The sequence below is a fragment of the Haliaeetus leucocephalus genome, unplaced genomic scaffold (genome assembly GCF_000737465.1).
Source record: "Haliaeetus leucocephalus isolate CR32 unplaced genomic scaffold, Haliaeetus_leucocephalus-4.0 Scaffold228, whole genome shotgun sequence".
NCBI classification, from domain to species: domain Eukaryota; kingdom Metazoa; phylum Chordata; class Aves; order Accipitriformes; family Accipitridae; genus Haliaeetus; species Haliaeetus leucocephalus.
Window position 1 is genome coordinate 20713345 of NW_010972664.1, and position 120885 is coordinate 20834229.

The 120885-nt window shown below is 48.3% G+C and overlaps 2 protein-coding genes across 2 annotated transcripts; one reads left to right on the forward strand and one right to left on the reverse strand.

Annotated features, from left to right (window-relative positions):
* Positions 1 to 8012: 8012 nt before the first annotated feature.
* Positions 8013 to 39356, forward strand: VANGL1 (VANGL planar cell polarity protein 1). The gene is made up of 7 exons (XM_010567446.1): positions 8013 to 8306; positions 10086 to 10212; positions 13026 to 13633; positions 31995 to 32128; positions 35435 to 35567; positions 37595 to 37829; positions 39096 to 39356. Exons 1-7 carry the CDS (start codon positions 8224 to 8226, stop codon positions 39354 to 39356), a joined length of 1581 nt encoding a protein of 526 aa, XP_010565748.1. The 5' UTR covers positions 8013 to 8223.
* Positions 39357 to 54889: 15533 nt separating this feature from the next.
* CASQ2 (calsequestrin 2 (cardiac muscle)) lies at positions 54890 to 88032 on the reverse strand. The gene is made up of 11 exons (XM_010567447.1): positions 87605 to 88032; positions 73573 to 73657; positions 72000 to 72100; positions 69738 to 69849; positions 68292 to 68365; positions 67696 to 67826; positions 63295 to 63340; positions 60764 to 60818; positions 59980 to 60080; positions 59540 to 59614; positions 54890 to 55811 (listed from the first exon to the last, which is right to left on the reverse strand). Exons 1-11 carry the CDS (start codon positions 87836 to 87838, stop codon positions 55620 to 55622), a joined length of 1206 nt encoding a protein of 401 aa, XP_010565749.1. The 5' UTR covers positions 87839 to 88032; the 3' UTR covers positions 54890 to 55619.
* Between the last annotated feature and the right edge of the window lie 32853 nt (positions 88033 to 120885).

The following is a 120885-nucleotide window of genomic DNA, read 5'->3' on the forward strand; positions in this document are numbered from 1 at the left end:
GGCCGCCGCCGGGCCTCCCTCCTGCCGGCCGGGGCTCTGTCTCGGCGCTGCCCTCGCCCGCGGGGAGGCTGCTGGGGCGGCGGGTCCCGGCTCCGATACCGCGGGCGGGAGAGGTTTCGATTTCCCGGGGTAAGAGCCTTAAATGCCGGCGAGGGTCGTAGGGGTAGCCCCTCACGGTGGGCAGCGCTTTCCTCTGCCGAGCCTTGCCGTTGAAGGAACCCGTGCGCTGTTACTGCGCCAGGGTGAGTGGTTTCACGCTGGTGCAAAGGTTCTGCTGATGCCTCGCATGCCCAGGCCGTGTAGGACCAGCTGTTTTGTGTCTGGACTCATCCCGCTGGACAGTAAGGCGGTACAGAAGTGACCGGGGGGGAGGGAAGACACAATCGCACTTCTTTGCTTAGAAGCTGGTTCGGTCGTTGAAGTGATGCCCGAAGTCATGGGCTCTCAGGACCGAACGGTTGTTTCCGTTCAGCAAGTTAAGGTCCCGTGGCCGGAGATATATCTGCTCCAACGACAGCGTCTCCTTCTGCGCCTTGGCAGTGCTGGCCTGGGGTGCATACCTGCACGCTTCTGGGTGCGCCCAATAGAGGGCAAAGCTATTGCATTAGCTGTTCAGTAATGGCACGCTTTGGAGAGCCGCTGTGAACCGACGTTGTGTTCTTATTTAGAAGATTGTCAGGCTTGTAAACTAACTCTGTTATGCCAAGGGCTGAACTCTTTGACTTGCAGGGTCTATGAAAGTATATATGACTTGATGGTAGGGATTTTTGTCTGAGGAGGCAGACTCAGCGATTCAATGACTGTTTGAAGCAGTGGGGTTTTTTGGTCCTGAGTTTGTCAATAATGACTTGCCCACGAGATCTTTGCAGCTCTAAAGAGTTAAGAAATCAAGTCACCCTAGCTGGAAGAGCAAATTAGAATGTCGTGGCATATGTTCTGTGGTATCATTGCCTGTGAGCCCATCACTGGGGCATCCTGACTTTGAGAAGAGTTGTGGAAAAGAGAGATTTAGCAGTGCTTTGCCATCTTTGAAGAGCTTCATTTTGGCCATGCTTGGCACTTTTCCTCCTCTGGGGTTTGGCTATATAGCTGGCCGCAACTACGGGACCAGTGTTGGCTCTATGATCATTTCACTTGTTAATTTTGAAAAATAAATGGTGAATAGAGTCATACAGAAAGCCTCCCTTAAGAACGTTCCCTACGAGCTGAAATTTTGGAAGGATCCCAGCTTGTGTCAGAACCACCCAGGCAAGCATCTAACTGCCCACGGTCGTTGGCCAGCAGCTCCCTGTGGCTGCTGCTGGCCTTTTGGTTTTGATTAGTAGTGGCAGTGTCCTTGGTGGCCCTTATCTTATGGATATGTGCAACTAGGGAGGGCTTACCGTTGCTGGGAGAGCAGCATGGTGTACTAGGAAAACGCTACTAAGATGACTGCGGTTGTCCTAGCAAAACTGCATGTCGTATTGTTGTGGTAGCCTGCCTTCCTTCCACCCCTATCGCTAGCAAATAAAGCAAAGAATGGTATCATAAATGTGGCTTTGCTGCTATAGGGTGTGTTGTGCTGCGTAGGGATACCTGAGAGGCAGACCTGAGTGGAGAACTGTGATGTCCAGTTCTGGTGGTGGGAAACGGTAAGTGTCACGCTTCTGCATATCTGCTAGCATCACTGGGGAATTTGGCGGAAGGAGAAAATGAACCCTTGTGAAAACTATCTTATGACTTTTTTTAATTTCTCATTAGCCTTTACTTCAGAACTATCTGATTTGAAATTAAAAAACAGTGGTTATTTCCTCAGGGGTCAACACCCTTGCCCTTTCTCCTTGCAAGGTCAGAGTGGCATTGGCTTTGTACAGGGTTGAGCAGGAGGAGGGAGATAGAGGGAGACTCCGTACTGTGGAGTCCCACAGTGTTGCATACTGGGGATTTGATCAGGGTCTGTAGGCTTCTTTTTCATTTTAAATTCAAATATAAAATGCAGGGTAGACATGCAGTATCCTAAAGGAGGGGGTAGGCTTTCAGTGGAGAAACCTTTTGCAGTTTATAGCCTTTAATGCTATCTCAGTATCTAAGTGCTATGGCTAAAAGTAAACTTTGAAAATAAGGTACAGGTACTGCCTGCTTGGACAGGCAGAGTCTGAAGAGTCTTGCAAGAGTCTTTCCCCTGTTTGTTTCAGTAAGGCTGTCAGGCTTTAAACATCAGTATGGAAAACTGTGTTCCTGTGCACAGTCCCAGGTGCTCCAGTACCATGAGGGTGAGGGCACAATATTTTCTACCATGTTGCGTGGCTCTGGGGTTAAGAGGTGCACTTGAAGGTCTAGCAACACAGGAGAGAAGTATGAGCGAGGAAGCGCAAGCTTTCGCCAGTCTGACGGGATAGCAGCTGGGGTACAATTTGCATGATAGACTTGAATGCTGCTTGTGCTTCAAAAACTTGGGCAGCGCAGATGCGGTTCTTGGAGTGGGCAAAGGACATCCTCCAGGGACGTGCTTCACCGATGGGTCCCATGTGGAGAACTTCCCGACTTCCAGCTGTGTAACAGGGAGGCAGGAGGCTGTGGCTTACTGCTTAGAAATACGGCTTGCTTGGGTGGCGGTTTTGGCCGGGCATTTCTGTTGTCAATTGAAACAGTCTCAGTATGTTTTCAGACCCGTGTTGTCGCATGTTCTGATTAAATGTGCGGGTGGATTGCTTCAATAAACCAAGTGACTTTTCTTTTTGAAATATCCATGTCATGTAATAATGGTTTTCAGCCTAGGGGCTGGAAATTCCTGGGGGTCTATGAAGTCTTTCTAAGAAGCCTCTGAGAAGCAAAAGAAAAGAGAACCTATTGCTAGAGGGCTTGAATTTGCTGACCACTAAACTTTTTTTTTTTTAGGATGAGGGGCTTGCAAATCAAGAGTCACTGCCATAGAGTAAAAGCCCTGGTTTATATATACATATTGAAGGCCAAAATTAACCTTGTTTAATGACATGCAAAAATAAATAGAAAGTTTTTTGAAAAACCCTGTTTCCCAAAGCTCGTTGGCCGTTAAAACTGAAAGCCTTGGCTCTGCAAGTAGATTAGCATGAGTGAACTTCTGTGCTTACAGATCAAGTTGCTGGATTGGGGCCTGCTCAGGAAATTCAAAAGCGAAAGGTTCCTGTGGCATTGCTCATAGGTCTTACTATATATGCAGTTGAACATGGCAAGTTGCGTAACTTCTCGTTTTTCTGAAGTGAATAATAGGAATATGCTGTAGCCGTACCGTGTGCCCAAGTTAATGCTGGAGCTGGAAGGCTTCCTCTGCTTAGCCATCTTTTAACTATTTTTACTCTTGAACCCTAATGCTATCCTGGAGCTTAGCTCTTGGGGTTCTACATGTTTAATTTGTAAAGCTCTTCATTTCACTAAATGAAGAAAAAAGATTTCTTGGCACGATAGCTTGTGGGCATCCGTTACCCTATAGACAGCTGGTGCCATTTAACAAGTGAGGCTGACAGTGTATGGAGCTGAGTGTGCGCACATCCTCATGGACACTTGTGGCTGCTTGTGCTCCAGATGGCACTTCCAAATATATGTAACTTCATGAACCAACTGGTAAATCAACTCTAATTGATTGCAAGTTTTAAACAGAGTAAGACTGAAACTGTACAGACAAGGATTTCAAAGCTGAGCTGCTTTGGAGTTATTTGCCTCCACTTCACAGAGGAAAATCCATTGGGAAAGCATGGGATGTAAAAGAGCGCTCTTGTTTGCGTTTGCCCTCTTTGATTTAAAGATGTAACTTGCTCTTTTAAATTTCCCTTGGGCTGGGAGCCAAACTGTGCTCCCTTGAAGACGATCACAAAGCGAACTTCATTGGAAATGGGATTGGGCTCCCAGCATGGAAAATAGCAATTCAAAAGAACTCTTTCTGGAGATTTATGAGCATATGAAAAGAGGGAGTTACAATGAGTTGTGTAGCTGCGTAGAAACTGTAATTACAGTGATCTCTGTGATACTCAGGGGTCACTACATTTCTCCACTGTCATGCAGGACGCGGCCATCCTTCTTACCAGAACGGGGTCCCAAAATTTCCTTTTGGGAAAATTGTTTTCCATCTAGTACTTGGCATCCTTCTGTCATGGGTGAGTAAGCAAAAGGCAAAGTGAGAGTGCCAGCCCCACTGCGAGCAAAGCGCTGGCTATGCAGTTAGACAATTGTCGTGGCTGGAGTGGAGGAGGCATTCCCATCTCCCCTCTAGCTGTTCGGTTGCGCTGCTATTCACCCAGGTGTTGGTTTTGCTATTTGGGGCTGTGCTGTGAACTAGGTCACGGAAAGGATCCAAGGCAAAAGCGTGGCGAGGGGGAGAAAAGGGATTTTTTTGTTTTGTTTTCCAGTGGTGCTGTTTGCTTGCTGAGAATTGTGTTGACACAACAGAGAGTGGTGAACCGTGGTGTGGAGGTGGAAGCTACTTAACACCAGCTTTCTCGTTAGGGCCGAAATACAGTGCAACTGTACCCTCCGGCCGAAGGAGCTTTCTTTCACACAGGGCCAGAAGCTCTGCAAACAGACCCTGCCTTCAGTGGAGTCCTGCAAGTTGTAATGAACTTTTGTGAAGCCGTTTTAATTGGCTCAATTGGGCTTTCAGTTCACATTTGTTTGTGGAGGGATGGGGCTGCTGCCTTACACAGCATTGTTGTCCTTGCCCAGAGGGGTAGGGTAAGAATCATCATTCGTAGTGACTTAGTAGCGTTCAAAGACTGTGCTTAGTTTGGGTATGGTTGTGCTATGAAGGATACACTTACAGCTTGTCTTCTCTAGCTTTGCTCAGGCTCTAGTGGTGGGCACTATTGGGCTGGTGGCTAATCCAGGGTTGACTTCTGTCTATGCCATTGAAAGAGCTCCAACCCAGAGGTGTAGTTTAGTATGTTACTTGTCTTTTGGTCCCCTCCCTATCTTTTCCCCAGTAGTTCCAGAAGCTTTTCTGGGGTAAGGCTGGTCCCCTTCCTGCTGTAAATTAGACCAGGAGGTAGGTAACCGGCTTGGCTTGGCTTGGCTATGAGCAGTGTGTGTTTGGACTGTGCTCCTCCCTCCTTGGTTTCTTCATCTCATCCCACTCAGACTGGGAGTGGTGTCTAGCTAGCAGCCCAGGCTATCCTTTGCTGGCCAAATCTAGGAAGCCTTGTTGATAATCAGCCTCAGTTGGGCACCAGACAAAGCCAGTGGTCTTCTGCTTTTTCCAGCTGAAGTTGGGCAGATACATTTTATTCCCAGGAGCTCTGTAAATGCTTTGACAGGAGGATCTATTTAGCTACTGGTGTGTCCTGCAGCTGGGCCAAGGAGGTGGTGCAGAGTCCCCAGGTTCATCATACTGCTTTTGACAACAATCCAGGAGACTTAATGTTTTTTGGGGGCCGCCTTGTTGACTTTTCACAGAGCTGTGTCAAAACCGTTGCTCTTGTTTACACAGAAAACGAAAGTTGGCGTGATCCAGCCTGCCCTAATGTTCCTGTGTTGGTCTTCCCATGAGTCTGCTTTCTCTGTCTGGTGCCCAGCGCTGCCTTGCTTCATCCACCATCACATGGACACTGCTCATTCATGGTTCCTGTCTAGGCAGCCTGTGCATTTCCACAGCAGCCTCTACTTCCCAAAATGTTCTCCGACATCTCCAGAGAAGTGTGACTGTGTGCTGCTGGGGGTGAGAGGGGTCAGAAGAGGAGCTCTGTTCCCAGTCGCTGTCTCAGCTCTGATTCTTCTGTCTGGGAGTTGGGGGAAAGTTCTTTTATGTGGTTAGAAGAAAAGGCCGGGAGTTGATACTTTCCTAGAAGCCTAGGAAAAATGCATAACCCTTCTTGATGTATGCTGGCAGCTCTCCTTGCTTTTCCTATTCCTGTAATGTGGCGGTATGTGTTTTTGGAGATAGTGGTTGTTCTCAAAAGGACTCCAGTAACATCACAGTTGGTGGTTTAAACCTATAATACTTGTTATCACCTTTTGTACAACTGAGGGTGTTTCGGGTTTGTAATGCCTGATGATTACAAGGTCCTGTGTAGACATCTCCTGTGTTGGTATCTTGGCCCTTTTTGAGGGGGGGGGGGGGGGGTGGCCTCACCCCCGTTGATTGGAGAGGGACAAACAAAGAGGGAGGATTTTTCCATGGTTGCCTAGGACAGTAGCAGGACAGAGGTAAAAATCAGCTTTAATGAGTCCCAGCCTATTGCTGGAGCCATAAGCTACAGGCTGTGTGCAAGTCTAGGAAGTTAACGAGTGTTAAAATCATGTGTCCCAGGCTGGCGGATTTTTATTCCTGTTACAGTAATGATGCCATTTTCCAAACTGTGCCGTGCCTTGGCTTTATGTTTCACTGTGTTTAAATCCATCCTCATTCCTCCCCTCCCCAAACCGGGCCTTACGTTCCCATCCTTATTTGTCCTTCCTAGCTTCTCTGCTGCCTTTAAGCAGCTTTCTCGAGGCATGATATGCACTTAGAGCTTGGGAATTCCTGTACACAAAAGGTCCCTCCCGCCTTCTCCTTTCCAAGAGCCCTGGCAAGCCCAAGTGTTGTGCAAATACCTGCAGCTCTCCATGCAGCAGGAACGCTTCTTTACTTCGTTGCAGATTGCACCGCCAGCCAAGGAACCCTGTGGGGAAGAGGCTTCATTCTTTGGCACGGCTTGCATGTGGTAGAGCTCTCTGCTCAGTTACGAGCTTTTCTGGAGGTGTTAGTGGAGGAATCTTATGGTTGGAAAGAATAGTTGGCCAAGTATAAAGCCCGATTTCTGTTGTTGTCCCTCTGTGTTTGGAGAGGGAGAGGGCTGAAAGCAGTGGTCGACTGTTTTATTGCTAACAGCTTTGAAAACGGCTGTGAACAGAAAATGATGGAGGGATCTAATTTAATTTTTAAAGCGGTCTTTTGCACGCTCTGGAAGTATAGCATGGCTGTAGTCCTGTGCTGGCTGGAGGTAGCAGGCGACTGGGCAGGAGGCACGTGAGAGTCCTCCTGCGTGCCAAATGCTGGGCTGTGCCAAGGTACCTCTGTCCGTAGCTGCAACCCCTCTGTCTGCACCTCTTCACCGTTTGCATGCGTTTCCCCAAACCGGTGACTAACTCCCCTTCATTCCATTTCTCTTCTCACTTAACACAGGATGTGGATTTGGAAAGCAGGATGGTGTCTACCCCTCTTCCTCACAGGGTTCAGGGGTTTTGACATGTCACCGTTGGGAATTGTACTGATGTCACCCTGTTCCTGTTCCAAAAAACATGACCCTCTTCTGCCCTTTACAGATGGGACTTAAGCTTCTGTTCCAAATGGAAGTACGTTGTAAGAAGTGTTGGCCCATATAAGCTAGAAATGATCTCTAATCAACTCTCCCCAGTGTTATTAGTGTGTATATATAGAGACAATTTTTAATAAAATTCAATTCTTCAAGGCCCAAATTAGCTTCTGGAGGCAAAGGTTACAAAGAAAGGGAGGTGCTTATAGTACCATTGATTGTATAGTAACTAATGCTTGTAAAATGTGGGCACACCTTCCAGTTGTGAAAACAAAGCAGGTTCAGACATGGTGGTCTGATCCTCTCCTGCATTTCTACTAGGAAAGTCACCCTCACCCCCCACCCCTTCCCCCTGTATATAGGCTATAATGCTGCCGTTCAAAATCTGGTGGGTATTTGGGCTGTGTATTACACAGGTGAAGAAATGGGGGTGTGGAAGTTGAGCCTGGTACTTTTTCTGGGGGTGAATTTTTGTATCTAGGCTGCTGAGCCTTCTTCAAGTTACTGTCTTTTCCAGGTGACTTATGCTGTTTCTTCTGGATTTTTAGATGAATGGGCTAGACTTTGCAAAACAGAGATACCTTATCAGTTTGCTTAAAGCTCTACAAATGCATGTATTTCACTAGACCGGAAAGAGAGATACCAGCCAGGACAAGCTTGTGAATTGGGCACAGTGAGATGAGTGGTGACATGTGGCTAGGGTGAGGGAATTGCTGCAGTAGGAATGATGTCTTGCTTTGCTTAGAGTGCACTGCCATGCCTGTTTCTTTCCTCAGGTCGATCGTGAGGAGCCGAGCACCCTCCCTCCCCTCCCCTCTTACCGGATTCCTCGTAAGTGAAGCTCGCTCACTCTTTGAGGACCAGACCTCACTGATGACTGGGAAGCAAAGAGTACCCAGGAAAGCACTTTTACCACGGACTCCACCTCAGGAGCACCAGGAACTTGTCTTCTAAGTAAAATCTGTGCCCCTTCTGTGCAGACCTGATGTCTGCTGCAATGGATACAGAATCAACATATTCGGGATACTCCCACTACTCAGGTCACTCCAAAAAAGCCCACAGACAAGGGTAAGGAAATGTTTATTTTTAATTACTTACTGCTGTAAGCTAGGACATGTCCCATGGTAAAAAATTGTAAGCCAGGATGAAATCAGTGGGGCCACAGCTATGGAGGAGATGCATGTGGAGAGTCCTTATAAGGAACATAGTGAAGAGACTGAAAGCAATAATGCTGGTAATTTAATGATATTCAACCTGTTGGATGCAGGCTGGGGTAACGTATGGCCAGCAAGATTGGGATAGTGCCAACAGAAGGATAAGATCACTTAACTCTGCTCTTGAAGTGCGAGGGATGAGTAGAGTCTCTGGGGAGAAGATGTCAGTCGTCCTAAACCAGTAATTGCCGGTTTTCTCTTCTGATGCCATTTCTTTATTGTGTAATAAGGTTTTCTATCTCTCCCCACCATCCTCCTGGCTATTCTGTTGCTGATGTGTTGGGTTTTTTTAATAGAATTTGAGTGGTACTTGAGTCCACAACAAGTCCTTTATCGGCATTGATTGGATTAGAAGTCTGGCTTTTCTGAGCAAGTCCTCTCTGTTGTGGTAGTTCAGCAGCCTCAAAAACCATCTTGCTCTGAAACTTCTGATTACTTGGAAACATTATCCTTTTTTTTTTCCCTGCATCATCATTAGTTTTACATGCAAAATGTGTGCCACTTACAGTCTTTGCAACTTAGAACTGAGCTGGTCCAAAATAACTTTGCATTTCAGAAGCAATTATCCTGTGTGGTTGGAAAAGTAATTCTTCCATGAAATGAAGTCTCTTTGCTCGCAGTCCAGTTATTGAGTAAAACATATCTTGTTTGCCTTTTCTCCCTTCCTTAACACCCCCACCCCCAATATGGATGGCCCTTTGAAGCTTAGAATGCCATGTGGAAAGATGCCTTCAAAGTTCCCAAAACAACATAAAAATCCTAGAGCCTCTTCCTGTGAACAGGAAAAAGTCTCATCCCAGGAAACCTTTGGGCTTTGGGAATTCCAAGAGAGATGCAGTGGAGAGAGCAGAGCTGGGACACTGGATGCTCCTGAGCTTTAAGCCAGTCCCTGAGCACAGTGAGGGTCTCTGGTTTAAAGGCTGCTTTCCTGTCCAGGCAGGAAGGGGGAGGAAAATATTGGTGAGCAGGTTGGTGGAGCTTAACTCATCTTGACACATCCTCAGACAAGAAGCTGTGAGGTCTACAAGGGTATTCTGGAAGTAAGGACTAGCCTGGTACCCTTGATGTTCTTGCTGTCTTTGTAAGAGGTTAACTGGGGGTTATTAACCGGTGGAAATAAACTTTACCAATTGTCCTACAGTTTTAAGGTCCTAGTTGGCAAGACTCTACGTTGCAGGATCTAAAGCTGTCTTGATTAATTCCTTCTGTTAACTGCACATGTCCCTGTGAGACACTGTTGCAGATGGAGAGCTGTGTAGACTAGTTAATCCCCAGTGGAATTGCCAGTTGTTTGGAGAATGCGACCTTCCCTTCCAAGCACAGCACTGGCAGAAGCTGTTTTAAGAGAAGATGAGGTGGTGGGGGTGTACCTCTGTCCCCTTTGCTCCCCTCGCTGATCACTGAGAGGGTAGACTGTCCCAGCCACCAGGCTGTAGGCTGCTCTGGGCAAGGTCCCTCTCTACCTCTTCCAAAGCTTTGTCACAGATTGGGTCAATATTGATCAAGAGATGGGCAAGCATGACTATGACCTAAAGCTTAGGGCACCTGCTGCAGGTAAAGGTGTAGCAGATTCCAGGCCCTGCTCCAGAAATTATCTGGTAACGTTGTTCTCCTCTTGCTCTGTTTGGAAAAGGAGTCGGGACAGGCACAAATCACCGCGAAGCAAAGACGGCAGTCGGTCTGAGAAGTCCGTCACTATCCAGACACCTCCTGCAGAGCCGCTGCTTGGGAACGATGCCTCTCGGGCAGAGGAGGGCCAGGTAAGGAGGGAGTGAAAGCAAACGTGGAGCGTGATTTCTGGAACAGAGCTTGTGACTTACCGGCACATGGGTAGGAAAAAAGTGTTGCTCACGTGCTGTTAGTAAAGAATCATGACTTATGGGTACCCTTTATTCATGCATAAAGCCAAGGTCTCAATCAGTTTTATCTTTTCTGAGAAGCATTATTTTTGACAGCACCAGTGCTGATATGACTACTCCTGGGGCACTAATTTGCCTCTGTCTCCAGAGCATCATCTGCCAAGCTCTGTAGAAACATATGTTTCCATCATCTCACTGTGCATTATTCAGGTCAACCCTTTCACCTGTATGTGCAGTTTTGTTTTTAAGCAGGATTTGCTCTAGGTAATTGTGTAAAGCGCATAAGGACCAGGATCCCGATAGAGAAAGGAGGCAAGAAATGTAAAGTAATGTGAAATAGCTGGGAAGGAGGATGAACTCAGTGGAATTTAGTACATTAACACTGAGTTAAATAAAGAATGGAATAATGCTGAGTTTAGATTGCACCTAGGATGGATCCAGTACTCTTTCTGCTCTAGCAGTTGATGTGAAGGTGCATATTCATTTTCAAAGAGTGGCTGATGCTGCAAGATATAGAATGCAGGATGTTTCAGTGCCTCCTGGGCTGGATTTGGGGTGTGTTAATCCTTAGCTGTGGGGCTCCACCTCTGCCCTTTCAAAAAAAAAAAAAAAAAAAAAAAAAAAGTGATGCCTAGTTTCCACCCAATCTGTGTATGGTAGCACGTGTAACAGTACTCGTGTAGCCACGGGTGGGCTCACTTCATGTACTGCCATTTGGTATTTTGTCATCAGATGCTTGTTTTCATGAGTCCCAGCTATTACTTCAAATAGATCTAAAAGTGCTGGTCAATTCTTAAGCTCTTGTTTTCACGCTGACCTCCTCAATTTGAATTAAAGCCAAAGCGAAATAAGTTGATGCATGAGCAAGACTTCTCTGCTAGGGAGCAGGGTGCCCTGGGTTGGGTACAACAACTTTGTACCACTAAAGATTTAGACTTATATTTCCAAATAACTGCACATTTTTTTTTTGCTTATGCTACTTTAAAATGGGAAGAGCTGTTATAAGAGGTAGACTGAGACTAGAGTTGCCTGTTGTCTTCAGGGCTGTAGCCTTAAGCTGCTGTGGTGTTTCTGTCCTTTCTGTCTTCCACGCAGTTTCTCAGTTCATCAAATGGAGGAAACTATGCAGAGCTATTTCATGCATAAACATAAAATAGTTGAAATGCTTAGATTGCTTTACTGAAGACACTGGCAAAGAGGGAAATGTGATAGGATTATGCTGCTTTTCAGGACATACTACAATGCAGGTATCTCTTCTGGGGCCTCTGTTTTGGTGAGAAGCAACTCAGAAAACCCCTCGTATTAATTCAAGATGCTGACTGTTTGTGGTTGGTCTGTCTCAAAACCCTACTGCTCTAGGCATGGGAGGTATTCATGTCTTGGAGTGCATTAGAAGTTAAATCCCTGGAGTTGTTCAGAGTAGTCCTGCTGCCTCTGTCTAGTCCTTTCCCAGAGATTCTTGAAGAGTCTTTCTTCTGACTTTTTTAAAGAAGTGAATAAAGGTTTAAAATTATGCCTGTTTCTTTAAAATGAAATGCTTTGATCAGCATGTGTAGCTGCAGAAGTCTGGGAGAAGGTGTAAATCCTGTTAATGACACCAGCTGCAGGAGGGTAGGAGGAAGAGCAAAACGTGTGCTTCTGAGTGTTGCAGCTACAAAGGTGTCAGGTACCAAGCAGCATTGCGCATGTATTGCCACTGTTTGGTGTGTGTTTGTGGGAAGCATCAGAAGTCTTCATGTGCATGAGTCACTCCAGCAGCAGCTGTGAGTCAAATCCATACATGTCAGTGTAACTCTTTGGCTGTGCCAGCACCAGGAAGGAGCAATTGGAGGCATCGTGGGATGGGAGAACTAGCTTGCAGAAGTCCCCAGTATTAGCTAGGGAAGAAGTGAGACTTTCAGAAAACGTAATGTGATCTCAAGCTTGACTATATGGCGACTGTATTTCAGGGAAGCTTCTTTGTGCCTGAGTGGCTTCTGACAATATCCTGGACTCGAATACCAGAGGTACTTGGTAGTCTAGGATCCTCTAAACTTAAAGCCCCATGCCTGAAAATATCCTCTGTGACCACCTGTGATTTGTTGGTTTAACTAAACTTTTATTAGAATGTCAGCTATTGAGGGCAGCGCTACTGTGGAGGAGAATAAAAGAAAACAAAGTGGAGGAACTTGCTGGCAGTGCGGTTGCTTCTGTTACAGATGGAAAAATAATGTGTGAACATGTTTTTGATTGTGTAACAACAACAACTGGCTTGAAACACTGAAATGAAAATTTCCCTTCCAGGTGCTTCTGTGGTGCACTTGCACCACAGAATTTGTGGGCTGGAAGAGTGCTAGTCCTTGCCCTGCACATGGGAACTGGTGATTATTGCAGTTTCCAAGAGTTATGTGATATTACTTAAGTGTGCTGGAAGAGGAACCGCTGGGGTACAGCGAGTGGTATAGCAAGCTGAGCTACCTGCTCTACAGTAACAAGTTTTTAACACTAATGTTTATAGTCACTGGTTTGGACAAGTTGCTGTTGTTTCCAAACCTTTCCTAATTTTCAGGGTTGATTATTCAATATGTTGACAGTGTTGCTTTTGCTATTTTTTTTTTTTTCCCTGGGACTTAAGTCTGTTGTAGCAATCCCTTTCCAGGCAAGAAGAATAGAAGACCTGGAAGGAATAACCTGATTATTTCAATATTATTTTTGTTTATCTCTTCCTCTCTCAGGATGACAACTGGGGTGAGACCACAACAGCAATCACAGGCACCTCTGAGCACAGTATTTCCCAGGAGGACATTGCCCGGATCAGTAAGGATCTGGAGGACAGTGTTGGGTTGGACTGCAAACGTTACCTGGGCTTAACAGTGGCAGCTGTTCTCGGACTTCTTGTCTTCCTTACCCCCATCGCCTTCATTCTGTTACCCCAGATCCTGTGGCGGGATGATCTGGAGCCGTGTGGTACTGTTTGTGAGGGACTATTCATCTCTGTGGCATTTAAACTCCTCATTCTTCTGATTGGGACCTGGGCTCTGTTCTTCCGCCAGCCCAAGGCAGATATACCAAGGGTGTTTGTGTTTCGGGCCCTTCTGTTGGTCCTCATATTCCTGTTTGTGTTTTCCTACTGGCTCTTTTACGGCGTTCGCATCTTGGACTCGAAGGACACCAACTACCAAGGAATAGTACAGTACGCGGTGTCTCTGGTGGATGCTCTGCTCTTCATTCACTACCTGGCCATTGTGCTGCTGGAGCTACGGCAGCTGCAGCCCATGTTCACTGTCAAGGTAGTTCGGTCAACAGACGGAGAGTCACGATACTACAGCTTGGGGCACTTGAGGTAGGTACGACGCCTTGAAGTCCAGCGGTGTAGATAAGCGTGGCTATGCTGTAGCATGAAGCATCAACTGCTTTTGTACATGCGATATTGCTGGTTTCTGAATCTTCCCCCAGAGGAGTCCTAGAGTCTCTCCACAGTTACCGAACTGAACCTCTCTTCCCCTCTGTGAGTGTGGGAGAGGTTGTCCCTGCTTCAGAGGAGTCTGTGCATTTCTGTAAATGGAAAGAGCTGATGGTACAACTTCAGGCTGATCATTGGGCTAAGCCTGATGAGATCTTTAAGATCCTTCTCTGGGCTTCTTGCCCTGTCTCCGTACTGGAGGAAAGGGGAAAGGCCTCCTTGTTTAGCCAGGGCTGGCTTGTGCTCTTCGGCTCTGTATGGATCAGTTTAGGTATAGATATAGATCAGTTTGCTGGGTCAGATGTATCTGGGAGTGTTTGGGAGCTGTGCAATATCCATAGGTGTGACACCTGCATGCCTGCTTCCACCTTCCTGCTGGGGTTAATGCTTCCCTCAGCAAAGGTATAAGAAAGGACAGGCGTCTCAATCTCCTTAGTTCCCATGTCCTGTGAAGCTCTCTAGAAATGTCTTAGTTCCTGTGCCCTGTGAAGCAGGCAGCTGAGCTCTGAAGGTGATTCCCCAGACTGTATGTGCACTTAAACATCTGTTCTGCTTATCCTGTCCAGACCCCTATGGCATGCGTATCTATTGCAGATGGAGAGATTAGTGTCTGCTGGTTTAAGTGGATGTAGGAACAGTCTCCTGCAGCCATTAGCTGAGCGATGGAATTGCTTTGAAGCAGATTTAGTGGTTGAAGCTCAAGTCTGGGAGTTGACTCCTGGATGTTGTTTCTGGCTTAATGGAAGAACTCAGGGCCTTTTGGGTGGACTAGGTCTGGATTCTGCTGTGTTTTCCTTCTCTGTAAAATGTGAAGGAGAGCCCCTCTTGTGTAATGGAAGTGTTCCCATTGACTTAATGAAAGGTCACCTTCAGGGATTAAAAAAAATGAAGTAATCTCAGCTGGTTTTCTTGTGAAACTTTTTTTTTTTTTAAACTTAAAATTTACTCTGTGGTACATGGCAGATCCAGCGTAGCCTTTAAGACTAGGGAGATGGAGAGATGACTACCAAAGAGTTCCCCTGTGCCACAGCTTTGTGGCTTGAGGTGTGCTGCAGCAGTTCTCTCTTAAGTGAATTCCGCACAGAAAGTTCAGTACATGTATATATACACCTATATACACACACAGTGTGCAGGTTTGGTTTGAGAGAGTTTGCTTGTTGCTCGGTGGTAGATTGTGGGTTTGTGTTCAGAGGAATTAAGATCCTACGCCTGCCAAAGTCTGTATGCCTGGCTTTAACCATGTAAGTAACCTTGCCATTGGAGGCAAAGAACTTGCTTGAGAATCAAGGCCTAAATATTTAGTAGCACATGTGTTAGAAACGGTGTTCTCTCCAATTCTCTCTTTGTAGCAAGGTTTTGAAATGCCTTGGGTGATGCGAGGGCAGCAAAGAGTTGTAAAACCTAGGGTGAAATCTGAGATGTATGAAAAATTAATAACTTTTCATTTGTTGGCAAGCTGATTGCAATTTTGTTTGGCATATTGAATCGAAACCATGCAGCATGTAGATGCTTCAGTGTCTTGTGTTACAGGAGTGTCTTGCTAAGCGTGTCCAATAATGGTAAACTAGTGTTGCTTTTTCCTTAGTTTCTGAAAGATGAGTATAATATGTATTGACACATGTTTTGAAGCCTGTGTGTTTTTCCATCTTTGCTAATGTAAAGGTAGAACTGTGTAGGTTTGATCAGTGGCCAAGTGTCTCCCAGCTAAGGGAGAGTTCATTCTCTCTCCCTCTTGCTACAATCAACAGGAAGAGTTACTTGTGTGTTAACGGTGAGAGCTGCTGGTCTTCATACAGAGTGTGGCCCCAATGTGACAAACGCTGTAAGAAGTGTATGTAGTTGGTATCTCCTTCAACTTCTAGAGGCTTAGGATTGTGAGATATTTATGTAAAACATGAGAAATTTGGGAACTTTTGAACATCTTTGCAGCATAATTTTGCAAAGTTTCCGTAAAGGTCTTGACAGGCTTGTCGGTGAATTGTCAGGGTCACGAGGGGCTGCCTTCTGCCTCTGGCTGAGGCATGGGGCTGGAATGGGAGGTCTGTTGATGGGAAAATGTGGTGACATGCAAGGACAGTTTGGTTTATTCCGGAAGACTGGAGAAGCAGCCTCATGGATGTGCTGGAGAGGTGGTTGTAGCTATGATGGAGTATGCATATACTACTTGTTGCTGCCTCTGGGCTCTCCATTTGCCACCATGCGTGCTTGCTTCACCCCAGCACTTTTAAAGGGGTCTTAGGTTGTGGGCTGCCACCTGGAAGGAGCAAGCATGCTTTAACAGGTATAGCAATCTGACTGCCTCCTGAAATCAAAACCTTGCTGCCTCAGTCCAGCCTTTTGCCCTCTTCACGCTCTCAGATATCTTCAAAGTTTTGCTCCCTGGCTGTTCATGGAGTCTGTCTTGCTCAACTGTCCAGGGTGCTCTGGAGAAGCTGGTGGCAAGAAGGCTCTTGAGACATCTTACCTTGTTCAATGTTGCTTCTTGGAGTAGCTCTGGATTTTCCGCAGGAAAATTGTTGCTATCAACCTTTTTAATCCAAGGTGGAAGCTTTCAAATTCTAGGTCTTTTCTGATGAGGCAGAGGGACCTGCTATGTAAGTATGAGGAAGACAGACTTTCTGGGGGAGAAGGGAAGAAAACAATAGCTCAGCCACCCTTTTCTGGAAAACCATGTTTTTGCCAGGCAGGGTACAGACAGGATTTTCCACCCTCCCTGGCTCCAAATGCAGCAAAGAAGCTGAAAGTGCTGAGTTAGGTATTCCACTCCACCCCTGAGGCCTCTAGGTCCAGGAGGGTAAGCATATTTGGGAGTAGTTCCCCAAATTCATATTATAATCAACCTATTAATAGGCTGGCTTGGTCCCACCCCCAGCACTTTGGCTGTAGCTTTTCTTCTGGGAGACTTGACTGCCAAAACGAGCATTCCCTTTGGCATTGATTCAGGAGCTTGGGGGGGAGGTAAAAATTAAATTGGAGTCCCAGTGAACATGGTGCCAAGTCTCAGCTCACTGATTGCTGTGCTGCTTCTGGTAGGAAGGGCTGCCACGCAGGGGGAACGCTTTAAGGTGGTATGTATGGGTAAAGAGCGGGGAAGAGAGTAGATGCAAGAAAGGTCAAGCCTGGGAAAATGCGAGAGGTTGGGTGGGGATGCTGGCGAGACTCTTGGAAGCAACAACAAAGGTGGGGGAGAGCGACAGTAGATAACTTTTTCAGTTGAAAGGCTGATACTTTTGTGAGCTGAGGCTTGGATTTGCAGCTGAGGCTTTGGTTTGTCCCTACAGATAGGGACACTGATGGAGCCTGTCATCCACAGTTGAGTACCTTCTGGATAGCTCAGAAACTACATAGGAAGGATGTTGCTGGATAAAACCCTCCTTTTCTGTAGTTAGGGTGCTAAACATATTCCCTTCCTCTCCAGTGAATACTCTTTCCCCACCCTAGAGCTTTGCTAGTCTAGACAGCTCAAGAAAATGAATGGCTTCAAACACATGGTAATTACTGATCTTACACATAGACTGAATGTTGGGCTCCAGTATAGCCTTGGTTTTCTGAGGTTAGAAATGTCTGAGACTGGGTCTTTCCTCCCTTTTGCTCATCCTTGCAGTAGGGATATGAGGAGCAAGGCCATGATAGTTCATCATGTGTTGGGCTGTATGAAGTACTGAGAGCTTCAGCCTGCTTTTCTCTTTCCTGGCATGGGCTTGCCTTTATGAACCAACTGGCTGAGAAGCTAGTGGGAGGCCTCCGTATGCCTTTGGAATAGGGGTACAGTTTTTGCAGATGGCTGTGAGCTGGTTGATGTTCTCTGTCCATCTAATCAAGAGCAGTTTAGTGCTCGGAAATAGCAGCTCTGTATAGAAAAGGTCTGTTAGAGCATTGCCTGTACCCGTGTTACCCATCTGCATTTGGACAGATGTTTGCTGAACTGTGGTTTAAAAATCCAGGAAGGGAGCAGCTGCTTCCTCAAAACAGGTACCTGTCACTGAACAGCCTGTACCTTCCCTGCAGGCATTATCAATATCTCATTGGGAAATCTCGTGCACATGCTCATAAAAAGTAGACGCATACGTGTTTTGCAGAAGGGGAAAACATCCAGCCTGTCTCCCAGCTGAACTGGAGTAGCTGTTTCTTAGGCGGTGCATGAGCCTTTAGCTTTAATACAAACCAGAGCTGAAGCAGAATTGCATGGTGGAAGCTGGTGTCACTTTTGACCCAGCTGTTTTGGCTTGGCAGTCTTGTATCTATTGAACCTGTTGCTTATAAAACTGATCTCTAGGCTGTCAGTATTTACTGATCTAATCTGAGGAGTGCTCTCTTGTCTGTGTCCCTTGGTGCCACTGGGGCCGTGTTCCCTAGTCAGGGAGTGCGTAGAGGGCTAAGGAGTGGAAATAAGCTTCTTCATACTCCAGCCCGCATTTGTAAGCCTTGCACATCTGATCTTGCAACAATGGGGTGTTGCTCAAGTATGTCTCGCCTTATCAAGGGTGACATTTTTCTAATGAAGAACACCTGGTCAACATTTGAACTGTACGCAGTGCTCTTGCCTGGAGTTGTGTCGACACTCCTCTCAAGGCTGTGTTGTCCTAAAATCTCCCTACGCCTCAAAAGGAAAGCTTCCATGGCATATAGACACTTTTGTTTCTGTTTCTAGTATGGTGACATGTATCAGCTTAGCCATGGGTTTAGGAAGCTGGATCTCTTGCCTGAGGCAACAGCTGCTGAAATCCTGCTGTTTTCTGGTGAAGGAACTTCATAATGTGTGTCTAATTGCATGGGTTGATCATAGTGTGACTGATCCCGTATGCTTGTGGGCCATTTCTGTTTCCAGTCGGGCAGTCAGAAGTGGGACTGCAGAACAAGCATAGGTGCACACTAGTGCAATGCTGTACCTGCCCAGCTAAATCCTGCTGGAGGCACTCTGGGCTTGCACGCTCTTCCTTCTACCCTGTGTGCAATTTGCTTGGTCTGCGTTCCCAGGGAGTAGAGGAGTTACACTGACCTTCCTTTCTCCTTGGGGTTTCTTCAACCCTCACCATCTTCCGTCGTGATAAACACTGTGATGAAAGAGATTGAGCTGATGAGTTTTTACCTTGTTCTGTAGCAACACACCTTATTAACTGTCCTGATGCCTTGATTACAGGAGCTTCCTAGAACAGCATTTTCCACAGACTAGCGACTTTGCAGAGCAGCTCTGTCGCCAGAGCCTCCAGCCTGTGTGAAGTTAGCCTGGTTCCTGAATGCATTTTCTCTGTCCTGAAATCAGTGCAAGGCACCCTGATGAGCATTTGTGTGTGTCCCCTGCCCATCACCAAACCTGATGAGCACCAGCATTGAATAGTCTCTCCTCCCAAGAAGTTCTGGGATAGCCGGCTAAATGGGTGTTAATTGCATCTGCAAGTGTGAAGCTCCTTGAAGAAACTGAGCTGTCTGCTCCAGAGCAGCTTCTTTAGCACTGAGAGGTGTCAGACTTGTGACCTCCAAGCCAATGTCTTTCCAGCAGCACTTCACATAGCTGGGTGTTTACAACCACCTTTTTGCAACTCATCATCTCTGCAGCTGGGCTGCTTCTCCATGCTCCCATTCCTGAGCTTGCAGAACTCTCTGTCCACAGTTGTGTGGCATGGGCAGTTGAGCATTAGCACCCTTCAAACACTCCATGCCATGGAGTAGCCGTGGAGTAGGGAAGGAAGATCTGACTTGGGGCTGAACTAATAATGACTTAATGGGAAAAGACGTGCAACTGCGTTCTTAGTCATTCTTAGTCACAGGCCATACCTTTCCCCCCTGTGTCTGCTGCCTCGCCTCCAGGAGGATGGTGCCACAGAGAGCAGTTCACCTGATTGCTCTTGCCATGAGGGTACCTGTGGAATTGCAGAAGGGAATTTTCCAGTGGCCTCTGAAAAAAATGTGTGCTGTTCCCTGCTGCGTAGGGAGCAGTCTCCTTTGATGCTCCAGATGAGTTATGGGAATGGTGCCTTGTTCTGTTTTACGAGGGTCGGTTTGGTAGTGCATGGGGTGTGCAGTCAGCAGAGTTCAGCTAGGACTTCTTACTTGGGTCAGAGCAACAGCTCATTAAGAGGATGTTTCTTTGTGACAGTAGTGAGCAGCAGACTCCAGGAGTGCCAGGTGCTTCTCATTAGAGGGGAGGGGAAAGTCTAGGATGGACTGTCAGTATCTGACTGCGTGCACAACTCATCTGGGAGTTTCTGATGTGGTAAAGCCTGTCTCCAAGGCCTGGGAGGGCTCTGCTTTTCTGAAAGGAGCATGTTTTCCTAGCCCCATGCCTTTCTGCATATGCTTTTCCGAAGATTTTATATATGGCTTTACACATAGAGCTGCTCTTCGTTTTGATAAAGATGAGAGAGCTCAGGAACTGAAGTGCCCACAGTCATCTTCCTACCCCTCTCCTCCTTTGTTTGATCTTGATCTTTGATCAGCCCCAGCACCCCTTGTGCATGCACCACCTCCCCTCTCCTTTTCCCTGGGAGGAGTGTGGAATTGAGTGTACTAGACCACAGCCCAGGTACCAGTCGTATTGTGCTCCTGCAGACGTACCAGGCAGCAATGGCGAGTGGTGCAAGGTGATTGTTATACCCTGGAGCAGTCTCACATTTTTTGAATACTTAATACTTTAAAAGTTTACAAGCCTACTTGTAAGTGAAGGGCCTGCTGTCAATTATTAATACCCCTGGCTAGTATGCTATTACTTGCTGCCTGACAGGGAACTGCTAGGCTTTGTCCTTCTGAAAGAGGTGGTGTGGAGGAAATGCCGTTGGTTTCATCTGCAGAGATTTTGCTTCTTGTTGGTTTGTCTTTCAGAATCAACGTTGCCCAGAAGTACAAGAACAGCATGTGCTCCAGCTTACCCTGTACTTAAAGGGTTTGTCATGTAATTTCTTTTCCCCTGCTGTCGGTGCCCTCCAAAGCGCCTGTGTGTACCACCCACAGAGACAGATGGTCTCCCTAAGCTGCTGAACAAATTTTGTGGCCGTGAAGATACTTTTATCTTCAAAAGCTGAAAAAAAAAAAAAAAAAAAATCCACCCCCTCAACCTTTGACATCTGTTTCTTGTGGTGAATGATGAAATACAAATATTCTGCAAAGGAGTGAGCTGTGTGCCCTTTGGGGAAAAGGAGGAGGCTTGCTTTTTGTTAAAAGTGTAAGAAATTGTGAATTTACAGTTCTCGTACAGCCCAACCAAGTAATGTCCAAGAAAACTGGAAGCTAATTCCTGACCCTACCCTTGAAGGAATAAGGAAGAGTTAATAGGGAGCTGGGTAGTAGTAAAAGAATTTCCCCACACACACACATACACAAAACCGAGGGCAATATTTTCGCTTATATCTTCATCCCCCCTCCAGCATTCACTCCCCTTAAATGAACCTCTGTGCTTAAATTCCCCTTGTGCAGTTTAGGTCAAGTGGGGACCTCAGCTGACAGGGGAGAGCTATTCCCCAGCTGACAGCAAAACAGGCTCCTGGCACAGCAGTAAGGTCCTTAGCTGCGGTTTGGGGGCTTCCAACTCCGGCTTGCGCTCCCGAAGTCCTGGCAGAGGGTCATCTGCATCCTTGTTGGGACTGGATTTTTGATGCTCAGCTTGGAACTGCAGCCCATGTCCCTGCAGCCCTGGCATTGTTCGTAGGGTTGCTCTACGCTGGCTATAAAATGTGGTGGCTCTTGCTTGTGCAAAGCTTGCTGGGATGGAGCAGGGTGGTGGAGGGATGCTGTGCAGGGAGAGTGGGCTGTAGTTTAAGAAAGCTGATATTCATTTGTGTGCAAGGGTCTGCTAGCGGGTAGCATCGATGCTGCCTATTCAGGCCTGTCGGGGTAGGCTTGCAGGGAAATAACACTCGGAGGTGTTGTGAGAGAAATACTAGAAGAAGTTAAAGCTGCTGTATTGACTCAAATGGCAAACTTCATTCAAAGTCTGGCCACGTTAATCCTGTCCCCTGCTGGGGTCAAGTAAGAGGTGGTCCTCTTTCCTGAGAGAGCATCCTACCAGGCTGCTGTTGGAACAGGAGCTGAATACTGATGTTTCATGGCAGCATCATCTAAATTTAAAGTCCTATTATAGCACTGAAGTTTTTCTGCCAGTAGAAACTTTGAACACTTTCTGTTGTTTCATTGGAATTAAAGTTGTGTTTCTTAGCTTTCACTTAAAAAAAAACCAAACCACCAACCAAACTGCGCCCCCCTCCCCCCAAAAAAACCAAACCCAAACAACAAAAGAACAACGAAACCCACCTCGCCCGTAGTTGCTTCACAACTATTAATGTAACTCAAAGAATTCCTTGTCTGAAGACTCTGGCCTTATTTGATGCATGGTCAGGCTTTAAATTATCTTTTGAAAATGCAGACTCTTATAAACTTCTTGCCATACCTGCCAGTCCCTGCGTTTTTTTTTTTTTTTTTTTTCTTTTGGGGCTCAGACTAATCAGAGGCAGAGCATACATGTGTGTCAGGAAGAGGAAATGCATTGCTGTCATGGATTATGCTACTCCCAGGGACTGGAAGTGGTAATGCAGGGTACCATGTATTGCCTGCTGCTGCAAGGTTCCTAGGCACTTGAGCAGCTCACAAGCTCGAGCTGGAGGCTAATGGGTGCCCTGTAGCTCAGGGCTTGGGAGTCTGGTATTTCATCCCTTATGTGTCTGCCCTAAGTGCCTGTTTTCACTCTTGCATGCAGAGTAAGCTCTTGGTCTTGCTCCCGACTCCTGTGTTGAGAAGGTAAAGCACTCCTTGGTGTCACCCCTGACTTGTTTGAAACTCCTTAAATCCTAAATATAACCAAGTGTATAGAAACTTTTGAAAGAGGTTAAGCCTCCCTCATAAATACTTGGTACACCCCTCAATTACATAAATGTTTGATCATAGTTTCACATCACTTAAACTAATGCTGCTGCAAAAAATACCCTGTCAACGGTCTGATCCTTCCTCACCCCTCCCAAAGAAATCTTGTCTGGTTGCACAGGGATCTGAATCGTGGAACTAGTAACTTACAACTCTATATTATCTATGTAGCTTTGTAGTTTGTTTGTGTATCTTTCTTCCTAGGTTATTTAGCCCAGCTCAATTTCTGCAGTCTTTTTAACTGTCCTTCTGGTGCTTAAGGGTTAGAAGGGCTTATGGTGGCATAAGAAAGGTGCGATGGAGCAGTGGGAAAGAGGCAGGACAGCATCCTCTCATGGCAGTGATGGTTTAATTGAAAGCAATCCCGCTGCTGCCTGCGTGAGGAGACAGATTGTGCATATGTGTTGCTGCAGTCTGCCTGCAGAGCAGGAGCAGTCCTTGGTGGTGCATGGCTCTGTCTGCAAAAGTGTGCTCCTCTGCTGAGCTTGGGGAAAGGAGACCCTCGAGTCCTTCCTTGCTTCTCCTCTGCTACCCAGCAGGCCTACAGGGGACCAGCTGTGGCCCAAGCGTGAGGGACAGGTCTCTTGCCCCAGGCAATGTCTCTTAAGCTGCAGAGCCAGACACTGTGTACCACAAGGATGGCAGCTCATTGCTGTGGTCTTGGTGTAGAGTCGTATCTCCAGCTGTGAGGCTGGACTCTAAATTATCGTCTTGAGCCATGCAGGTCTCCTTCCACAGGGCTCGTTGGCCTCAATAGTCTGCTCAGCTGTGGAAATTGTTATCTGTAAGATAGACTTCAGCATTGTCCCTGACACTCTCAAATCGGTCACGGGTCTGTGTCGCGTTGGGTGCGGACAAGCGGAGCCTGCTTGGGCTGGTGGCAGCTGGGTGCAACACCCCCAGGTGCCCGGGGCAGCCGGCTTGCCCCTGCTTTGTCAGCACCTGCATCTCTCTGGTGTGCCTGTATCTGCCGTGCTGTGCAGGTTTGTGGGGACGGCTTGACAGCAGCTTCCTCCCATCATATGTTCACTGAAGTCGTCCCCTTTGTGCTCTTTCTCTCACTGCCCTCCTTCCCAACCTGCCAATTTGCTCAACAGATAAAGGAAGCTTTTCACAGCTTTGGTTTTGCTTCACTGTGAGCAGATGGTAGTTGATTTTTTTTTTCTCTCCTAAATAAGCAAGTTAGTATTCTCGCTGGCTCCCTTGAGGATGCCCCACCACTTTGCAAAATTGCGGCGTGGAGGCAGACTGCTTGTTGTGCTGGCAGTGCACTTGGAGAACCATTTCTGAGCTCTAGCACGTGGATCCAGTAGCTTCTGCTCTTCAGATCCGATTCAACTATTACCGGCTCCTGAGGGTGCTGGGCTGGGCTTGAGGGGTGGATGTCTGGCCAGGCGTTGGTTTGGTTTGCTGTGGGTGTCTAGGACATGGCAGATACGTGGCTGGGCACAGGCAGCTCCTTTGCTCTCATCTTTCTTCTCTGCATCGCAGCAGACCTTGGGGCAATGAGGTGCTGGTAGCAGGGGTTTGCTCTCTGCCTGATGAGAAGGTAGTGCCTTTGCCTGTCTGAATGTGTTGTATATGATCAAAGGGAAGTGGATGCCTCTAGTTTGAGAGCTGTTGGGGCATCTGCTTGTGGTTATTGGTGTGCGAGGAACTGGTTGAAATCCAGCCCAAGCTGTTAGTGCCTGAAAGCTGCTCTTGTCCACCGGCTAATCCATGTGCTATACCGTTTAGATTTAGTGGTTCTGCTAGGTATCTGCATGGTGAGTAAGTGCTTGAAAACACCCACCCGCACACACTGTTCCTCTTGGAGAGGCGGTCTTGGTGCAGGAGGATGCGAGTGGTTTGCTTTGGAGCCTGCTCTCCTGGCAGCTGGCTTCTTCAGCCTTCTGGGGGAGAGGTTTGTTGTGCCGCCCGCTCAGGCTTTCGCAAGCTGCTCTTTCAGATGCAGCCCCTGAAGCTGCTCTTGTTGTACGCTCACATACCCGTTCCAGTGGATGGGCTGAGGTAATCAGTGCAATGTATCTTTGCCGCATGCTAACGAACTCCCCTTGGCTAGTCTGTGAGGGGGCTGGAAGACAGCCTTTCTGGTTACCTAGGCTGACCCGTTGCAATAAGGCATCCTAGAATTGCGTAAAGTGAACCTGGGAAGACGCTTAGGCTCAGCAAGGGCTTAAGTCTTTCCTTTCTTGTGAAGAGTCCCCTGCCTCCCATAGGAAGCTCTTCTGGTGCCCTGGGACCTCTATCGTTTCTAAAACTCATGTTAGGCTTTTGCAGCTTGTTTCTTATTTCATTTTCTGTCTGTTGAATATGATGGGGGTAACAAGTGTCCCTATGATCTTTGCCTCCCTTGGCACTGTATACTGTGAAATGAGATGTTCACTGTGTTACTGAGGAAGAGAAGTGTGGTGCTGTCACAGTATCTGACCTCACCACAGTGACTGTGTTTTCCTGGTAAATCATATTACAGGATCTTTGGGACCGCATTTCAAGTGAGAGGATTGTGCTCTCCTCCTCCTCCTCTTCCTTCTCGCTATATATCACCACTAGTGTCTTGGGTTTTTGTCCTAGTTAATTATACGAGCTGCCACCTTCAGCTGTTGGAAGTGGAAGCAAGGGCAGCGTGGCTGTTGGGAAAGCATTCATTGAAATTTGAAGTTCTACCAATAAAAGTGACTGGGAAAAACATTCAGTCCATATGCTGGTACCCTAAAGACCAGTTAACTTCCTGAAGTATCAGGCTGGAAAGTTTCTCAGAAGGAGAATTGCAATGGGAGCATGCCTGTGGGTTTGCTGGGATTTTATAGTTGCTTGCTAAAACTTAGCACTCTGTACTTCTGTAGCAGCATCTTCTTAGTACTCGCCTGGGAATACTTTTATAGGGTTCTTCAGGGAGGTTTAAACAAGTAGCTTGTTTGGGTCGTATGACATAAAGGAGTGGATTTCTGCCCCCCCCCCAAGTTTGGTCATACCCTCCTGTAAAATCCTCTGTTTTAAAGCTCTCGTTTCCATACTCACAGCTTCTTTTCCAAATAAAAAGATTCGAACATAACAGCAACATTAGTAGTAGACTTGCAGGGGTCATTTTCTTTTTCATCCATACTGGAGGGTTTTGGCTAGGCTGCTGTTGAGGAAAACACACAAAAAAACCAACCTGAAAATGAATCCTGCTCTCCCTCTCTCAGAAAATCCGTAAGTTGAAATCCTTTCTGCATCAGCAGTGAACTACTGTATTGCTCAGCTGGTGTGTTGATTCTGTTTTTTTTGTCTTAGGAAACATGAGACTTGGCGTAGAATGCGTGTGTTGGAGAGCACAGTGTCTTGGACCATGCAGGGCAGAAAAGGGAAGATGTGCGGCTGGAAACCGGGCTGGTGCTCTCCTTAAACTTGGAACATTCATGTGACAGTTGTTCAGATGTCCAGTGTTGGGGATGGGTGGGGACACGCTTAAATTCATGTTCTTTTATTTTTTTTTTTTAAAAGGCTGGGAGGGGAGAGAACAGATGGGGACTGGTTGCTGCAAAACTGTGGGACAAACCCTGTATGTGTTTGGGCTCCATATAAATTGCACCATTAATGGATGGATGTTCACTCCATGGGGGCAGCAGCCATGCTGCCATCACAGTGACAACCTGTTACTGTGCTGAGGTTTCCTTCCCTTCCCCGATAAAGGCTTACCCTTGCAAATTCTCTTCCCTGCCTGACCAAATGCCAGAAGTCGGGTGTCTAAAACAAACTTGCTGCATCCCAGTCACCTGGTGCCTGTTCTGGGGAGGGCGAGGATTACGCTTGCCTGCCTTAGCCGAGTGGAGACTTCAGTTGTGGTTGTCTGACCAGAAAATGTGGTTTTCCTGTTCCTAGGGGCTGTGGTCTTGTTCTCTTGACTCTAGCAAACTGAAATGCTGTTGTAGTTACGACGATCAAAAGGCATTTTTCTGCTCTGCTTGTTTGGCCACAGCTGCTGAAGGAGTTCCTTGTCTTGGCATCTCTGCTGAGATCTGACTCCAGCTCTGTTTACTGGAGAGGACAAAACTGTAGCTAAGGCATTGGTGCTACTGCCGGCGCTGCAAGGCGCTTCTGCACAACCTCAGTCCTCTCGGGAGCCTTGCTCCAAGGTGATGCTTGGGAAGAACAGCGAGTACCAAATGCCCCGTGCTGTGCCAGATGCAGGAGACGGCCCCTGGGGTGGCACTGCAGCCCGGGGAGCATCTGTCTGGGCAGCCTGTGCTGGCCTCCCCCCTAGCTATGGAAGGCAGAGCAGGGTAGCAAGTCTATGTAGAGGATGGTAGCAATACCTTCTGTATTTCAGCAGGGATGTTGGTGCAGGAAGCATTTTAATTTCAATTGTCTATTTCCAGTTTTATTTCCAAGGCTGCGGTCCTGGTGATTTTGCTTTGGAAGAGCAGTCAAGTGTGGTGAAGGACCAGGAACTTAAGCCCCAGCTCTGTGCCTAGCAAAAGAGTATGTGAAGGAAAGGGATTTTCTGGGAGGGCCATGTGATTGTAGGGTGCTTCTGGGAAGGCGTAGAAGTTTTCTGAGCCTGTTCGGTGTGAGCTGACAGCACTGCTAGGGAGTAAGAAGTGCTGTGGATGAGCCTCTCGGCGTTCCAGGAGACCTCAGCATCTTTTGCAGTAGATAAGCTTGCTGCAGTTGTAGGCTGGAGACTGCTGGAAAGGCAAAGCCGGCTCTGTGTGGAAGGTTGCTTTGTGCAATCCTTGCTCAACTTCTCTCTGGGGTGCCAAAGCTTCCCAACTGGCTGTGGCATGTATTTTGTGTGCCCAGAGACCTTGGCTTGTTTTCATGCTGTGTCTGTTTTGGAGAACATAAAAAAAAAATGTTGTTTGGAGGAGAGGAGCCTGTGTTGGGAACCATTTGATTAAATAACCCCAAGCTTCCTTTGCCCTCAGCCCTCAATTAGCACAGCAGTGATCAGGCCTCTCTGACTATCCCTGTGGATTTTAAGTGTGTGGCTCACCTTAAACTCTGATGCTGCAGGATTTGCATCCATAGCAAGGTAAGGAAGTGGGTGCTCTGGCAGCAAACAGCTCAGCTCTTTCTGGATGCGTATTTATATCTGTATCTGTTCCAAAAGCATGAGGCACTCCTCTGCCTTCGATGATTAACAGCACCTAGCTGATGGTTGGTATAGTGCCATGACAGGCTACATTTCTAGCTTAGCAGGAAAGCACAAAACTGCTAAAACCATGTGAATGACAGCTGCTGCAGCCCGCTGGGTTTGACCATAGTGTGTCCAATGGCAACTTTGGGTGTAGAGGTGTAGCTTCAATCTTTTTTTTTTTTCTTCTCCTTATTTTCTTTTTCACTAACCCTTCCCCACTGCTTCAGAAGACTCGAAACGCTTTTTCTAGAAATGAGCATGGCCCAAAGCCAGTATTTTGATATTATAAACAGGCTTCTTTCCTTCAGTATAGCACTGGCTTGTTTTCTTGGAAATCCTCTAAAAAAGCCAATTTCAGTATTGGTGTAGCTGTGTCACAGAAGGAAAATACAAAGTCAAAATGGCCTCTGAGCTACAGAGTATGGCAAGATCTTAGATATCAAAATTCCGTGTAGCAGCAAGTATTCAGGCAAAACTGCTCCTGACTTACCTTTTGAGAGAAAAAAATTGGCGATAGTTGCTGCCTTTGTGTCACTTAGTCCCCTCCTCCACTTCCTTGGATGCCCTGTAAAAGTTAATTCATTACTGTTTGTAAAGGTCTCTGCATTTCTCTGCTGCCAAATGCCACTGAGGTACCCTGCGCTTCTGTTGGGTCTGGTTGTTTGCTTTCCTTCTTGGCAGCATGCTGTGACACAGCCTTCTTCAGGGCAGTAATAATAATTTTAAAAAAAAAGAAAAAGCAACCCTCCAACTACACAAAATGCAAAGCAACGAAATGTAGACCCTTACTGCTATTGCCTACAAGGAAAACTGGGTTTCCAGTAGGCCACTGGCCTGTGCAAGAGGCTTTTTCTCATGTCATAGGTTTTGAGTCTGAACTGTTGCATGAAAATGCTTTTCGTGTCCTGATATGCTTTTCTGTATTCTGGAAGTTCGTTACGATGCCTGAAATATATTGGGCTGCCCGATCCTCTTCGTAGGACGTGAGGAGGATGCTCACTCTGACCTTCTCCAAACAGGCAATTAAGCATTGAAACTTTCTGTTCGTTTTCTTCCTGCCCCTCCCCATTCTTCTAAAATCGTAAATGCAAGGAAAGCCTCAGTTAGCTGAAGTGTGGGGTGAATGAATGCAGTGACCGACATGGTACTGAACTCCTCCTGAGACACTGCTGCAAGGAAACAGCCTCCGAACGCGGGCTCTGGGAAGGCTGCCAGTTTCCATTCCCCTCGGAGCTGGCGTGTGGGTGGAGAGGAGGCTTGCTGCAGCCACTTCACCTTGCTCGTAAGGCAGCGGAGGGTCTGCCCTGCAGTGGAAAGTCCCAAAAAACCTGAATTTCTGTCGGGAGACAGACAGCAGGCTTCCTTAGCATTTTGCTTTGCTCCTACTCGCTCCTCAGGGCATCCTCTGGATGCTTATTTGCTTGAGGTTACCCTCCTCCTTGCATGTTGTGTTGCACAAGTGTGTTGGGTCCCTTTCTGCCATGTTTGGGACATCGGTGTCTTTTGGGGGGGGGAGTGGTGGTTCTTGTTGCTTTGCAGCTCCTGCGTGGGGCAGGGCTGTCCTGCACTTTGCAGGGTGAGGCTTCCCCTTGATGTGGGTGAAGAGGTTGAGCAACACGGCCCAGAAGGCTCTGATTCAGCAGCCTTCTCCTTGCTCTTGCTAATTATTGTGACCCTTCTAATTTTCTTGTCTGCAGCATCTTCTCTTTAATTTTTTTTTTCTTTAAAAGACAATTTGAAGAGTCTTCCTCTTCCTAACCTGCAACACTTAGGATGGACTACATGGGAGACAGAAATGGGCTGGTAGAAATTTAGGAAACTGATGTTTCTTACAATTCTCTCCCTAAAGAGCAGACCCTCTGTGATTGGGGTATCTCATATGTGGGACTGAGCCTGTACTAGATTTGCATCAGCAAAAAATAGCTGGGCTTTAATTTTCAGGGCAATAATGGTTGTTTATTGCAATATAAAAGCTTTATTGTGTTTGATTTTGGGTGCGTGTGCAAATGAATTGGTGGGGTAGGTTTAGTGAGGGGATGGAGGGGGTAGTGGGTGGGGAAAGCTGGCATCCTGATGATAACATTCTCTGTGGGGTCCAGGGAAAATGTGTATGTATTAAAACAATTCATTCTGTCCTGTGATGCACTATGTTTTGTTCTAATAGAACTAGTTGGTCAATGGGGCACCTCCCAAACATTTCCCACTGCTGGGATGGAAGTCCCAACGCTGTCTGAAATGAGTGCAGTGTATTAGCAGAGTATAACTCTGTTCATTTTTATCTTTTTGTTTTTAGTTGGTCCTAGTTTTCCAAACATTGCACTTTGAGATGAAACTCTATGGAGTTTTACCTTCCTGGGAAGCGGACGTGGAAAAACTCAGTCATGTTTGAATGCAGTCAGAAGGGGGAATATGTGCTGCTGCTGCATGACTTCTTTAATGAAATTTTGTTTTTAAGCTGCAGCAAATTCACAGTAGAAATCAGAAGTCTGGCAGGGAGAAATAAACCGGCTTTCACTTGTTCTGTGTCAGTGCCTACGTGTGTGTGGCAGTGGGTCAGTCTGTACTGCTTCATTAAAGGAAAATTATTTCCTTGATTAAACAGTGGCTTTTGATTACATATCGGTAGCTGAATGCTTAAATGGAGTTGCTTTTAACAAACCTGATATGAGGAAATATGAAGGACCAGCACCTGAAAGGTAAAGCTTCTTTAAGGTGCTCTAGCTGGATGCAAAAGACCCCGCCAAATGGTCCTAAAGGTGGAATTTGCTTCAAAAGCTAAATTGTTCATCTTAAAGGTATACAGCTAATGAAATATATGGCACTGTACCATAAATCTGACTGATGAAGGTACATGGTGAACAAGTCCGGGTTTGTTCATCTGTCTCAGAATCTCGTGAATGGGCTGGCATCTACGCTTAATTCACTGATCAGTGGGAGGGGGGCAGCTGGAGAATGAGGATGGCAGAGGGGGTGTGTGTGTTTAAATTACTGGGGTGTGATGCCGAAGTTTAATATAGCACAAGGCACAGGAAAATTTAAATTGCTCCTCCGGGAGTGCGCATTGAATCAGTGGTAGTGCTGAGAATTGAATTTAGGTCTTAATTTGTTGATGTCTTTTTTTCCCACGTACCATCCTTGTAATGTTTTCTTCCTGTGTTGTAACATGTGTGAGAATACTTGGTTGCTTTCCTTAGGAGAGGCTTTGTTGGTAAGTGTGAACTTTACAATTAACTGGCAACAAATGTGTTGGCAGTTCCCTTATAATTTTTGTGGGTTCAAAATGAAATTAAGTGTGGGTTCTTGGCAAACTCCAGCTGGCTGAATCGGTGATCTTGGTGATTTGCTGAGAATACTACTGCCAGCCGGACTCCACGCTGCGGCATGCAGCCAGAGCAACGTGGAGAGAGCTACGTCCTAGATCCCGCAAGTGTGTTGGCATTTTTAAACACCGTAGCTCTGGCTTGTTTTGAAATACTGTCCTATTTGTTGGTAGCAGTGCCTAAAGACATCTCTCTCTGTTGTCGAAATGATTGCAAAGGGAGATACCTCTGGGTTGAGCCTTTCCTGCTGCTGGCGCGTGTGCTGTTTTGCTCCCATGTGTCATCGTTTTAGGTAGAGGCATCCCTTCAAAGGGATGGAGGGAGTGTCACTGCTCCTTATTCTGTCCCTCGGCTGGGATTTAACAAGCAATACTGAGGTAATCCCTTCTCCGGCAGCCATACTCCTCAGGCAGCGATCTTATCTTGCTGTGAAAGCTTGAAGAGATTGGGCTCTTGTCAGTGTTTGGCTGGCGGAGATCTGAGGAGCTGTGAGGTGCGGCTGGAAATGACTCAAAGGGAAAAGCATCCATCCTGAGTTGGTCCCTCCATCTAGGCTGACCAGCTACAGCAAAACCAGCGTGGTGCTCTGATCCTCAGCCTGGGCAGGGTCTCCACAGCTCTCGTAGCGCCGAGGCGGGCTGAGCTCTTGTTCTGTGTTTTCCCATAGTGCAGGCAGCCTAGTGCTTCGGTTTATGTGCTGCCCTCGTTTAGGGATTTCCTGTCATTCTCCTGTTGAGGTGACGGCAGAGACGTTTATCTTGCGTCCCAAATGAAATTTCAGGTCCTAGAGAGAGTAATTAATATTCTGTGTATTGCACAATTCTGTGGGCGTGACAGCCCTGTTCCAAATAATGTGGCTATGTCTTCTTTTTTTTAATTATTTTAAGGAAACAAAAGAACTTGTTGCATTTTGGGGGGTTTTGTCTTGTTTTTTTTCTTTTTTCCCTAGCATCCAGCGAGCTGCACTGGTGGTTCTGGAAAATTACTACAAAGATTTCACAGTCTACAACCCAGCCTTGTTAACAGCCTCCAAATCCCGTGCAGCCAAGCACATGGCTGGCCTGAAAGTCTACAATGTTGATGGTAGGTGAGGTAAAACCTAGTCTCTGAGACTGGGTGGGATGGGGAAGGGCTGGGCTGGCTTTATGCTTTGTTATGCACACATTCTCACCTTTTTGCTTTGCCAAATCCTTGTCTCTTGCTGGAAATCTTCCTAACAGTGCTGAGTTTGCCGGTTCCAGATGACTTTACAGATGTGTTTAGCCCACAATAAGGCTTTTGTCTTTGCCAGGTGAAATGGCCAAGTTTTGGGTCAGGTTTAATTACGTGGCTTGACAAGCACTTTTCGGCACCACTGCTTGTTTTAGGCAGCCTCTGCTTTTTGTCACCCTTGGGTCATCTCCTTGGTTGTGATAGTACAATAAACACAATTTTTAACCTAAATGAGTTCCCCGGTCATTTATTGTGCTGCTTCTGCAGGCAGCCTTCAGGGAAGTGAAGGAGGTTGATATCAATGTGGGAAGAAGCAACTGTGTAAGCAGCAGTTGCCAGTGAAAGCAACGCTCGTCAGCCTGCAGCCTTAGCACTAAATTAGCTATGCCTGGCTTACGCGTGGCCATGCTCCCAAGTCATCATGATGCTAAGCAGTTCGTGGAAATTCAGAGACCCGTAACTATCCCCCTTAAGCTTTGCCATTCTACAGACCTGTTTCAAACTTTTGGGCTTTAAAGAGGCCTGTGGGAGGGTGGATGGGTGGATCCCTGTAGAAACTCAAAGCAGTGAAAACTGGACTTAATCATTTGACACTCTTAAACCCTGTCAGTGAAAGCTAGGCTTGATAAGCAGGGTGTGCCCAGCCATCACAGCCTTTCCAAAAGTGCACATTCCTTTGATGGAAGAGCTGAAGTTGGGTAGGGAAGCTTTTATGGTGAAGGATGGCTGAAGTGTGGTAAGGCACATCGTGCCTGTGAATGCATTAGTATTGAAAGGCTTTGAGAGCTGGAAGGGAGAAGGGACCGAAGGGACTTAGCTGGGCAAGGTGGCTCTGCATGCAGGGTGTGGAGACTGAAATATGAAGAATATCTGTCACATGGAAAAACATGAGACATGATTGTTTTGCTTTCAACAAAGTTTCAGTGCCTTATGGGTGTGGGTTTTTATTTTATTTTTTTCAATTTTTCATGACTTCAGAAGTTTCAAAGACCTTATTCTAAATGCTGATGCAGCACTCCTGAGTCTGTAGAATTAATTGGAGGTTTAGATCCTTACAGTGGGATGTCCCCATCCTGAAAGAGGAAGGGGAAAGGGGGAGGCAGGGGGGAGGGAGAGGGGCAGGCTTGCCCATCGTGTGTCCCCTGCTGTCTGGAGTGAAGAAGCACTGAGGTGGGAGAGAATGAGTTGAGTTAGAGAGGGGAAGCAAACAGATTTGCTCTGCACTTTTCTAGAGGTGAAATCTTTCATTCCAGCTGCTCAGTGAGGCCTGCTGTGTGGAAAGTGAGGGCTTCCCAATCCTACAGGTGTCCGCACACCATTCAAACCCACCCACCTGCCAGGCTGGCTGCAGGACATGCCATTCTCGTTGCTACCTGGCTTGTCTTCTCCTGCGTTGCAGCATCTCTTCAGGAGGTGGCAGGGTCTCTGTTCCCGCAGCACCTGCTGGGATGTTGGAACTCCCAAGCTTGGAGGAGAAACTGCTGGTCTGGTAGCGTTAGTAGCGTAGGAGGTGCTAGCTCACAAAACTTTGTTGGAAGAAAAGGAACCAGAAGCAAGCTCCAGATGTGGCTGGCAGGCCTTTCCAAGTGTCAAGCTCATGAGCCTGCTGGGAGCTGAAAACTTGTGCCTTCCTTTCTGGGGCAGTACTGGTTGCCTGGGCTGTTCCTTGTGCAATGCCGCTGCCTTTGCGGACATGGAAATCTCACGCTTAGAGGCATGTCCTTAAGAAGATTCCCGTCCATTTTATAAAGCAGAGTGTAGTTCTGGCTGCAGCTTATCTTGGCACCCTGACAGTCTCTTACACCCTCCATGTGAAAAGACAGTAATGCTATTAAGGCAGCCTAATTTGTTGGCAGCTTTTGTATTTGATACCGGAGTATCCAGGAAGGAAAAACATCTTGCTGTAATCTCTCTTTTATACAGAGTGGGGAGGCTCACCTTCAGAACCAGGATTTTCATCACCAGGCATAGTCAATGAGGCGAATTACAGTTCTAACCCAAATTTGGGAGATGGTGTCTCCCTCAAGCCACATCCTCCATTTTGAACGCTTGTCCTTCCCACTGCTGCACTTCAGGCTTCTGCTTGGTACCTGGTTTGTGCTTTTTAGGAAAAAATTATAGAAGTTGCCCTTGCATGAGAACAATGTTAAGCATGTCTGTGCAGTTGATTGGCCTTAACCACTGCCAGTTGAGAGTGTGCATTTTCAGAGCAGTTAGTCAGAAAAGCAGCTCTTGGTGGTTTGGAGGCAGTCCTAGACTTCTCTTATTTCCCTCTGGGTAGACCCACCTCTATCTTCTATCTAGGTAGAAGGGTTGGTAGACTCCTCTGGGGCAACATTTTTTCCTCCCTCTGCCCAAACAGCCAGAGCTGTGAGCTTCATCGGGGAGCTGCAGAACCTACTACTGTATTTTAAGGTCACTAGTTAAGGTCTTGTAGTAGACAGCTCTGTCACTTGACCGTGCGTTACAGAGCAGATTGCAACTTCCCTGTTCCTGTAGCTGTGTAGGATCTGTTAAAAGCAACAGAAACTGTAATGGCAGGTGCTGCTCAGAGTGCCATAAGAAGCTGCTACACATAAAAACCCCAGCCTACCCTATTTGCAGGACTGCTGCTTGGACAGCATCCACCCTTGTGGAAAACTCTATGCTTTGTCTAAAGGTGACCCTGCTGCCTCTGCATCCTGTTTTTCCTCCCCGTGTGTAACTGTCTGGAGTCTGGCTTTTGTTCATTCATCTCCATGTCTCATGATGTTCTTGTGTTTGTCTTTCTCCTCTTTCCAACTCCTCACTTCTTGCGCTCTCACACTGTCTTGTTGCTGAAATGCGGTGTGTTCCAGCTGCCCTTGCCTTCAAACTGAAAACATATATAATGGGTGGTAAGTTGCATCCTTGGCATGTGCACCTCACCTCTGCCTTTGTGTATGTTGCGTGAGATCCTTCATCCCAACTAACTTCCCTCGTCTGTGTGCCAAAGCCCCCTCTCAGCCCGTTACGCCTAGCAGGGTTTCTACCAGAGCTCCTGAGGACTGGGGAAGGGTTTATAGGTTTGGCTGGGAAGGCTGGAGCCACAGAGCACTTGTGACAGATGCTGTGGGGTGCTGGTCTGTCCCAGCCCCAGTCCTGTGGCAGTAACGCTGCCTTTCTTGGCTCCTTGTTGCTCGTCCTCGCCTCCTGAAGGCCCAGGGAACAACGCGTCGGGGCAGTCTCGTGCCATGATTGCAGCTGCAGCCCGTCGCAGGGACTCCAGTCACAACGAGCTCTACTACGAAGAGGCTGACCACGAGCGTCGAGTGAAAAAACGCCGTGCAAGGTAAAGCTGTCCCTTCCCGGGTGCCGTGCCGCTCCTCGGTCGCGTGGGGCTTGCCAAGCCTGGCGAGAGGGGGGACCCGTGATTAAGGGCTGGGGCTTGGTTGTAAATCTGTCACATCAAAGCAGCATATGAAACCCAGATGTATAAGGGATGGTGACAGCTTGCAACTGGAATTATCTGAAGAACATGCGTAAAGCAGAGCTCATGTATATTATGCAGATAAGCTAATGCAATGTCATGGATTAAGGAACAGTCCAGTGCTTGACAAATCTGTAGTTACTTGCTGTAGGAAATCCTGTTATTTTCCCCCATGCTCAGGCTTTCGTCTTAGCTCAAGTAATCCAGGGACAGGATCAACGGAGCACTTGGTGTTGCCTGTTCATGGGCAAGAATATTTGTGTTTGCAGACTACTGAAAGGGGCAGTCTGACTGCCCTTTTCAGTGAGTTGGGGAACAAAGACGTGAGCGGAAGCGGTTACGTTTTATTTTGCAACATAGGTATGTTTTCTGCCAGTCACACTTAGGCTGCAGAGTTGATGCTTTGCTGAGGTGACCCGAGATAGTGTCTCTATTTGCTCTGGAGCCTAATTACAGTTTGTAGTTAACACACCTAACAGTTTGAGGCAAGTTGCTTGCGGACAGGCACCCCTGAACTGAGCTGTGTTTAGAAGGACTGTGCCGTAACTGGAAGGAGCTGGCTTGTTTTGTGTTTTCTTTTGGCAGTTTATATTTCATTGGGAAAGTGCTGGCACGGTGTCCCCCACCTAGCCTGCTTCAGTCTGACCTGTGCTCTATAGCCACTGTCTTTTGGGCTCTCTTCAAGCCTTGGAGCAACTGGAGCTTAAGCTTTTCTTTCCGTGCAGTGTAGCATCCTAACTCAGGCACATCTCCCTTGCTTGCTGAGTTTCGTTAGAACAGCTGCTTAGTCAGAGGTAAACAATCAGTCACTAGAAGATCAGGCCAGATGTTTCAAAGGAGGAAGGTTAGAGCTGCAACAAAAAGACACGAGGAGATTAGAAACTGATTTCTACCCCCCCACCTCCCCCAAGTCAAATTAAACAAAATGGGCAGGGGTCAGGGCTTCTCATGCTGTTCCTTATATATAGTCTGAATGTGGTACGCTATACCTCTGCCTCTCGTGAGGCAGCTTCCCCTGGCTTTAAGATGCTTTGGATATTGAGGGCAGCGTGGACAGTAGTTGGCGACTTGAGTGGAAATCTAGTGTGAAACAAGTCCTGTCTGGAGGGGCAAAAGAGTTTTGTTGGGTGACTCTTTCATTATCGTTGCTTTTTCCTCACTAACTGCAGCATGGCTCCTCACATGTTACTTAGTACTGGGTTAACTTGCAAGTGCCATGTGGCATCTGTTTGCCTTTTTATGGTGTGGTCTTGGTGTTTACTCACCTGTGCCAACACAGGAATGCTTTGCAGAGGATGTCTCTAGCTGCAGCGAAGACGGGAGTCCTGTCACTGTTCAGCGGAGGGGTGCAGAGCAATCATTCGGCAGCACAAGTTCTGTACCTGGTTGGTGTAAATCGGAGCAGACTGCAGCTTGAGAGCACAGATAGTCTTGGAACAGTCTGTGTCCTGGGTCATGCTCTTTTATAGCCAGCCTCTTCCTGACTGCTTGCCCGTCCTTATGCTTCACACTGCAGTACTGTATGCTGGAACCGTTGTTTTAAAAGACATGCATTGAACGCAAGGGCAGCTGTGTCTTGTTTGAATCATGTAGCTGATGTTTATGCTGTGTTGGCAGAACTAAGTACGACACTCAGGCTTTTAAAGTCTTAATCCTGGTTTATGATCCTCAGTTGCTGGATGGCTCGGGCAAGGAAAGAAAAGCTGCTATCTACCCCTCAGACTGTCAGTAGAGAAGATTTTATGTAGATTGCCTGATGGCAGGCAGTGACTCAGTGGCAGAGATGGGAATAGGAGCTTGTAAATCCTGACTCCCAGGCTCTGCCTTAACCACAGACCCATCCTACTTCTCTTGTTATGACTCTTGTTGTCCTGATTTTCCTTCTGCAGGCTCGTGGTTGCAGTAGAGGAGGCTTTCACTCACATCAAACGCCTCCAGGCAGAGGAACAGCAGAAAGCTCCAGGAGAGATGATGGACCCCCGAGAAGCAGCCCAGGCAATCTTCCCGTCCATGGCAAGAGCTCTGCAGAAGTACCTTCGCACTACCCGCCAGCAACAGTACCACAGCATGGAGAGCATCTTGCAACACTTGTCCTTCTGCATCACCAATAACATGACACCAAAGGTAACGCTTTCTCTAATGTTGTTGCAAGAAGGAGGGAGAAGGGGATGGCACATCTGCGTGTGCACGCAGAACACAAAATTGTCAAGGGAGGTGAGTGGTGGTTTTCATAGTTGCTGCCTGTGATATCAGTGCATTGTAGGTTGCCTCGGGTCTTAAAAGGAAGTAACGTTTCCTCTACAGCATCTTTTGTCTCTGTTGTCTCTCAAGTGCCTATGAGATAATTGTTCTCATATCCAGTTCAGCAAAAGGAGTACCAAAGAAGTGTTTGAGATGGTGGCCTTGAGTCATAGGGAATTCTCCCAGGTGGCTCATGGTATAGCAGCATGATGCAGGTGGCAACCTGCAAAGGACCGTTTTTGGTTTGGTTTGGTTTGGGTTTTTTGTCCCTTCTGCAGTGCTGCATTTTGGACTGCTTCTAATTACTTCCTAAATCCCTGTCTGTCTGAATGTTTCTAATTTGTGGACCGCTTGGTCAAATGTCAGTTTGCTGCTTCACGCCCTGACTGTGCCTGTTGACTTGCAGACACAGAGAGGGACTGAATGATGAGGGAAATGGGTCACACAATCCCTCTCCGACTCTCCACCTTCCCCTCTAAGAATACCCCACAATCCTAGAGAAGGGTTAGAAATGCGAGAATTTACTCCTGGGCGTTTACCGCAGACTTACTACACTAGGAGCAGAAATGCTGTCAAGAGATGGGGCTTAGCATCCCCTCGCTGGGATCCACCTGGGACCTCACCCAGGTATGCAAGGGGGAGTTCTGCTGCCATTAAGACCGTAAAGGAGACTTTAAAACACAAGCACTGTCAAACGGCGTTCCCTGTTCTGCTTTCAGTTTTGCAGCCTTAGTCAGGCTGCAAACATGGAAACCTCTGCTTTCCACCGTAGCTTGGCCTGGAGAAGGGAGGGCCAGCTAGTCCATGTTCCTGTCTGGGACTGCGGTTTTGGGATGTGTTATGGGGCTGGTAGGGGAGAAATGACCTGTACTGAACTGCTGCCGGATGGCAGTGCTGATAGCAGAAGTCAGGGCTATAGCTTTGCAAGCTTGCTGGGATGGACTGAAAGAGGATCTCCTGGTGGTTGTGCTCCTGGGGTCTGAAAAACTGGGAGGGACTGGGGAGACGATGTCTCCTGAGGTACGGAAGCTGAAACAATTTGCAGCATGGCAAGCCCATGCTCGCAGAGCTGTATCTGGGGATGGGAAGAGAGCATCAACGCAGAGCGAGCTGTGGGGCCGGTGCTAACGCGTGTCCCTCTCTCGGCAGGCATTCCTGGAGCGTTACCTCAACCCAGGCCCAACCCTCCAGTACGACAGGGATCGCTGGTTCTCCAAGCAGTGGACTCTTGTCAGTGAGGAATCGGTCACAAGTGGGTTACAAGACGGCATTGTGTTTGTCCTCAAGTGCTTGGACTTCAGCCTTGTTGTTAATGTGAAGAAAATCCCCTTCATCAAACTCTCAGAAGAGTTTATAGACCCTAAATCGCATAAATTTGTCCTCCGCTTACAGTCTGAGACTTCAGTCTAAGGGATTTTGAGGGTGGGTTGTTTGGGGATTTTTTTTTTTTTTTCAATATTTTGCTTTTGGGTTTAATTTCCCCAATGCTGACTGAAACTGGCAGATGATGGACCAGTAATATTTGACCATCTGCACTTTATTTGGAAAGGGGAGGGGGGAGTTGAGATATCTTATCTGGAAAGAAATATCTTAAGAGGCGACAGGGTGACTTGGCTCGGTTAGCTCAGCCTTGGAGACAGAACAGACTTTTTTTTTTTTTTCCTTTCCCCCTCCCCAGCATACTGTAAATCTCACACTCGCTCTTTCTCTGCACTATTGCAACGTTGGTATTTTTGTTGGAGCGCTGCCTTATGCTGTGTGCGCGCCTGCGCTTTTGCATCTCTGCTTTCACTACCTGTAGCTGTTTCTGAGAGTGCGTTGCTCACCTCTCCGCTATAGAAATCTGCTTCCGTGGGGGTGTGGCAGTCCCTGTTCGCTTGGAGAGGAAAGGGTATCAAAGGGTGGGTGTGAGAGGGCTGCTTCTATGAGCCACCTAATCTGGAGACTGAAGACTTTTATTCTTTTCCTCCTCTCCATATGCCCTCTTCTGTTGGTGCTGGACCTGTATGAGCATAGTGGGATGGTTTTGCTCTCTGTGTCTCTGTGAAGTTGCTTGTCTTGAAATAGATCAGCCCATCTTGCAGCTGTTAAAATTTAATTTTTTTTTTTTTTTAAACCAGTGCTAGTTAGTGAAACTGTTCTGTGTGACACAGATCCCGTTTATCTCTCACCTGCTTCCCTCTGTCCTGCTTGCCTGCATCTTGGTCAGGCACTCCCACGGCTCCCCATTTCTGTCCTCTTCTGTCTGGCTTTCCGAATGGGTTTCTCCAGCCACGGTCCCCTCAGGGTCTGCCTTACCATCGCTTCCTTTTGCACCTGCAAGGGCTGTGTATTTGCACTGGGACAGGGTAGGTAAGTAGCTGGCCCCTCAGATAAATCACAGACCCTCCCTACGTCTGACAGCATCTTTGAGGGGAAGGGGGGTGCAGGCAGGAATGTGCCTCTCCCTCTCTAGCCGGCTTCAAGTGTGTCTGGAGGAAAGATGGGCAAAAGCACTTCCCTCCTTGAGAGGAGCCGGGGAAGGGCCGACCTCTGCCATGTGCACTTGCTTTGGAGAGCTGCTGTGCTCTGGAAACACTGCAGTGTGTCCTTCCCCACCATATGCCTTCAGCTATAGTGAATAAATACCAAACTATGTCCGAATGTTGAAAACCTGCCTGCCTTTCTTGGCCTTTCTCTACTGCAGGAGCTTCTGCTTGGTGCTGGGATCTGCTCCTGAGAGATGCAGTTTTGTTTATAAGGCTGCCTTTGCCCATCAGTGCAGCTTTCACATGCAACTTTAGTGTCACCTGAGTTTTATGGGGTTTTGGCAGGTTTGCTTTTAACGATGAGCCTAAAGCGATGTCTGAAGTCTGATTGCTGGCACAGGGCATCGCATGACTCCGGAGCCAGCTCCAAGGCTGGCAGTGACCTGCCTTCTGTCAGGTCCCTCTGAGACGCCCCCAGCTCTGTGGCAGTGGATTTGCATGTGTGAATGCAAATGCTCGATTCATTCTGCCCGGTCTTTTGCCATGCAAATAGCTCTATCAGGCGGGATCTGACCTGCTCTCCATACCGATGTCTTAACACAGAGGGCCCCAATTCAGCGAGGTACGTAAGCCAGTGCCTTTCATTACCAGGGTGCGTTGTCTTCCGAGGGGGGCTGTGACAGCCCCTCCTGACCCCTTGGCCTTCCCTGGGCTCCTCCAGCACCTTGTGAGGTTGCCTCCACGCTCCCACCAGCACAAGGTGGGCCGGCTAAGATTGGGGCTCTTGTTAGTCCTGCGTGGCATGGCTGGTGTGGGCTGGCCGGTGCCCACCAGAAGCTGGTGGGAGGGAGCAGCCACCTTAAGCAGGTGTGCTGGAGACAGGGGTCCAGCTTCTTCCAGCTTCAGCAGCACTGGAGCTGCATGTCCAACAGCACCTGCGGATAGTCCTCTTGGGGTCAAGGGAGCACCTCAGTGAGCGAGGGTCTAAAGTGGTGATTCCCCATCCAAGTGACACTTGCCGTGTCCCGCACCTTTCTTACAAGTGCACGGTAGTCACCTGGATCCTGCCTTCTCCATGTAATGTGCCAGATGTGGTTGTGAAGAAACTAGATGGTGTGGTACATGATGGTATCAGGCCCACGTCCCTTAAAGGATAGGAAGCAGGTAGAGCTCTCCCTTCTCTAAACTTAGTGTTTGGGTTTCTTTCTAGGTCAGGCTTTCTGGTAGTCTGTATGGGGACTCTGTTATTGACTGTGGCCTTTGCAGTGTTTTATTTTGAAAAAAAAAATAGATTGGTTTATTCCTTTTTTTTTAATTTAAAAAAAAGGAGGGGGAGCATATAATATCTCACACTTGGCTCTCCTAAAGGTGTGTGTATCTGGCTTTTATGATGCGCATAACCAGCAAGGTGGGAGAGACTGGGAGTAGCTTGGGAGACTATGGAGCACTTATGCCTGTGTGGAGGCTACTGCCTACGGCTAAATTGGCTCATTTCTGTGAAGCCGGAACAAGAACCACCTTGCTGGGGGCTTGGGTGTGCTGTATGCGTGAGAGTACCTTGTCACAGGCACCTCTGTAAAACTTTCTTACTTTCCCAGGATTTCCTTTCCCTTTCCTTTTCCCTCCCCCATGAAGGGGTTGTCTGACAGTATCTGCTCAGGAGACTCATGTCTTAATTGCGTTAAATCCTTGAACACATGGAGAACCAGACGGAAGCGCCGTGTGCTCACTCTGGGTCTGCTTCCTCATCTGTGTGCTGTGGTTCAGCGCTGCCTTTTCTCCCTGCCGCCGAAAAGGACACTGTCAACGGGGGCCAACTCCTGCATTAAACGCTCTTCCCTGTGTCAGCAGCCTGACTGCTTTGCCTGATGAAATCTGAAGGAGAGGACTTGGCCTCCCAGTCTCTTTAGAGGTGCAACCTGCTTAAGGGTGAGGACAGACTAAAAGGGGAATCGGGACTCCTGAGTATTCCCTGTGTTTGGTTTTTTATGACATTTTATTTTTCAGGGTCTCTCTTGCTTCCCCTCTCTGTGCAAAATCAGGGGACCACTGTCATACCTACCTCACTGGGGTGTTGTGAGGCTAAACTCAACTTGTCGTCAAGTGCTTTGAGATCCACGGATAGATCTGTGGCATCTGTAGGAATTCAGACTCTTTATAAAAATACTGAGTGGGGAGAGCAGACTGGTTTGTTTAACTCTGTTTATAGCCAGCTAATGAGTAAGAATCGAGTCACAGGGAACGAAGCTCTGATCCAAATCCTGCAGTCCTTAGTTCTGCAGAGCTTGCCAAGAGTTGAGCGTAAATAAGGCTTGTAGGGTTTGCCAGCCAAGTGCAGGCTGTTTTCCTCTGAATCCCTCTCCTATCCTGCACTGTCTCCTTGCACATATTCTCCTTCCTTTCTCCCAGCCTGGATCCTTGTACCTGGCTGGGAATTGGTTGTTTTTTTAGAATTCAGGTGGTTTATAAGACAACTCTGTTGGTGGTGAAGTGGACAATGCCCCCCTCAGAGGAGATCCTTGCACTGGACATCCTTCACTAAAGGCTGAACCATTCGATAGGGTGCCGTGTTGCCTAGCCAGGAGTGGTGTTGCCCCACTCCTCTCTTCCATGTTGGCTTTTTTCCTGTGACTCTCAAGTATGCTGCTTGGATACTTTAAAGGCTTTGGTTTTTTGTTCTCAGATTTGTTACAGCCTAAATCCAAAGCCATGCTGAGATCTTCCAAAACCAGATGCAGCTAAGACTTTCAGCTGTTCCGGAGCAGATGAAAATGGCTGTGGGTTTCCACGAAGGCTGGCTTTCTCTTTTATGGCTAAAGAGTGAAAGGTTTGCATTTCTTGCAGCTTCTAGGAGCGTAGGGGCCAATATTAGACCCTTAATATCTTGCCAGTCCTGTCACTAGGCCTAGGCAAAGGTTGCTAGCCTATCTGTTAGCCTCTCATTGCTGCTTGGCTGCACCCATCCGTGTGTAGGTCCTGTGGGGCTGCCCCAGGTCTCAGACTCCTTTCCTACTCGCAGGAGCAGAGCTGGCAGCGCTCTCAGAAGTGTAAGCATTTTAGCACTCTCCTCCATAGCGTGCAACTACCAGTTTGCACCCTGTGGAGGGGAGATGTTGCCACCCACACCCCCCGTAGGCAGCAGGGTGGCTGGGGAGGGATGCACCGTGCATGAGAAGGTGGTGTGATGCGGCTTGCTCGCAGAGCGAGGCCAGCTCCTGCTTCTGGGGTTGTCTTGGGTGCCTTCAAGAGCAATTCCCCCTGAAGGGGGATATTGGAGAGAAAGGCAGATCTGATTTCAGCCTCTGTCAGCTATTCCTCTGACTTCTGCCTCTAAAAGTTTCCCTGCCAGCAACTTCAGTCACTCCAGCTCCATCCCCTCCTCCCTGTGTTTTTTTCCCTGAAGTTCCCTAGTGAGGCAGAACAAGTATCTGCTGGGATGGGAGGTGCTGGGGCTGGAGTTTGGAGCTCGGGGGCAGCTCACGATAAGGCGCAAGTTTGGGGGAGATCTGAACAAATCCCAACCCTCACGGAGCCTCTTAACCTTTTCCTTTGGGATGGGGATCTCCATGCAAAGCCTGGGGAATCTGCTGTTGCCAAGCATGCCAAAAGCTGCAGGGAAGCAGTTTCTGAAGCTGGCCCTGCATAAGTAGCTTTTAAAAGTCTTGTTTGAGATGTGCTCATTTCCAGCACTTGCTGCTGAAGAAACTGAAAAGATCCATACTGTGCTAAATGTGGAAACCTATTCAAGCCAGTTTCATCTTGCTTACCAAAACTTGTAAATCTGCCCTTTTCAAAGGTAAGACAAAAGTCTTGCAGTCTTTTGCAAAAATGCTGTAGTCTGGTCCCAGACTGCGCTGTTCAGTTGCGCTCGGTTCTGCCCTGCTGTATGAGCGCTGTTCAGGAGATGTCAGTTTTCTCATTCAGCTTGTGCGTGTCTATGTGCTTTTTCCCCGTATAGGTGTGTGCATTATACATGTCTAAAGCCTCAAGCCAGGCTTGGTGGTTCAGTGTTTAAACTGTGTTAAGAAGGAAGTGCTCTTGGGATTGAGCTGTTTGGGTGTTTTGTTTTTTTGTTTTTTTGTTTTTTTTTTAAAAGTAACCCCACTCCCCTCCAAACCCCAAATTTCTGTTCACCTAAGAGATGGCTTTGGGCCATGAAGTCTCCTAGAGGAATACAGATCTTCCTGCATTCAGGCTGCTGCCTCTGATAGACGATGACCAAAAGTTGCCGTTTCCGACAGCCACTCCGTGACCGGTGCGGATTGCTTTGGAATACTCCTGAGCTGGGTCCCCGCCACACCAGTGGTACAGCTGGTGTTATCTGCCCCTCTGCATCCCTCCAAGAGACTGCATTATTTTTTTTTTTTTTAATCCCCATAACATACCGAAGCCGTGCGGGCAGCAGGCAGCCAGCCCTGCCCTATGTGTGCTCTGCCCAGAGAGGGAATCCTTCCCTCCGGCTGCTTCCCGGGCACCTCTCACCAGCGCTAACGATGCTTGGGAGTATCTCCTGCGTGCACAGGGGGATGCTGTGGCTCGCTACCTGCACAGACGTAACTGTGAAGGAATCTTACACTCTTCTGTGCCTGTTTCTTTGATTCAGCGTTATTGTGTCTTGGGGAAGGGGGTGGGAGCAAATGCCCTTCCCTCGCCCTCTTTTGATCACTGTGTAATACTCTTTTTCTACACAAACTGTGTATAGTAAGATGGGTTTTGCCAAGGTTTTCTAATTAATAGACACTAACCAGCATTTCTCTCTCCTTTTTTTTTTTTTTTTTTTTGTTGTTTGTTTTCTCTTTGCACATGTGACTTTAGCTGCAATGGTACATGGTCTTTCTGTTCTTTTTCTAATCGTGAACTTAAGTAAGCAAATTCCTGGTGTCTGTGACATTAATGCACTGTGGGTCTAGCCTAGTAAATTGTTCTGTTCCAAGCTGGGTTCTCTTAAGTTATAGCTGGATGGGGTTTTGTTGTTTTTAAACTGAAACATAAAACCGTTTTACACTTTGCATATTTTGTACAGTAAAATTCTGGAAATAAACTGAAACCAGATTTGATTGTCCCACTCCTTCCTCTTATCCTTTCAGACAAAAAAAAAAAAAAAAGCTTTTCTGGCCTTCAAGCATTCCTTAGCTGTGGCTGGGAGGGGCCCTGCAAACATGTGGTTTAACCTTTTTGAGGCTGTCTTTTTGTCGTTCTAGACCTTTCTGATCTGCCCTGCCACAATGAAATGCAAACTCATTTATCACTCCTGAAGAAAGACTGGTAGGTGACTGCTTTGAACACCTGAAATCTCAAATGATGGGGGAGCAAATGCAGCTGGGGGGGTGGCACAACTGGAGCGGGAACAGGTTTTTCTGCCTCCTGTCTTCTCATAGTTTGCACACAAATTATGAAGCGCAGGGTTCATTGCCGAATTCCTTATTTGGACCTGGTGGGGAGGAGGAGTGGCGAGAGGCAGAAAAGCCAGTGCTCCTTGTTTGTGTGGATGTGAGCTTGTGCTCCGCTCAAACAATGCGCAGGGATCTCGCCTCAACAGCACCCCTGGGTGCGGCTTTCCCCACCTCCAGTTTCCATCACCGGCATACCGAGAGCTCGGAAAGACCGAGGAAACGTGGGAGCAGCCTTCTTCCCTAGACAGTCTTTAGTACCTGCTTTTCAGGAAAGCCCCCTTTAATGGGGAGTACCTGGCCTGGCAGTTTTGCCCTGCCCAGCGGATCTCCTCGGTGGCTTCGGCTGCTGGAAAAATCCACAGGATGCTGCTGTGCAGTGAAAAACAGAGTGCAGCAGTTGTGGAGATAAGCAGCAGCACGCGCATAAACGCTGGTGGAGAGAAACAGCCAAACGGCTAATTCTCTGCTTGGGAGGAGATGGATTTATTTAGGCTGGAGAGAACTGAACGGAGGCCCAGGAGGAAGCAGGAAGGGTGGGATGGCGGTGTGCTCGGTCCTGCCTCCTGCCCTCCCTTGATCTCTCGGCTTTTGATCTGTCCCCCTCATCCTGCCGGTGCTTCGGCGGTGCCCAGCTCTGGGCTGTTCGTAGCGCGGCTCCTGGAGATGGGCAGGGAAAGGAAACAACGCTGCTACTGCCCTGCAGAGCCCGTGATGGGTGCGCAGCCGTTGCTGGTCCCATCCTGCCCCTCAGAGGAAGACCTGACTTTGCCGGACCGGAGCTGTGTAGGGAAAGGCTCTGTGGGAGCCGGCTGCAGGTGTGTCGCGGGAAGGTGGAAGAAGCAGGAATTTGGCACAAACGAGATAATGGGCTTGTCAGCCTCATCCTGGGCTCTTAGCCTTGAGAGTTGTGTCTTTACATACAAGTTCAGCACGCTCTGTTTTCATTTGTGGCTTAGTGCTGATACCGAATCAACACCCAATTGCTGCCATTCGTGGCACTTTCTCTCCTGCCGTGGGTTGTGGAGGCTGATGGAAGGAACAGGCTTTGCTAGAGGGACTAGTTCCCTTGGCCTTCGCCCAGAGCTCAGCAATCTGAATCATAAGGGGCTGTGGTGCGTAGCTCAGCAGAAATTAGAGCTGAGGGTGCTGTTCTGGTTTGGTCACGTCCTTCACTGGAGTTGCGAGGGTCTTTGAGGTGTGGTGAAGCCTCAGGTGCAACGGTGGGTTAAGTATTACCGACCCAAACCTCTGACAAAAGGGGGATGGAGGCTTTCACTGGCAAACAATGCTTGGAGGGAGCCGCTGTGCTGAACTAGAGGTAAGCACCTTCTGCCTGAAGGACACACCAGACGAGGGTCACTTGAGAAGGAGATGCCCCTCTTGCAGTGTCCTTCTTGACCGTAAGGCTGTGGTTACCCTGAGACAGCACAGCAGTGACCGCAGGGGTAGAGTATTTGGTGGCTGAAGTGTGGCTTAATAACCGAGAAGATCGATGGAGCCCAGTAGGTGATGGGACCAGGCCACACAGTTACGGACGGTCAGGGAACACCAGCTTTGGGGAATTCAGTGGGGGAGGTATGGGGTAAAGGGGCTGCATGCAGTCAGGGTATAACAAATGGGTTAGGAAAGGGGTTTGTCACCTTAGGCAACTGGGTCCAGAGCCTTGTGTGAAGCAGTAGGAACGCTCCACTGTACAATATTGTTAGCCAAATTAATAGTTCAGTGGAACATCTGGCTGTGGAGTTGGGCAGGGCTTCAAACCCCAAAACAGCTTCTGCCGGGGCTATGTACTGGTTCTGCTGTCTCAGCCCCAGAGCTGAACTCCTGGGAGGTACAGGGAGGGATTGAACTTGAGGGTTTCAGGGGACCCTGGGGCTCGGGGCCGGTGGGGTGGGCGAGAGGGGAAGGGCATCTCTCAGCAGGACACGGTGTCTCCTCACAGCGTGCGGGAAGGGAAGGTGTGTTGGGAGTTGGCCAAGCAGAGGGCTTTGATTTGTCTTTCAACACCGCTCCCGAGTTTATGTTGGACTGGGAAGGTGGTGGGTTTAGGTTACAGACCTTTCCGGCACTGACAGATAATCCGCTGGGGCAGGGGTGTCCGTTCCCTTTTCATGTGCGCATCCATGCGCTGCTGGGTCGGGAGGTGCTGAGAGAAGAGAGAGCGCCGAGCGTAACAGGTCTGCAGATGGAGGTGGGGACGGTGTAGCGGGGTGGTTGCATATGCATACATCACTATCTGTGAACCAGGTTACCTGAGTTGCTTTGAAATGCTGTAACAAGTTTTATAGCCCTGCTGTGAGCATGTGTGCTGGTTTATGCTGACGTGTTGCTAGAAAAATGGAGAGTACCTCAAGCGGGAAGAAAGCTGTTTTCCTCTTTCTCCCCATCTCCCTGTCCCTCTCCGTAATGAACTTGGAAAAGGTTGTGCGTTGTGTTTTGTTTTTCTTTTTTTTCCCTGGCCACCGCTTATATAGTGGTCTGTGATCAGGTTGAGGCCCGCTGCAAGACTGCCAGCCTGCTCCAAAACCCTGAGCCGATCTTCCCTTCCTCCAAAATCCGGGGAGCTGAATGGAGTGAAGATGGGCACTTCTGTACATGACCCAAGGCTTGCTCTGGTTCCAGCTCAGCTAATGCAAAGAACCTGAGGACACCAAGTGCCCTCACACAGCAGTACTGCTGCTTGCCAGCCTCCCAAAATCCGTGGGTCCTGCCCACGGTTGTTTGCTGGTGGGGCCACGGCCAAGACAAACGGAACAATCAGGTTTTGGGCTCTGCGTGGGCAGCACTAAATACAATTTAGAAGAGGCAGAAGGGAGATATCTTTTACCTTGTGGATGTGCACTTGGGATAGCTCACTGCAGCCACCTTGCTTATGTATCAAAATATGGAGGAAGCAGCAAAACCTCGAGAGAGACAGTAAGACAAGGAGGAGGCAACGTGAAGTCAGTGGAAGAGACCTTGGAGAATAGGGTGTGGTTTTTCCCTCCAGCATCCTTAGAAACATGAAGGTACAAAGATTTTAAAAACAGACACCACAAATTGCTCTAGGCAGGAAGCTGCTCTGTAAACTGAAACATTTTAAGTCTCTTCCAAAGGCAAAAATCAGGCTTCCAAATGCTTAGACATCTATAGTCTTGGATGTCTTTTTTTTTCTTTTTTTTTTTTTTTTTTTCCTTCCTTACTACTTGAAAAGGTAGCATGAATGAAAAGTGGATGCATGGAGAGAAGGGAGTCCTTAATAAAACACATTTGATTCAGCCTCTCTGAAAGTTTTAAGAGACACTCAGAACTTTTTAGCTTTTTGGACCTCTCTTCAGCACGAGTCAGATGCTGTGGGCATGCTTTAAAAGAGGGAATGAGAAGGAGCTGATTATATCTGGGCCACAGATGTGAAACAGATCTGCAAACCTTTTAGCTTCTATTTTGTAAAAGCTCATTCTTGAGTACTTATAATACCAGATCCTACAGTTGATTATAATTTTGCTTTGTAAGTGGTTGGGAGAAACTGGTTTAGTAATTCAGTAACTAGTCTGTGGGAAGCTGTGCAAATTCCTTCAGCGATTTCATTTTGCGGGGACTAAAATGTTCTTCAAACATTTAGTTACTTTTGTCAGTCAATAGCCTCTTTCTTTGTCACTAACAGGAGCAGGGCTTTGACACGTTGGATTGAATTTTAAAGCAAAAAATCTAACACCAGACAAATTTCAGGGCTGCTCTCTGGTCAAACATCATTTTATTTTTACCTGCGTTACTGAAGGAGGGACCTGATTCAAGCTGGGTTTCCTCCAAATCCAAAAGCAGAGGATGAGGTTGCCCATGGCTATTTAAGTCATTTGCCACCCACGACCGAAGGAAGGCTCAGTCAGGACAACTACTGGTCTTCTCGAGCAGGTCGTTGCCTTTCTGGCTGCTGTTGAAGTATGGGATAACCCCTTCAGCAAACTCAGTTCAGTTCGTTTAACCCTCGAGACTTATTGTCGTCTGCTCAAGTGGTGTAGCGGCACCATTACTGGTGGTACTGGGGGTTACCGATCTCTTCCTGCAGTGGCAGCAGTTGAGGCTTGATCAAGGGTGATGGTTCCTCATCTGGACTTGGGGACAATGGGAAAAGATGCCCACCCCCCCCAAAAAAAATCCTGGTATTTCCTCAGCGCCCAGGTTGGTGAAACAGCTTCGCCTTGAGCGTGTCCCACCTGTCCTTCCCAAAAGGAAAGCCAGTCTCAGCCTTGTCCGGTCGGCTTTCTCCTCAGGAAGGAGATGTTGTCCGCCCCCCTGTTCGTAGCCACGTGGCACGGGGGTCCACCATGGCCGGTTCCTGGTGGTGGCATGAAGGAGGCTGCTGTCTCCCTGGGCTGGGGATGAGCTCAAACAGTAGGGGCAGGGGAGGGCCTTGTCCTTAAGCGACCCTCCATACCATACGCTATGGGGGTGGGTTGAGGAGGAGGACAGGCTAGATAGAAATGGAGAGAGAAAAAAAAATTAGGGGAGCCAGTGAAGACCAGAAGAGTAATAAGTCAAGAGGGATGAAAAGAAGGTGAAAAAGCTGTTTTCTTCTTGTTTTCCGTAGCATTAGCGACAATACCAGAAGCCCTTTGAGTGCTTTGCTGATCTCCATCATCACAGGGGCTCAGCAAGAGAAGGCGCAAGGGGAGAGCAGAAGCGGGGAGCGAGGCATCAGAAGGATCTTTGCTTCCATCCCAAAAGCTGCTTGTAATCTGACTCTAGAGACGGGTCTTCAAGCTGCAAGGAAGCTTTGTAGCCTTTTTTTTTTTTTTTTTTTTTTCCCCCCCTCCCCCTTTAAATAGTTTAGCACCTTTTAAACCTGGCAGGGAGTGTTCTGAGAGCTGGGCCAAGAGGGCTGGCTCTGCCCTGGTCCCTGCCCCATGGTCTGCATCATCGTTAGACATCTTCTTCTTCTGCCAAATTGGTGTGAGAGTTGTCCCATGGCTGGCCCCGAGGGCTGCTGACCATTGAAGGGCTGCTTTGCCCAGATGTCGGTGGTACGAGGGAGCAGGGAAAAGGCAGGGGATGCTGCACCGCAGTGGGTTGACACACAGATCCTTGGGTCTCGGGTAGGACACAGTCCTGCTGGCGCAGCCTCATTACCAAGGTTAATTATCCTTCCTGCTGTGGTTCGCTGTCTCTCCAGTTTCTACGGGATGGTGTTGCACTGCATGGCGCGGATGTACCTGGGGTGTAAAAGTAGCCAGGAGGCAGTTTGCTTTGCCCTGGAGGGCCTTGGTGCTTGTCGCCTGTTCACCCATTCCTCCTCTTCAGCCCCCCGAGTCCAGGCAACTGGCTGTCTGGGGGGCTTCCCCAAAGCCAAAGCTTTGCTGGGGCAGAGAGGAATCCAGATGTAATCCTGGCCTGTTTTCACAGCACTGCAAGTCAGTGGCAGCTGGGAAGTGATATGTTCCTGTCTAATTAATTATTTCCCTGGGAATAAAAGGCAATGGTTTTTGTTTGGTCTCAGTAATGAATCAATCATTTCTGAGGTATGATGTGCAGACGGACAAGGAGAAGCAGCCGGTGTCCTCAGCTGTGCGTGCATGTTGGCATCTGGCTGAGCAGCTTCGTTCTGGGATGGGAAGCAGCCGAGATCTCTGGTTTCACTACGGGGCCGTTCCTCTCTCAAGGGCAGCACAGGAGATTCTCACCACTCCTCATAAACATCATGAAAACTGCTGACCCTGAAAATATGGAGTAATCTGCGATTTCCGGAATGCCTCCCTTGTCCTCTCCTTCTGGAGCTGTTTCCCAAATGGTTGGCGTTAGCTCAGAGGCGTTTCGAGTTCCCAGAGCCTCTCCATCAGTGTCCTTGGGTCCGCTGCAAAGACAGAAGCTTTCTCCGTCGTGCTTCTGTATGATAGCTGCAATATGTGGCTCTTGATGGGTTTCCCTCTGCCTTGATCATTGCCCATGAGCAGTACTGGGTGGCCTGTAGTACACAGAGCACACCAACCAGTCTGGGGACTGGGAGGAGGTGGGGTACAACTGCGTGTTCTTGCCACGTATCACTTGCGAGGGGGGGTCCTCGTTGTCGTCAGGGGCTGGTAAGACTAGGTTTGGGGTACTTTGAAGTGACTGATCAGCTTGAAGCACTCGCAGTTGGATGAGGGCAAAATACAATTCCTTATCTCTATGTGTATTAAGACCCATTTAATATGAATGTCTAATTAACGCTTTGGAGAAAAAGAACTGTTTGCTAAGAGGACAGTCTTAACAGACTTGCCTGCAGAAACACTCAGTGCTGCCCACATGCACAATTATTTTTTTTTAAATAAAGAAGGGTTTTTTTGCTGGTTTCTCATGCAAACATACTGACCTTTTGCTTTCCAGTGCGTAGTGGGCAGGATTAGGCTGACTTTGCTCCTCAGGGCCACCAGTGCCTTTCAAATGCCGGTTGTGCCTGTTTCTGACAGAGGAGCCCAGGAGTGCACGTGCCTGGGGTCCTGCATGTGATACCTCCCCGTACCACTGTCTTACCTGTCCCTGCGAGGAATACGCTCAAGTTCAAGCTGCCATCTCCTTCACAAGGGGTATTACCTCCTTCGGCGGTTTGGTCACTATGAACTCAGGGCAGACGAGGTGTTACGGGTGAATGGGAGAGGCTTTGCTGCCTACTCGTCTTCATTGCCGCAATCCTTCCTCTGTTGCAACGTTTTCTTAACTTTTTATGTGTTTATCCCAAAAGCTGAAGATAAAAAGTTCCAGTTTGTGGGCAAAGAGAACGATGAAAACTGTAATGAGGGGAAGAGAGAAGGGGTGGCCCCCGTCAAGGACCGTGCTGGCACCGTGAAGAGTGGCAGCCGTAGGATTAGCCCGTTCTCTCACAACTCCAAGGAAACTTTCCATAAACTGCTGACACCAGCCCACCACCCCCAGTATGAGCCCAGCCAAAGTGGACTCCGTATAAGCCTAAGCACCACTACACTAATTACTTTTTTTGCCCCCAGAGCTCTGTTGCTCGATGCATTGAAATGTGTACGTGCCTGTGAAACGCCTGTAGTGCCGTTTGCAGGGTCTGCCCGTGTAAGCTGTGCCCCTCGGAGCGTCTAGAGAGAGGCACATCAGAATAGACGGGCATCCACAGCGGGAGGGGAGGTACGTGGAAAGTACCCAGGCAGTCGGGATGGCCAGAGACTCTGCCGGTTAGGAAAGGCAGTAGAGTAACTCTTCATTTATTCTTCATGTTTATAGAAATCCATGGCACTTTGCAGTGACCGATCTGGAGCTGCAGGGCCTGTGTGGGGTGAAACTGTGTGTGTTTTACTCCTGGGAGTAGCCCCAAGGTAAAGATAAACAAGTACTTTTCTCAGGTGAGTATTTGTTCCTTAATCACAGACTAGGAGACTCCTAAATGGCTAGTTTTGCCCATTCTTGCTCCTTACGGATGTGCATCAATGAGACCTCGAGTCCTGCTTGCTCCCTCTCTCTCTGAGCCAGGGTCTTCCAGCAAATCACTTGAAGAAACAGCTGGAAGAGCAAAGGAGGGTGCTGAGCACCCCTCTGGCCAGGAGAGCAGGGATGCGAGTGAAAGAGAGGGGACCTCCAGGCTGAGAGCAGCACTCTGCATTTCCAGGCTTTTGGAAGTCTCCACCGGGTCCTCTGGGATGAGGCAGAGTTGTTCGTAATCCCAGCACGACCAGGTGGATGGTTTCCCCAAACACGTTTAGTTCAAGTCTTCCAGGCAGTGTTTGTGCATTGTAAAGAAGCAAGAAAGGGCATAGTTGATCTGGGGGCTTTGCTGTCCTGTCTATTTTTCTAATAGGCTGTGCCTTAAAAGCACGGGTTGAGTGATGTTCAATGAGGAGCTGACGTGGTCTCCAGTCGTATACCATGTAAGCACAGTACTCATTCATATACATAGAGATATATAGATATCCAGCTGCGTGTTGTTCATGCTGGCACTTTCCACCAAGGGGATATGGCATACGTAGGAATATATCAGTACTTCAGCTTTTTTATACCAGGAGTTTCAAATTTCTATTTTGGCTAATGTAGAGAGAGAGAGAGAGTCAAAGAGACTGATCAACAGGCAGGAAAAAAAAAAATCTATAAAATCTTGCTTTGCAGTTCATCTGATAAAAGAAATAGATAGTGTGTAAACCTTGTTTCTCATCAGGCTGATTTGCATTCGTATAACGAGCTCTGATTCTCCTGTCCCTCGCACTGTTATTTCCCCTAACGACTCCTACCTCTGACGTAAGCCAGTATAAGAAAGGTCAGAATGATGTTTTTCGTCTGTAGCAAGAGAGGACCTGTGTACCTTACCTATGCTAACAAGTCTGAATGACTGGAGAACATATTTATAAATGTATTTATAAAGATAAAACTATCTCCAAACTCTCCATTCATTGCACTATTGTCAAACCTAATAAGCTAAGACAATTGAAATCTGCCGGCAATGGAAGGCAGGGAGACCTAACGCTGTCGCAGTGACCTGCACATGGATGGTGCTGCACTCGCCAGGACCGAGTTGCTGACTCTTCGCTTTGCGAGCGACCTCCTTGACTGCGAACTGGTGCCCTGAGCTCCTTCTCAGTCCGCAGTCAAAAGAGGCTTCTCGCAGCCTACCGTGGGACATCCGAGTCTCTTAAGCAGGGAGTAACTGTGCAGCTGAACACTTAAAAGCCAAACAGCTTCAATCCTTTCACCGCTCATTGCCCAACGCATGTTATCCAGCATCTAATACCGTTGGATGGGCGTGTTCCCTCCCAACATCTTGGTCATGGGAAAAGATGCTATGTAGGCTTTGGGTTAAAAGTCAGCTAAAGCTGGAAGGCCAGGGGGAATAGGAGAGCTTCAGGGTGGGCCCCTGTGAATGCTTCCACTGGCAGGAGAGTATGCTGTCTATCTTGTGTGCACCACCTTCAATCCAGCTGAGGGTCACCTGAAAGGGAAGGTAGACCCAGCCCAGACCTGGCTGCAGATGTTTGGAACTGGCCTGGATTCTGCTCTGGTGTTTCCTTGGGGTGCAAACCAACAGTTTGGCTCAGTGCCATGACCTTCAGCCTCGAGAGTTTGGGCTCAGACCTGGATCAGCCTTTCCAGCAGTTCAGGACCTCGCAAGCTTTGACGGCCCCTGTCAGACCACCTGCGTTTACCCTGTCTTTGGCCTGAGCTTTCAAAAAGAAAGGTTCAGACAGGGACTGCAGTGTTTGGTCTTGCATTGGGCTGCCAGACGAGAATAACCTGTCATTATACGGAATCACTGGAAACTTAAAATAGCATCCCTAAAACCTTCCTCCCCTCCCAAAGCTTTTTGCTGCTCCTAGCATGTGAATGAGCAGCTACAGCCTCCCGCAGCAGAACTTGCAGGATTGAGTGGTCTTGGCAGAGTAGCTGCAAAGGGCATTGAGTTTAATAAAAGGACTTAATTTTACAGTGGCCTTCCCTATGTCTTGAAGTGAGATTTGGTCTTTGGATGTTAAGCGCTGGGCCGACGAGCACGGAAAACACAAATTGGCTCCCTGTCTCCCTCTGGCAGCGAGCAGGCGGGCACTTTTCTCCTGCCCTGGGACACTCGAGGCAGATTCCCTGCAGATTCCTATTGTCCTGACTAAGGAGGCATGATTTGCAGCGGTGCTGGGTGCCCGCAGGGGCAGTCCTGGTGGCTCAGCACCGCCGAGAATCAGGCCGGGGAGGGGGGGGGGGGGGTCCCGGCGAGGGCAGGGGCAGGGGGAGCGGGGCAGGGGGGAAAAGAGGAGCAGCGGTGCTTGCTGACGCTCAAACACAGGTCTTCTGATAGAGGGACCTGCCGCAGGGGGAGGCCTCTTGGCCCCCACAAGTCAAACTGCGCAGAGTCACAGTTAGTCGTCGTCATCGTCATCGTCGTCATCGTCGTCGTCATCGTCGTCATCGTCGTCGTCATCATCGTCGTCGTCGTCGTCATCGTCTTCGGTGTTTATCTTCCCGGAAAGCACGTCCTCTATCCAGTCCTCCAGCTCCTCGGCTGTGGGCAGGTCGTCGTCGTCTCGGATCTCCATCCAGATGCTGTCAGCCTGCGGGGAGAGGCGATGGGGGATTAGCCACCCTCGGAGGCAGAGGGAAGAGATGGGGTCCACTGCTATTGCGGGGGTACGGGTTGGACCCCAGGTGGGATGCAGGAGGCGGTGGTGGCATTAGGTCCCTCTCTGCCACAGCCTGTGGGCAGGCTCAACCACGGCGTCTCTCTGCCCACGCGTTGGGATTACCGCTTCCCCCCGAAGCGCTGTTGTTCTGACTGGTCGGCGGGTTTACGTGAGCGGGTGGTACTGGTTGCCCTGGGTTAGGTGTGCGCCCACCGCCTGTTCCTCTCCTGCGCTGCCTGTACCCGTGAGCGAGAGCACTGTCCACCTGAGGCATTGTCCTCACCCTGCCTGGTCCGTTCTGTAGACTCCAAGTCTACATAAAGAGAGCACGAAGAGACCTATGCCAGCTCCCCCTGCATCACCTCAGTTCACAGGACATTTCAGCATTTCCCTCCTTCCTTCCAGAGCCCTTCTGGGACCTCTTCCTTTGAGACTTTTTACAGCCAGCTGTCAGCACCCCTTCTTGCCAGCCTCTTTCACCATCACCTTTGCCTTAGGATGCTGCTCTGGACCCTCCACATGTGGTATTGGTTCCTCCTTTCGGAAGAGCCTTTCCTCAGATCATTTCAAGCGTGCTCCAGCTGAAGAATGGTGAAAAACACTGATGCCCTGGACTACAGGTGCTCCCTGTTCTTTCTCTCCAGCTGTCTGCATTAATTCCATAAACTGGAAGGGAGGGGAGATTCAGTAAGAAGATGCTGTCTAAATTGTGGCTGTTACCCAGGGACAGGAGGCATAGCTTAGATGGTCCCCGAGGGCTGGAACTGAAAGGTTTTCTCCCTGCTTTGCCATAGGTTCCTTGGGTAAATGCCTGGGTAAGCCCCTTTCCCTTCACTGTCTCCCCTCCATAAAATAGGATCAGCCTCCTATTTTGCAGAGGTGCCGTGAGGTTATCTCCTTCGGCATTTGATGTGGCAGAAGCAAGTGCTTTTCATATGTCAGAAGATAACTACCGGCTTTTGCAAATGCACCCATCTTCTTTCCCTGTCTGTGGTACCTAATTCTTTTTGTTTTATGGCTTGCTAAAAAGCCAGACCAATTTCTGCTCAAGGAAAGCTGTTTCTCGCTTACAATATTTTCCTTCTAAAACACCAAAATTGTAATAAAATAGAGCCATGGAGAGGCATGCAGCTCTTGCTTCCTGCAAATGATCTTGTCCCCAACTCAGGAGTGTTCGTGCAGCAAAAAGCGACACCTTTAAATAACGGTAACAGGGGTGGGCCCATTGCACCTAGAGAAGATGCTGTGCAAATAAAGCAGCAATATTTTGCATGGCCCTAGTCGTGAGCCACTACGATGTGACGGGCTGGCGGGGGCCGCTGGGAGCTCTGGTGTTTGTATTGGCAGGTTTTTAGAGAAACGATGGGGTCACAGGGGTTATGTCCACCGAAGCCAACAGCAGTGTTTATTTTTACTCTGTTGTGTAAGCCCCACTTTGTACCTGTGTAACTTGGCTGAATGCAGTGATGTAACACTGAAATAACGAAATGAGCTCAGTGTTTGTTTTAGATATCACCCGCCAACCTAGAACTTTCTTAAATCTCTCTCTTGAGGAATAGAAAACAGACTTAAGAGGAATGAAATAAAACCTGCAAATACTATAATCAACAACCTGAAACATTTACTATATCAAAGCTAGATAATGCATGAGTTTTTGCAGGTCTCTGAGTGACTGCTGGATAATAAGGCATATGTTCCTGCTTTCTATAAGATCCTCTTGCCACTGACAGTCCCACTTCCATGAATTTCCATTGATAGCTGTTTAATGTAGCTTTGACATGACTTAAACATGGCCAGCTGTGGTAAATATAATCAAGGGAGATACTGCGGACTAGTAATAAGGGCAAAAGACTGGAAGACTTGGGCTGTATTTCTGGCTTGTCTGTTCGTTTCTCTCATGATCATAGGTGATGGATGCTATCTTGGCCTTCTTCCCTTTTGTTTCTCCCTTAACAATTCTGCTAACAAGCCTTAACCCACTGAGTCCTCACTCTCTAGGTGTCTGTCCCACGGTCTGGCGGATGCTGCTCTGCTACAGGCAAAGCACCGCTCACATCCAGCCAGCACCACATCTACTCCGTGACTCCCAAGCCAGCCTCTCATTCCGCTCAATGGGACGGGCAAGATCCAGGGCCTCTGCTTTCTTCATAACACCGTTACTTTGCCTTCCTTACCATGTCTCCCATCTTGTGGACCTGCAGCATTTGTTATAACAGGAGGCACAGTTATCTGATACACCCTCGCTGTCCCTCTTTTTCTGGGGAGGTACAGGAGAGGGGACGTGGGGGCCGGGAGCAAGGTCGGTGGTGGGGCCAGAAGCAGTGCCCAGCTCCAGATAGCTGTCCCAACTCTAAATCCCTCTCTGCTCTCTTCTAATGAAACATCAGGTTCTCATACAGCTGAAATTTCAAACATGAAGTCAAGCACCGAATTACAAACACTTCTGCAGTGGAGAGCTTTCTGCTTCCAGAGACACTTACATACCCACACAGGGTCATTTTAAAGAGATTAAAACACCCAGCACTTAACCATCAAAAATAAACTAAGGTAATAAGCGAGCCAGGCTGGAGTGTGCCTCATTACGGCTCTCTGCTCGTCTGGAGTGTTATTGGCAGAAAGAGGAAAAACGGTTTCTCTCTGTAGTCGTGACGCACGTTACATTGCACTCAGCAGCTCTCTGGTGGGGGTCAGCTGGGTCCCTCTCCCACCTGCCTTAAAAGCTAACGGCTTGTGGGCAACCTGACATCAGTCCCATGCTTTACTGGCTTGAAGACAACCATGAAGAAAACAGTAGCTGCTAGAAAGCTGGCCCGATAGGCCAGCTGTTGGTCCTGTGGGTACCACCATCCCTGCAGCCGTGCCGAAGCAGCACCCGCCTGCGCAGCTTTCCCTCGGGAGCGCTGCCGGCTGCGGGATGGGGTGGAAACCCTTCACTGCCAATGGGCATGGGGCGGACACGTCTCTTCTTCCCACCCAAATCCCTCCAGCACTACCCACAAGGCAGTGGCTGAGGAGGAGGAGGGCCTGGATGAACCCCACTATACCCTCCTTTCCCCAGCAGGATCCCTCCATTACCAGTTTATCTTGTACTCTTAATAAGGCTGTGTATTTATTTGTTTTTTTCCAAGCTGTGCAGTTTCTCCCTGTCATCTGTCGGGGACCATCTTTTCCTTCCTACACTCAAGCTGTGCTGTTCTGCTTCTGCTGCAAAAACACCCTCCTTTTTCTCCTCCCCTAAGCATGGCTCACTTTCCCCCCTACACACACACACTTTTCCTCCACCAACCCACCCAGGTTCAGTCAGAGCAGGGCATGGACAAAGGCGCACGCTGCCGATGCAGGTGGAAATGTGAGACCTTGAAACCAAAACCAGGCAAAGCCCTGAAGCTCGGACCACAGGGGCTGGTCCTGTCCTCAGCAGATGTGGTTTGTGTGCGACTCGGCAGCAGAAACACGCTCAGACTGAAGCCCGATGTCGGAGGTGCTATGAACCCCGCTGCACGTGGGAATGGTGAGGGCTTTACGCTTTTTCCCTGGGGAAAAGCCAGGTCTACCTGCACTTAGCAGAAATCTCACTGACTCCAGCAGACCTCAGACCCTGTCCTTTCTAGCACCCTAATCTTGGGTTCGCTGGATTTTTCTGGGCACATGCTACTCACGTCTGTGACGTTCACCACCCCAATCTGTGGTCTGAACAGGTCAATCTTGAAGGTCTTCTCCCAGTAAGTGATCAGCTGCAGGAATGAGAAACAAAGCTCAGACAAGGGTGTTTGCCGTACCCCATTGCATTAATTCAGCCGGCTGGGCTGCGATGTGGGGAACGTGCATCGATGAGTGCGTGGGAGAGAAGAAAGGCTGAATGTGAGCTTGGGCCACCACACACGGCAAAGGAAAGTGCTGAATCTCGGGATATTCCCAAGATACCACCTTCATGGGAAGCAGACCCGAACGAGCAGCTCTCAGGGATCACCCGTGGTCCGGTTTCCCGTCCTTCCCTGCCCCAAATTCCCTGGGGCAATTCCTGTGCTTGTGCATACACACACCCCCCAACCCCATCGGTGAATTAAACCAAGAGAGGCAAGGAGCCCCTGCCACTCACCAGAGGAAAGTCGTCAGGGTCAATCCAGACAATGCTCAGGTCGGGATTATCGGTGTTGTCCCTGGCAACCTGCTTCAGGATTTCCAGGAACTCAAAACCATCTGAAATGATACATGAACCGCTGCAGCTCTCTCCAGCAAACATGCAGGCACTTTTCGCTTGTGGGGTTTTCAACTTCCCTTACCCCCCCCCTCCATGCACACAGAAGTTGTTTATAGTTCTCATTAAAATGCTGTCTCCCAGCTCTTTCTTCTGATAATAAGGCTTTTAATTTCCAGCATCCTCCCCGGGTATTGAAATTAGTTACACATGAATTAAGTCTCGTAATCCTTCCATGGAGTGGAACAATGTCACTATTTTCTTGCGGTGAGGCAGGAACTGAGCCCCCGAGAGGCCAAAGCCTTTCGGCACGCTGATGGCACCGAGAAGCACCCGTGCCACGGCTTTTCAGGAGCTGATGCCCATGGGTATCCCGCATGCCCATCACACACCCAGCCCTCGGCACTTCCCTGGAGCCACACAGCAAGATGGACGCAGAGTTAGGGAGCAAATCCTGGTGCTGGGATGGAGGGGATGACTTTTTTTTCCCAGCCAGCCATCTGTTTATATCCAGAATTTGAATCCTGGCTAGCATACCTGCTAGCGTAAACACCCAGAAGCATCCCGTCTCCCCATCCCAGCAGGCTGGGGCTCCCCATCCCAGCTCCCCAGTGCAAACAAAGTATGTGAAACTACACTTTCTTGAGTGATGGAGAGTCATACGAGGAGGAAAATGACCTCCTACCTGGGTCATCTTCTTCGGCAAAGGCCACGATGTGGATTCCCTCCATGTCGTCCTCCTGGAAACAACAAAACTATTACCGATGGGCCAGGGAGGGAGGACAGAGTCTGGGCGGTCGCGGGAGACAAGGAGTGGTGGGATGTCTTCAAACGAACAGGATGATTGCAAAGGGAGGCTTGACAGGAGCCCCACCGAAACACCAGAAATGGGAGCTGACGTGAGGCCAAGCCGTGGAGCTATTAGGCACTGAAGTGGGTAGTTTGGGTAGGGTTGCTGAAACCCTTCAGCTAAAAATGAGGTGGGCACCACGATGGCAAAGGCGAGGGAGCTTCTGATGGTGTGAGGCAAAACCTTGCCTGCAGACAAGGTCAAGGGCTCTCTAGCATGGGAATATAGGCTCACCCTCCATGCCTGAGACCGCCTACCCTCATAAATTTGCAGCCGCTGGGGATGGTTTGCGGGGAAACAAATAGCTGCCACCATGCTCAGCCCCCAAACATGCTCCTTTGGGGCCAGCCAAGGAGGTTTCCCCACAGTATGAGAGGCGAGGTGGCTCACTTGGGCCCCTTTTGGGAGGTGAAGGGTCTCTGCTTTAGGCGAGGGTCTCCGTGAGCAGCGAGGGGAATTGAGTGGGAGGCTCGTTTCAGGGCTCCAATTAGCAGAGGACAGAAATGATGGCCCGGTGGACCGCTTTTCTCCATGAGACACGTGAATAATGGGTAATGATATTGGCAAAGGCCAATGGATCTGCCGGCCGGTTCATCATCCATCTGCTATGAATGTCATCTCTGAATTATACCACGGATCGGCTTCGCCTTCCTCGCCCGCTGCCGGTCCCGGTTTCCATTTCAATTGGTTTTAATGCGAAAAAAAATTCCCATCTAAATGCTAATTTCTTTTCCCTTCTGAGCCCAGAGGTGACAAAGCCACCATCAAAAACCGAAAGGAAAAAAAACCCTGAAAGATTAAGTGGAAAACATTATCTTTAAAAACAATAGCGGTTGTTGGGCCTTTGCTGGCGTCTTCAGGGAATACGTTTTCAGTGGGGCATTCTAGGCAGATTTACTTGGGATTCAGGCCACTCACAGCTGGAAAAATCTACACTGTTCCTTTTTCTCCGTATTTGCCAGCAGCATTGTCAGACAGCAAAATAAAAAAAAAATATATGTTTGCAATATATAATTATATATATAGCTACATAATGTAGCTCTATTCTGACCTCCAAGACAGCAAACAAAACTGGAGTAACTCCAGTGAAGGCATTGAGGATGTTCTGAACTTGCAGCAAGATCAGAATCCAGCCCGTTGTCTCCTGTAGGTACAAGTCCCCTGCTCATAGCGGAGGCAAGCTCTGTATTCCCAGGCTGCTGGTAAAGCAAACATTCCACTGCTGAAAATTCACAATTTTCCTGAGCTTATTTTAGAATATGTTCAGTATGAAAGCAAAACCACGGCATGTGAAATTTGTGTCCCACTGAATCCCCATGGAAAAACTTCGAGGGACTTCAGTGGATCTAGGAAGCTATCTTCTACAGAGAGTCTGTATTTTAAAACAAAATGAAAAGCTATCATACCTAAGTGACTCATAACTCCCAGTTCAGTTTTATTACCTCTCTCCTTGTTGCATTAAAGACTCCCAAGGTTTTTGGTGCTTCGGAGTCCCGCAGCATTTCATGTTACACAGCCAAGCAAGGAGGCAACAGAATGCTGTTATAAATGTGCTGAGCTTTATGGAGAAAAGACTGCATCTTCATTAGTGTCTGTAAAGCACCTGTTCAGCTTTGTTTTTCAGCATTCAGCTGGCACTTGAAGGTCCCTGACTGGCTATTAACATCGTACTCATTCACAGTGAAGGGATAATTTGTTATACAAGATTTTTCTTTCATTTTCACCCTTCCTTTCTTCCCCACCCTTGCGGACCAGGAGAGTCCTCTGCGTGTCTTCGGTGCCAAACCGCTGGTTCGTTCTTCACAATCATTGACTTGCAGCTTGCTCACACCCTGAGAAGCGCAATCGATGCGCGATTTGCTCCGTAATCTATATAATTAACTGAACTGCCTGCCCTTGCTTGCATTTGGAATTGTACAACTGCCCTGGTACAATTTCTATGAATCACCTCTTCGGTACCATCTCCGTAGCTTGCCCAGCGAGCAGACCACTGAAATCACCCCACCACCAGCACCGATGCCCGTTAGATGAGACGGAGCATCCTCGGGAAGGATGCTCTCCGTAGCTGTATCACGGCCGCTACAGAGGCTCAACACCCGCCTGGCACACTTAATTAGCTTTCCCTGTTCTCTCTGTGGAGCAAACGGGACCCAGGTCAGCTGTTGAGCAAAGCATTTGAGCATGTCGTTTGAACTCAGGCACTGGGCATCGCAGCCAAGGCTTTCCCTTCTTCCCAGAGGAGGGAAAGCGGCTTTGCAAGGCAGGAAAGAGAACGTTTCGCCCAGCCAGAGGCTGGAGCTCTTGAGCAGCAGTTTCTTGTTGGAAGCTAGCAGGGGATGCAAGGCTTCCCACCCGCCCGTGCTTACCCACGTCTCAAACATGTCCTCTGGGCGCAGTTTTCGCAAGGTGGCCCTGGAAGGAAGACAGAAACACTCTTTGAGGATGCGACCGTCACCGTCACCCATGATGCTACCAGCGTCACGGAAAAGGTCACCGTGCCACGTTTGGTTGGCGGCTGGAGTCAGCGCTGTCAGCCACCACGTTTTGAATGCAAGCAGGGGGGGACAGTAGGTCAACTTATGCTTTTATTTGTGGTGATAAAACCCTGCCCTTGCCCCCACTGGAGTCATTGCAGCCGCTATTTGTGCTTGGGAGGATGAGACGCCTCTCTGTGCTGGGATGTGCTGGTGAATTAGTCCCACACGTGGCAGATTGTTCTGCCCGTGCTGAGAGCGTGAGGTGACCCATTCACTTCTGTCTTCCAGTCCCTGGGACGTTCCTAATGGGCTTTGTTCCCTTTTTCTCCTGGTTTTACCCCAGCATAATTCCACCACAAAAATCCTTCCAAACTCTGCTGAAGCAATGAAGACAGAATAACCTCTGGGAAGAAAATTTAGATCCTAATAACCACTGGCAAGAAAATGTAAACCATCAGACTGGCCAAAGGAAATTTTTTTGAGAAGTAGTTTATAAAGGACAAAAAAAAGAATAGTAATTATTTTCAGACATGTCCATAGCAGGAAGCGTGTCAGGGAGCCCGGCAAGCTGAAAGGTGATTGGGGTGTTAAAGGGACACCCAAGGAACACAAGGCTATAGCAGAGAAGCACAAGTAATCCTTTGCATCTCTGCTTGCTGTGGCATCAGGTGTTCACAGAGGCTCCTCCAGCAGAGCAGGTCTCCCTGGCTGACCAGCCCCGGGAGCTGTTGCAAGAGAAGTGTTGATCGACGAGGTCCTAGAACAGAATGGTAGAGGGAGTAGCAGCGTGTTGCCAGAACCAGGTGGCATCGATGAGATGTGTAACCTGTCGCTTCAGTTTGCCTCGTTACCACAGCAGTGAAAACAAGGAGCATTTTTTAGGGGTTCCTAAAGGACCTGAGGAGCCACGGATCTGGAAGGGCGACGTCCTTATGGACACGATGCTACCAGCAAAAGTAAAGTTAACAGACACTTGAAGGAATATGACACGATAGCACAAGAGATGCGTGGCCTTTAAGAGGAAAGTCACGGCCATGGATCTGCTGGAGTTCCCAGAGCAAGTCAACGAGTGGGCGAAGGTACGCTGGGCAATGCGGTGAGCTGCCTTCAGAGGACCATTGGACAAGGTCCCTTACTCAAGGCTCTCAGAGGAACCAAGATGCAGATAGATCAGAGGAGGGGTCCTCCTGTGGATTAATGTCATTGGAAGACGAAGGGTGGAGGTGATCGGTCAGTTTTCACGACAGAAGGAATTAACCAATTAAGATTCATAGCCTATGCTTTGGCATGATCATATGCATAACATACTCTCACATAATCTGACAAAGCTGGGAAATAGGAATATGGCAGCGTTTGCTTATCATATCCAATTCTTCGACAACCAACACAGGCCTGACTATGAGGAGATACAGAGGGATCTTGTGAGACTTGAGTGTCTGCATGTTAGATAGGCATATAGGAAGTAACGGACTTGCAGAAAAACAACCCTGATTATACAGGTGCAACAATGGGTTCTAAATTAGTTATAATTAATTATTGCTTCTCAGGGAAGGGGCCCGGGTGTCACAAATTGAGAATGCATCAGCTCCAAAGGCAAAAGGCAAAAAGAAGGTTACAAACAGTTGGAAAATGACTAAGGAGTAGAACACATCATACATATTATGGCAATGGACAGCTACACTGTGCACCTCCACAGTGAATGTATGTGTGGTTCTGGTCATCCCATCACAGAAATTATATCTAATTACTGAAAAAGGGATGTGGAAAAAGGGCAGTGGTGAACGAAGGTATGGAATGACCTCTCTTTGGTGGAGGTTAAATAGATAAAACTCTTTATCTTGTAAAAGAGGTGACTGAAGAGGGGTTTGGCAGGGGGTCTAAAAAATCGGGAATGGTGACCAAAAAAAGTGAAAGAGGGAATGTCTAGTCATTGTTCCTCTTAACACAAGAGCTAGTAGGCACACAGCAGAATTATTAGGTAGCGGGTATAAACTGAACAAATAGGAGTGCTCTTTTGATGCAATGCATAATTCAGCTGCTGAACTCATTACAGTTGGGGACTTTCAGCATCAAAATAGAAATGAGGTAAAAAATGACTGTAGAAATTGAAGAAATAGCCACTAAGCACACAATCAGGGATACAGTTTTTGACCCAGCAAGTCTCCTCATTGCTGATTGTCAAAAAGTGGAGATTATAGCAGTTGAATGCGTATTATGTACTTATGCATACGTGTACCTGGCTTTCAAGACGCTTTCCCTAGCCATTTTCTGGGGGTAGCTCTTGGAGAAAAGAAACTCAGTGGGAAGGATTTGATCACACCCACATGTACTGATTGCTGCAGAGTTACTCAAGATTTACTCTGGTTACTTCCCTATGCTGGAAGGAGCGGGGTAAGTGGGATTTGGGCGAGTAAGAGGGAGAAGAATTCAGCCCCCATGTCACTACACCACAATAACAGAGAACAGCAGCGGGGAGCACATTTTGGAAGGGCTGTTTAAAGCATGCCAAAGAGCCTGGGTACTGCTGAGCACCGTGAGCTTTCCCCAGTGATGTACCGGGGCTCCTTCTGGGGGATGGAGAGGTGGCGGTGGGGATTTGCACCTAAGCCCATGCCTGCCAGCCGGGGTGAAGTGAGAAAGTCTGGTGTGTGAGGAGGAGGAGGCGACTGGTCCTCTACACCTTCCTGCAGAGGAGAAGGTCCTGCCAAGTTGTCTACAGGGAACTAGCACATGGTAGCTGCTGAGGTCGCTTTGTTTTTCTCTACGGACCTGATCGTCTCCATGTCCTGTCTAATTCCACTTCCAGCCTTTGGCTTTAGATCCTTGACTGGTGGCAAGGCAGGAAGAAGTGCTTCTGCTCCGACAGACTCAGCTGGGAACGTATCACTGTCACCCCAGGCTTTTTCCCCTGCCATGGCAGCACCTTGGCAGCTTTGGGATTTCAGGCATCTGATTTCATGAGACTCCTTTTAATTCCTTTCTGAGCCTTGGCACTTGGAAAATACATGGCCCACTCCCTCGCTTCTACCAAGCACCACATAGCATCTTGAAATATGTAAGACTTGGGGGGTTTCCACTGCAATTTGTGCTGGTGGAGAGCTTGCCTTATTAGGCTAGCATTTAGCTGACTGTGTTTAATCAGCCTCTTGATGCTGCTGCTTGACAGAAAGAGCTTGGGGAAAAAAGATGGGAAGGACTGAGGTCAGGAAGTCCAGGAGGTCAGCAAAGTGACCTGCAAGTACATGGGAGACAGAGGACCCCTTCACATTTCAGAAAAAGCAGAGATCTGTTTCAAAGTCTGGTGACTTGTGGATTCCAGAGATGATCCTGTCTCTAAACCCTCTGTGTGTGAACACAAACCTCCAGCTCAGCCCAATTTGGGGTCCTCTAACTGTATTGATGGCCCTGCTTTTCTTGAACTCTTTTCTGGTCCCTTGAACGTCTGCTGGGAAACGCAGTTGCAGGAGCAGCAGATAGCCTGTGCGACTGTACTGAGCTGTATTTTTAAGGGTGTAAAAATACAGCACCTTGTAGGTAGCTGTGGCCTTATATTTAACCCTGGGCTTTTACACAGGATCAGCCTTTCCAGTCACTTCCAGACTGTTGGTAGCTGAGTGCCTAAACAACTGTGCAATAAACCTGATAGCAAAAAGCATGGAGCATCCACAGCTCCTGCTGAGTCGATCAAACACTGTAGGTGCTCAGCACCATCGCCACATGAGGCCCAACACAGCCATAACAGCAGTGGCTTTCTCTCTGAGCCTGCGGTCAGCAGGAGCCTTTTGGTCCATTACGGTTCCTTCGAGCTTGGTCTGAGCTCAGAGCCTGCCTACAGACATATCTGACATCAGGAGAGGGATATATCCATTAGTGAAGCTGTTTCGGGGAAGGAGGGGACCGGACAGAATTTGAGTTTGGCTTGAAAGGCCTTGGAGAAGATCATCTTCTGTACAGAACTAAATTAAAAGCATGGGCAAGTAGGGCAAGGTTTCTGCTCTCCACTGGCTACAAGCCTCCCTGCTCTTTGAGGGTGGCCTGACGAGGGAGGAAGAGGAGGGAAGCTGTGTCGTCACAGCCCCATGGTGGTGGGCTCTGATTGCAGCATGGATACTTGCACCTCTAGGAGTAGGAAAAGACCAGCCAAAAATCTCAAACCTGAGTCAGCAAATCACCAAAAGGCGGTCATCATCCTAATTTTTTTCTGAGAGGGATGCCCTAGAGGGGCAAGCCCGCGATGACAGACACTTTTACCTGCTTCCCACGGCCAGGCTTGTCCTGTACACTACGTACCTTTTGTGCTCCTTCACAAATTCAACCAGCTCCTCTTCTGTGTAAGGCTTGTCGGGGATGTGAACAGGCTCATCCATAAACGGTTCATAGAAGTCCACCTCGTTCATCTTCAGCCCCAGCTTCTTGGCAACCTGTTGCAGTGCAGAAGGTCGGAGGTGAGTGAGTCTGACGTGCCTCTCTGCCTGCCCAGTCTCTCCCAGTAGCAGCGCTGAGGTCAAGGTGCTTGCTCTCTCTCAGAGCATGCACTCTTAGGGGTGGCCAACTAAATATGAATGGATCTTTCCTTGGTTAAAAAAACCACCGATGCTCTCTGCACTACTGGTCTCAAGCACTGGGGCAGAACAAAGCCAGAGTCAAGGTCCCGCAAACCTAATGGGGCTGGTTTCCAAACCCAGATCAGGACCTGCCTCCACACTGCAGAAATGGCCTTTTATATTGCACCAGGGCCAAATCCAAACGCGGACACCAATACCGCAAATTACAGGGACACTGAAAATGAGAAGCTGGAGCCAGATATTAAATCTGGGAACATGCTGAGCTTCTGGAAAACAGTTGGTGGAGTCTGTGAGCTCTCACAGAGGTCCATGGATGCTCACCCCTTTGTCGAAGGTGGCAAAGAACTTGATGTACGGCTGGAAGTGTTCGGCGGCTTCTTCAAACGCCTTGTAATCTGGAAGGAGAAAAGGGGAATGAAGAAAAGATTTCACAGGCAGTTGGCCATGCTCTGATCAGCACAGAAGGCACCAGGGAAGAACAAACACAAATCATTGCAAAATACATCAGATGACGGCACTATGTTTCTTCCACCCTTCCAGGGTTTACAAACAAGGACCACTTCATGTGGAGCGAACAGGACACATGTTGTGCAGCCCCACAGTGCTCAGGAAAAACTACAGATCCCGGCATGCCATGCTTAACTGGGGCTGAAATCAGCAGCCCTGTGAAGCAGGTTCAAGGGTTAAAACTCCAGCCTGTTGATAAGGCTGTTTACAGCTGCCTGCTTGCACAAGCAGTAGTTCAGCCTGGGAAATACATGGAGTTGTTCCAGCACTAATGATTGCTGCCATTGCCTAAACAGTCACCAAGCGTGATTAGGCATGCTCCTCCTGCTGCGGGAGGACGGGGCAGGAACGAGGTACATTTTTACTGTTACTGGTATCAGGTCCTCAGCTGGGGTCAGGAAGGATGCTCTCAGCCTGGTGGGAGCTCTTTGCAACAGGTATTTCCCACTTTTCTTCAAAATACTTATTACTGAACAGCGTCAGGGGCACAGCCCTGCCCGAGCTGCCCTGCAGCCCATTTTGAGCGGGTGAGAAAGCTGAAGGGAGAGGTGGGAGGGCTGTTGTGATGCATCAGACCTGGTGACACGTGTCTTGTTCAGGTAAGAACACCTGTCTTTTTGCTAAAGGTAAGCCTTGCAAGCGTGGGGTGCACACTGTCAGCATTGCCTGGAGAGCAGGGCTGGCAGAGGAGACTGCTGGGGCTTGCCGGAGAGAGTCCGGCGAGGGTTTCTCCAGATTTGTGAAAGCTGATGGTTTTGCCTGGAATGGTCCTTGAGTTGCACATCCCTCAGGGCATGGGACCTGCCTCTTCTCACTCTTGGGGTAGAGCGAGGAGAAACAGGTCAGTGCCTCTGCTGGGCTGCCCTAAGGTGTCCTGCTTACTGCTGCTGTACGTTTGCCAAGTTAGTATTTAATGTGTGTCCCCCTCTTTCCCTTTTCCTCCCTCCCTCTTTCTTTGACCTTTCGGGCACACTGCTCATAAGAGGGGGAGCTTAGACTTACCTTACTTCAGCTGCCCTGGGATTATCGTCCCCTTCTTTTGCCAGCAGACACCTTGCAGAAGGGTCACCGCTGTTGGTGTAGCAATGGGCTCATGCATAGAACTTGCCTGCGACCCCACCTCATCCTCCAGCAACTTTGGCACTGTCACAGCCTGCCATATACCCCTAACACCCTTAACATTCATGCAGAAGGACAAATGCCCGTCCCCCAGAGCCCCCAGCCAGGCTCCAAGCCCCGCGAGGATCATATTCATCTTACGTTCAGAGTCTTCTCCTTTGAAGTAGCCGATGAGTTTGATTTCCTCGTCAATTTGGTCAAAGGCCTGAAGCTCCAGCTTGTTGTTTATGATCTCCACAGGGTCTTCTAGCAACTGCCATGACAAATGCATTTGATAACGCAAAAATTTGCAGCACCCACCTATGCCTGGCAGGGTATGTCACTAGCAGCCTAAGTGGGGAGAAAGAGGTCACCCAATTTCTCTGCTGCTGGAAACCCTACTTAGTGCTCTCTGCCTTAATGTGAGGAACCGAGAGATGTAGGTCACCTCCAGAAGGAGCCATTAGTAGGTTCACTGCATAGGTTGAAGCTGCGAGGGGTCTGGGTAACCCAAATGGATGCTGAGGGACCTGCTGTGATGAGAGATAAGGGGTAGCCGTTGCAGCTGGCTTTAGAGAGCCTGAGAAGAAGGGACAGCAGTTGAAAGGGGCTGGTACGGGGAATGTGAGCTTCTGTGAATGATGGATATATTTGCTTTCAAGTGTCGTTTGCTGGAAGAGGTCACTGCAAAGAACTTGCTTTTGGAAAACATTAAAACCAGCATGCTAGAGGGTGGCCAAACAGTGTTTTGGAGCAGTGGAAAGTCTGGATGTGAATTTTCCTGGCTGATCCTCCTGTGCAGAATGGGTTGAACCCATGCTTTGGCCCCAGACATGTCACAGTGTTGATGAGGAAGTTGGAAGACCTATCTGCTGCTTCAGGCTGTTGTTGATGCAAAGTTTGTTTCTGTTTTCTTAACTAGCTATGGCTGGTGAAAAGATTTTGTCTGATTATTTTCCCCAGCAATACTGGTGTAAATCAGGTGTGGTTTCACTAGGAAAAAAAAAAAATGCAGGCAGGCCACTGTACAGCCTACAGAGGAGTAGAAAACCTCTGGGTTTGTTTTCCTTTGAGATCAGGCTGCTGAGGCACCAGGGATGTGTTTGTTTTTACTTCCCTGCTTTGCTGGGTATTTTGCCTCTTGAGGGGAAAACACACAAACAGAAATCCTTGCTCTCTTCCTTTGTTCGCAGAAGACGATTTTTCAGCGGCACACCACAAAGCACAGCAAGCAAAAACTCACAGAGCGCCTTACGCCGCATCCCCTGTGAGTGATGCTCCGGCATCTCCCTGCTGCCGTAGTGTCCTGAGCCATGGGAACCAGGGGTCCCACCGCTGCCAGGGTCACAGCAAAGTCCTGCTCCATCCATCTGCAGCCCTCCCAGGTGGGGCAGATGCCCATTTCTGTCCCTGAAGCCACTTGCATGTGTTTTGGCCACAATACCTGATGCACGCAGCCACAGGCGTTGCCGTAGGAGAGCTAAGGTCCTAAGGAGCTGTTTCTCTTCCCTGGCCATGCCTCGTCCCACTGGCTCTCCTGCACCGCAGGTGACCATTTAGGCAACCTGCCACCCTGGGAAACAAACCCTGCCAGCTCCGCTGCTCGCCTTGCCTCCCTTATCTGTATTATTGCACGGCTGCTCCTCAAGGGAGCCTCATTTCCAAGGAAAGCCAAGCCGCTGCAAAATGTTTTCACTACAAAGCAAAGACCAGGTTTTGGGGCTGTCGCCTCTCCTAGGAATAAAATGTAGAGAAAGAGAAGTGCAACACGTTGATGAGGGAGTCAGCCTCTCTTTTGCATTTAGGCACAAAGGTGAGTACGCGGTTGTGCCTGTGCACAAAATGACCTGAGAGCACTAAGTCCTGGGGCCTTGATCTTCTCTAACTCGTGGCAGTGCAATCTGGTAAGTTCACTGAAGAGGCAGCAGTTGTGTCTAGAAAAGGGCAAATAGTTTGCAGCACATACCTTTTTCAATGAATTGAGCTCTTTTTAGTTGCTCTATGAGAATGCTACTTCTTGGATTTTTTTTTTTTTTTAAATAACTCTTCTTTTTTGGAAAAAAAAAAGAGTGAAGGATTTTGCAAATGGCAAAATGTTTGCACACTAGCTTGCTAACTGAGGTAGGTGACTAGCACTTAGTTATGTGGGATTTTTGCTTGCTTCCAATCAAATACTCCATAAACAGGAAAGAGAGCAGAACATCTTTAAGATATAAGTGGTTGGTGGCATATACAGGTACCAGCTTTCCTGGGAACTCATGGTCAGACAAGTATTTGGGAAGCTGGCAAATGTCATCTCTACTAGTGTGTAGCAAACAGGGATGGAATTTCAAATAAAGATAAACCCATGTTTTTTAGCAAAGTGAGTATTTGCAAGGTCTTCTCTGAGAGGCTTTATCTAGCTCTGAGCTTATCTGTACTTACGTCCAAGAGGAATTCCACCAAGACATCCGTGGCCAGTTCCCCATCAAATTCAATCAACCGCTCCTCTTTAAAGACATAGAGGCTTCCCTCTTCAATCAAGCCTGAAAGAAGGAGACAAGAAACATAACGTGGTCAACACGTCACTAAAAGTGTTTTTACTACAGAGTATCTTGCTTGTTTGTTCTAGCAACACCTCCTGGGAAAACGCAATTGCCAATTTGCTGTGTTGGCCCAGCTAGAAACAACCCGAGAGTTCTCCTGACTGATGTTTCACAGCATGAGGGATAGACCTCAGCCAGAACTTGTGCTAGCTTCTTCCCAAATGTTGAACTTTTCGTTCAGGTCACAGTTTGGCCTCAGCTGGAAAAATTCTGTATCAGGAACTTGTTTCACCTTGGCTATCTCTCTTGCAGTAAATAATACTGGGCTCTACCCAACATCCCAAATTTTAACAACCTGTCACTAGATGGAAAATGGATTTTGATGCAGGTTGTGTTCTCTGCCCAGAGAGGGCTGAACTATGTGAACATAAACAGTGACCTGAAAGTCAAACTGAGCTTCAAACTCTCTGAGGCTTAGCTAGCCTTGACAAAACGGTTAGAAACCTATGGTAGAGATGCTGCAGATGGCAGGCTGGCAGATTTGAATGGTAGATCACTGGACTGAGGACTGGGTGCCACAGCATCTCACTGGAGGCTCCAAAATCAGCAGCGCTGAGCTCCCACAGTGGATGATGGTGGGGTACCACCAGGCCAAGGTGGTTGGTAGTTTGTTCCTTTTAGCAGAGGCAGACGCTCTCAGCTTTAGTTTAGCTTCCACCAGCACACACATTTAGGAAAGAAAATTACAATCTGGTATACAGTCTGGTATGCTTAAACAGTCTCTGACCTTAAGCCTAGTGGTATATTTGTGCGCTGTTGTATTTATATGTCGTAGTATTTCCATATTGCTTTGTGGGCTAAAATATGAAGGGATTGCCAGCCCCTGGAAGGCAGCTGTTTCCAGGGGTGGGCAACGCAGCAGCCTTTCAGCTTTACAGCAGGTTTCCTCTTCTGCTCTGGGGAGCAAGTCAGAAGGGTTGGCACCATTGCAAAACCATTGCAAGGCTGTGGCTCCCCCAATAGTGGCCACGGGTCACCCTGCCATGGGGCTGGTGACATTTGGGGGCCTATGTGATTTCCCGGTAGGTTTTGGTTCTGCGCTGCTGTGTCAGAACTGTCTCTGTGTAGGAAAGCGTGGAGTTACTCCATGGCACCTATTTGCAGTTTCTGCTCAGCAAGTTGGGAGCTTCCACCCTATCATCGCTATGAATTGGCTTTCTTTTTCGTTTGGTTTTGTTTTGGCACTCTCAGCCAAGAAGATTTTGCTGGAAGGGTCTTGGCTCATCCCTCCCATCCTTGCCCCCTGCCTTGATCCTGCCCATGTTGGTGTGGGCAGGTGGTCAGTGTGCAATTGCCACCATCACCCCCCCATCCTGGTGACAAGGATTTGGCTGTCGTCTATGGGGCTGGCTGCTGGGCATCACTCCCGCACTCTCTCAAGCTATTCCAGAGATATCAGATATGGCACTCACCTAACTTTTTGGCAAGTTTGGCATCCTTCTTGGAGTCCACCATCCCGAAGCCAATGCTCCTGGGCTCCAGGACCTGAGCTGCCAGCTGTGGGAGGAACCAGAGAGCCCAACGTTACCAGCATTAACACCACAGGGTGGCTAAAGGGCATCGTGCCCTGCTAGCATGGCACAACAGGCACAAGTGACCCATATTCCGCTTTCGGACAACACCGATGGGTGGGATGCATCACATGCTGCCTCCTCACTGAGATAAAGCTGCCCAGAGGTCACAAGGGTTGGGTTTCTTCCCACTGTGTCACAGCACCGAGTTTGCTGGCGATACCGTGTGCTGTTAAATGCTGTTTGACACCCTGGCATCGGGAGAGGGCTCCTGACCGAATCGGGGACACCAAAGCAGTGGCCACGGCTGGGAGAAAGACCTGTGCTACCGACACGAAGCAAAAGCTGCCTCCTCTTTTGTGCCTCCGTGGCCTCCTGCGGGGGGGCGTGACATGTGGGCACCGTGGACATTTTAACTCTGGAAGTGCTTGGTGCCAGGCAGCAGCGGCTGCAGACTGGAGGGGATGCAGGGCACTGCAGCATCACGTTTCCTTCATACATGTGTTGCGGTGGCCAAGGCAGACTCCCAGCAAAATAAAGCAGAGGGACTCCTGGCTCTGCAAAAGTGGTCCCTTCTCCTATGAAATGCTTTAAGTCATGTCTCCTGTGCATGCTTCGGTCACCCCCCAGTTCCTGGTCCCCTCTTTTCCCTAAATAAATGAGTCTAATCATAGCCACGCTCGCGTTTGGCTCCTCACAGTTTTGCAAAACCATTGCCCCCGTTTCCACCATTTTTGACGAAGGGGCCTCTCGAAGATATCGAGTTCCTGCCTGTTTTGTGAAAATAGATATGTGAGGAAAGGAGAGACGCTCTGCAAGTGCCCTGTGGTGGGAGCGGCCCCGGGTGAGACCCTGTAAATTCCAGCTGGGCTCCATAGAGATGCAGTGACCCTGGGAAATGAGCCTACTTACTCACCAGATGACTGACTTAGCCCCACCACAAGCACACCAGAGACCCTACAAGGCGGTAACGATGCTCTGAGACCACCAAGCGGCTGTAAGAGCCCCGTCCTCCTCCCTTTCCCTCCCTTCTCCACAAATGCCTCTGATGATGATGGTCTTCTTGCTGTCCCCCCCTCTCAACCCTGCTGGATGTTGGGGGATGATGGGGATGAGGGGTCGAGGGTCTCCGGGATGGGAATGTCCCTATTAGGGGACAGCTGCCTGCACTCGGTGGCAGGAGGCTGCAGGAGGGCAGAAGAAAAGCCATGGCCAGAGAGATGGCAGGCTGATTTATGAGGACCACCCTCTCCCCGGACCCATTTTGGCACCCTCCCCCCAGCTTCAAAGCCGGTTTGAATGTCACCCAGCGGTGCCCGGCCCCTTGGCTCTCCCGCTATAAATAACCTCCGCCTGCGCCCGGCTGCCGCGAGAGCGAGCGGCGATTAAAGGCGTCGGGGGGCAAAAGCTGTGGGGCAGCCCCCTTGCCTGCACATCATCATGGGGCTGGCCAGCTCCCCATGCTGGCAGCGCCCAACCCTTCCCCGAAATCCTGGGGGGGATGACGGTGGGCACCCCGGCGATCAGGACTCAGGGACCTTGCTTGGGCGAAGGGGAGCGACAGAGAACGTGGTTGTATTCCCCTTTCCACCAAACAGGTGTCCCCAGGCCTGTCCCGAAGCTCTCCAGAAGGACATATTCTCCACCAACCACCAGAGCATCACTGCAACCTTGATTATCCTACGGCTACCTGGCCTGTTGTCTTTGGGGGAAAATGTCACCATGTGAGGCAAAAGACGTGCTCACGTTATGCAGGGAACAGGTGATCTCACTGCTCTTTCCTTGCTCTCTGGCAGTGCTTTGAAATAAAGGTGAAGCTGCACGTTCAGGGCTTGAGCTTACAATGGATACCGCCTGAATGGGGGCAGAGCACTGGTCCGTGTTTGCACATCCATTGATAAGGCATCTGAGCACTGGTCTGACCGGTCTGGCATCCCACCTCCTGGCACAGGCCACGGCCATCCATCCACATTAGAGCACCTGAGAGCAACTGGTACCCAATAATGCAGGGAGAGATGGACACCTCTTGTGAGCTCCCTTGACATCTGCAAGCGGGCAGCAGTGAGAAAAGCTGTTTTCTGTTCCCCATTACAGGGATCTGCTTTTACTGGACAAAGAGATGGAGCCTGTAGGATCATCAGCTTTCAGGGACATTGTCAGTATGTCCCCGCTTGCTGGCAGTTGTGTAGACCAGCAAGAAGTTCCTCGGAGTCGATGCTTGAGGCTCTGGCTGCGCTTTGATAAGAGGTAAAACACAGAAAGCCCAAGGGAAGAAGACTTTAGTGATGTCCAGTCCGGTCCATACTTCATCTAGCTACTTACTTACAGCTACGTTAGCCATGTGCCAAAGTCAAAGCAGTTTAAGCCCAACCGTTCTCAACTCCTGCATGCAGGAGATGGTTACGGTTTCTTGGGGGTGTTTGAAGAAGCTCAGAAATGTGCAGAAAAAGCTGCAACACCCGCTACAGGCAAGCGGTTGGGCGTTTGCAAGAGAGGAAGCATTGATTGGGAGTAACGTATGTCAGCATGCAGCGCGCACAGGGTAGTTCTTCGGAGGGGTGTGGGTGCAGCTGTGGGCATGGGAGCTTGATGGGAAAGACTGAACGTGCAAAGAAAACGTGGGTGATGGGATGAAAGCCTCTTTGTGTGAGACTGGGAGTGCGCACTTTGTTAGGGCTTGGGAGGCAAAAAAGGTCACGGTAATGCTGGAGGTGTGCCTGTTGGTGTGGGAGGGCTGGTGTCACTGTGTCTAGCGAGACTGTCTCCAGGAGGTGTACGTACTGGGGGTACGAGTGTTTGGAGGTGTTCCTCTGAAGAGGCTCATCCTGGTAGAGAAGGTGTGCGGCAGCGTGCGTGTGTACGGCGTGAGCCTGCTTCTTCGGGGACGGAGCCGAGAGCTAAGTGGGCAGCCGGCCTCCTTCACTGGGACTTTCATGCTGGTGAGATAACGAGGTGAGCGGTACAGCCTGTGCCCATCCGCAGAGTCTCGCACCGGGGAAATCTTCGTGCAACGTGAGACTCTCTGGAGCTCTCTGTGGCAGCGCCTGGAGGCAGGAGACCTTTGCAGGGTGTCAGGACCTATGGTGGCTTTTTCAAGGGCAAGTTCTGCAGGGGCTGGACGTTGCTCCTACCCTTGCTTTCCCTGCTTTCCACTGCAGCAGGTGAGTCTGACCAGTGCTTAGGTGAGGACGTATTCCCACACCTATCTTTGAACCCCATAAGGCAGCAAAATATAGAGTATGCCAGAAGCACAGCAGCTTGGCTAGTTGCCCCCTGCTCATTACAGTATCAAGCATTTATATATCCCCTTACAGTATTTTCTGATTCCATAATACTAGTGGGATTTGAATGCAGATAATGTTTCTAATCTTGACAATCCTCTTGGCTCAGGACCTTGGGACAGAGGTGGCTGTAATATAAGAACACAGCCCCTCCTCCTCCTCCTCCTCCTCCTCCTCCTCCCTTTAAGTTCATATCACTTGAAATCTTGGCCAGCCAGAGCCCTTGTCTTTGTGTCAGCCTCTATAGCAAGTAATTTAGCTTCAACAGCTGCATGGGGATATGGAGGAGAGAAACTGCCCTGGAAGAATTGGACCTAACTGGTCATGCAGTCCTTGAGGTACAGCAGGAGCTTTGGGCAGGCAGAGCTGGCTGAGAGCGTGAGCAAAGATCCCAGTAGCTTGTAAGCTCATGTCCCATGCACATTTTGCAGCCTTCCTCTTACGTGCATGAAGCCTTTGCAATGCACACTTTCTAGCCACAGGATCACAAGCTGTGTCCTGTGCAGCCTTGGGAAAAGGAAGTGTGAGTTTGGGAGCACCCCTCCTTTCTCCCACTTCCCTCAGGTAATAGCCATATTTGAATTTGGGTAAGCGTGAGCGAGGGCATGGCACTCTGAGATGTTTAATAGGTGCCAGCCCAAAGTCAAGCTTAAGGACCACCTCGTCTTGGATGGTGTCAAGAGTTACAGGCAACCTGAATAATGGGGATGGAAAGAAACAGCTCCCTGCGGGAACATCTCAGCTTCACACCTATTATACCTATCTGAACCTAGGTGTGATGCTGGGAAGCTTTTGGGAGATTTAAGAAAGTCCCACAGGGTCATTCTGAAATCCTAGGTTATAGAGCAGCAGAAGCGTCACCGGCTGCCTGACCACACTCCTCTTCTAGCTGCAGACACTGCTTGTGCCAAACCTTGCATTTGGTGTCAGTTTTGCTGTTAAATGGCAGGCAAAATCCAGCAGAGAGGGTTACAAATGGCGTTGGGAGGGGTGGGTGTCTCAGCATGGTCAGTTTTCATAGTGGCGTGACATTACGGCTTGCTGGCCTGGATTTTCTTCCCACTTCTCTAGCACCTGCCTGAAGCTCCTACAGACAGTAAGGCTCATCTTCCCCAGCTGCTCAGGCTGGCAAGCAGGGCGCTGGGGACATTTGGGTGTTATGAGAACCATCATGAGTAAACTTCTCTTAAGCATGGGGAGCTTTCTGTTTCCCTAGCTAGCAGCAGGGGAAGTACAAAACTCAAGCAATGCAAGGAGGAGAGCAACTGGAGAGGATGAGGGAACGTCCCTCAAGCAATCTACACTTCTCCGCTGTTTCTATCCTACTCTCTTTAAAGCTGCAGTTCACGTTGATGGTCAGAACCTGGTTGATGTAACGATGATGATTTTACATCCCAAAATGTTAGGTTTTTATTTTTGCAGCCAGCAGGAGGAGATGGCAAAAGTCTAGGGTATTTCTCCAATAGCTTTGAAACCTTATGCAGGACTCATGCCTTCACGCTACGGTTGACTTCTCTGTTGTTCGAGCTGGTGGGCAGTTTGTTGGAGAGCAGAGGGGGTTATCTCTCCTTCCTATTGCCATGCTGTCTCCTCTAGCATCCCCTTGCATATCCCACTAACAACATTTTGGGTTCTTGCATAATTCAGGCTGGTGAATTAGGGGTCCTGAAGCATCATGGTGAACAAAGAGAAGGGGCAGAAACCTGCTGAGCAGCTGCCACTAGAAAAACCACCCTGCTGGCAGCAGGGACCAGTCCCACCTTCCTGCCCTTTTCCACCACCTGAGCTGCCCAGAGAGGCTGTTTATTGCTGAACCTGCCCTCCCAGGGGGGTCATTGCTCCTTGGACTAAAAGGCAAGTCCCCAAATATGGAACACCCAAAGGTCACTCCTGTGGAGGTGGCTTTCGCAGGTAACGCTCCAAGAACGCCGCCCCGGGGCTTTAATTGCCGCTCGGCCGCTCAGCCCGGTCAGACGTACGATGCGCTCTTTGGCTGCCTCCCTAAAGGTTTTGCATAGTTAGGGCCGTATTTTTATCTGCACCAGGCATCCCTAATTTTAGCTGTAAGCCAAAGCGCAGCCTCCCCAGCCACGAGCTAACGGGGGGCCGATGCCCGTGCCACTGAGCACCCATGGGTGCGGGGGCCACCTGCCGCTGCTCCCGGCCAGCCCTCGCTGGCTCTGCATCACAGACGCTTTGCCGACTCAGGTGGGCATCTTGCCCACCCAGGAGAGCCCGGGGCATGCGTGGGTGCATGCATGGGCTGACCCAGGTTGTGGGGTCTGGGACGATGCCTGGGGGCCACGCTGCTAAGGTCCCCTTCGACAAAACTTTACTCCATAACATGGTTTAGTGGGCATGGATGATGGTTGGACTCGATGATCTTGAAGGTCTTTTCCAACCTAAATGATTCTGCGATTCTATGAAAACAGAGACCAGAGGTGCAATGTGGGGGCTGTCCTTGACAAAAGTGAGACCATCGCTGCCTTCTTGTCTTTCTGGCCTCAGAGATTCTGCTTTGAAACCGAAGGCTGGATGCTGACGTGAAGCCCGTGCAGGGCACAAGCTGGCTCCTTTCAGTAGGTGCTGGAGGAGGGAAGCATGCTTGATATTCAGCCCGTTCACCTCCGCAGACCATTGCCCATGTCATTCCTACGCCTCCAGCTCCCAGGAACAAGCCAGATTTCTCGAGTTTCTGACCGAGTGGGTGTAAGCCAGTGCCTCTGAATCCCTGGAGATTCCAGGATGCTGCAGGCGAGAGCCAGGAGCTCCCACCCTGCATCCACGGGATGGATGAGCGAGGGGGGGCCCCTGCGGGAATGGAGGGGTCCTTGAGACAAAAAGGCCTTTTACCCAAGGAGTGAGCAGAGAGAAATAAGAACTGAGGAAAGCTTTAGAAATACACAGCCCCCTTTGCGCAGGGTTCGAGGTGTCAGAGGTCTGCTAGCTGACGGCTGTCCGTCTCCTGCCAGGACTGCAGAGGGTTCCCAGAAAAAGGACGTATCATGTACGGCAGCTTCGCCAAAGCTGTGCCAGAGAGCGCGCAGGAATGAGCACCATCAGCACTGCTTAGGAGAGAGCACTGGCCGTCCCGGGGAGACGGGGAGGGGAGGAGCGAACGCCTGCTCTGCGGGCCCCCCCTGGGAATTCAGTTCTTCACTGTCACTGCTTGTTCTATTTCCTTGGGCAAGGTTTTTTCTCATGTATGTAGGTAAATCCCAATGTGCAAAGGAAAATAAAAAAGGAGAACGTGGACCTTGCTAAGTCACTTCTTTCCTAGGCCGTAGATTGCTTGCCTGGGTGCCTGTTATTTCAGGACAGAGGCTGCAAAAGGACATCCTTGGTCATCAAACCCGAGACCATGTCATTCAATCTCTGTCACAACCTGGTCAATGTCCATTTAAAACTCACTGGGCTGTTCTCCCCTTGATATCTTCCTCCTCTGGTGATTAGGGACTTCCTAGTTTCCAGACTTGGTTTATTCATAGCCCATTTGTCCTTAGGCTTTGTGCTTAAATAGCTCTTCTCCCTCTTGGGTGTTTAAAGAGAATTATCGTATCCCCTTTACGTTCTCCCCACAAATGAAGCTCAGGCATGAAGGAAGGGCAGTCACAGGTTTTGATTAGTTTGGTTTTAGATGAAGGGCACTGGCAGACCAAGTTCTGGAGTAAGGTCATGGTGGGCGAGCACGGCATGGCCCACCGTGCCCCCTCTGCCTCGCAGAGCGACAGCTGCCCCAGCCCGCGCTCCTGAGAAATGTCAAAGTCCGGGGTGGAGAACATGAAATGATAACTATAAATGCCGCACATGTCCACTGAGTAGGCGAGTGTGAGCTCAAGCTAGTCCTTTTGAGGCCCCCCCACTCAGGACGGGGCAAAGGCACCTCATTATACAAGAGTGAGACCCTTCCTCCTGGGAACCAGCCCAGCGGGAAGGCACTGGGAACCCTCACTGGCACTTTTTGGGGAAGCTGACTAGCGTGGCAGGACGGCCAAGACCTAAGAGGATGGGCTTTTCAACATTTTTCCCCAATTGCAGTTCTGAAGGGAGAAGTGACACGGAAGGAGTCTCCGTCCGGCTTAAGGTCATGCATGGCACATACAGATGTTGGCTGCAACAGCTGGACAGCGAGAAGAGCTCCTCACTTCAGGGCCAAGAAAGCAAAGCCTAAGCAGCCTTGTCCTCGCACTGTGTCAGCAAGTGAACCCAAGCCCACAGGGGTCTGCCATGTCTCCGGGTGACATTTGGATAAAAGTTGGGTCTCTGGATGAAACCAGCTTTAGACCCTGGGATTACAGCTGGTCTCTGCTCTGAGAACTGCTGTCAGTTCACCTCTCTTGGATCATGCTTTAGCTGCTGAGAAAGGTGCCTTTCAAAGAGCGGTATAGCATTGAAAGTGGGGGTTTATGCTAGATGCTGCTCATGCAGCCAGTCCCAACTCACTGCTGGGAACTGACGGAGAGACTTCAAAGAAAGAAACTAGGCAGTAACAGGTAAAGCAGCCTTGGAAGTTGTTTCTGCCACCTTTATACAGAAAGACCAAAGCCCATACTTGTCCCTGGATGTCAATGTGCCCATCTGTGAAATGGGGAGCTCTCTGTAACTTGTTTTTGTGACTGGCGTGTCAGTGAGTGAAATCCTTCTAGGTGCTACTGCTAAAAATCAGTGCTCTGCTGGCTGTTGATGAATTGAGACCTACTTACATGGTCTCAAAGGGCAAACTAATCAGTGCACACTTTTTCCTTTTCTTTCCCTTCCTTCCTTATTTTTGCATTAACTTATCTATACTGGAAGCCACTGCTTTAGCAGCCATGGAAACCAAACCACCTCTTTTATTACAGGTATGTATAAGGCACTTGTACTGTAGGCTTCTGCACATACATATCCAGCCAGGTGTGCCTCGTCTCTCACCCTGAGGATTTGTTCTGTAGATACCCAGAGACCTGACAGTTTCTGTGACACTCAGTAAACATGTCTTGTATAACGTGTCTACCCAGCCCAGGAAATTGTGTCGAGGCACTGTCTCATGAACATGCCCATTTTCAAAGAAAAAGATGGAAATCTGAGTCTGTGAAACAAACAGAGAAGGATGCTTAAAGAAAAGACTTGGGTTTATATTTGTATTTGTACTCTACATAGAGATGGGGATAAATGAGGATCTTGTCTCCTGGTTCCTATGAATTTCTGGGATAAACTACACAGACCTAAACTTGTAAATCTTTTTTCTGTGTTGCATCAGAAGCAGAGAAGGACTTTTTGCTATATATTACATGGCTCTGAACTCTCATGGGAACATCTGCTCTCAAGAGATTTCAAGACCATGTGGGTGGAACTACCCTAAAACCAGCTGACCTTGCACCAGTTTTTCCATCCTGAGCTGAAAGCTGCAGTTGTTTCAACACTTGAAATTAAATCCTTGCTCTCAAGTGAACCGGGAGGTAGACCTTACACCCAATTTAACCCTTGCCTTTTACTGGATTCAAAATCTATCTTTCCCTCTCACACCACAGGTAGCGACTGGCTGTGGTTGGGCATTGGGAGGATCTCATGCAATGTAATCTCAGGGATTTATGTTCCCAGGTTTGTAGGAGAAATTTTCCCTTGTGTTACAGAATTGGCCAAATATGTTAAGGAGCTTCACTTTGTTCTGCCATTTATTGCTAGAGGCTGGGCTGATCCTAGACCTCATCTGGAAAGGGGAGTACCACGTCCCTCTTTTACCTCTAATCAGACTGGTTTGTGCTAGGGCAGTTCTCCACGAATTTTCAGCCCAGGGGCACTGTTGCATTGAAGGGCCTAAAATATCTGGGCTTGACGATCGTCTTTTTTTTAAAAGATATTACACATGCACACAGATGACAAGGCAAGAATGACAGGGGAGCCAGGATTAAGCGAGTTTCAGCAGGGACACAGTAATGGAGACGATGGTCTGCATTGCAGGCAGCCTGCTGTGATACTGAAGAGAGCTTCTCAAGTGCAAAAGGAAAGCCCCTAACTCCACTGCTCATTATTCTTGTTACATGATTCCTAAAGACAGGGGCCAGCCCACTGGAAAGCAAAACTATCCCAATATTTAGGAGGTTCAGAGATGAGAGGGAGAGGGGAGAAGGTCTGAGAAGTGGTGGTATGAGACAGGACAAAATATAGTAGGGGAGCTAAGGAGAAGAAGAAAAGCAGAATAGATATTTCTCAGCTTCACTGCTTTGGTCTTTTCCTCTTTTGCCCCTTCTTCATTACAGCTGAGACCTTTTAGGACAAGTAGGGTTTTTTCTTACTTGTCTGTTAAACACTTATTTTGAAGCCTTGTGCCTGGCTCTTTCATTTTCTTCTTCACTGTGCTCAGCTCACAAGGCATGCAGGGCTCTTGTAAACATCACCACAGAGTAGGAATAGCTACTGTTAGCTCTGGGACAGTCTGCTTCAACCTCTGCATTGCCCTGTACAGAGGCTTTTCCCTACTCCAGCTGCAGGTGCTTTTCAGTAGTCAGTGGTGCAGAGTGGAGACACAGGAGAAAGGCAAGCAAAGGAGAAGAGCCCTTTAACCCGAGCTGTGAAGCACCCTGTGCTCATGCTATCTCTGCCCTGGGTTTCTGTCTTATTACAATCCTTACCCGATCCTTTTCCACCCTAGCCAGCAAAGCAGTAGGCAGCTTGCATCTCCGACCGTTGCTTTGACTATTTTCCTCACAGACTAACCCAACAGCCCCCAGCTTTCCCACCCCGACCTGAGGGCCTGGCACTGCCATCCTTGGAGCTGTTGTCATGCACAAAGGATGGTCCAAAGAAGCTGCTGTTGCTCCCAGAGGGGCTCGGTTGTCCCCAGACCGTGTCCTCACCAGGTGGCACCCAACAGTGTAGGTGGCAAAAGCCGTCAGGGCTGCTTCGCGGTGGTCTTCACCTTCATTCCCTTTCTAAACTGGAAAGGGACCCCGAGCTGCGGGGCAATCTGGTCACAGTTCCCAGTACCCCTGGGTGCGGGGAGCTGAAGACGCCGTGTGCTGTCCCACTGTAATATCAGCTTAATGGTGGCATCCCTTTTCTGGTGATAGCTGCTGTGCTTTGACAGTGTCAGTCTATCCTGCATGCTGGGTTTTTGTCCTGGGAAGGAAATTTCCCCTGTTATATCACTTTCTCCTCAGTCTGCTCTTTGTAGTTATGGTTTGGTAAAGTCCTTAAATATGTGCTTAGCTTTACTCATGTGCTGTCAGGTTTTCAGCTAGATTTTCTAAGGATATGAGACCTGTGTGATTCTCTTCTCTCTCCCCCCAGGTCTGTCTGTCAGCTGCCTCCCCTTCCCTAATAATTTCTCTAGCTATTGGCCCTTTTCAGCTAAATTTTCCAGAGGCAGGGATCTCAGCATAAAAAAGTCATTGCAAGTTTTGTGAAGAGCAAGGACTTGAAAGGGAAGAGACTAAAGTGCTCTGAAAGAAGGAAATGTCACTACATGAGCTCAACCCCTGTTAGAAACCAGAGGACCCAGGTAAAAGAGATCCTCATGGGCTCCTCACTTGTGGGAAAATCCCCAGTCAGAGCTTGTTACTGACCATGAGCTACATGTTTCAAGCAAAACATGCTCGTGGTCAAGAGACAATAGCTAGGTTGGAGGAGTGTTTGTCTACAACCATCTTGCCCTTCTTGGGTGCTTTGTAGCTGTGGATTTTTTCCAAGTGCTGAAGCCTGAGCTGGTGGATGGATCTAGAGTCAAGAAGGAACTGGTCAACCCTGCTGAGACTTTTGCTGGCTTCAGCAACGTGCCATGCTATCTGCTACCTGGGCACACCTGGGAGTTTCTCCTAGCAAATTTGCAGGAACCCAGGCATTGGATCTCTCTTGTTCTTTTCTTGGTGTCTAAGATATTTCTTCAGGTATCTGGTCTTTGGAATTATAAATTTCTTATCAGGTACATGTGGGAGAAACAGAAAGGGTAGACTTTTGGGTTTTTTCTGGACTTAACAACCATTAAGCCCATTCCCTTCCATACACACACACACTCATGTTCATCAGGCAATAGGACATAACAACCCTTAACCACCCAGGTCAGATCTTTGCTTAGCTCCACACCTGCCTGTGTTTTGGGTGAAGGCTCCCTATTATTCCTAGTGATGGAGACCAGTGCTATTTTATGGATGCAGGCTAAGGACATGATGTTTCCCAGGCTGCGGAAGCAGCACCTCTTGTTGTAAGTCAGTAGGTAAATTCTCAGTACAGTAAGATGGAAAAATATGAGATGCTCCAGAAAGGCATCTTACCACACACAGCACCCTGTGCTGGGAACCCCCCAAGCTGTCCGGCAGCGGACACCAAGGGCTGGAGTGTTTGCCTCGTAAAATACTTCAGATTATTTCAGATTATTTCAGGCATAAAGGACCTTCAGCACTGAGAGCCCTGAATCCTCTACTGAAATTAGATACATAAAGCCCTCCTGAGTGAACTTTTCCCAGGTTTGGCTGGAAGAAGAGGCCCTGTCACTGCTCCTGTGCCTACCCAGCACCTCACTACTCCGAGTAGTTGCTTGAATTATGGGAGAGCTGGGTTCAGCTGCTAACTGCCTCCAGGGAGACTGGTCCCAGGCAGTTCATCTCCCGGGTGAATGGCTCCACACCTCAGCCATGGACCCACTCCAGGCTTTTCTTTCCCTCTCCCTGTCCCAGTGCAGTGAAGTCCCACAGCTGGATGAGGTCCGGCAGGGGAGATTGAGAGTGACCCCCATGGCACAACACGTTCTGGTTTGAGGTGAGGGAGGTGAACGCCATCACAAGAGGGAGCAGATTACAACCCCTGGTTTGCCCACTCCCTTCACGAGTGCTCCCGTGGTTGAGTTAGTACAGAAACTGGGAGCATTAGCACCTTGCTGGGCTGTGTCCCATGCGGGATAAGACACATCCTATCTTCTCTGTTGCCTTCTGAGACCCTCTCCTCGTCCGATTCCCCCAAGTGACAGAGGCAAAGGAGTGCTCGGTCTGCAGATTGCTCTTGTGCTTGGGCTGTCAGATTGCTGCTGCTGCAGTTCCCAGTCCAAGGGGGGGACTGTGAAACTTCGAGACATGCACTGAATCAGCATTGCAAGTGCTTGGGAAATTTTGAGGTCAAAGCTACAAGTGCCGGTTGCTCTGTGGCACGGTCAGCCCGCAGCTGAGCGTTAGTGGACTGGAACACTACAATTATAAAAAGTCTGCTGCAGATCTAATCCTCAATCTCTTGCCCAAGGTCACATAAGAAGTCCATGGCAGAGAGGCAAATGGAAACCAAATCACCAGAGTCCTAAGCTAATGTACCTGCTGCTGAATCAAACCCTGCAAAATAAAAGCTTTAAGCCAGATTGTATTGTAGCCATCGCGCCCTTGATATGGCTGGTTGTTAACATGCGTATAGGTGTCATGGGGACTAAAACTGATAGTACCCAACAGATACCTGCTTCTGTCAGATTTCTATAAATATGTATTTAGCAACTGCTTGCCATCTCTTGAGCATGAAATAGCTATCCTATTAAATAACAATGCAATTATACTACCAACCGTAAACATTTCAACTGGAGTTCCAGTGTTATTTTTTCTTTTCTTTGTCAAATGTTATTTTATTGCTCACCTGGAGCAAGTAACTGTTTCCTGACAGGTGAGTAAAATCTGGTTAGTTTTTGAATCTTTCTTGTTGTCAGGCTTGCTGAGGAGGTCAGTAGATTTTGAACTTGACATTAGACTTTTTCAGGTCCTAGCCCTCAGCAAGTGTATTTTCTAATTCACATTTGCTATACTCCTAGGGGTGCAATGTATGTTCTCTCTGGTTCTGATAAATAAAGCTTATGTGTTTCTTCTGCAATTCTCACTTTCTTTCTAAATGTGTCTTTTAGTTAAGAGGGAATATTTCTAAGCCCCTGGTAGGAAACAAGCACCTGACAATCCAGGCTTGCAGCTGTATGATTCCCTAGATTACAGCTACACTACAAGAAAGAATGCTGTGAATCTACTTCACAATTTTTACCATGATTTATTTTACTGAGGATTAATTAATCATTCTTTCACCAAAGAATTAACAACACTTTTTTTCCAGGACAGAAGTGAATGGTTGCATTAACAAGAGGCTACAGCCTGATTCCAAGCAGGCAATCAAGTGTCAGAAAAACAAAAAGGGATTTAATGCTGCACCAACGGGGAGCTTTTGAGATGGGGAGCTAGGATGCCCGTTTGCAGCACAGTTTGCTAATGCTTCTTGGCTGATTACTCCTAGTGGGACAGAAAATGGGACTGAATCCAGAATACAAGGGGGATACTGGCTTGCACAGAATGAGAAAGGATCTAAAAATGTCAAGCTTCGGACTCAGGTCTGTGTTGAGGTTTGGGAAAGCTCAGCTGAGCTGAGTTCATGTTGCTGAGGTTTGCAAGGTTACTGGCTATTGCCTGGGTTTCTGATGCACAATACAGAAAGGCTATTTCCCAGCCAACAACTCGGAAAAGCACAACAGAGGCTTTTTCCCGGGCTTTGCAGAACTCAGGGGGTGACTCAAACCCAGGCAAACAAACCCAAATTTTGGGTGCTCTCCCGCCAGTCCCTGGTTCTACACAAGACCCTTGGACTGTCCTGTCCCATGGCTCCTCTCCACAGCTCCAGACAGCGCCGTGGTATCGACCCCGGCTGGGACATGCGGTGGCACTTACCTCCAGGACCATCTCTGTCATCTGGAACTGCTTCTGGGACACCTTGTCAGAGCTCACGGGCTCGTGGAAGAGTAGGCAGAGCATGTCGTACTTCTTCAGGGCCTGCTTGTAGTTCTTCTCGTTCAGGTCGATCACTCGGTCTTTCCCATCGTAAGTGGGGAAATTCAGTCCCTCTTCTGCTTTGCAGCAGAAAAGCAGGTAAAAACCTGCAAGGATCCAGCAAGTCACCTTCATAGGGGAGCCCTTGGAGTGCAGCAGAGGGGAGGTAAACGTCCCTCTCCTTCTTAATTTGGGAAGAGGGGGAGACCAAAGTCTCCAGGTGAAGTTCAAACCGAGTTTCTCTTTCTGCTGCCTTCCTAGTGATCAGCCCAAACGCTGCAAGGCTGGTGGGGAGCAGCAAACTTTGCTGTCCTGAGCTTACAACAAAGAGACAGACAGGAGAAGCTGTCAGGCCAAGCCCTGGATACCTTACATAGCTGTGTCCAGCTCCCGTGTCATTAGGAACTCCATTTTTAGGAAGCAGTTGTTTCAGGCTAAAAATAAACCCTGCAATGAATAAAAAGGACAGATATGACACCATTGAGGGACTTGCTGGCACTCTGCATCATCTGAGAGAGAGGGAGCGAGCGAGAGGGAGGGAGTGGAAGATGTCGATGCTGGGAATACGCAGGCAGGGTTTGCGAAGGGACAGGCTTCACTTGCACAGAGAGCCGAGGCACAGCCTGTCCTACTAGGGCTTAACAAAAATAGAAGGTATTTACCGCATTTTTTAATAAGGGTATCTCTCTTTGTAACCCCTCGGGCATCACAGTGATTAGGCTTTGGATAACAGATCTCGGGTTAAACAGTTTCAGAGACTCCTCTGCGCTGCTGGAGGAGAAGTCCCCTTTCCTCCGCAGCAAAGGAGGCGAGCGCTCGTGGGACTCCCTGCCTGCGGCATCGGCCGGAGCTGCCGGCTGACATTCAAGCTCTTTTCTGAAGCACCTTCTCTGCTTGCAGGGTACCAGGAGAATCGCTGGCCCTCGGACCTGTAATCCCAAAGCAGCTTACATTGCAACCTCCCATGCCCATAGCAGCTACTGAGCCCCATACATTGCTGCGAGTGGTTAAAACCTTATCATGCTAAAGGGGATGAAGGGCAGATGATGGACAGATGCCACAATTACTGCTGGTCTCCAAGCCGATGGGACCTGCCTGCTGGCCCCGAGCGTTTTTTTTTTTTCACGCAACCCTGTTGCATTTCCCAGCAAGAGGTCCCGTATATTCCTTCCACTTCATTTCCCGGGAACGATGACCCGTTCCCCCTTCCCCAGGAGCTCAGGACCGGCTGCTGCTTTGCTGCCTGGCGCTGCTGGGTGGGGAGAACGGTTCGGTGGCACGCTCTTTCAACTCTTCTCCTCCTCTGACCGGGTTGTCACCGCTGCCCCATGACTGGCAGCGACAGGCAGGTGGAGGAAGGCCAGCTGGCCACAAGCCATCACCGGAGCTGGCGCAGATCTGCCGGAGAAGACACGCTGAGGGGCTGGCAGAGACGAGCTTGACAGCGGCCAGGGGTCTTCCCCCCCCCCACCGCCAAAATGATGTGCAGACACGTGGCCTTATCAGGCCAACTCCTTGTGTGTTGCTCCATCGCAGCCTTGCTCCATCCACAGCGGGGAAGAGGTGATGTCCCTTCTTGGTGCGTGCAACTCTCTCCCCAGCCAGCTGTTCCCATTGTATGGCTGGGATTTTTCAAAGTTTGGGGCAAAAGACGAGCGTTACTTAGCAATTATACCCATCTCCGGGGTAACTTAGGAGCACATGTCCCCTCGGCTTTCACTTCCAACCTGAACAGCCCATGACGTACTGGCTGCAGCTCTGTGGGCGACAGTTTACAAGTCTGTCTTATTTCCAAAGCCTCCTCTTAGTTTCTGGCCATGCCTTTTCAAAAGTTCAATATTTGCCTGCAACTTGATGTCCTAATGACGAAGCTTGAGAAATCTGGGTAGAAGCCAGAGCAAGGCAGCCTCAGAAATTCACTCCCTACTGAGGCACCCTTCAAGGATGGTCATTTTTGGAGGGAGATGTGACAAACCTGGATAAGTCTGATTGCTTTTAATGGGAGACGCAAGACTTGTGTCACAGTGGGTGGCATTGGCTGCCTAGGCTTTTGCTGAATGGTTAGGCTGTAAAATGCACAACCGAGTTTGTGGGATGACCAGGCACACACCAGGCTGGTTGGTTGCCTTTGAAGGACCCCATGGATTTGGGGTGCAGGAGCAGGCTTCCACTGGCATCAGAGTGTGTTTTAAAGCAGGCACACATCAGACAAGGCTGTAAAAATGAAAGGTGCACAGCTACTTCAAAATTGGTTTCCCAGGCTCCTGCCCTCTTTTTATTCTTGTAGATCTTCAGCAATTGCTCCACTTTCATATCGCTCAAGCTATTTTTGAGGCACTTTCTCTCTAGTCTGAATAACTTTTTAATCTGCCTAAAAATAGATACAATCCAATTTTCATTTTCTCCTCTTTTTGCTATCAAAAAGGGAACAAAAAGGCTTTTTATTCACAAAAAGTGTTGCCTCGTTAGCCCCAGACCCATATATTTTATCTGTCTGTGGCATGAGTAGCAAAGATCTGTGACTGTTAGGCTTCACCTCTGCTCCAAAGGGAATTCCTCCAGCAGATTGACACTGGATGTCACGGTCACCAGAGAGTCCATCCCTTTGTCCCTCCAGTCAGATCCTCAGTGGGACTGTTAGTGCTAAATCCAGTGGGCATTTTCTGTGGTCTTCTAGCTCTAGCTACATCTATTTGAAAATCAGGATACCTTGTTCACTAAGTCAGAAGTGGTTTATATGGCTGTATGCTTCCCAGGAGGCAGAATTTGTGTGTTTGACTTAGAAAGGGATGAACCCATGAAGACATTCAGGATGAATTCCTCAAAATCTGAACAACTGCCTCAATCACCTGAATTTCTTAATTCTAAGGAACTTTAGTCAAAGCAGATGTTCCCCTTGTAACCCTGCCGATACAGACCTGAAATCCTGGATTCACATGTTTGGGGATGTTAAGAACAGCAGTTAAATACTTGAGTCTGAACAGAGCTGCTTTTTTCCCTGGGGCGGGGAGGGGCTGTAGGATGCCAGTAGCATTGCTGGGACTGAAGCAGACTCTCCCACGCCCTGACAAAGACCCTAAATAATGTGTCTTTTTCTTCATCATCTCTCTGGGTCCCAATAGCAGCACACTGAAACGTGCCCATCTCAGCCCCAGGAGCAAATCTCCTTGGGAGTTCAAAGTTGTACATCCACACTAAGATAATGTTTTAGATTGGGAATTTTGGGGCAGGTCTACTGTCAAAAAAAGACAGTGTGTAGACTTCATGGACTTGGGGAACCTGAGTTTTGCTGAAGGCCCATTTCTACAGGACACTGCCATAAGGTTTCTCTGTGTGTCAGATCCTCCCCCCGTAGGGTAGGAGCAATAACAGTTCCCCATAGGAGGGAAAGACAAGGGGCAAAAATTGCTTCTCTGGGAAATCTTGGATTTTACATTCACAGGTTCACTACAAATACTTTGTGCTATCTTTCTGCATAGTCCAAGGTCTTCCTGATCCTGTTTAGCTGCCTGTGTTTGCAATACATCTGTTTCTGCGGCCAGTGCCGTGCAAGGGAATGATATGGTCAGCACTGTGTCCTGGGACATTTGCCCTTCAGCTCATTCTCTGTCAAAGCTGGCTTCTGTTGGTCTCTGATGTAAGTTGACTGCAAGGTTCAACCTCCCAACTCTGACTCCTTAACCATCTTTTAGTCCTGCCTCTAGAAATCGGTATGATGCTCTTCCCTGGCAAACCATCCCACCATCCACCAGAGCTCTCTGAGAAATGAGCTGGTAGGGCTCGATGCCCATCCACCTGGGCAGGTGCCCACGTCATTCAAACAACCTTCAGAACTGGCCCCAAAACTTCAGGCGAAGAAAGAGAGAATTAAAGGAAAAGCTTGCTGTGGCTTTAGCCACTATTCTAGGCTCTTTGGGGTATATTCATTGAGCAAAATCCTGGCTCCAGGGAATTAGGTTGCAAACCCACCCCTGTCATGTATTGAAGCAGGATTTTACTTTGTTTCTTTGAATTTTGTGAAGATAGGTAGCCAGCGACAGTAATACAACAGAAGTGCTCAAAACAGTACAATATCTCAGCCCTTCACTTTGGACTTGCAGAAATGCTGGGTGCGAACATAGGATAAATAAGAATCTCCTTCTTGTTGATTTTTTTTCCTACTTGTATTATAAATTAGGGATATACACTTGCTGCTCCTCCCTCTTGGCCACTGCAGCCGCACTCCATGCTGCCATTCTCACCTTCATTGTCCTTTCTAGCTCATGCGGTAAAAGAGGTCCCCAGCCACCGCTGATCCAAATGCTTCGGTGAGCCTTTTTTTCCAGGGCTTCAGGATTTAAGGTTCTGCTTTAGCTAATCTCTTTTCAAGCTTCTAAGACCTTGTATGTTTTGCAAGATAGGAGTATTCAGAAAATATGCCTTTTGCCACCAGCTAGCCAAGCAAGGTCACAGCTCATAATAACTTTGAGCATACCGCTGTCATCAGGCTGGGAGACTCAGAGATGCACTGAGCCTTTCTAAGGAGACCAAAAGGATCACTATCATCTCCAGGAAAGCTCTGCAGTATGAGAAAACCTAGTTCTCTCCCCCTTCCCTTCAGCCCTGAAAGGTGACGAGTCCTTCATGGTGCTTTACATTGCCTGTACTCCGATGCAGTCATGTCAGTGATGGCAAGTACAAGGCAGAGAAGTTGTATCTTTTGCACTCCCTCCTTTTTTTCCCATTTTAAACTGCCAGCTCCCAATGGCATTTTGTATATTTTGCCTGAGGTGTCCTGAGACCTGCCGTGTGATAAGAAGATGCTACAAACCCTCCTGTTTTCTGACACACACACTGTTTTTCATGAGGAAAATAAAACACAGCACAGACAAAAGCACTTGTACAAAATTATATAGAAGTTATAAAAGGATGGTCAACGAGATGATTCAGGAGTCCTGACTCTGAGCCAGGTAGGGTCTCTGACATTTCAAGAAAGTCTTGTCTTTTTTAGAGATTGTGTCCCCCTGAGCAAAGTTGCTCTGTGCTACCTTATGGGGATCGTTGCACCTCTCTGTCTTTGGGAGCTGGTCCGGCACCTGTGTCTTATACAGGTCAGAAAGTACTTTAGAAGGTCAAAACCAGGACTGTCCCAGGAGGATTGGGATAGTTACCTCCTAAGGGTTCTCCTCTGCACCTACAGAGCAAGACAGGATTTAATTCAGATATCACTTGGGGCCAAAATGGAAACAGGGTCATTGGCATGGATGGAAATGGGTGGGAAGGAGAGCAATAAAGTGAAAATGAAAAGCGTGAGGAGAAATGCTGGAAGCAGACAAGCCTGCTTCTTCGTGCAGAGGTCTGACAAGGGACATCTGAAGGCAAACTGCTGTTGTGGCTGGGGGACCCATCGGGTGGATTGGAAAAGGCTGCAGCTAGCCTGCAGCAGGACACAGAGGCAGCAACCTGCCTACCCCTCCTGGCTGGGCTGGGAGCTCTGCCAGCCTGTGGGAGCAGGGTATGACTTACCCACACACAACCAACCCACCCTGGAAAAGGGTGGAGGGACTCCCCGTGGGGGATTCCTAAAAAAAACAAACAACCAAAAAAACCTGGTGCTCAAAATGTTCCAAGAAAGACCATTTCATAAGCTGCAGGCCCCAATCATGTTCAGTAAGCGTGCACGGCTACATTAAGGTGTCCCATTGCTCCCTGCGCTTTTGTCTGCAAAAACTCCTCTCTCCTAGGATGGAGTAACTGGCAGCCTGCGTGTTCCTGTGAGAGATGCTGAGAGCTGAACTCTGGGCGATGTCTGTGAAAACCCGGTGACCCACAGCCAAGCCCTGAGCTGGTGTGAAAGTATGGCCCAAAGCTGGTTCCCCGAGAGCTGGGGTGTGAATGGGTGCAGGCTGAGCCCTGGCCCGGGGACCTCAGCAATTACTAATAATAAAGTAAAAGAAATAAACTATATGGTCTGACACAGTATGGTCCCTTCTGGAAACCCTTAAGGCACATATAGTCTGGCCATTTCCATCAGTCCCTGGCCTTTTTCTTGGAGGAGGTGGGATCACTGGACTCCTGCCTAGCTTTGGCCATGATCGGTATGTCCGAGCATACGTCTGTCTCTCTGCCTGCACGCACCCATGCACGCATTAACCACCAGCGCGGCTTCCACCCAGCCCTCGGGGGCCAGGGTCTGAAACAAGGATCCTGCACCAGGCAGGGTTGGGGTGGCCAGGTTTGGGGTGCCACTTGCACCTCGGGTTTCTCCTACCCATGAGAGCATCGGCGTATTTAATAACATCTTGATGATTGGATGGGGTGTTTAATTTAGCGGCGTGGCGCCGGCTGCTGCTGACGGAGCTGTGCCCAGCAGATTTACACCTGTTGCACTAGAGAGGCAGCTCAGCTCTCCTCGCTCCCGTCCTCAAAACCTTCCCCCTCCCCTGCCTGGACCGTGACGCCTGCTGGGGCGCAGCTGGGAAGCGATGGGATGAGCTCACTGTGCCACCAGGAACCTCATTCCTTTCGGATGATGAGCCGGACAAGCTTAGCGCACTCCTTAATTTTGTAAGGGGACAGAAAGGATTTGCTGCTCTTGAATTTCTGCTCCGTTTTGACCTCCCTTTTCTCTAACTGGACTTCGTACAGTCTGGGACAGCCCTGAATCTCTCTAAAAAGTCTGTTGGCACCTGTCAGGCCCTTGCATTTCTAGGGTGAATAACTTTCCAGGCAGTACTGATGTCTTACAGGCAGTCCTTTATGCATGCTCTGGCCATGCCTTTTTTTTTTTTTAATGCCAGGCAATTTTTTAATTCAAATTTTTCTATGTGAATAAGCCCTACTGGCAGCAAACCCACCACGGATATTGGTATGTAGCTGGGGTACAATTACACAGCGTTCCCAAGAATTCAGAAGTAACGACTCAGCTATCCCCTTCCCTCAGACCATTAAGTCAGCCTAGAAACCAGGAGATCTGAGAAGTGTCTTGCTTGTGATATTTTTCCCTGGCATGGCAGCTTCTGGGTGCCTGTGCTCAAGCTTTTACCTGCAGTCACAAAAGAGGAAAAGCTTCTCTATTAAAGCTTCTCTGTTTGAAAATGGAAGCTAGAATGCTTGAGTAATAGCATGAAACCTGCCATCAGAAGGACCTGAAAATCACAAACTGTATGATGATGTGGTGGAAGTTAGCAAAAGCACGGAAACCTCGCCTCACTCCTTAGGGATGGCCAAAAACTGCTGTTGCAGCTGACGGCAGGAAGAACCATGTCTCTGCCTTGCTGAAAATGAGCTGTTACCCGCAAGGCAGGGTGGCTAGCAGCTTTTTTGGCCAGAAGGAATATTTCACAGGTCCTCTTGAATCTTTTTGCACCTCTCCTTGGAAATTGTCACCCACGCTTGAAGAGACACTGGCTTGTGTTGCTGAAGAGTCTCCTCATCCTGGGACAGAGCATTTCTGAGCCTCATGAGGCAGGAGCTATTGGCCGTGTCTGCTGTGGGAGGCTGGGAAGTGGAGGCTGAGGCTTTACTGGGTGAATCTGAATGCTCAGAGGAGCCCTGCTAGAAGGAAGAGACCCCAGCAGCAGCCTCCTGCACCAGCCCTGTCCTGGGATTAAAAAAAACCACCAGCCCAGCACACCCAAAACCATGCAGCCAGCACTTTCCTGGAGAAAAAGCAGTAGCTGTGTCTCTCCAAGCCTGGGACCAGCAGGGTGTTATGCCAGAGCACGGCTTTGAATTTCTTTCTAACCTGAGGTTTCTAGCTAAGCACCACCTGGCAGCACCCCTGAGCTGCAGCCTGGGCCGTGGCTTCCATAAAGGGCCGCTGGGTTCGCTTGTATTTATAACGCTTGCCTCTGCTGCGGCGTGCCAGCTTGCAGAGGTCAGCTCTCCCCCGGGCACGGGGAGTCATTCCACACAGTGTGCTCCTGTTTCCATCCCCGTGTGCCAAGGAGCCTCCCACCCGCTGGCAGACCGGACCTGGGGGTGGCTGGGTGGGGGGAAAGAGGATGGGGCAAAGAGGGTGCACAGGAGATACGGTACCTGGTTTCTAGTGTAAACTCCGGGAGGTGTGTGGCTTTTGCTAGTGGTGCAAGGAAAGTGTGAGCTGCTACAACCCTGTGGGAGACAGGCTGTCTGCAGGCAGGTGAAGAGTTTTCTTCTTCAGGTGCATTTTAGTCGGCATGGTGGGTAAGGAGGATCTCAAAAACTAGAGCATGGCTCCTGCACTGGATATAGGCTTGGACCCTTCTCTGAGTTTGTCAAAGATGACTTTGGAGTTACTTGTACAGCTGGTAGCCGTACACTCCAAGCAGAGTTGTACCAAAGAGAAGATTAGACCATCAGATGCCAGCCTGTGGCCAACATCCAGATATTCCTCATGGTTCGACAGGGAGAGCAAACTATGACATTGCTCTCAGCCGGTCCCTTACTGAGTGCCGTGGTCCTAGTGAAGGCTGGAGACCCCTGAATGGGAGGTATTTTGGTGGGTGGGATATACAAGTCAGCTTGGAGGGTGTGACAGTTTTTAGGTAAGAATCGAGGTTGTACATTGATGGTGTTCTTCGTCCTCTTCTGTCTCAGAGCACGTGCGTGGTGTCATGAACCAGGACTGCAAACTTGGGTCTTTTGCTGCATGTCATGGCTGTGCGTAGCATCCGCACGCTGAAGGCTGTAACTAAGCTCCACAAAGCTCCCCAGATTAGCAGGTGTGGATATACATGGCAGGGATGGAGTAATTTGAGCTGGAGTTACTGTTAGTGCAGTTAGGCAAATGTCATATGTGAAAAGAGGATCTAAAATGATCTAGCACAGCAGTTTGTGTTCCGTTCTTACCAGCCAGTAGCAAGAAACAAAGGTAGCTTTAAATTAGTAAATATAACCATTCTTCCTTGGTCAAGATCTTTTTCTTGACTTTTTTTTTTTCTTCCTTCCTTTTTTTCTGTGTGGTTTTGTGGTTTGTTTTTTTTTTCTTTCTTTCCATTTCAATCTAGTACAGAGGGAAAGTTTCCCAGGAGGATTACAGCGCTTTCCTTATGGTATCTGGGACATTTTGACAAGATACAAATGCCTGCCTTGCCATAAAGTGACATTTTCTGGACTACTTACATTACTATTTTGTCTGAGTTAAAGCTTGCAGATTTATGACCACAATGGCTTTTTAAAGACCAATTTCAGGCTGCAGTCATTTCTGGATCACTATTTCATTTGCAAGTAGCAGATTTTCAGGGTTTAAACAGGCAATTCAATGCAATTAATATTTTTCAAATCTGCTGAAGACCCCAAGTACTTAAGTAAGTCCTTTTGACTTCCATGTGTTGTGATCATACACAACTATGTGGCTGAACAGCACAATTTATGCTGATGGCGTGAATCCAAATAACTGCACATGCCAAAAAGGGGAAGGCTACCTAAGAATTATCTCAGGCAGACCCTCAATGACATTAATTGAAGTTTTAATTGAAAAATATCCAGCTAAAACTCTCCAGTGGCAGAAAGCACAGATCCTGTAACATAAAGGACTTTACAATTGTGTTTTAATTTGACAGAACTGTTTCGATAAAACAATGAAAGTATTTCTTTTGACATTTTTAATTGCAATATTTTTATTTTTTATCCAAAATTTCCTTCCTGTACTTAACCTCTGTCTCAGATGAGAGCTGGATGACCACTGCTTGAGTGTCAGGCCCTAAACCCCCCCATTCACTGGAAGCATTGTGAAGGAAACCTGGTGAGCCTGGTACCCAGGGAGAGGGTGCAGGAGCAACCAAACCTGCCCACAATCCTCAGACCCTGAGAGACTTCACTTATGGAACTCTTGTGAACCAGACACTATGACCAGCTGCTATCTCTAGCTACCCAGTGACAGTAGGTTGGCCTTTTTTTTTGCCTGTAAATTACTGGACACAGGTGGGGAATTTATTAGCATGAGTAAAATTAGGAAGTAGCACTCCATCCGCCACCCCGCTGATGCTGACATGCTGCGAGGTGTTGACCTTCTGTGAAGTGTTAGCCTGTACAGCCCTGAACCCAGCTGAAAACACTTAGGTCTGTGCTTAATTTTGCAACCCATTAGGTCTGCCCTTGTGCTAGAAGTTAAGCATGTGGGTCACTGTTTTCCTGGATCAGAGCCCAACTCCTGAAGGTCCTTCAAGATTTAGCTAGATAGAGCTTCTTAAATGATGCGGTGCAATTAATATAACGGGATTCTGCGCTTTTTTCTATTAGTGGCTGATTTGTGATGGGTAGGCTGGGCTGAGTCAGAAGCATACATCCAGGCATCAACAGTTCCTCGCAAATTGTCAGCTACATACACATCAGTAATTTCTAATTAACGAAGTCTCTTCTGGGGTAGCTGATCAAGGCTGTCCCTTCTCACAGACCCAGTGCCCGCTTGCAGAGGTCTAAATGAGGACCCAAACTCTGAAGCTCCAAAGTGACTTTGCTTTAGCTCGGAGTTGTCGGAAGAGTGAGAGCAGGTCATCAGACTGAGCTGGTGGCTCTCGAGTCTCCTAGGTGGTGGGATATAGCCCCCCGAGTCACCTGCACGGTGGTGTGGCTGCCACTGCAGGAGGCAGATCTCTCCATCTCCTCCGACACAGGCAAAGTCGGTGATGGGATGACCACGTCCTCCGAGCGAGGTTGCCCTCTTGCTCCCTGCAGCCTGCTGCCCTTGACTTCTCTCCTCTTGCCCCATTCCTAAAGTCCCGCAGGGTCTGCTTCCTTAAACAGGAAAACGGCAAACAAATCTCTCCCACTCGCGTTCCCAGAGCCCGGAGGAGCGCGGCTGGGAGAGCAGACGGACGTCCACGCTGCCCGGTGCTGCACAAACACAGGACGGAGAGTAAGGCGGACACAACTTTCCCCAGCTGCCACAGTAAGCGGCGAGGGACATGGCGAGCGGTCCTGGTCAGCGCACCCACGGACACCGATTTCTCACGGGGCGATGCAGACAAACCCCTCCTTCGTGAGGACGTCTGTCCGGGTGCACGTTTCCGAGCCGGAGGCGATAACCCAGCTTCATACCTCCGCCTGGCCGCTGTCCCTCACGAAGCCCGCAGGCCTTATTTCACATTTTCCAGACCCTCACCTTTCCCCATCAGTTTCAGAGAACCCGCCCGACCCCTCCGAAAGTTCTCGGCACACCCTGCGCAGGCAGCTGTTACCCACGCGGCATCCCCTTCGCAAATCCCTGCTGAACAAAGACGACGCCGTCCATTTATTTATTTTATTTTATTTTATTTTATTTGGCCTTCCCGCCTTTCCAGCAAGGCGTCGTCTCCACAGAGGGCGCCGGGCGCCCCCGCCGGCCGCTAGGTGGCGCCGCCGCTCCGCGGGTGGCGCTGCCTGCTTCCCGCCCTGCGCCGTGTGGTAATTTGTTTTTTTGTTTTTTTTTCTTAAAACCGGCGGTTTTTCCGAGGTGCGGGCTCCGATGTGTTTACCTCACAAACAGCGTTTGCACAGCCGACGGAGAGGCCGCAGCGTGAGGAGAGGTGGCTGAGAGTCAGAGGACCACGGAGGTGACCGCTAGTGTGAAATTCGGGGCTTGGCTTTCTGTTTATAAAACCTAAAATTACCGCCCACCCTCCCTCCCCGCCTTCCCTCAGCCCCCGAAATTGCGGAGGGCAGCTTGAAGTCATGCTCCATGGCGGAGTTTTAAAGGTTCAGAAAGCGAGGTGTGAAAAGAGCTCGCCCCCTCCCAACCAAACACACACACAAAAGCTGTTTTACTTCAACTAAATCTTGTGGTTTAAAGATGGTCGCGTAACTTTGAGGGCTACAATTTTTGAACAGGTGGGGACGGGTCTACTGGGCTTTAAAAGGCGTGATAAACCCTCTTCCAGAGGTTGAATCCAGCAGCGAGGCAGACCCTTACCTTTCCCAGGGTGGGATATTGCAACACTCTTCCAGCACTGATGGAACCTTCCAGCACTGATGGAACCGAGGTTACTCGGCCACTGGGACTCGAGTTTAGCCTCGTCTGCTGGGCCCACACTTCACGCCCACTCAGACAGCCTGGCATCGCTCCCCCTTTTTTCTCCAGAGAAAGGAGAAAGTCGGGGTGAGCCGGGGGAGCGAGCAAGCGGCAGGGTTTTTGGGCAGCTCTCTGTGAGCCCCCAGGGGCGCAGATGGTGTTATTTCCACCCCCCCCCCCGGGGCCGCAGGGTGCCCGCAGCTATGCTGGTGTGCAGCTGAGCAGGGGGTTTGGGATTTGCATGTGCCCTTTTGCAGGCCACGCGCTGGGTATTTGAATGACAATGGGGCGAGGGGCAGGTTAGGTGGAAAGATGTTTCTCTGTCTGCGTGGGCTGCTGCTGGCAGCTGCAGGCCAGCAGCCATCCTCGCCTCCCCTATCAATATCCTTTCCCCTGAGCTGGAAGGACTAAGGGATAATTTAGTCTTTATGCTAGTTTGGACTTTGCCTGATTACCAGCTGAGCCTGATTACACAGGCCTTGCCGTCCCTTCTGGGAAATCGTCCAGACAGCGCGGAGGGGCCGCTGCTCCTCCTGCCAGCGCTGCCGCTGCCGAGCCCTCTTATTTCATTTTGGATTGCAAGATGGGCTGCTTGTTCTCTCCACTGTCCTCCCTGTGCACCCACCATCTGAGACCAAAGGACCAAGTTTTTCTTGAGGACCCTAAATCAGATTCACACACAAGGCTTGAATGCAAATGTGTAGAGTCAGCTGCTGGGGAGCTGAGCTCTTGTGACTACTGATGACATGGAGCTGGGCCCTAGAGCAAGGAGGGAGGTGGAGCCCATCTTCAGGTGGACCTCCTTACCCACACCAGTTTCCCTTTTCTTTCACAGCTTGGCACCTAAGCCGCAGTCTGTGCCATAGCTGCGCTGGGTGTCTTGGTTTTCCTTGTAGCTGGGAACAAGGGTGAGCTGTCAGGTAGAAACTGGTTCAAGCAGCAAAGCTGAAGAGCCATTCAAGCTGAACATCCCAGCTTCAGCTATTTCAGTGACAACAGAATAAGTGGCAAGCCGGGCAGAGTTGAAGTGCTGGGAACTGGCAGCAACTAGCAATTGCAGTCCTGCAGCCAGCCCATCCTCCCCCATCAACAGGGGACTGCCACTTAGGAGCACTTGGATCACCCAGACACAAGATTCAGATCTCCATCCATATCAGCAGTTCTGCAGAGTTCAGATGAAGGGAAGTTTTGGCTTTGGACTTGTGCAATTTTCAAAGCTAATTAACATATGGTGTTTTACTTGCTGTCTCCAGCCCCTTTGTATTAGCTGTGATCCAAGTTTAAACACTGTAGATGGATTAGGGTGGTCATGGTCCCACATTCATTTGGAGGAGAATTATGCAGGGAGATGGAGGGAAATAATGCAAAACTACAGCCAGGACCAGTTTAAAAGCATCTCTGCACAGCTGAGGTATTTCTGGAGCAGCCTGTGTTGCATGGAGGAGTTATCACAACTTCTGAAGCTCAATGAAAACACTTGACCCTTGACTTGAACTGAGACCTCTGGCTATTGATCCCAGGAAAACTTAGGAGAGAGGGCAGTCGCATTCTGTCTGCAGTGGCTCTGGCTCCCGAATGGTTCTGCCTGTTTTTAGGAGCTGTCGCACTGAACTCTCCCTCCAGCCTCTCCGCATCATCTCCACAGCCTGTGGGTGACTAGGACTGTATGAGAGTTTGGCTCATCATCTTTGGAGCTCTGTTTAAAATAAGTGTAGGCTGCTGTTATATTGCCTAGTAGTCTCTCTTCACCAGAGTACAAGCCCAGCTCCTACAACCTCTTCTCATAGGCTATATGCTCCAGGCCCCTCACCATCTCAGTTGATGCTTCCAAGTTTTTCAACATCTCTTTGGAACTCGGGGTCCAAACAGGACAAAATATCTAGGCGCAGCCTCACCAGCACTGAGCAGATTGGGATAATAATTTCTCTTGATCCGCTGGCCACCTTCCTCCTAATGTATTCCGGAATGTGGATGGCATTATTTGCAATGAGGAGACTCTGCTTCGCCTCCACTTGTAATCCCTCAGTCCTTTTCAGCTGAGTATAAACAGGTATATCTACACTGATAGATGATATAGGCCCAAGGAGCTCTTCTGTTAGCATTAGTGGGCCGCCCCACTGCTAGCTGGCATTTGGGATTTGGCCCCCTGAGCCCCGTTGGTGGTGGTACCCTGGGCGTTTGTCCGTTTTCTGTTCCAGGCATCTGAAAAGATGTGAGAGCAGGGGTACGGCAGGGCGCATACAGCTGCTGACCCAAGCAAGTGTCAAAGGATTGAGCTCAAGCAGTGGTTTTCTGGTGACACCAGGACACAGCCTGACACAGGCTGATCTCTCCCATGGCACTGCAGGCTCAGGTAGCACAGTGCTATCCTGCGCTCTGAGGCACAGATGGTCTGAAAGAGATTCTCTGGTACATGACGGAGCAAAACATCATATGCAATTTTGTGACAACTTTATTGGACCAAAGAGCTGTCTTTCAGCATCCTGTTTCCAAGCTTGGCTAGTAGCAGCTGCATAGGGAAAAGGTATAGCTACTAGGAGGAAGATCACTTTGTACCTATCAGGCTTACCTTTACAGCTTTGGGACATTTTGGAAATACCCACAGAGAGGAGTTTGACCAATCTTTCTATGATCCAGCATAACTGAAGCAGGATGACTCGCAGCCCAAGCTGTTTGCTGTCTTTGCAGCTGCACTGTGAGCTCCTTTTGATTGTACACAGGCACTTTTCCCCCCATAAGTAATGTAAAGGTGGAACATCTCCAAGTTATTGAAATGCTCTGTTTCAGTATTGCATTTTCAAGCAGCTTGTCACTTAGGCTTTTTTTTTAAGGTAAAGGAAAATATTTTCATTGATCTGAAAGTCATTTCTTTGCAAAGCGTTTTTGTTAGATGTGAAACTTCAAATTCCAGACTGCTTTTCTGGTATGGGGTGAAAGCAAGAGTTGAATTTGTAGAATTGCCTCTGCCAAAAAGACAGAGGAAAACTAAGGAACCTTGATACTCCTAGACTTCAGCTGACCCTTCTTACCGTTAAGTTTTTATTTTTCTGGATTGTTGGGGTTTTTTATTTTCTTCCCTTGTAAACAGGTTGTAATGGTCTGGCTGAAAGCATTCCCATTTCTTGCTGGGAAGAGTGAAAGCTGCTGAGCCATATTGTGTTTGCCAAGCCCAAACTCTGAGTGTTTTCCTTTGAAAAGCTTGGGGGCTTGTGTTGCTTGGTTGGCTGACTGGTTTTTTAAGAGTAGGATCTATTTTCTCTTCCTGGTGCCATGCAGATGTGCTAATGGGCAAAGTGTCAGCCTAGAGATAGTGATGTTGTTCTTATAGGCTGCTGAAATTGGTGGCTGGTGGTTTGGTCTCTTCTGCTAACCGTTGCCTGCCTAAAGTACTGTGCAATTAAAGCTGATGTTCATTGCTTGTGAGGTGTGGGCAGACCTTAGGAGGAATGTTGCTAACTGTAGGTAATGGTCCTGGGCTGGGAGCACTGGGAGGTGTGCTGCAGAGATATAGGGGTTTCTCCTGAACTTTGTACCAAGCAATGTGTCCTGGCTCTGGCTCCTACTTGTGCTGCCTTCACTGACAGTGATCCGAGGAGTGCTGTGCTGGGCCGGCTTGCTGCCTGTTTGGGCCCATCAAGGTTTATTAACTGTGCTCTGCACCACACTGAAGTGATGCTGCTTCAGGACACCAGCTGTGCTTCAGCTAATAAAAGCAGCGGGGCCTGAGGTGGCTTGCCATGGAGGTAGTGTCGGACCCTCCACCTTCATGGTATAGCACGTGCAACCTGGACCCACCGCCTGCAGAGCCGCCTGTAAGCCTTTAGCTTGCTCTGTGCCAGTCCATGGTTGGGTAGCAAGGGGGCTGCATTTGGGCTCTTCCCCTCCTGCTCTTATTTGTGGAAACTGGGCAACCGTGCACGGAAAAAAGTCGGCAGAGGGTGTCTTGCCAGCTGCTTGTCTGCTGGCAATAACCTGAAGCGCATGTGTCTGTGTGATGGTGTTCAAAGGAGGTGTGCGGCTATGGAAACCTGCCTGTGCATGCCCAGAGAGCATGTGAGAGCTTGCAAGCAGAGGTACTAATGCTTCTCTGCCTTGGCCCTCCTGTGATCTTTCTGCAAACAGCCCTGCGGGGAGAACCACTTCATTTTCTGGTCTGCGTTCCCTATGCTTGCAATACCTGGGGAAAAAATGACAGCTCTCTTTTCTTGAGACTACATGTCAAATGCCCGGGGCTGTAATGAAATATAGATCTACCTGATGCTGGACATAATACACGGGTGTTTCCTTATACACTTGAGGGAAGAGCCTGCCATGTCTCCAGCTCACTGCAGCCTACTGTGGCTGGAGGAGAGCCACTCTCGAGCTTCACTTACCTTGTTAGCCGACAGCTAAATAAAGATATGATGTTCGTTAGGGTATAGAGAGGCTCCTAGGGAAATATGATCAAATACAAAGGTCAGTCAGGGGCTTTAACCAAGGACCCTATTTGGGGAATTGGTTCCTGACTCTACTTGCTTTCGCCGGTGCTTGTTTCAGAGCCGCCAAGAGCCTGTCATGCTTTTGATCTGGGGGCTCCTGGTTAAGCAGCTGCAGATGTCTGGCACGTCTTCCCTTCAGGCCTGACCCAGTTAGACCTGGGGAGGGCAGGTGAACACAAATGGAGCCAGAGCTGACCTGGAGAGGAAGGAGGAGGCAGCGAGACCTGAGTTGCCCAAAAACCCCTTCCACGCTGCGGTGAGGGTTGCCAGCTGGGAAGGGGAGGAGGAGATGCTCTGTATCTGGAAGAGCTTACCGTGCTTGGGCAGAGACCTGCTCTTCCGTGGCTCCAAGCATGGTCTGAGCCTGGCATGTGGCTGTGGTACAGTGGCTTAATGAGTTGCCATGTGCCAGCTGTGCTGTGGTAGCCATCTGTGTGTGCCCCGCACACATGATGGATGCGTGGGGTGCTGAGGAACCCGCCTCACCTCCCCGTCTTTGCAAGCTAGTTCAAGTGGCTTTGGGTTTGTCACAGGCTGTGGGTGGTCACCTCTGCTCAGCTGCCGCGAGGTGGTGAGCCACCAGGCTGCAGAGCTTGGAGCGGCTTCTCCTTCTCCAAAGTGAGGAGTCAAGCTTTGCTAGAAGGAGATGTTGCCCCACATGCTGCCCATGCAGGCATTCGCTGCCACAGGACATCACTGAGGCCAACAACCAATCAAAAAAAAGCATCAAATATTTGTTTAAATAGTGATTCCGAGAGTTCTATCAGTAAATATGGACAAGTATGCAAGAGCCGTGATGGAAACAGAAGAATTCAGCTTTGAAGTGTTACAGCCTACCGTAGCCGCAGAGTTTGTGAGGTGATGTTGTCAATGGACAGGTAGTCCATCATGGCAGAGAGCAGGTTTTTGAGCACCTTTTCCAGAAGAAGCAGCCTTGGCCCTTGCCAGGAGGTTGGGCTGGATGAACGTCATCCCTGGTCTGGCAGGTTCAGCCTGAAACCTCTTCACATAGCTCACATCAGACCAAGACACACCAAATGCTCCCAGCTCAGCTTTTAGGCTGACTTGATGACAATCTTTCTTTTAAAACAGCCTCAACACCACATCGGTTGAAGGTTATATTTTAAATTGTGCAGCTGAATAAAAAGGAAATGACCTATTAGAGCTTTTGGAAAAAAAAATTATTTTTAATTAGTTGGTGAGGAGTCATCCTTGGTAAATGCCTAGTAGCTGGCTCGATGTGGGTCTTCTGTCTGCCTTTGTGTGTGGGTACATATGGTCTCAGTGGATGCGTATGGAGTGGAATCAGTCCTGTTCTGTAGGTCCCCTGTGCTCAGGTTTGTGTTTGTGTACTGGGAGCGTTAATGAGAACAGACTGCCTTTCTTTCCCTTCGTTCCCCAATCCCATCTGTTCAAACAAAAGGCTGAAAGGGAGAGAGAGCCGAGACCCTGCTGGTCAAGAGGGGATGGATAATAACACATATCCTTGGGCTACATTTCAGCACATGCAACCCTTTCAAGCTGTGCTAAAGCTTTTATTCAGGCAAGAGAAAGAACAACCAATATAAAATAAGTTTTTTTTCTCTTCTTTTTAAAAAAGCTGCATCAGGCCTGAAGGATGCTACATTCCGTTCTATCCCTCTAACGTTTTATAAAGCTGGATTGTCAAAAAAGAGTCTAAAACAGCACTGATTGTGTGTGTACAGACAGAGCACGGTACTGGGCTAGAGCGAGCGACATATGCAGAGGGGCCAGGGATGGCTTAGAAAGTCAATTTTCACTGTGTTTGCACATGGTAACAGTTCCAGATTCGTGTAATTAACTATACATCAAAAGGGTGTGAAGGAAGATATATTCCTCTCCACCTTGGGGATTTGATGGGTACTTTGCAATTCATGGTTAACCCCCCATTCACGTATTTGTCATTATGGTCGTGCCAAACAACTCATCTGAAGATCAAAACAGCTTTCTCGGGGACTGTTACAGCGAGAGCAGCACAAGAGATGGCACCTCGAATCCCAAAGCGGGTGCCGAGCGGCAGAGAGGGATGCAGCCCTGGATGGCGGCGCTGGTGCTCAGCCCTCTGCCAGCCGTTCCAGGGACGTCGTAATGGTTTACGGGAGAAAAATGGTCTCAAATGCCATTAGTTTAATGCTTCATAATGTCGTTGTGTCTGTTTTAAATGCAATCACCGAGCTCAGGGGACACCCAGGACTAAAATAAAAAGGAGGAAAAGAGCTTCCAGAAATATAGCGATGGAAGGGGAGGCAGGGGAATCTTTGGCAAGTGAAGAAATGAGATTCACTGACTCTTTTCCATTGAGCAGGTAGCACATGAGTAATCAGTGTAGGACTGTTAAAGGGATATTCACCATGAGAACTGATTGCACCCAGGTTGCAATAAACACAGCAAAGTAATAGCATCAGTTTGGGGGAGGAGCAGAGAGAGATGTGCAAAACACAAGAACTGGTCCTGGCCAAGATTTTCAGAAACAGTCATTTCAAGCGAGATTTCTAGCTCTGCCTTGTTTTCAGAAGTGGCACACAACAGATCCCACTGAATGTGTCCATCATCCCCTACCAATCCAGCAAGTTTATTGACGTGCATGCAGGTGCCTAACTCCGGGGTGCCTGACTCCCACTGGCTCAAAGAGAGGGAGCCAGAAAAAAGAAACAGATCAAAAACAGTGAACAAGCTGAAGCTGACCTGTTCTCGCCAACAGAAATGCAAATAAAGACACTTAAAAAGCAATGAGTACAAGCAGTGGTTATGCTCATGTAAGCTTTAGAAATCTAAGTGTCTCATATCTCGTTTCAATCACACAGGTGGAGCTGTTTCCTTATGGATGAAATCCTCCCTTGGTTGGCATCTACCACTCCAAGCCAGGCAGGTACATGCTCCTTTCAGACAGGAGTTGTTCCAGGTTCCAGCAGTCATCAGTTACTCTTCTCCACGGCAGGATTAAACAAGGTATGGGGATCGTAGGACCGGCCAGCACTGCTCCTTTGTGTCCTTTGCCTTTTGAATCCTAGCAATCGGGAGCAACCTGCTTCTGTGCATCAATGCCGGGGGCTAATCTAATGTAGAAAATTTGCATGAGCAGCACATCCTCTCTCCTCTCTACACCTCTTCTCCCAGGGGATCCATCTCACAGGTAGAGTGCACGCTATGGCCTCTCTCTTGCCAATCACTCGAAAGCAGACCCCTTGAGCCTGGCCTAACGGCACACTATTGATATATTAGCAGGACGTGCCTCTGCTGAATTCATCCATCAAGCAACCGCAAGAGGTGATTTCTAGGGATTAATGCGCCAGTGGGTGTATGCAGAGGTTGAAAGGAGAAGGGATCACGGTAGTAGCTGGTTTACTGAAGAGACAGAAAAATGAATGTGGCAGAAATAGGGCCCTTAGTGTTGCAGATAGGTACAGATCAATAGGTGGTTGCTTCCAGCTCCTCTATTTGCTTTCTGCCATAGCTTTTTGTAGAAAACAAGAAAACGCAGGTTTTGACAACGCTTTCTACAAGGCTAGTTACATTATAAGAATCTGTTCCCAATGTCTTATAACCTAGCCAAATGTGACCCTTGAGGTTGAGATCTGCCGTGGTGGATGTCTCTAGTGGTTTGGATTGGGGGAGCTGAGTTTAATCTGAAGCAGTTCAAAAGCAGTTTCCTGGAATGAGGCTAGAGAAAAAGAAACAGATGCATCTGTAGTTTAAAATTGACTCGCACTGCCTTTCTCTGAGAAGCTCTAAAGCTTCTGTGGAGCAGAGACTAGACATTTGGCTTGAAAGGGCTTCCACTGCGGGGGATATGACTTCTGTCATATCCTGAAAAACTGTCCCAGTTTAGCCAGATTGTGAGCCTCCAAAGAAAACCAGAGTAAATCTCATTTGCACTTGCCCAACGGAGTGTTGTCAGAGTTTAACAGCCAAACTGTCTGTCCATCCTTGACATGCATGACCACTGCATGACCCATCCCTATGGAGCAAAGGAGGGTGCAGCCCTGAGCAGCATTTTCCTTGCAATGTGCTTAACCATGTGGGTCTGCTTTGGTCCTGGGAACCACAAGATAGAACATGAAGCACAGATTGTGGGAATACAGCTGAGAGGCACACACAGGAAAGTTTCTTTTGCATTTCACCAATGGCCAAAACTGTAGCTGGATAGACCTACAGCATCAGGAGTCACTGAGCAAGGAGAAAAAATCAATTAAGTAGATATTTGCCGTCACAGGTGAAATAGATAAAATTCTTCCTTTAGTTCCTAATGTGAAACAAATAAACAAATAAATAAAGGGAATATTTTTCACTGCAAGCCATCAGAGACGTTTTTTGTAATCCCCAAATATATTACCTGAATGTGTTGTATTAGCAGGCTTCCAGCACAAGGCTTTAGAAAAACAGAGTGCTCATTGGCATGTGTTCAACACACTTTCTGGGAAACATCCTGTCCTTTAACTATCATTCAGGCTGTGTTTCACATCTTACCCTCCTCCCAGGAAAACAGCAGCAAGGCTGGTGGTATAAAGATACCTAGGTCTGCAGATGTGATATTTGGATATGGGGGACAACAGAAGAATAGCATGAGTGGTGTCTTGGAGCAACTTTGGAAAAAACTGGAGTTTCCAGCTGAACAAGCAAAACTGTATATGTCTTATGATGGAAATGATGTGCCTGAAAGAGAAGTTAACGCAGCCAGGTAGGCAAGAAAAATATGTTCAAAGGGATACATCAAAGGTATTCAGGAAGTGAAAAAAATCAAAGAGAAGAGCCAAAGGTGTTCGTGCTGGCATCAGAAGGCCACTGGCATCAAGGAAGCTGATGAAGCTTGTCAAATATCTAGAGATAAGTAACAGAAATAGTAGGGTTACCATGATCGAAACAGTAAGATTGCCACAAATGAAATATGAACAGAAATATGGGTCTGTGTGAAACCATAAGGAGAAAAAATAGAGCAAGGGTTGAAAGGCTGGTCGGTATTGAGCATAAAGGCTATGACCGACAGCAATCAAACTTGTAGACATTGAGGAAGATGCTGTTTGTATCAGGCCTGGACTTCAACAGGGCCCCAGCACAGATATCTCCTCAGCAGATATGGGCTCTGATAAACAGGAGGATGGCAGCAAGGTTACAGTACATTGAATGTGCTGTTGATCTTCCTGTTATCCCAAAAGGAAGGCAGGCAAATGACCACGAGATGCCCAAAATGAGAAATCAGAGGTGTTGGGCACCAACCATGGCTAAGGTTTATGGAGGCTGAAATGAACAAGACTCTGAAGCAAAAACTCATCCTGTAAATACTGCTGATTCTGAAAAGTTATAAAGGACCCATTCCAAAACCAGTTAATCATCAGCAATCAAGAGAATTCCATAAGCACAGAAGCAATTTTTCCTGGATGCAGTATACCTGACACCAAAATATCTGTAATCCTCAATCTCTTGGAGGCTACTAAAGTACTTACTGAAGAAAGACACAGCCCCAGGGATGCTCAGCACTGTTACAGTTCAGAATGGTACCACAACAGTGTGGGTTGTCACATGGTCAACAGGAAACCAAAGAACAAGAAAAATCCTGACAAAAATGCAAGGAATCAGAGTCCCTGGGGACTCTAACATACAAAAAGCCAAGATAAGATAAATAATATGTGATTCAGGGACCCAAGAGTTGCTATTATGCATCCTTATGATAGGAAGCAAAGTTGCAAATGGTGGGATTAGCCCTACCACCATGGAAGACTGTTGTCAAATAGACTTGTCAGATAGATGCATACAATGAAGAAATAAGGAGTGCCTTCTCACAGCACCAGTAAAAATGAAGCTGGAGTGAGGCAGCCAACTTTTTTGGAAGGGCCTCAGACACAGACGGCAGAATCATGATGAGACTGTTGACGTAACATGACCACAGCGAGCAGACTTACTGCTGCTTAGCAGCCGTGCTGCTGCTCTCTCAAAGAAGACATTAAGACAAAACAGGCTCAGCATTTGTCAATTCAGCATAGTTGGACCAGTTAATCCAGAGATTAACTGGCTACTTCTACTTTTTGGAGATATTTATTCAAAGTTCTGGGCTGCAGGGATGTCAAGCATGGATCCTGTTATATGGTGAACCATATTAGTAACTGGCTTTTGGGACAAGCAGGCAAGAACAGCTGTGGTGCAGTACATATGGAGACTCTCATCATACTGTACTATCCACTCCAGGAGTGGATGATGGTACCTCCTTGCTTCTGAGTACTTGCTGAAGGGTGCAGGCTTTTACTCATACTCGGTAATTAGAGAGAGTTTCTGCTCTCATAACTCAGTAGCCAGCAATAAAACAGAGGCTAACACACAGCTCTGGATCAAAACAGCCTGGTTTGTTGGACTGCTTGAAAGCTGGCTCCTAGTTTGGTGGATGGATCTAATAACACCTTAACAAGCTGACTGACTACAGATGGGCAAACACAGTCCTGCTCAGCTCCCTTTCTCTGCTTCAGATGTCACTGTTAGAAACAGTGATTAGATCCCCATGCGAATACTCTCAAACAGTAAGAGCCAGTTCTTGTTTCTCCAGAGGCACATACCAGAGTAGCTGTCACCTCATGGGACTGAGCAAGCATCTGTGTTAGCCAAGGGTTTATATGCCTCTCATGGTGGGATGGAGCTAGGTGGGACTGGTCAGCTTCAGAGACAGGGTGGGACCGGGCAGGCTGCGAATTCTCCCGCTGGGCAGGTCAGGTCCTTGTACTGCTGACAGAGCGTTTGCAGTCTAAACACGTAAAGGGTGGAAAAGAGAAGCATATGTTGTCTCCCAGGAGGATGTGAGACACGGAGAAATACCAGACTGGCTGTGAGATTCAGAGATTCAGAGAAATGGCTTTGCTGGTGTCAGTCAAGCCAGAAGCTGCAACTCTTAGAGAAACTCAAGGAGCCACCATGCAAAGTAAGAAGGAGCCAATCTGGTGTGGACAATTCTCTGAGTGTGACAGTGGTGTAACTTTCACTTGACAGAAATTTCCCTGCTGAAGACGCTATTGTTTTCAATGCAATTATCTTTTACAAGGTTCCTCCAATCCACCTAATCATCTATATCTTAATGTGCTTTTCCTTTCTACATTGTCACGTAAAATCCATTTCCTTTCAATTTACTTCAGATCTATCTGCATCCAGATTACTGCAACTTGGACGCACGGTAATTAAATGCGGTTTGTCTAAGTAGAAAGGCAATGAATGCTATTACAGCTTGTTTATGCTAGCAAGCAATGCAGGTTTCTCTGTGCCATCCTGCCAGCATGGCTTAACCCTACCCTAGAGAGACTGTGTTTTAGGCCATATGCAAGCTTCACCATGCATTTAGTCCTTGGGCCATCTTCTGAGATAGATTGCTGATGAATGCCCCTTGGGTTTCAGATTCTGAGACTTTGAAATATTCATCCCACTAGGATCTGCCTCAGTAGTTCATTTTGTGCTGGCTCTCACCTGAACCTCCGTTTCTGATGGAAATATTTAAGAGGCTACTGACACCATCTGCATGGTTAAAAAGGTTACAAGGGGGTTCTACCCTTTGGCTACAATGCAGCCTTGTGCTAAATCTCTGTGCGACTGATGGGACTTGACCCTGGCCTTGGCTCCTCATAACACTATGCACTCTGGGAGCTTGTAAATCTGTACTCTAAATCCTGTTTCTTGTAGTGCTTTCACCTTTTGGATGCTACCGAGAAGCAAGTTGTTTGGTAGCAAGAGTCCTGGATGTCTTGAAATGATACAGAGGAGGTATTATGAGTGTGTGTAGGTCAAGCATGCACTGTAAACCCACCATTGAGAGCTGCTTTAAGAGTGATTCAAGAAAAGGTCAAGTGAAGTAAATTCACCTTTACAGAGTAAGGTTCAAACCTTGGATACTGTTACAGGGTGAATGGAGTAGGGAAGTCTTGCACTGATTTACTTTGTATGTGGAAGCTACTTCATGGGTCAAGAAATCTGGTAGTTCTTCTCAAGAAATCCTTTGGCATTGATGAGCTTTGTGTGGGGAGCCCAGGACTGGGAGAGCCACAGGGTCTGCTCTACAGTCTTTTTAAGATACTTTCTTTGAAAGCCATGCTTTCTCTGATATAGGCTGAGCCAGAGAGTGTAGACTTTGAGACAGTCATATGACTATGTACAGGAAAGTGATTTTTGCCTTTAAAGATAATTTCTGAATCTCTGGATCCTTTTTATGTTCTGTTTCCCCATCAAGAAATCAGGGATGAGCGTCCCCAAACCACTTTTGGAGACCCCATGCCTAGCTGAACAGCAAGACCTGGCTCATATTGGAGATGGTCTCTGGCCACAAAATTTAGGCTGGTCTGTTTGTGCTGGGATTGTCTGAATAACTACATATGGTGTCTGAGACTGCTTGTCTGTCTGAGACACCTTTGAATGCCTAAGAACCCCCAATAGGATGAGCTTAGAAGATGATCAACCATTCCCCCCATAGTTCATGTACTCCCCTGTTCTCACTCCTCCATGTCACCATTTTAACCTCCCCTTCCTTTCCTCTTCCTTGTTTCTTTCTCCTTTCTGCAGCTTGAATCTAAAGTATGTGAAATTTTCATAGGTTTTGATAACCAGGATGGCTGAATCTAAACTCTCAAGCCTCTCATCAGTCCTGTCTTCTTTTAAACACTTTGCTAGATAAGTTTTCTTTAAGGTCTCCCGAGCTTAGGTTTGCTTAGGGCAATTTAAGCAAGGTAAGAACTTGTGACCTGACTAATAGGACCTACCTGTTCAGAAGGTAGTCCTGTCCAAGTAAGGACTGAAAAAAATGTCAGGACAGGAAGATTGGGACCAAATTCAAGGCAGGACCCCATCCTGCATTTGATCATCCTACAGTACCATGATTATCTTCAGGATCCTTCTTAGGATTGTTACTCTGGTGACAATCATAAGTAACTCCATTGAGATCAGTGGAACTGCTGTAGGTTTACCTTTATGTGTCTGACATCAAACTACAATTCTTTGGCTTTCAGGAAAACTGCATTTGTTTTGCTTGTTGCCCCAGGGAACAAATCCTCCTCCCTCCCTACCTAAAAGATTATATTTATCTTGTCACATTGGCCCACTGGGGACTCACCATACAGAGAGCTTTCGTGTTCGGGTCAGAGAGACTGAGGCTTGAAAGAAGTTGGTGTCTGTCAAAGATCCGTTTCCTTCAGATCATAAAGATGTCAGTAAGAGCAGTTGCACTGAGCCAGACTGAACATCCATCTAGCCCAGCATCCCAGGTCAAGTGGGGGCCAAAACCAGATGCCTGGGGAATATCACAATAGTGGAGGTATATATGATGCTTCCTGCTAGAAGTCTGCTGGCCTTCAGCCATTTGTGGCTTGAGAAGAGCCTGAGTTGGAGGCAACTTCTACATGTTTAAAAATGCTCAGCAGATTTTGCTTCCATGAGCTTCTGTCCTTGAACTTCTGTAACATTTTTTGCTTTCACAAAGTCCCAAGAAAGGAGCTCCACAGCTTTACTGCACATGGTGTGATGAGACACCTCCTTTTGTTTGTTTGGAACCTGGCAGCTGACAGTTTCATTTGATGCCTCCTGCTATCAAATTATATTGGAAGAGACAGGGAACAACTGATCCCTTTCCACCATCTCCTTAACTGGGATACGACGGCTTTCTGTAAAATCACCACTGACTCAGTCCTTTTCACTTAGTTTTTTCTTGTACGGAAGCCACTCCGTGCTGTGGGTTATCCTTGCTGCCATTCTCAGATGCTTGTGGACTTTTACTGTATTCTTACTGAAATACTGGAGGACCAGAGCTGCACGTGGTATTCAGGATGCAGACTTACTTAGGTTTTATGCAATGGCATAATGATGCTCTCTGTCTTGTTCTCTGCCTGTTCTGTTCTCTCTACAATGATAATAACATGTAACATTTCATTTTCTTTTTCCATGCCAGCAAGAACCAAGCTGATGTTATCATGAAACAATATATCATAACTACAAGATCTTGCTTCTATGGTTGGCTCAGGACCTATCAGTTATATATGAGTTAGAAATGTTCTTCCCTGCATGTATCACCTTATCACTTTATTTAGATTGAATTTCTTGTGCTATTTTATCAGTCTTGCACAGTCCTTCTGCAATTTTTCATGGTCAGTCCTTGTCTTTATTATCTGGAATAACAAAAGTCCAATACAGGTTTGTGGCTCTGTCCTATAGGGGTCATTTCTGGGAAAGTCTTGAAGCCCGTCTTAAATCTTGAAATTGCTTAAATGGGCAGAAGACTCTTGATGTTGGGAATATTGAGTCTGAGATGTGGGAAAGAGCAGTCTTTGAATGTTGTGTCTGCACACAGTCGAATTCTGCTGCCTCCTGCTCTGCTCTGCATGTCTTTTCTTTCTTTCTTTGCATTTATCTTGTCTGTGAGCCTGTACTGTCTTTAGCCCTGAGGTTTGCAAATCTTTCTGCCTCTTCCATGCACAGAACAGTTTTGAGCAAGGAGAAAGACAGAGGACTTCTCTTGAGGATGGATGTTGTATGACAAACTCCTTGTCTTTTGGTCCTTGAAAAAATGTTACTGTGCCAGTCCATCCTTCTGGCCGTGACTAAAGCTGTGGTGATCTCTCCTCCGTAGTCTTGAATGTCTAATTAACGACTCCTTCCAGTTCCCTCCCTGCCTGGTGTCTGTCTGTTCCTGGACTGAACTCGATTCTAACACCCCGAGCAAACTGCTACTTCTGGCTGGCCGGAGCATTTTCTCCCCATCCACCCATACTAGCAGCTCTACCCAGCCACTCATATCCTTCTCCTTCCTTACACTTTCTGCTGCCATCTTTTCCCATGTTTGCTGTCTGCCTTTTCGTGTGATTTTTTTCTCATTGCCCCATCTGCATATGCCCCAGGTTCACATGTACATCCCACCACCCTCATGCAGAACCCTTCATGTTGTGCCCAGTCTCTGATTGATGTGGCCCCTCCACCTATGTGACCTGGCTTCTTCTGCCTTCCTTTCTTTCACCCTGTGCTGCTTTTGCTTTGATTTAAGCCCTTCTAATGACACCTTTTTTCATGCCTTCTGCCAGGTCTCCTCTGAATTCTCTCCAGACCAGCTTTCTCTTCTCTGATCATGTTTCAGTGAGGAACAGCAGAACAACTGTCAGCTGTTGCTTTCCAAGTGACTCTGTGCCCTGATGCTCCAAGATCTACCATTGGACACACAAATGTGTGTGTGTGTACGTGTGTGTCTGTAGGAGATCTTGGGAGGAAAAAGCACCGAAAACAAGGCGAGGAGTTGTATTAAATTGCTAAGAATGCCTGAAGCAGCTGGGTGGGTGCGAGGAGAGTATAACTTCTGTAACATCACCTGCTCTCTCAGGCCGATCAGGTAAAAGTCTGCATGGGTTAGAGAGGAAGCGAGAGACCGGCCCTGTCACCCTGTCCCTGAGCTGGAGCACTAAGCAGCTCCCCGCGACAGCAAGGACCGGCTGCACTGCAGGGCATGGGCTGCCGGTGGTGGTGGAGGAGCAGGACCTCTGTGCAGTCGTGCAACTCTCAGGGACCTTGAAGGGCTGTGGGGAGGCCAGGAGGAGCGAGGGGCTGGAAGGAGGGGAGGCAGGAGGGGAAGCAAGGGGTTGCTTGCAGAGCTGGGCTGCGAGGAGCTGGTGGAGAGCGGTGGCGGGCAGAGGAGCCTGCTCTGGAGGGACAGAGGAGCGGGCATCAAAGCGCTCAGCAGGGAGCTGAGAAAAAAGCAGCGTTAGCTAGTCCAACTTTGTGCCTATGCTTATGTTTCTCAAAGTGGACGGGGGTCTGAGCTCTCTTTCCTTTTAAGCCTGAGTTATTCCAGCCCAGTGACTCAATTTATTTCTGTCTCTGCTCCTGACATTTCTCTTTCAGGTGGCTGCTGCCTGGTTTTGGGTGGGGCTGTGGGCTGGGGTGACTCATGTTTTCAAGCTCTTATCGGCATCAGTATGATGTTCTGCTTTTCTTTTCTGTCATACGGCATTCCGCTCCCCTCCCCTTCTTCCCCTCCCTCCGCCGGCTCCCAGAGGAGGCAACAGACGGTCCTGTAATTTGGTTCCATTCGCTCGACTGGAGCAACACCTGCCCCCCTCTCTGGGGACGGGAGGGTCTCATCCCAAACCGTGCAAGGAGCCAAAGACGAATCTGAAGCCCACATGCAAATAGAGCCCAGGATAAAACAACACGGCCATTCTGGGCAGGGAAGGCAAAATCCGTCACCAGGGGAAGAGGCAAGAAAAACAAAATCGCCTCTGAAGAAATAAATAAGAAGTGCCAGGAGATTGCCTTTTCCTTTTGGGTCAGTTGCTATTGCGGTTATTGATCTGTCCCACCCTGGAGAATAAACTGAGAGCACTGAAAAATAATGGGTGATATTAGAACACATTTATTCACCCTAAAAGGACTGGGTTAATTGGGTTACAGGATAGCTAGATGGATAGATATGTGAATAGATAGATAGAATGTCACTGGTATTTCTTCATGGCTGTATAATGGAAAAGATCCATTTCTTTGTTGAATTTCATATACAGCATCCTCTTCAGCTCCCCACTCCCTCATCTCTCTCTCTCATACACACAGACTCTCTTTGCTAGAAATACAGCAAAGATGTCAAATCACATCCAAGACCCTCAGAATTTCTGTGCTGTATCAGTGGTAACACCCTACCTGGCTCATCCACTTTTTAACGCAAGCAATAAGACACTACTTTGTGGCCGGTGAGTAGTGTGATCCTGAATGCACATGTACCATGCACTTTGCTGGTGAGTGACGGTCTGTGTCTAGAAATCCTTCCTTTTGTATACGCATAATGCAAGTCTATATTTTGCAATATTTTGTGCTCTAGATCCTTTAATTTCTTAGGAAAGTACATGATACTTACAGAAACAGTTTCCCCTTAGCTGTACAGTCCCATGGAAATCAGTATGTTTATTTGTAGGAGTTACTTTTGGCTTGCTGTCTGTCCTCGTTTGCTGTAATGGGGCAGGATCTGTTTCCAGGGTTCGGACGAATGCATTAGGTGCAGTGTTTCCTAATGATACCGATGTGAATGCATATTGCGCCCCATGTCCATCTAAGTCCATATAGGTCTGCACATGTGTCTTAATAGGTGTTATCACCTTATGCTAAGGGTGCACTGGATATCCCTTGTACTGGGTTATTCTAGATCTATCGAGATCTATCTAGATCAGTGGAAGTACTTCCCCTCTGTGAATGCTGGAGGTTTCCATGCAATGTTTTATATGTTGGATTGAGTCAGGCTTAAAGCACCTCTTTTAGCCTCAGCTAAAGGTCCAGAGGTAGTGCTCTGCCTTCTCTGTCTTTGAGTACGCCTTCTTTCATGGTTCATAGGATGACCTCCTCTTTAAATGTGAAACAAACGTATCTGAACGTAGCTTTAATCTTAGCTTTAGTCCCTAAAAAACCCAGGTAATATTAACTCTGCATTTCTTCCCTGCCAATTGTTGGATTGGCCACGCGTGATACAAACTTCCATTGAGCAGTTCCACCCCGTTCTTCCTATAATATTGTCATTCAAGGTCATTCGTTCCTGTATCGCTGAGGGAACATAGACGTAGGCAAAGTAACTTTGATTATATAATTAGACTTTATTGCTATCTAACGCAGACTTGCAATGAGGTGGAGTTAAAGTTGTTTACCTGTTTGTCATAAATCCAGACTTTTGAGCACTTAGCCATGCAGCCTTTTTATTGCGTTGGCCTTGTAGCTTGTACATACTACACGGATCTTTCTCAAGAATAAAAAAAGGGGTGGGATGGGGGAGCAAAACCTACATTTTAACAGTCAACAACTGCTAGATGAGAATGAGTTTCCTTCTTGGTGCCAGCAGGAAAAATAGAAGTGGTTGGGATAATGATATGAAGGTGAGAGGATATAAGCAAGGTGGTGAGGGGATGGAGGTGAGACAGGGCTTGTAGGGAGAAGCAATTTCTTCCATCAGATAAATCTCTGGAAGAAAAGGATGTATCTTCAGGTCAAATGCCCTGACCCTTCTGCAGGTTAAACTTGAGACTTGATCCTGTGGATACCACCAAAACCAAAGCCCTTCCTGCCCTCTCTCTGAGTGCGACCAGGCTCTCTGTTGTCTCAGGGGATGAAGGGAAGGGGATGACCCAGAGGATATTCTTACTTCCAAACCTGAGCTGTTCCCACACATCTCCACGCTATGCTCTCCTGTGCTCACAACACAGGGGGCTTGCTTCCTCATTGCTTGGGCACGGGATCCTGTGGCTGGGAACTTGAGACCCTGGGTGAATGATGGCTGCTCGGTCCACAGCATCTTCACTGCATGGACCTAGCTTGAGCATCTCAGCCTGTGACCTGATGTGTTTGCATGACCCCCAGGTGGGGGGAGTGTGGCCAGGGGGGGATGCTGGGTTCACACCTCCTTGTCCCACAGCCCGTGTGCTTCAGTCAACCGCCAGTGACTGCAGCCACCGTACTTTACAGTAAGGTAATGCAGAGCACTCTCTTCCCTAAAATGTGCATTCCCACGCTGAAGAAGGAAACAACATGTTAATCTTTTTATTAACTAAGTTCTCCCGCATGTTGGTAGCATGAAGGCTTGCTGAATTACAGGATTTATGATATCACTCAGCCAATTAGCATCAAACTCGACCCAGTGTCCAGGTGTTGACAGAACCTAAGAAACAAGCCTCTGTCCCAAAGAAAACCAGTTCCAAAGTTGGTGGAGTTATTTCAGCCCTGAAAGATGCAGGATTTGAAAACTGTGCATCAAACTACCAAACCTGCACATGCTCCCTTGGGACATGGGAAGCATGCATTGGTAGAAAGTGGAATTAACAGCCTCTCTGACAGGTTTTCTGCATGGAGCTTTTCAGCTGGTCAAGCCCACACTTAATTAAACCACTGTGCAAAGTGTCAGCCATAAAAATGGGAGGGGGGGAAGGGTTTTATCTCTCCAGCAAGTAACAATGGACGAGGCAGCCGCCCGAGTCAATGGCGATATTCAAATTATAGGTAAAATTAACCCCTTGCGGTAAACAGGAAAAGGATTTAATGAGTGGGATGGCACAGACGTCTCACGTTACTCAGGTAATAACCTGTCTGTTACTGAGTCTTGATCTGTGCCGTGTTTCAAATGGTAAGCTTTGGCAGTGAGGCAGCCATACTCCTTATACAAAGGAGTATGGCCGAGGTTTTCGAAAACAGGGAAAGGGCCCAAGATTTTTACTTGGTTTCTGTAGAACTGGACCTGGCCAGAGAGGGCTCAAAACTGAATTAAAACCAGAGAAAGAAAATCCAGTGCACTCAGGCAGGACGAAACGTGTACATTTTGGTCGAACATATCGAAGAGCAATGTGGCAAAACAGGTGTTTGCAAGCACCGGATTTGATTTTACAGCCCGAACTTTGAAACGTGCGACCAGATGCCAGTCGTGATGTGACCGGGAGAAAGTGGCAGTAACAGTCCCATGCTCCCTGTGCATTTGAGAGAGAGCAGCTGGAGCAGGGGAGCTGCGGTGCAGGGACTGCAGGCTGAGCCTCCTTAGGAAGAGGCAGGGAACCTGTTGAAGCTTTCCCACGCACGACTCGAGAAGCCTTTGCAATCCTTATTCATAAGGGCATCGCATCTCCATCTTACAGAAAGACCAACAGGGAAAAATAATTAGGAAAAAACAGCTTTTATTTCATACTTTTATTTATATGCAAAACAGCTCACCATTCATGAGAGATATGAAAAACGCATCAGATAGAAACCAGATTTATCTATTTTCACTACAAAATATTGCATTATATAAAGCAACAGAGACACACAAAAAAACCCTGAAAAAGACTAAAATCTTTGGATAGCAGATGTGGTTTTTTTTCTTTTTCTCTTTCGTCCCTAAAATGCGCTTCTTGTTTTTAGAGATTCACAGCAAAGAACATGAAACATTTTCAGGTTATAGAATTTTTTTGGTTGTCACAAAGGAAAGCAGTCCTGGATTTACTTTTCTTTCTTTTTTTTTTTTTTTTTTTAGGAAAAAGGCCCTTTCCTAAAAATATACCACACACATACACGCCCACGCTCACTCCCACACACATGCATGTATACACACACGCACATATACACCCACAAAGAAACTACTTCCCTTATAAACGATTTGCAAAGTACTTTTCAGACATAACTATAGATCAGAATAACAACAAGTTTTAAAAAAACTCTCCTAGTTAAGTGCTAGTGGTTGTCGATCCCACACGAGAAAAGAAAGAAAAAAGGTCAAGAACAAATGCCTTGTTATATATAAAATATATAGTTATAAACAGGGAGGAAGGGGAGGTTTGTGGTACACAAGTGCAATATAATTGGAGGGGAAAAAATAAATTAAAAAGAAGGCAAAGGAACACTGTATTGATCCCAACGAACACTCATAAAGTTAAACATAATATTCCACAGGAGAAAGTGTAAACACCCGACTATAGAAACCAATTGGCACAAAGTATCCAAAGTAAAATTGCCACCACTCTGAAAAATAAATAAATCTTGAAAAAAATAAATTGTCAACTCCTTCTACCATAAATAAAAAATAGTTATTTTTAACTGCACCCATGGGTCACACGTTTAAGGTCACAAGTAGATGTTTTTGGATATATATAAAGGGGCACTTGACAGCCTGAAGAAACAATCCGGTTTTACACTTCTCTTCGAAAAAACGGGCTCCCGGCCGGCCGCACCGTCACCGTGCGGGACAACCCCCGGGGTGGGGGGGACGGTACACGCGGGACAGAGACCAGGACGGCGGGGAC

Coding starts and splice junctions, on each gene's coding strand:
- CASQ2 (XM_010567447.1), bottom strand. CDS start 87,838: ATGAAGGTGACTTGCTGGATCCTTGCAGGTTTTTACCTGCTTTTCTGC. Junction 72,101..73,572: donor CAAACTTGCCAAAAAGTTAG/GTGAGTGCCATA, acceptor TCCTTCTTTCAG/GCTTGATTGAAGAGGGAAGC. Junction 60,081..60,763: donor TGCCGAAGAAGATGACCCAG/GTAGGAGGTCAT, acceptor GTATCATTTCAG/ATGGTTTTGAGTTCCTGGAA.
- VANGL1 (XM_010567446.1), top strand. CDS start 8,224: ATGTCTGCTGCAATGGATACAGAATCAACATATTCGGGATACTCCCAC. Junction 13,634..31,994: donor TACAGCTTGGGGCACTTGAG/GTAGGTACGACG, acceptor TTTTTTCCCTAG/CATCCAGCGAGCTGCACTGG. Junction 35,568..37,594: donor GTGAAAAAACGCCGTGCAAG/GTAAAGCTGTCC, acceptor TTCCTTCTGCAG/GCTCGTGGTTGCAGTAGAGG.